Source organism: Brachyistius frenatus, unplaced genomic scaffold, assembly GCF_029030835.1.
Source record: "Brachyistius frenatus isolate BFR_SWC_R1_liver_20210118 unplaced genomic scaffold, ASM2903083v1 Contig_11, whole genome shotgun sequence".
NCBI lineage: Eukaryota > Metazoa > Chordata > Actinopteri > Embiotocidae > Brachyistius > Brachyistius frenatus.
Window position 1 is genome coordinate 7,238,580 of NW_027210610.1, and position 141,842 is coordinate 7,380,421.

Below are 141,842 nucleotides of genomic sequence, written 5' to 3' on the forward strand. Positions count from 1 at the left end.
GTAGGATGTACGGGTGATTTGTTTCAATTTTTGGGAATTTGAAAGGTAGAAAGCTGTCGAAAAAAAATAGTGGTACAGTGTCACCTCTGAGCAAGGTGTGGAGTTGGATCCCTGACTGGATCTTTGGTAGAATATCATCTGGGTTGTCTGCCTTTGATTCTAAATCGCCCACAGACAATAGATGGATGGATTTTGGTGAAGTTTGGGGAAACTTCAAAACTGTTGGTTTAAACACACCAGTCAAGACAGCAGGTTAGAATACACCAAAACATAGCAGGATAAATTAGACCAATAGGAAAGCAGGATAGAATAGACCAATCAGAGGGCAGGATAGAATAGAATAATCAGAAGTGGTCTGTTCTATCCTGCCCTCTGATTGGTCTATTCTATCCTGCCTTCCTATTGGTATATTCTCTCCTGCTCTCTGATTGGTCAATTCTAACCATCAATCGGCTGGACGTTATCTTTTCATTTATATCTTTCCCATCCTACAAATTTTAATTCCCTTAAATATTCAGAAAAGATTAAAGTCAACATACAGCTTGGCTCCAGTGCCTTTATTAGTAAAGTGCTCAGCCTAGAAGTACATTCTTATATCACTAACATGCAATACTAAAAACAAACAAATGTCTGGCCTATCAATAGCATGAATGAAGACATGACAACAATATTCTCATAGAAAAAAAATACAGTGTGAATTCAAGTATACACACAGAACTTCAAGTAATGCACACGTTTTTTTTTTTTTATATAAACACAAAATACAGTATTTTAAGTTGCAAACTCAGAAGAAAAAAAAACTATTTGTGGCACATTCTTTGACATGATTTCGGAGTTAGCAGAGGACAGCGACTAGTGGTTTCGACTGCGGGTGCATTTTGGGTCATTAAAGTACATTCTACAGGTTTTTGATAAAAGTAATCCAGCTGGAGATGTAGGTCCTGTATGCTGTAGCTGTGTTTATCCGCTTATTTTGTCAAACATTTTCAATTTAAAAACTCCTAAGAGCTGCGGTGCTCCTTTTATCATGAACGTAGCTGGAAACCATCGTAACCTGAAATCCTCTAAGCTTCCCTCACAGTTCATTTACACAGGATTTATGTACAGGATCGGTTTGGAAATACAGAACCCCATTGTGCTGAACTGCTTTTAAGGAATAGTTCGACATTTTGGCAAAGATGCATTTATTTTATAGCCAAGTTAAAAATTGATATCACTATTGATATATATATATTTTTTTTAAATTGACCAGTTGTAGACAGTCAAAATAAGTTGAGAGCACAACATTAATAGTAAATAGTGAATTTGTTAGCAAACAGTTGCTTATTTATACATCCAGCAGCTTTGTAGCAATGGAGCTAAATAATTCTCTGTGATTGTGTTTCTGGTAAATGTAAATGTAATATTTACTCTCTTTTAGTTCTGTTTTTGGTCTCCACCAACTCCTGAGGGAAATATCTGACTCTTTAGCCACTAAAAGCTCTGCTATGTTCACCAACTAGTTGCCACCTGTGTCTGCTGAACTTAGATGTCTACAGGTGTTACGTGCCAGATATATAGTGCAGGGACTTCCTGAATGGTCTGGCACATAACATTTTCTAAAAACGCAATGTGTCAATTCTACACTGTTCTTCGTACAGATTAAACAAACAAGATAAGAGATGGGAATTAGTGAGCTTTAGATATATATTTTTGCAGGCATTTCTTCCTCGACACAGAGCAAAGCAACTGTTTCCCAGTTTCCAGTCTTTATGCTAAACGAAGCTAACCATCTCATGACTATTACTTTATATTTAGCAGGTCAGTGGTATCGTTCTTCTCATGTGACCCCCTGCAAGAAAACAAATAAGCTTCTTTCCCAAGATGTCGAACTGTTTGTTTAAAGTCTGATCTCTAGTCATTCCAGTGACACGGCAGCTGTAATACTCAAGCAACTGTTCACACAATACAAAATTACTGGTAATCTCTATATGCATAGATGACGGTCGGACAAGATAGGAATTCTGATGGACTTTAGCTACCTATGGCGCAGTAGTCAGTGGGTCCCGCTTTTCAGGACAGCAAAACAAAAAGCTCTGTCGCTCAAAAAACAGAGTAGAATGAAGCAATTACACATATCTAAGACGAAAAACTGGTCATCATCTCATCACTGGACCCGCCCAGCACGACATTTCACACCAGGACAACTCCATGCCTCCCCAGTCCGATCCCAAAATCTTTTGTTTTTTAGGAGAGAGCCATCCCTGTAGATTTTCAGGCCAGCATTTGTGCTCTCCGTGTGGGGGGGTCAGACAGTTCTACCAGATGTATCCTCCATCGTCTGCCTCACCCTCCTCCTCTTCCTCCTCTTCTGCCTCCTCCCCATTATCCTCTGCCTCCTTCTCCTCTTCATCTTCCCATCCCACTCCGCTCCCAAAATCTCCAGAATATCCCATCACTTCATCTGGAAAAAGACAAATATATGAGGAACTGTTTTCTATTCCTGTTAAGAGAATTTGTCTCCAAACAGAAAATGATTTTTTTTTTTTTTTTTAACAGTTTGGTTTGATCAATTAGTAAAATGTCAGTCATTCATTGGTTCCAGCTTTTTCAGATGTGCAGTCTTGTCAGCTGTCAATTTTGTTTGGTTTTTGGACTTTTTTTTGATCAGAAAAAGCAAGAACAATAAAGTTGGGATTGAGGGTTTCTGGGGAATTTTCTTTTACAACTTTCTGACATCTTACAGACAAAACAAATAATAATGAGAAATAATAACAAAAAATAATTTGGAGCAGCTATTTCTGATTTTGGAGTTCACACGGGGGTTTAAATGTGTGCAGCAAAAAAATGGTTTACTATTGACTCTTAAAAGCCTTTCAAATGTTTGTCCATTAAAAACCAGTTGAAATAACACTAACTTACTTACTTACTAACAGGTCATTTTATATTTTAAACTGGACTTCAAGGATTTAATTACAAAATGAAAATGACTGTATGGGAGGGAGATTTGTGTGAGAAATATTTGTTTGCTAATTGCCAGCCTCTTACCGCAGTCGGGGTTGCCATGGATTCTGGTGCCCATCATCTCTCCCCCGTGCTGGTCGACGCACCAGCACTCACCTCGGCTCTGGTCGCACTGCACCTTCCTGTAGTAGCCGTCCTCGTCGCAGCTGGGGATGTACATGCCTGCATACACACACGCACGCACGCACGCACACACACACACACACACACACACACACACACACGCAACCTTGAATATTTATAACCACAGCACAACGTTGCTGCTTCATGCTGATGCCTGAGATGAGAGCAGCAAATGAGGATGCCAAGATGCCTTAGTGAACCTGTGATAGCACCATCAGTCAGGACGGAGAGGCAGCTATTTGGCAGAGAATACCACGGAGACGGAGAAAGCATCCCCTGTTTGTCTTCCAAAGCATGCATATGCCGGCTGGATGGGATTTTTATACGGCATGTAGGCACGTGGTGTGTTTCCTTATGCAGCGAGAGTGCCATGTAAAAATGTAGTGACAGCCTCTGTGACAGAGCTCCACTGTCTCGGCCTCCCTCAGGACACTCTTGTCAAGCCCGAGGCGGAGTTCTCTAACAAGCACCATCCTCCCCACCCACCCCACCCCTGTAAAAAAAAAAACAACAACAAAAAAAAACAAGAGAAAAACACAAGAAGTCAGACGAGTGGGCTTCAGGGATGGAAGAACAGATCTCCGGGTTTGGAGCTGCAGACAGAGAAGCAGCTGTGTGTTATGTGCAGCATGCTGGGTAGCGTTGGGGTGTCTCGCGGAGCCAAACGGCTGTGTTAGCCTTGCTCTTTCCCAAAGCCAGGGCTGGCCCTTAATTCCCTCCCCCCCTCCCCCGCTCCCCACCAGCCTGATTAGGGCCTAATCCTAGCCGTGTGCTTGTGATCTATTTAATGAGCCTCCTCCAGCTTCTCGCCTGCTGCTTCAGGTGTTTTGTTGCGTAAGTTCACCAAGAGACCCAGAGCGAGCGTGAAGGCACACACATGGCAGCTCGATGGTGCAGTTCATGACTAAATGTAAAGCTTTGAAAGCACCTGAGGTGAATGAGTGGTTAGTTCCTGTCCAAAAGGTGCCTCTATTCAAGTTTAGTATTTTTTTTTTTTTTTTAAATCTCCAAAAATATCTTGAACTTCAGTGTTGTTATGAAAAAGGTATTTACCAGGCTTCTTCTTGGCAACCTCCTGCACTTGGATCCTCTCCAGCTCAGCGAGGCACGGCGGCTCTGTGAGGATCAAACAAAAGAAGTGATGACCGACAATCCTCAAAACTTATCTCAATCAATGCTCTTCATGATTATATTTTTGTAATCATGCCATCGATTTGTTTAAGAAGTCTTATATTTCATTCCCCGGGGCATGATCGATTGGGGAGAGCTCAGGTGAAAGAGCATATGGATATGCAGTCGGGAGGTGACAGCGAAACGAGGTGCAGACAGAAATAGAAACAAAGCAGAGAAAGACACTTTGTATTGACCTGTAAGGTAATAAAACTTCCACAGTATTTGTGGATCCTCACAGAAATATTCCTCTGTCTTTCCTATCGTGTGTTGTGTTTGCACAAAACTGGATGAATTCACAAGGCATTATGAGTTTACAAGTGAAAAAAGCCTCTTAAAATGACAATTTGTATCTATTTCGATAAATGTGGTGTGATGTACAAAACATTACTTGATGGCTCCCTGTGCAGTAGCTTCTAAATATCAACATCGAGGGTACAAAAATTGATTAGGGAGTGAGTGTAATCTATTGCATGCAGATTAAGTGCTGATCAATGGGACAATCAGCGTGCAAATGAGATTACTTCCAGAAATATCCTGTGTTTATCTAGCAAGGGTCAAATGGTTAAGACGTGCACAGCTGAAATGTGAGATAGCATCCATGGAGGCAGTCGATCATTTCATATGTTACGACATAAAATTTTGTAAAACACATAAAATATCAAGGAACACGGCTTCACACTTAAGCTCCAAATGAATTTCCGAGCACACCAGGTATTTTTAGATATATTTTTCTCTCTGAACCCTTCTGACAGGGTCACCGTGCAACACTGGTAATCAACCTCTGCGCAGCAAAATGAAACTTTTGTTCCTCAGAAAGAGGACTAGTTTCTAAGCCTAAGTTCATTGCAAAAATGATCGTCAAGACAGGCCTTAAATGACATTTCAGTATTCAACACTTGCAGCACTAACATGTGAGTGCTTAGTGAAAAGCCTATGAAGTACTAGTATAGAAAGTACACACCGGGTATCACCATTTAGGATATAAACTACGACAGCTATAAAGACATCAAACAAAACAGTTGTGACAGCTGCACAAATCAATTCATGGCTTCCTCCCCAGAGATAAGTAACATAGATACGCAGACTTGTCCTGCATCCCAGGAAAGGACATAGAATAAGTGTTGTCAAATGCTCTAAAGGAAGGGAAAGTTGTTCAGCCTGAAAGTTGTGGGTTCCTGTCACAACAGTGAAAGACGTTGTCGAGCTGCAGAAGGAAGCCTTCTAGGGCTCGGTAAGCCCGGAGGAGCTGTAAATCAGGTGAAGACTGAATTTTCTGTGCTCGTTTTCTGTACTCAGTTGCGGGCAGATTTCAGGGAGGCCATAAAGAAGGACTTTCGATTGCCCAGAGAGTGATTCTCAAATAAAAGAGGCCCGGTCCAGATTGAAAGGATGAGAGCAGCTGATCCAGCTGGGAATATTGTTAGAGCTGTATCTAATGATGAATAAATGGAATTCATGTGAATTCAATTCAATATGAGTTTGTACAAAGTGCAAAAGTCTTTAGAGGAGCCAGCGCTTTAAAGATGTAGATTAGGCTAATTAACACAACGTCTCTCATTTGTACGTCATTTCTCTGTTACTTGTTTAACCCGCAAATAGAAATGTATAAATGATAGTTTGTGGCTTTAGGAGGAGTTAAATCTAACTATTTCTCAGTTTTAAATACTGCTTGGCGTATTTTTAAACTTTGAACAGAGCCGAGGTGTTTTTTTCCCCCCTTTATGCCGAGCTAACTGCCTCCTGACTTATAGCCGTATACTGTGTACACAAGTAGTTCCCCAAATGTTCCATTGTGTAGCCATATTTCAGTGTTTAGAGGCCACCGACTGGAGCGCTTCTGGTAGTAATTTGATTTTCTGTAGTTTTTACAGATGCTCTTTTGTTTACCCCACTTCAAAGCAATCATAGCCACTGTGCTTTCCCTCTGAGTGCTGAGAAGCAGGTGGAATATATTGATGTCAATGCAAATCGTGCGTTTCCCTCTGACATAACCTTGCTTTTATTTCACCCATTTACAGATCTGACTCAAAAATAGACTCGGCCTGTCTTCTCTGGAAATCCCTTCACTCACTTTCCCTCCAGAAGCAGAGGCACCACTCCGCCGTGGAGACCTTCCCATCCTTGTAGCTGTCGCAGGAGTTGAAGAAGGGTCGGATGCAGACCTCGTACTTGTCCAGGTTGATGGCAGCCAGCTCAGCTTGGTCCAGATACAGATCACTGTTGGTGTCCAGCTTTGAGAACATCCAGCCGATGGAGTCCTTGCAGCTGGCCACCAGGCTCTTGTCCAGCACTGTCAGTAACAACAACAGCATAGCACTTTAGTTTCTCTCTGTTTACACTACAGGTCATTGCATAGATAATTGAGCTGTGAGTTTGGAAGCTGTAGAGAATCAAACTGCTTTGTGAGTTTCCAACCTGAAGCGGTGCCAGCTCCAGGCTTGCCAGAGTTATTCTGCTTTGCGTTTCCATGAAGGAGTTGGAACCAGTCTCTGAGGCGGTCACCCAGGTCTGCCAGGTCTTGGCCGGTGCAGCTCTCTGAGGTAGCAAAAAAAAAAGAAAAAAAGGGAATCCCTCCATTCAAAACGCTGGCAGATGCTAGACAGCAACCTGACTCACATTCCCAAGGCAGGCGCGGATTCAGTACTGCTTTACGCTGCGTTCCATTCAGTTCACTGTACGTCAGTAAGAGCACAGGTTTCCCTCACGGCGAAGCTGTTGATACGTACTGCTGTTATTTAATGTGCACGACGTGCTAATCCCAAACAACTCTGCTATATTTTGCAATTAACTCTGCGGCATAAAATTGCTGATCTCCAATAGAAATTCACTTTCAGTTTGCAGATGAAAAACAGGAGTAACATTTCATCTGTTTGATCTATTGGCATTTCCACGTGCCCGAGAGCCTGGGACAATCAATACTGTTTGGCTGCAATGGTAGATAGTGTACACTCTAAATAATTAATTACTACATGATTGAAGGAGCAGTTTAACCACATGGGGGATATTTGGCTAACAGTAATTTCTGAAATTGGTGAGTATTGATCCCAAATGTTGAGCAAGCATTGGGTTGATCGGTTCTGGGAGAAAATTAAGAGTCCTACCCTGCAGACAGAACGCCGCATGTGGCCACCAGAGCTTCGTAACTTTCTTTTATTTTTATTTTTTTTAAGCTTGATTCATGCATTTTAATTTTTCACATCTCTCTACCTGCACCGTATGCATGGAGGAGGTGAGAAGAGCGACTTGCCACGTTTTGTGTCGATGTTTGTGATGGTGACGGAGGCCGTGGCACAGGGGCAAAATCCAGCACACATGATGTTCAGTTCTTTGCCTGCGAGGCAAGCCTGCTGCTCCAACTTACACTGTAAGAAGAGAAAGAGAAAGAGAAAGAGAGAGAGAGAGGCACAGATGCAGTTAAAATATTTATGGGGCTGACCGCAGGAAAAAGAGATTGCTCATTCAGATGAGACACTGCACTTAGAGAAAGGCAGCAAGAATGAGCTGTCATTTTCCACTGTCATCTCATGCAAGGTCAAAATTTAAAAAAATGAATCAATAAAGAAACCTGGCGGTGGTCGGTCTACAGTGATGCCGCTCAGAAACAGTGTCAGTCATTAATCATACGGCCACATTGAGCCTTTGCACTCGTCCTCCCGCGAGCAGTGATGAACTGTGCTGCCCTGATGCACCCACGTATATGTCAGTGCAGCAGGAAACAGCACTTGACTGGACTCCTCTCATTATTTAAAGCGATGACACGGCCACTTTCCATTTCGTTTCAGGGTTATTATGGTGCCAGAATTCAGGAATAAAGCACAAGTTAAAAAAAATAAATAAATAAGTAAAAAGAGAGAGAGAGAGAAATATCAAGGTAAAAAGTGCAGTGAGTGCTTTCAAAGAGAGATGCTGGTGCAGAATATTTTTCTCTCACCTCAGAAGCGTAGTTGTGTCCATCAGAGCCACATACAGGTGAGGAGGCAACCACAGGACATGGCTTGCAGGTGCCTTCATGAGCCTCCAGCTGCCCTGACTGTTTGACTCTGAACATAAGAGGGAAAATAATACAAAGTTGAAATGCCTGCAGGGTTCATCGGGGTAAATTTGTTTTATTATCCCAGATTTATCTGATATGTATTTCTGAGATACTGCTCCAATACAACAAGTGAATGACATTTTTTGTTAATGATGTCCACAGCTTTAAAAAAATAAAAAAAAAATAAATTAGTCAGCCATACTTGCAAGTGTCCGCATGCTAACGTTTGAAAATTAGCAGTAAACACAAAGTACACATGTAGCTAATGTGAATGCCATTAGTTTGGCCGCTATTAAGGCCTAAATCAGCTGTAAGCCACCGCCAAAGTGATTTCAGTGGAGCCTGAATATCTTTACAGAATTTAATCCATCAACCAGGCGTTGTTGAGATGTTTTACAACAAGTTAACTCAAAATACAGCTGACCCGGTGGTAATATCATTAGTTCTGGAGGTATGTATGATAAATCAAAGTATTTGACCTGATGTTAGGTCGAAGAAAAAAAGAGAACGTGTGTACTGTACTGACTTTTAGGGCAATCTAGTTGTTATATTTCAAAACCACGTGATTTTACCCTATCGTTGCTCTTGAGGAAAATAGATCCGCTTGGAATATGAATTTAATTCTGATCCATTGAGTAAACGTTGAGCTTTTTCAACAAAAACAAAGGAAATCACTTCGTCTGCGGGGTCTGAAATGAGTTTTTAGTTGGTTATCTGAAAGGATGCACGGCCAACTTTTGTCACATTAGCTCTTGTTCAAGTTTGAATGCATTTATTTTACATTATTTTGGACAAAGGATCTTCAAAAAAAATGTAATGTGTAATGTAACATTGTGTGCGAGTGGCAGTGGAAGCCTCAGGTGCAGATATATTAGATCCCGCATAAATGAAACCAAACTTATCTGCCCGGCCAGAGATAAGGGAGAAAAAAATATGTTTTGTAATTTGGTTGAACTCCCCCTTTTATACTTTACCAGCTTGCTGAGGTCAAAACACAAGAGTTACAAATCTTATCCAACAAGCTGTTTTTATTACAGCTCGGTCTCATTAAATATATCCCGCAAACTATCAAACAAACCAGGCCATTTTTGATTATTAACCGCCACAAAGTCATAACGTGCCTGTTAATATTTGGATGCACTGCTCGTAAAATTCCCCTTGCTTGCTTTCCTCTCACACGTTGATTAACTTCATGTTCAGTGAGCACAAGCATCCGGCTCTGCCGTTCGGCTACTTAATGATGCTAGGATGGTTTAGTGTGGTTGCGTTCGTGCTTATTACCCATTATTCGACACAGTCTCTCTCATCTCTGGAGTGACTCTGTAAATGAAGCACTTTATTGAAAAAGATAAATGCCTGTCGCTGCAGATAGACTTTGCAGGTAGTAATAATTCACTCCATTAATTCTTTTCTGCCTGCAACCCTGCTCATTTGTTTTTCAGTCAAAGTGGAATGAACGGTTGAGCGAACCGATAAATGCTTTTCACCGAGCTTTACAACAGAAAACTAAAAGATCTTCGGGAGGAGAGGGGCATCTTAAATCTGCACACGAACCCCAGTGGTACATGATTAAATGCACAAAATGTGAAATGTTTTAATTTTTATTGCACTTTAGCTGTGATGGTTTTAACATCAGCTCCTTCCTCCTCTGCTTCTACTTCCACTGATTAATGTTCTATGTTTTCGAAAATTGCCCTTTTATCAACAGGGAAAGTTCTTGAAGTAATGCTGCACAGTCAAGCACACAGTATACTCAGCGTTCAAGTGGTTCAAGACGCAAGAACACTGTTGCTCAGTGACTCACAACAAAACAAGATTTTTGTTTCCTTCTACTTTGTGTTTTCTGCATGTCGGTGTTGTGGCAGTCAAAAAGGATTGAAAATAAAAACTTTGAAAAGTAACTGCGGTGGAATCGAGAACTTTCCTCTTCTTATTCATCCCCTCACCCACTCACCTGCTGCCCACGATTTAGTCATTTAAAGCAAGACTGTGTTGAACTTACAAGCATTAAAACAGACTTAATTTTCCATACTGAGGGGACATGCTGCTTTACTTGATCTGGTAGCCTTTTAGCAAAATTTTCAGAATTCTGTTTGCTAACTACACGACTTTTCTCTACTTTTGCTGCGTAATGTTCCCATTTCCCATCATCCCGCTGTCATAAACTGTCTCACTTTGAGTTAATTTCAGAATCAGCCTGGCAGATTGTGCATGCAGGCTTAGGGTAAGACTTCCTCATGTCCAGTGCATCTGAAATCCTGATTTTAGACGCATCCTGCAGACACGTAGCAACATTAGCTATTATTTGGAGTTGTGCTTCTGGCCACCCGATTAAATATCAAACCAACATTCACTATTGTTTTATCTCTGTTTTTGGTCTTTAAGGGAAAAGCTTTTTAGGTGCTAAATGCTCCACTGTGTTCACCAGCTGGGCAGATATCACATTTAACAGAGCTGGGTTTTTTTGCAGTAAACAGCTGCTCACATCTGTGAGCGACACTCTGGCATGACAACAGAGTGACAAAGAACCAAAAACAGTGAAACAATTAGCTGAAAGACCCCAAATCACTCAGTAGAGCTCAGAAGAGTTTATCACACGTGTTACACACCCGACATTTGATCTACTGTATACGGTATATAAGAATATTGATGCAGCAGTTTTTCATGTATGTTATATTTTTGTGACAGTTTGTGGACATGTTCATGTTTAAGCTGCATCAGTTATATTTGTGTTAGTAGTCGATTTAACTAACAATGATGATGATTTGGAGCCATCTTGGCATCGGTTTGTTATCACTTGCAGCTCTTGTTGCCAAGTGGGAAATACAGCTGGTGGAAATTTTCCACATGTCAACCAGAAGCCTGACTTGAATGTTTTTTTTTTCCCCTTTTTCAGCTGCTTATATTTCACGTCTTTACAATATAACGTGGATACAGTGGAAGCCTTGATGTGCCAAAACACTGTTTAGGTTTGGTCAGATTTTAAAAACAATATATACGTGAATGCATAAACACAGAATGCACAGAGCTTTCATTACTACGTCATATATGTGCACAAGCTGATCCAAGAATAAGAATGTCTGTATAGCCTACATATATGTATGAGTTCATAAAACGATGATCCATGCAGTTTTAAGTAATTAAACTAAGTAATAGGGGCTTCATCATCAATTAAAGTTGAGCCAGGTTAGCTCTTGATACATCATGTATTAGTTAGGCATTAATTATTTATAAGGTATGTACCGTTAACATTAAGTGTTATCCACGAAGTTAGCATCTCTTACTTCTATGTACGATAGAAGAATGGCTGTTTTAAGTGTAGCCATGTATATATGGACGATTGTGTATCTTATGAGCAACTACAGACCTGATTTTGAAATCACAACAGAATAATCAATATTGAATTTTAGATACAATGGAATTTAAAGCATATAAATCTGTTTACTTTGAAAGTCAGAATTTATGTGGTCTTTATTCCGATCTTTTATTATTTTAAGAGTCAGTTTTGAGCTGAGCAGTTTGGAAAACCTCAATTCACTTGAACACATTCAGAAAAAAAAGAAATGATCTTCAAGACCTGATGTTCAAGATCTATATTCATAATACTGTAATTCACTAAGCTCATTTCAGATATAGAAATTGTAGTGAGGTAAACTGCCAGGTGATATTTAAATTTTCACCATGAAGGTTTTGGTTGTTCATCAGATTGAGATCTTTAGGGTCCTTATTTGCCTCGAAATGCATTTTCTAAGTAGTCACTGCACAGTGCAGAGTTCCAGCTGCACTCTCTGACCATGTTACTGACTTTAATCAATAGCTCTCTAACCAGACATTTTACAGCTTTTAATTGGCACATGGCTGTTGAATGCCACAAAAATCTTCTAAACATCTGTAATACCTTTTCCCAACACCAAACAACTCTCCGTCTGATTTCAGAGCTGCAATTCCTCTACCTTTGCTCCAGTTTCTTGCGATTGACACACATGGCCCTCTGGTAGCCCTGAGCGACGCACACCTTATGGCGGCTGCACTTCACATTCTGGCATGGGTCCTTGGTGGTGTCCACGGCTGCGAACACAAAACAACAACACTGAAAATCAAGCGGTGTCAATCACACCCGAGGTGTTTCAGTTTAATAGTTTCTACATTTTTTTTTTTGTTACCTCCAGCAGATAAATACAAAATTACAGCTGTTTTTTTTATTTCTTTTTTTGACAAGGAGCATGTGTTTAACAGCCAGTGTGCTCCAAAACAAAGGAAAGCTGCTATTTACTGTGATGTACCTTTTAAATTTACCTTCCATTCTCATAAAATTTTTTACACAGACGTATGCAATAAAAATCATGAAATGCACAATGAAAAATATTCCAGCAGTGTGCACAAATGAGTCCATTGATTTTATAGTCAGCACCGCTGAAAACATGGACGCCTTGCTGTCATTAGTGAGGCAGCCCATCGTCAATAGTACTGCCTGCAGTCTCCAACGGCTGTCTCTGATTGCAAGAAAACCTGACAGCACTGATTGAGCATCTCTTTCTCTCGGCTTGTCACATCTCACTTCCCCCATGTCAACTTATCACTGCCTCTCCCCAGCTCGCCTTTTCTCCCTCTCTCCCAGAAACACACACTCCATCTTTGTCTCCCACGTTGCTGTCGCCCTCCCTCCCTCCCTCCCTCCCTCCCTGGCTCCCCTGCAACTCTCGCTATCTTCAGAGAGTTGAATGGTTCAATGCCAGTCTCTTTTTGCACTGATAGACTGAGATGAAAATAGCACTGTGTCCTCCACCTTCCCCGGCCAATGGTCAATGCCATCCGAAAGTAGATGTCACACCGTCCCAGTCCATTTTCCGCCTTGCCGGAGAGGCCTCGCAAAAACTCGGAGGCTCGGATAAATTTAAGAGTGAGTGACAAGCGGCAGTCGCGGGGAGAAATTTAAGCTGTGAAGTCCTGAGTCAGCTTTGAGCAGCTGCTTTGTAGTCAACACGGTAAACAGACGAGGTGGGTTCCAGCCAGATCCCTGCAAATCTGGAGACTAGGTGATACATTGATGCTACAGGAGGCAGGTATGAGGGAGCAGTGGACTTTTAGGGAATCAGTGAACAACATGACAACTGTGAGGGAAGCCAGAGATACTGTGTGCCTGTGGAAAGACCATGTATGAATCCCAGTTGGTGACTGGATTTCATAAAGAGCCAAACTTTGGCAGCACTTTTGAGCTTGTGCTCTACTGCATGGCATTCAACAGTGTTTTATTTACTATGGAGGATATATGGTTAATCCATTTGGCTTGACTATCTGTTAGGACAGCAGGGCATCTTTTAGACCCACTCAGACAACAATTTGAGATGCTCCCTCCCGCCCAGATTAGTGGTCACCACTAGTTGTTGTCACATACTGTATAAATATGATCTGGTATATTTCTAAACACTTACTAATATTAAGATTATTTGGCACAATTACGTCATTAGAGTTAGGATATCAGAAAATCACACAATGCATCTTCACAGAACTACAGATTAAATAAATCCTCTGCTGTAAAATCACTTTCAAGAACAGAGGTTCATAAAACAGATGCGAACCTCAAAGCAGAGCTGGACCTCAGCTGTATTATCATATCAAAGTAACTAGTAAATAGTCACAAAGAAAAGAAATTAGCATCAGTGAGGTGGGAATGGTATTATTTTTGCTGTCTATCTTGATTCAATTACAAACCCATTTATCTTAATTGTGTTTCTTACTGGGGAGAACAGTCATAAAAACACAAGATTTGGCATCTAGCCTCAAAGACAGATAGCTAGACTCTGGCAGTGCTGATAGCTCATAAACCTTCTGTCAAGATTTTGTGACCACTTGACTTTTATTCACTTTGTCCAACAGGTATTCTGCTTCTTCATGATTTAACCCCGGAGGCTGAGTAATAGATTTTACAGCTGATGGTACATTTGTCTCCTAGTTTCATTTTGATTTAAGACATAAAACCTCAAAGAAAATCACTTCAAACTGTCACCATACACATTATTTGGACAATATCATCTCAATAAAGAAAGTAAAGTTGTCTAATATTTGCCTTGATGTATCACATTAGCTCATCACTCAGATTTTCCTCGGGCTTTCTTCTGTTTTATCTTACACAGACTGTCACTATATATTCCGTTGGTATCAGAATATGAGGTTTAACATTTCGTTTTGTTCGCACAGGTTCCAGTCATGGACCATAAACTTTCATGAAAGCAGACAACCGAACTCTGTGGGTTGTTGTAGTGATATACCTTTAACAATTCCCACGATCAAGTGTGGGGTTTTATGGGGGTTTTTTTTGGGGGGGGGGCTCTGAGTAGTCACTGTACCTGCCATCCACTCGCACTGCTATGGCCTGTGCAGTGAGCTGTGCACTGCAGCGGCTGAATGCACAGTATGAAGAGGACCCAAATGAAACTAGAAAGCTCTCAGTGAACAAACCCCCACCAAGGCTCTCGAATCCTCTTCATATTTATTTATTTTTTATACAAAAACATTTTTAATCTGTTTCTGAACCTTGATTTGTGATAGACAATCATGCATCATAGCTGGATTGTTTTTCGCAGAATACCTAATTCCTGTCTGGGACTTTTAAGGCTTTGTACAGACTCATGACCACCTGAGTTATGGCATTTTACATTCTTAATATTGCTATACACCACCTGCAGATTAAATGTAATCAAATTTTCTGGATCACTCAGACTTGACAGGCTAACTTGTCATATACATCAAATTTACTCGTAGTTAAAACAATTTGTGCCAAATCGGCCATGCATGGGCCACAAAAAAGACAAACAAACAACTGTTTTCAGGCTCATCCAAACAAGATGTTTGCCACAATTTAGTAAAGAGTGGAAGAAAAATTACAGAGAGGATGGTGTGTGGGGGTAAAATGATGGAAAGCCTTCTTAAATCGAAAAAATACTTTGATCAACAGAAACGAGCTGTAAACATGTACATATTATGAGCACATTATTAAAGCATGTCAGCACATAGTTGCTCAATTAAACATCCAGCAGACACAGAGCAACATTAGCACGTTTACAGTTGTTTTGATGTACTTGTTTTCTAGCTCCGTTTTGGTCACTGCTAATGAGAGCCGATAGACGCAAGCAAAAACTGTGAAGTTACAGGCAAGAAAACCAAAACAATGACCTGAAAAATGTTAAAATGCTTCACATACTGACAGAGGAGTGGAGGTGAAAATCCATCACTATGACGAATGACCCTTTTCACATTACACATAGTCATTTGATCCATTGATACTATAAAAATGTTGATTCCAGCAGCTTTAGGGTGGCAGGTGGATTCGTCTTAAACAAAGGAATCCAGGAAACAAAAGAATTTTGCTCTCAGTACTCTTTCACATATTTGTGTAGGTGGTGGCACATGCAAAACATTTCCGGTGAAAACACAATAATGAAATTTCTCCCAGAGGGTTTGCCTTGAGCACTGTGTGACCGAATAACTGTGAAACATATTGAGGTCACAAAAGATATTTATAAATGTGTTAGCGTTATCGAATGTGCATCGAGAACAAAGAAAATACTCGCTTCGCATAATTACGTTAACTGATCTGCAGCAGGACCTTACTCTAAATCTGATGATTTTTTAATAGTGCCACACATCATTGCATTTGTGTATGTTCCCATGGAAACACAGCTGGGTGTTTTCAGTACAGTTTCTCATGGTGATGTGCAGCGCTCTCCTCCGCGCTCCAATGTTCAGTGTTTTCTGTGCACTTTCAAATCTGCCTCCAAGGAGCAGGTTAAAATCCCTCACACATCCCTCATACAGTATTCCTTTACAACTCCTACATACCAAAAATGAAATTCAGACACAGGATTTAATTTGCATTAAAGATCAAGTATGTTTTGCACCTCTCCCACTCTCCTCGGTCTTGTTTACATTGTGGGCCATTGAGAATTCAGTGCAGCGCCAGGATGTGTCAGGGCCATTATGGGTTTTAAATCCTTCTGTAATCATGTCAACAAAAATGACGTAAATGCACTGAGCCTGCGTCCAATCTCTCCGAGGTTATCATTATTACCTTGTGATCAAAAACACAGCAGAGCACAGCTGCTTTCTCATCCTGGATCAGCTCTCCTGCTGTTGTCTGTGCTCACATATCAGTTCCCGGACAAACCTGCCTTGAAGTTCGACCATCAATCAAAACCTTTCATCATCGATTTGTTTAACATTTAATGTATCTTAGTGGATGTGGACAAAAACAAAAACTCTGCAGAAGGCTACTGACCTGTGATAACAAAAAAAAAAAAAGAAGAGCTGCAGCAACTGGACACCTGAAAGCAGGAGCGAGATGGGCCCACTTGACTGGATTTTCATTTACTGTCATCTTAGAAGACTCTTTTAAGCTTTTCGATTTAATTGGTGGTTGCTGAGTTAAAGCAGTCTGCAGCTGTTATTCAAGTCCAATGGCTCTGTCAAGTAATTTACTTATAATTAACAGAAGATGCAACTCACAAGTTCCCCTCTGATTTTTTTTTATTTTTATTTTTTTTAATAACACATTATATCTGAATAATTCCCTGAGGTTGTGCATATACTTTGTTATTTTTAATCCAATTAGTAAATTATTTCTCTCTCGGCACAAAAGAAGTATAATTGTACAGCACAAATAAAAGGATGTCAAGGTCAAACGTGGCAGCTCGGACTCGGAGCATTGGGCACCTTATTGTTTTGAAATGGCCCTCGAAACACAGAGCAGAGTGTGTAGAGCTGATGTCTCAATCAGCTCACCTAAAAAGGCACCGGAGGTGTCTGAAGTCTCCCGTTAGGTCTTTTGTTCTTTCCGGGGCTTGTGGGTACAACTTGGTGGAGTTTCTCGCTGTCTTGTTGAATTTGTGATGAAGAGGGCTCTGATCAATTAAGTCTGCAGAATTAGTCCCAGAGGGAGTCGCGATGGGGGTGAAATCAATGGTATTCAAATGAACGTCGCCCACACTAAAGCAAGGGAGGCATTTTCTTGAGATTACATTAGTTGCTCCCCTTGTTGTTTTAACAGATGACTGGAAGAACGTCTCAAGGCTGCTTCTTCTCACATCTCCCTCCTTTGAGGTAGTGTGGGTGTGGCATTACACGCGACCTCCCACACTCTCCATGCAGCGGGAACACGCTGCTAAGGGCCTGCTAATTGGATACGGTATGTACGGATAACACACGTATAGCCTGACTTGTGCAATGATTCATACTGCACTTTATTACCACGACCTTTCAAGGCCTTTTTTTTTGCCCACAGCTGCGTACGGAGATGAGAGTGATTACTCTGTTGAAATAACTGCAGGAGAAACTTAACTGCAGCTAAACCAGATGCACTGCGGGATAACCTTGAAATCTGCCAACACAGCTCAGGTGCGACATGACATACCAGTGGTCAACTCTGATGCTGAACAATTTCCCTCAGTCAATCAGAAAACGGAAAAATGGTTGTAGTCTTTCACTTTCTGTTGAACCTATTTAGTTGATTTCTTGGGAAACAATTGATAAAATATCTTTTTATGGAGCATTGCTTGCATTTTTGATTATCAAAGTCACCTATCATTATTCTGCAAGTCGTGGTGTGAAGTAATTCATCCCTACAGTAAAAATTGATTTAAAAACTGCAGTTTTAAATTGAGGTAATAGAATAATTGTGTACTTGTGTGGTTGTATTTCATCCCATGTCCTTAAAATTAAATTTTTCTTTGACCAAACCCAAGTAATCTAGACATTGTCCCCAGACAGACACACTACTGTAGAAATTTTCAAATGTTTGGATGGATCAAAACCATTTAAATTTTTTCATGATTTGGGCAAGAGGACAAATTCAGATGTCAAATTTGGAGGACAATGAAATGTTAGCAGAGGTATTCACTCAAATATTTTGTATCATTTTTTATTTATGTTGGATATTTAACTAAAATATTGTAGTACTGATCTCCATGTTCACATTCCTCCTCCATGGCGAATTTTCCATAAGTGAGGTTTTTTTTTTCCCAGCTACACACCCCAAGAGGTGAAAAAAAAAAAAAAAAAGGAATGGAGCCTGGCGGGACTTCTGAGTTGAGCCCTCAGCAACAAAAGCAATTACAGCAGGCTTTTCAAACTAATGGATCTGACTGAAGGCTCGGCCTCTCCTTCCCTGCATCACAACTGCGTTCTCACCCTCCACATGCTCCGACACCTCAGACCGACGCTCACCGTGAGCTGGATGACTTCAAAGAACTGCCGCAATTAACAGAAGTTTGATAATGAGTGGCGCGCCATTTCATTTCTTAGCGCTGATGGCGAACGGCTCTTTTAATTCCCTAGGTTTAAATCTTTCAGTATAAAATACTGAACTGTGGAAGTCTTTGCAGACCATCATTACATGTTGACAGAAAATCTTTGCTGATCAAATGAAATCAGATTCTCTTACTTACTTTCATCAGAACCAATGTTCTCCTCCGTGTTTTTGATGTAGTCATCCTGGAAAGAAAATATATTTGCATTAATGGATTTAATAACTCATTCAATGCAACACAAAGGGGGGAGTTTGCTCTACCACTCGAGCTTGATTATAATTCAGATGATATATAAATAGACAGGGACGATAAGAGAAATGTAATGTGATTCATGCCGTGAATGACGCTTTCATTCAAATATATTCAGCTCTTACACTGAATAGATGGGCATCAACGAGCAAGCTTAAATCTAATATTCATAAACACACAAAACCGTAAGGTTTTCAGTTAATTAAATTGACGTTCACTTCTGTGACCTTTTTGATTCATCACATATTCTGTAGGTTTGATTGAGTGAGTTCTCTTTATTTGGATCTTTATGTTGAAATGAATTCTAAAAAATAAAAGAGAAATGTAACCAAGTCCTTACACAGTCACAAAATAATTCAGAAATGTCAAAAAGAGATTATCAGGCACATCATTCATGGCCATCGCTATTACTTTTCACTCTTTTGCCGATGATCATACATTTGAAGTGATTTGGTGGATGGTTAAAGGTGTACCATATCTTATTGTTCAATATCTTTATTTTTTAATATGAATACGAGAAATCATATAACGATAATGGCAATATTCCGACGTCAAACCGTTACAGCGACATGACATCAGTGGACTATTATGCATGTAACTTGTGCACAGCAATAACAAGCATGGCTGGAAGTGGCAAAAATGGTGTTGCCGAAATAAACTTTTCTGGAGCTTTCAACCATTTAACACACTCTTCATCAATGGACTGAATCCTAAACTTCTGCAGTTATGTGACAACTGAGCAAACTCTGTCTGCTGATGATGACACTGTGATACGACTGAGAGATCCAGAACAAGTGAGTAAAGGGACCTAGAGTTGAGTTTGTTTTTTCCTCTGCTGTTTCCAAGGTCAATAATGAAGTATCAAACTCATCTCGACTGTCATAAAAAGTTGCTTTGAACATAAAGTAAAGGCACAAGGAAGGACTAAGAGAGCTTAAAAAGTATCTCATAAAAGAACTCTCAGCTCCTGCACTGTTGCAGAGGGAATATTTGCAAACTAACTCTGTTTTTTAAGAGTGTGTCCCTGGCGGCGTTGTGCTGTAACGACAATTAAAATTTAGCATCCCCCTCCCCTTTCTCTGTATCCATTCTGACCCATTTCTTTCTATGTCAGGACAGAGAGGATCAACTATAAAGCGGTTACTACTCGGCACGAGGCCCGGAGAGGACCCCGAGGATCAGGTCGGTTCAGTTTAGCTGGGTCTTATTCTGCTCTGGAGACACAAAGACTGAGCTCTCAAGTCAAGCTGAACAAGTATAGCCGAAGGCAGCTTAAATACTGTGCGCAGGCTGAGGAGTTAGGGGGATAGTTTTTGTCTTCCTATTTGTTTTTCTACATTAACTTTATAGTTGTGAGCCGAAAAAGAAACACATTTCTCTTTAAACACTATACTGCATATTCTTTTATTTATAGTGATACTTCGGATTTATTTCTTGGAAGCAGCAGCTTGACTTGTATGTCAGTGTGTTTCATCCTCATCGTCTTCATGTTAAAGTGGCGTAAACTGCTGAGGTTCGAGTGAAAGATAAATTACCACTACAGCAGACAATGATGTTGTATTATGTTGTATTTTTTTGTGTGTGCTTTAACCACAATGAGCTCTTACTCATCAGGCAGGTGACACCAGCAGCCTGAAAGAAGTGTCAGAGCAAAAGACAGACGGTGCATTGTACACATTTACAAATGAGACACTAACCTCGACTTCCTGTGGGAATGACAAGCAGCCGTGATGGAGAAACAAAGAGAGAGCCATTGTTAGAGATAAAACCAAAAACCCAAAAAAACACACTTTACAGTTTTCATTTTGCTTCCATTCAGCATGCAACGAGTGTGTTGGTTTATTACAGTTATGGCAGCAGTTAAACTGTCAGCCCTTAATGCACACTGATTGCAAATACATGACTTAGTCTCGCTCCTCTCGGGGGACAACATAAGACATTCACAGAGGATTATGAGTGCCTATTAACCGAGGATGATCAGCTGCCACTTCTATGAGCTGGCAGGGGTCCCGATCACTAAAGGGCCCATTCTCTGTCTGTGTTTACAAGCGAGTGCCAAACGCCAGCCTCCCTGCCGGCTCAGAAGTTGTGGATAAACCATGGCATACCGCTTCAGCCCTGGAAAAATACAGGCAAATTGTTAGCAATCTTCAAAGTCAACAGGCAGATGTGATTTAGATGTTTTTTTTTATTTTTTTATAGCTGCGGCACACACAGAGCACATTTACTAAACGTAGCATTGACAACACAGACAGATATAGCTTCTGTAAAGTACAACCTTGAGTTAACAGGGGAGTGACTGCTTTCCTTTCATTCCATTTCACCGTCTTGGCTTCGGTCCAAGGGCATTACACATCAATACCCACCACAGCCTCTCCCTGTGTGTTTCATCATTCAATGCTCCGGTGTGTTTGAGAGAAATATAGCACTGCATGGTTTATTTCAGCAACTCAACCCAGTAAATATACCTAATTCTTTCACTCACACACATGCACACTGCCATTCCTGTCTACTTAACAGTGCTGTGACAGCTTCTTAATATATCACTATGGACAATTTACAAGCCTCACAAGGACAAGCCAAAAAGCCAGTGAAAGGCTTTAGAAGACTGAGGTGAGAATTCATCACCGAGCCCGCAGCAGGACTTTAGATATCACCTCAGAGACTGTTTCAGACAGGTAAATGTTTTCGGTGAAAATGTCCAACAAAAATATCACTATAGGTTCTTCAAATCAGCTGGCGTCATATGAAACTTTAAACATTTCGTGTGAACTGCAAACTCCTCCACTGCTATATAGAATTACTTCTTTTCAGATCTGCATCTTATAAGGTTACAGCTGCATCGCTGAACTTTCATGTTAACGCTGCAGCAGAAAGACAGCAAAAATAATTGCTACGCTGCGAAATCAGCCGGAGAATCTGCTTTTGCAAACATTAGCGGGAAAGAAATGATAAGGAGTATCATAAAAGACCACAAAACCACTGCCCTCGTCATCAAAGACTGTCAGAGCATGACATGACGTGTTTCAGATGGAACGATTACTTAATTAATTATTTTCAGGCCTTCTGCAATTACCCAGCACAAAGTGCTGCCAGGACCGATGGGAGTCCAACAGCATGTCCTAAAGGCTGGAGTGCTTATCTTCTCCCAGCAGCAGTGTGACAGCAAGGACACCAGGCTGAGGCTGCATTTAGTCCTTCACCAAGGTTGAGAGCTAATGCTGTCCCACTGAATCCCAGCCAGGCTGCTGCTACAGTGCACGGCGAGCCCAGACAAGAGGGGCGGGGGGGGGGGAGATCGGGGAGCAAGGGGGTATGGTATTCATGGTGGAGGTCCCCTGAGTTATGCGATTCGTATCACACACACCACCTCTTCTGCCATTTGTCAACAAGGCTGTAATGCAGCCGGTGTAAAACAGAGCCAGGAGGCTAATGGAGCTTGACTATCCAGATGCTGCGACTGCTCCTCCCGGACTGCTCGCCCGTATTAGGCTGACAGCATTTGGCCACAAGCCTGACGGCGCTCTTCCGAGTTAACGTCTACCTCACCTAACCCGAGCCCCGTCTGCCGGGGACGCAATGCCACCGAATACCCGGAACCCTTCCAACCCTTATCACACATGCACAACGCACGTCACGAGCACTGACACCTAAATGTCCACGGTAACCTTAACTCCACAATGAGGACCACAGGGGTAAGATCAATGTTTGACTCTTAAACGATTAACCGAATGTCTTTCTTCACCAAGGAATGCTCTTTATATTTATCATCAGCGGTAACCAGCAATGCTCCATTACAGTAGTGTGACGCTAGTGAAAACACTGGAAGGGATACCAACATGTTTTTTTCCAAATAGTAAAATCAAACATCAGGGGCATCAAAGGGTCGAAGAAGTAGTCAGGACATTTCTGCAAAACGGAAGTTATGCAGAGTGAAAATGTTGTCAAATCTGAGCCTCATACAACATTAGCACGACATCTACAGCGTGGCTAAAGTTAGGGGTAGATTGTGGCTAAATGGTCAACAAACCATTGTTACATGGTCATGGTTTGGCAACTGACACACTGGTTATTGCAAATATAGAAGTGAACATTAATCAGGTCATAAATTCTTGTCTCCTGAGTAAAAGTTAGACATATTAGATATCAATCCACCAACCTAACTCCACGAATGTATTTCATGCCTTCCACAGGAAGGACACACTACTTCCTGTACTGGAACTTAACACTGGCTGTGGCCATATGCCACTAAATGTCATGTACATACTCATATAACACCAAAAAAAAAAAAGGAGCAGCAGCTCAAAGGATAAGTATAACCGCCAAAAGCGGGGTACCTGGGTGCTACACATCTGCTGCAGGGAGATTTTTGTTGTTTGAGGAAAACCAAAGAGCCTAAAAAAACACAGAAAGATGAAAACTGAAATTGCAGGGCCATCATGAAAATGGTGCAGGCAACAAGTTCTGAGAAAAAAGGTTTGCAGGGACAACAAATATTATCCAAAGGTGTGAAATGACAGAAAAGCAAAGCTAACAGGCTGACAAAATGACAGGACTCATTTTGATGGAAGACAAACCTCTTTCCACATTTAGAAGAATATTGTCAGAAAACCTTGCTGCACTTTGCCAGATCAACATTTCTTCTTTAAATTTTTGTCCTAACAACTCAGAAAATTCCTTTTTCCATTGCAGATAGAGGCACTCAAAGCTAATAAGTTCTGAGTCATTTGACTTATGTTATGAGTCTTCACTTATGGGATTTAAGTGTCCTAAAATTCATTCTTCATGATTTTAGGTGTCTATCTCAAGCAAAGAGGAGTTCATAGTTTACTGCTTGAGAAGAAAGAAAACAGACTGGATTGGCGTCAGTAGTAGCAGATTCTCAGCGTTTTGTAATTGGTATCTGAAAAAGAGGTTTCGAGCCATCTGTAATGTTTACATGTGTTTATCTACTGCTGAGGTGGTAGAGGTCGAGTTCAATTCACAGGTGGCGCTCTGCCTCCTCCTTAAACGCAAAATACAAACTGAGCAGTCATAAAAAAAAAAAAAATTTAAAAAAAAATTAAATGAAGGGAGTATCCATCTCCAGAAAAAGATCAAAAACAGACACGTCGAAGAGAAGCTTGCAGTTTCTGAGAGATGTCGGAGCACAACCCGCCTTCAGCTAGGCGGAGGAACGCTCACAGGGTAAAAGAGATATCACAGAGAGAATCTGCATCTCCTCGCCCTGCTGCAATGATCCATCACGTGCATGCAGCCGTCACCGCAGCTCATCTGTCCCTGGAATGTGACATGGCCGGTGAAGTCTGGGTTCCTACGAGACACACCAACCTGATCTTGACATCACACACACACACACGCATGCGCTCGCACACATACACACACACACACACACACACACACACACTGCTACTATGACTACAGTCATATTCAATGCACAGAGAGGAGAGTGGTATTGATTTTGTCTAATTGCAAAAACAGTGGATATATCAATTTCCCAAAAGGGTGCAATATTCCTTTAAATAGTCTCTTTGAAAATTCCACCTCCCTTCTCCTCTTAAATTGATCAATTAAAACATTTCATTTATTTAATTTGTACAAAAACCGAAGTACAAAATGTCAATGGCAAAGACAGTTAATCTCCCTAAATGTCGTCATTTTCCTTTTCAAAATGCATCGACCGTTTTTACTGATATCTGGACGGACAACGCTTGAAGTGAGGATCCAGATTTGTTTTTCTGCACCGTGTTGCCATTTACTACAAATCTGTTTGTTGAATCTCTTAAATTCGAAGGTGCAAGAGCAACTTTCTTTTCCTTTAGTCTCAAAACTAATCCATCCAGATTAATTTCTACTTTCTACAGATTTCAGCTATAGTCCTTAAAAACACATTTGGATGAGCCAACTGAAAAATCAAGTATTCGTATCTGAGTTTTAAAAAACTGTCTTCCAGTCTTTTATCTCCTTTTTGAAAAAAACAAGTGCGCACTTGCAAACAGATTTTATAGACACGTGTGCTCACCTAAATTAAGCGATCTTGCAAAACGTAATGGCAATTTAGTGAGCACTACAGCAACATCGTTAAATTTAAATATTGATTACCTAGTGATCAAAGCCACAATATTCTTAGACAGGATGTGTTTGATGCTTATTTTGTATCCAGATGATATAACATATCTTCTAAGCAGTCCCAATAGTAAACAAGTCTTGGTACCGCCTTTTAAAAACTAAACTCTAGCTCATACACACACTGAATTTAAGTTAAGAAACTCCTCACTTTCAGGGCACTAACTGCATGCTTCATCCTCCGCAAAATTCACTGTTGATATTCTAAAGATCATATTTGCAGCGAGGACATCACTTAAGCAGCGGGATACGAGTTAGAGGTTAAATGATGATCTGGACATTTTGAATTTCCTCCAGTTGTCATTTATCCAGCTCCATGAAGTCATTTACTCTGCCGGTGACTGGATAAACAGCGGCTGATGGATGGACTGGTGATCTGGGTCATGTCTGTAATGAACGCAGACCTACGAGAGGCTTTCCTCAGCTGATTGCTCCACTAAGGGGCCAGTGCTGTGTCATCCTATCAGATCACTGAGGTGTGTCTGCCTAGCTGACTGGCAGGACATTGTCAGCTCATCATTCCCCCAGCCATCGTTTCCACGGTAATGTGCCTGGGCTGATTAATGTAGCTGAATTAGCCACGTCTCCCTGCCTACTTTAAATTGCTGCAAAAAGGGCACACAGGCGGCGGCTGTCGTGAATCTACATTCCACTCTCCATCTCTCTGTAGTTACCGTGGAGCAGCGGGAGTGCATCTTGCCTTCGCCGTGTCATTATGGCGCCTCGATTCAGCATGCTGGGGCCTAAGTGGTGGAGGTAACGTCTCGTTCTGTTTGTACCCTGTCGTCTTTGAAAACGACTAGAGACACTAATGGCGCAGACCCACCACAGATTGAAACACTTAGAAATGCATTAGATTGTTCCAAAATGACGCTGTGTGTCTTCTGGCCTGAACCCGTTTCGCTTCAGACTGGCAGAGGATTGCATTTTCACTCCAACATCAGACAGAAATCACACAGTAACAGCTGAGGATTATTTTTCCACATCTCCTCTGATCCCACGTACCGACTCGTGTGGTTTCTACCCTGGCATAAAAAAAAACAATTCCACAGTTTACTCTTAACAGAAACGTGACAGATTTCTATTCTCTGTTTCAGCCGCCGACATGATCTACGGTTGTATTACAGCCTCTTTAAATGGAGATTACACATCATGTACATGAAAGCAGCATGAGATTTTTCATCATGCTGCAAAGACAAAATAAGAATTCCACAGAGAAAAATGAGGGAGTCTCAATCGCAACGAAATACCAGGGCATTATGGGATTAAGTCGCAGGCCAGCAACAGAAAGCTGGATCAAATTGACCATCTGAGCCGGAGTGCTCGGGGGCCTGCAGGCAAAGGACGCATGTTGTTTCACAAGGTAAGACGCCTGCCTGCAATGCAGTGCAGTATGGAGCACAATCTGCAGCCACCTCTGCACACTGAAGGGCACGTCTCTTTTCCCGAAGTAGCCAACTGCCAGGCGAGCATCCATCTGAAACATTCTGCACTGTGCTGAAATGCAGAAAGTAAGCGGGTTGACTGAGGAGATCAGCTGTCGTCGACAAAATGCAGATAATTTAACCAACTGGCAATGACAATTTCAATGTCTCATAATGGTTTTATGTGTAGTTGAAATAAAAAGAGGCTTATTTCAACTGGAAACCAGAGTCTGAAAACATTAAGGATGATTTTTTTTTTTTTTTTTTTCTCTGTGGAGCTGCAGCCATTGGCTAATAAGACCAAATTTCAAGAGGTTGCATCACAGAAATAAACCTTTTCTTCTCAGGAGCCCATTAGCTGTGGTCTCAAACCACTGATGAAGTGACACATCAAACAGCGGCCAGGCTCACTTTCCCACAGCAGACTCCATGCTTGAATCAAGACATTGCATGCTCCGAGAGATGCAGTAATTGGAGAGGAGGAGGACGGCGCAGATGCAGAAAAATGAATTCTGTTGGACCCAACTGCTGAGCCAAGCAGAACCCTGTAACGGCAGAGACTCTGCAGCATCTTAACGCTCCCTCCCTCTCCCCCCTATTTGCAAAACAAAGAAGCAGAAAGAAGAGGCGAGCCTTCAGGTTGAGCTCCACACAGATGCCCCAGGGAGCTTGCAGGCAGCTTATGCAGTGCCGTCTTTACTGTGCTGAGCTATGCTGCTTCTGCATACAATATTAGCAGAAAACCTCACAATGAGACCGGTTGAAGCGTGTGTCTCCACAGAAACAAAAAATATCTGAAGCCAGCGTGCCATTTTCACTTTGAAGCGCTGGACTAGTCAATATTGATTTGCAAACACAAAAAGTTATCAGCATACATAAATAGATGAATGAGCTTAAGATCTTGTTTGCCAAACTAACCTCTCCTAGGGAGCTGAAATCAATATCAAATGTGAGGGAGGCTAAGAAAATAAATTCCACTCCAATAAACTCTAACAAACTGACTTTTGCTAAGAGACAAAAGGAAGGGGGAAAAAAGAACATGGCTTGCGGATTTACTACTTAAAATACAAGCTACCTCCATGAATTTATTATTACAGAGTTATCATTGATTTGAAATGCTTCAGGGAGTATGCAGACATTTTTCAGAGCTGGATTCAAACCAGATTTTTTTTTTTTCAATAAATCTTTTCTCATTTATTCTGTGGAAACTGTACGACATGCGTCACACATTACCTAGTTAAAGTAATTATTGTGTCTCTGATCAAATTTTAGGGATATTATCAATGGAAGTGTGCAGGTGTCCCTTAAAGTTTGGGTGGTTTTGGTCACAGACTTGAGAATTTTGCCCGAGTTTATGATTTGCAACAAAAACCTACATACCTTCATACTGGGTGGCTAACTTGCTCAGCTGGAAGATCCACTTGATTCGTCACACTTATAAGCTCTGGTTGAATTGAATTTGAACAAGCTAGTGATGCTAATTCAGAGGTCTGGAACAGTTCAACAAGCGCCATCCTGCGGCTGTAAATTCTCACCAGCTTGGTAAATGTGTATTAATATGCAGCTGAAAATAGCACCCAACAAATGCACCACTAACTCCTCGTCATGTTTGTTCTAAACGACAGTGCCCAGCTGCTTTGGGACATTACTGAGAGTTTTAAATATTGAAACTCTAAATTTGTGATTTGTTTTAAAAGATTTATGTGTCAGGGAAAATTTAGGCAGCAACAAAAAAACAGAATAATAGATCGTTGTTGACAATTTAAAAAAAAATACAAAATTACAACCAGACTTTTCTTTTATCTGACACCAAAAACCTGTTTAAACTGCTTGTTGCACTGAGCAGTCGCAATCGTTTGAGTGGCCGTGGTGCTTTGTCACGTGTGTTAACGAAACCTCAAAAAAAAATTACGATTACAATAACATTTTACTATAATCTATCTTTGCCCGTGATTATTATTTAACTTGCCTTTTCCAAATTGTTAACAACTTTGCCTGTTGTTTCAATTAATGAGGCTCCGATCGCGAATCCACTGAAGCTACAGATCTCTGTCACAACTGTCAGATAGGAGTTCAGAAAGCAGCAGCATGGTTAAGAGAAGATAATGATGATAACCGTCCCAGTTCAAATGCCGCGGGGATCTGCAAGAGCCAGCTCACAGGGGTGGCTAAGTTAAATATGCTCGCTGGCTGATTGCAGTTAATTCCCCCCGTCTGCCGTGGCAATGAGAACAATTTGGGTTGTTGTGGCTGCTGATAATGCTAATCTCCAGCAGTGGCAGCGGGATATTACAGTAAAACAGGGAGGCACATTGAGATGTCACGTTATTGCTTTAGGAAGGACTACATCACGCCTAAATGAGATTCTGTTAGGGTTCTTTCAACTGAGAAAAAAAAAAAAAAAAGCTATTAACGCTTTAGCTTAGTGTCCTATCCCTGCTATACAATTTGCTTGATTAAGGTCATTTCAATATGACTTTGTGGTGTGTATCCATTACCCTGCCAACTCGACAAATTAACAGACTCTTTCTCTCTACCGCACACACAAATATATCCACCACATGCCACACATACTAAATACAGCTTGTACATAGACAGGAACACAGTCCCTTCCAAGCATGTCCTTGACACCTCGCTCTCGCTCTGACAGTTAATACAGAGAGGAGCCTCGTGTCTCCCTGATCTCCCATACGTAGCCCTGGGACAGTGGAGCCCGTCTTGTCCGGCGTGAATTTCAAACGCACAGAAGATGGTACAAGAGACCGATTCTCCCCGGGCAAGAGCGTGTCCTCTAAGTTTTTGTAGCCGCCTGGCCTAATTGTACAGTACATGCCCTGCTGTTTCAACAGTGAGTGATTTGTGGCCTGGAGCAAAGAATCTATCAATGCCAGGTTGAACCTGTGCACCTTGCATTATTACACCTATTGTAACTGAAAATAAGCGAGGCGGCTGTGTTTGCTCAGACCATGTGTTTAGCGGAGCTCGGTCCTACACGATTCATATTAACAATGGCGGCCCCAAACACATATCTATCAAACAAAAAGCACCAGAGGCAGGCTTGAATATAGTCAGGGCAGCCTGCAGCCTCAATATATTTCCACCTGCGTAATATATGTACAGTTGTGTTTGTAAGCTTTTCAACAGGTTAAATCAATTTGAAATGGAAATAACAGGTCCCACAACCACATCTTTACTGGAGAGCATTGTTTTTTTTTAGGATGTAGAGCATCTTTTACAGCGTTTATCCTATGAAGTTATACTGGAAACGATAGCAGTGAAGGTCATTGCAGATAAACAGACAGTGATCTCATGGTAGCTGCGTGACAGATGAGTTTCCAGCAGACAATAAATACCTTTTGCGTTCTTGTCATCATTTTCCTTCTGTCTGCAATGCCATATATTATATATTATTTATTGTACAAACCTGTAAAGTACATTTCTGAGGGAACAGTGTGTTTTCACTACCGGTTATGAGGCTAATCCTGGTTTTGATCATAGTCCAGGCATGACATTTACTTGCAACACAGAGACATCTGGTTATCCATACATGTTTATTACTGCATGCTGCTCGCAGAGACGTATGTAGTGTTCGCAAACGCAACCCGTCAATTTTGAAATTGTTACTCGGACATTCTTGCTGTGACATAATTCGGAAATTTGGATAGGTGTACTGGTTTCTAAAAACAGAATATGATGTTAACATTTACGAGCGCCCAAGCCAATCATAACCGAAAATAAAGTGAATTTTAATATTTAAAAGACGGAAATTCTACAGAGCCCTTTAAGGCCTGCTTTCTACTTTAATGTAATTCTTCCTTTTGTTAATGCTGCATTTGATGTCCTTCTATTTGATTTTAGCCGGGTCTGACAATCCCTTCCACTCTTCTTGTGGCTCCTGATGTGTGTTTTCCAGTTCCTGTGTAGGAGGTCATCAAGAGTGACAGGTGTGTCTGGATGATGAGCCGCACCTGAATCAAATCCTCCTGATTGCTATAAAAGAGGGCTCTACGTGCCAGTCCTTTGTTTGCACTGCGCTTGTCCAAATGCATCCCCTCACTACGCCGCTGAGAATACCGACTTACAGTCAGGGTCGCATTGTTTGTGTATAGTTAAATATTAATTGAATTAAAAGAGTGTTTCCTTTGTTTTGTCTGGAACTGGTTCATGACACCAATGTTTGTTGCTTCAATATGTATCGTAACCACCATTTCTGCGAAAAATTTTGTACGGACATTTATGGATTTCTAAAGATAACGCTTCACAACTTGATGATCCCCAAAACCTTACACACTACATCATGAGGTTGAAATGTGTGGTGTTTCAACAATTATTTAAAAGATTGCCATGTAATTTAGTACAACCATTAAGGATGAGCTGCACTTTTAATTGTTAGTATGATGTCAAATTTTTTTTTAGTTTCTTCTCTAATGTTACATTTATGTATTTAATAGACCCTAGGAAGCCTCACAAACACACTGCAAGGCAAGAACTAACTGAAAGGGATCCTGAGTTCTATCGGTTTCCATTATTGACTCTAAAGCAATGATAGAGTTCAGTATGTTTGTTGAAAATCTAGATCATCGATTGAATCTTGGGTGTGCCACCATGCCAGCTTTGAGTGAAGACAGACACACAGACAAGCAGAGTGGCAGGATTTATCACTCTGCCTGCAGCAAGGAGCTTCACCGGTACAGAGACGAGTCTCAGGCAGATGCCACTATAAATAATGCATGAACAATAGAGCCAGAAGAAGAACCTTGGAACGGCTAATTATTCAGCCCGACATTTCAGCGACTCACACAAGTTAACAACTAAAAAAGATGGAATTCAGGCCGTCATTGCTGTGTGTTAACGCGCTGTAGCAGGCGCAGACAGGCTCCATTATGAAACACATTAAACTACATGAACTGTTCTATCATAACGAGTAGCTTCCTCGTAGTCAGCCATGATGGAAGAAGGGAATAGATCTTGTGTATTTGGACAATCTGTGGGCTGAGGAACATGCCTATGAAAAAAAAAAAAAAAAAAAAAAAGGCTATTCAAAGTATCTATTGATCTTCTCAGTGATTCCTTTGCATTCTTGCGGAGCTTCTCCACAGGACAAACAACACAAAGCACTCTTTCCACTCAATTAAGAGTCACCCACGCTTGTGTTGAGAGGCCAACAGGATCTCCTTTCTTCTCTCACTGTGAATCGTATCTGAGCGGCCCCAAAACACTCGCAGCAAATCTCCCTGACATTCACCTCCAGTGAAAAGAGATGCACGGTAATGACAAGCGGACAAGAAAGCATCTCTTTCCACCACTTCTGCCATTTTGATCTCATTAGTGCGCAGCCAGAAAAATCCCACAGATAGTTGATTTGAATGCCCAATCTTCAGATTCCCAGCAGAGGAAATTCAGATAACTACTAGCTCATTTAACTGTTATGCTTTCTCCCGTCTTAATTTTCACTTCCAGCCACAAATAGACCTCATTATCATATTTTTGACAATTGCATACAGTCATCTTACTCTCTTACTCTATTTTTCATATCCGTAATTACACTGTCTGTTAGCGCTGGAGCATAAATCCTGTGGGAGGCTAATAAATGGCCTAGGTTGACGACAGGAGCAGAAAAACTCACAGCTGGCAATGTGTCTTTGAGCTGAGTAAAGGAGCTCAGTGTCAGGATGCAACAACATCGTGTTTTCTGTTCATCTGCAGGAAAAACAGTGAACCCTGGTCTTACATTTATCAAAAGGTCCTCACTCAGGAGCTGCGGTGATGTAGGGTCAGTGACCGGGCCACTGTCATCGTCTCCATGAGAGCAGCGTGTGAGAAATAATGACTGCGATCCAGCTGTGGATGAAGCATAAGGTTGATTATTAAAGCTCAATTTGAGTTACAAATTGAGCTCTAACAATCACTCAGTGGGTTTTACGAGACATTTGTGGGCTAATGCTCGGCAGCTCCACCTGGTTGCAGCCCATCACTGGAACTAAAAGGATAAATCTGCAAACTTAGATCCTCTAGATATTTAACCGTGAACAGAGAGAAATGAGAAACCACGTATTGTTTAATGCAAAGAGTTTTTGGTAATTTAGTTTCGTTCTTTGGCCTAAACCTTGTGTGACAATGTAGCTCCCTAGCATCGCAATAAATGTACAGCTAAGTATAACGTTCAGTAGTAGTAAACTAAAATCTACTACATTTTGCAGCATGGACATGTTAAAGTCTTAAACCTTCTGATGTTTTTGAGTCACTGTTGTGGGTGTTTCAATAAAAGGAGTTACAGTGAAAATTGTTTTTTTTTTTTTAAGTGTTAAATCGCTTGGGATCAGTTCCTCAGTTTTGACCTACTGTGTAGCAGTGAGTGCTTCTAAAAGTATTAAATTATGTCCACTTTTAATATCGTAAACGACTTGACAATACAATTTAGTAATGTGTCATAAGCGATCAAATAAATATGTTAGACTAAAATTTAACTGGGGGAAACAAAAGGAAAAGCCGTTACAACTCCATCACAACGACATTTAAAGACATTAGCTTGGAAATTCTATCACCACTTTTTTACAAATACTTCATCGATTAATCATCATGAAAATAATCATTTGCTGCAGACCTGAAGCTTGTGCATGTGCAGTGTGTTTGTGTGTGTAAAGCATTTTCTTGAGCTCCCTCCCTGCAGCCATGAATATTCATGAATATTAAGGGTGTAGATTTAAGCATGCTGAGAGGCTTGGGTAAAATTTAAGGAAGCACTCAATGTAATTATTTCATATATCACTGTCCTAAATGAAATTAATTCATAGGCACCAATAACGCTAATGATCGCTTCGTATTTTGCCTGACCGTGCAGATCTTAACAGCCAAGAAGAAGCGAGGAGCCATTTACCTGAGGAAGATGTATCAATTTTCCCTCATTAAAACCTTCGCTGGCTCTAGAGCAGGTGCAAATCTTAAACAGCGCTCCGTGGTTGGCTGAGAGGCTGAGAGGCTCCTTAATGAGGTCCCTCTCTGCACTGCTCAGAGACATGGGAGAATCCGGCTGGGAATGAACAGCACAGTATTGTTCTCATGAGCGGTGGCCTGAGCCCCCACTGAGCATATTCACCCCAATGCAGCAGAATGCAAAGTGGATCTTGTGTTGAGATGAATAAAAACATGAAGTGGTCAAAGAGATTTGTTGTTTTTTTTAAGTGGTGCAATCAGCTAATTACAGCCAGCCTTAATCAGTGGACTACATTTGTAACGTGTTGTCCTGCTTTGTGTGGATGAATTCTGTGCAAATGTGAGTGCAGGAGAATCTTTCGTTGGGATATTGGATGGCTTGACATTTGCAGTGTGTCATGATTACAGCTTCAACATTGATGTCTGTCATAATGGAGCTTGTATAACACCCTGTGGCCCACTGTGGAGGATCCTGACACATCCTGCCTCTCCAGCTGTTGGTCTCACTATTCCTCTTTTCACCATTTTCCTTATTATGTCTCCAATCCCGATGATCATATGTACACTGATCCAACTTAAACACAAGTCAGATCAATCAAACTACCACCAATGTGTTTTTTTTAAAAAAAATTATTATTCACATGCAGTATGAATATTCCCGTTTGCTGTTTTCACACCTCCTGTTTGCCAAGGCAGCTAGTAAACAAATACAACCCCTTTAACATTTCAGATGGTGTATCTCCCTGCCGATTACAGCGGAGAAGAAGTCCTGTCTGAGCAGAACCACGCCAGTTCGTCTGTTTACAGTATCACATCCCCTCACGTGCTATGAGAAGCCTTTATAGACTCGTACGTATGCAGAGAGCAGGAATAAGCACGGCCGTAAACCTTTCTTATGCTAGGATACTCCCACTCAAAGCAGTCTGATTGAGGGTGAAACAAATCTACACTAACATCTAACAGCTCTCCATCATGTCTTGTGTCACCTCTTTCAAAGCAGAACAAAATTCTGTGATGAAGTAGTTTAAAAAAGAAAATGACCAGAACTACAAAACAAAAGCATATTTCCCATCCTGAAGGTTCAACATTTCTGGAAAAATGTGAATTCTCTTTCTTTTCGGGAGTTACATGACAAGATCAATACTGCGCTCACATATGTATGCCAATATGTACCTGGAAGAGAAAATCTTATACATATGACAACACACACACACACTGCGATTATACAAACTATCCACCCCCACAACTGTGACTTGTTCAGCTGTTATGGTTTTGAAAATTTGAATCGTAGCACATAAATTAAGCTTTAATGAAACTGATCAACAGATTTATTTTCACTTTGACATTTAGGAGAATTTCTCAGATTTCAGTCGCACAAAAAAATTATTAATCTATTTGGATTTAAAAGTTGTAAATGGGTAAAACAACAAAAACTCTCTGAGGGCTGAATACCTTCATCAAGATTAGCTGACTCATTGATTGAGTCGATCAAATCAAGGAGTTAAATTTTCTTTAACTGAAGTACCATACAGCACAATATATCAACAAGGATTAGTTGAGAATTTCAATTAATCATGTAAATCAACTATTAAGTATAAAGGTTTAGCATTTTCTTGTTCTCGCTTCTCACAGGAGAAGAACTTGACATAAATTCAATATATTTTGGGTGGGCATGCTGCAAAAGGTCCACAAAGAGACCTCATATCAGTCCATTCAACCCCTCTGTCAGTCAAACACTGATCCAATCAGACAGGTCAGGTAAACCTCCTCCAAACGCCAGCGAAGAAAATACTCAATCACAGCACACATTTGCAACTCAGTTACAAATTCTCCCAGAGATTCATGTCTGTCAGACACATTTCTGAATGCCACCAAAGTGGTCAAAGGCACTGAAGCTTCGTTCTGGCCGACACTGATAAGGCTATCTGTCTGACGTTCTCAGCAGTGAGATCAAACAACTGTCCGGTTGTCAAGGTAGAGGCTTGGATCTGAGCGTTGCTAACCAACTCCTCCTCAGATCTCCAGCTTCCTGATTCATGCCATGTGTTCTGGTTTTTTTTGGTAGCAGGGAGCCTTCACATCTGTAACACATTATATCCTTCTGCACCGAGCTAACTGTTCCCCCCAGTGCCCACATATCCTCTGTTGGTTGCTGATGTTTTAACATCTATCATTCCAACAGCGGATTTATTAATAGAAACATCTCTGAGAATAACACAACGCAGTTTCAACAGCACCATAAACTGCAGCCTCCAAAATGACCAAAGAGTTCAATTAATACAGTGTAAACATTACAACCGTAATTAAGGTTAGGTAACATCTAACTGCATTATGACAAACTGGCAACTGCGTGTTAGTGCACGTATTTCCTGTCTTGTGTAGGCTCGCAAATGCTTGATATGTTTGCCCTGATTATTTATGCATTGACCACTTATTACCAGTTTCAATTCAATGAGTAGGTCATAGGATAATTTCCTCGCCTAAAAGTTATTCTAATAAGCTGCAAGGAGAGAGCGATGCAGGTTTTAAATTGTGGGGAAGAGAGAACTATTGTCAGATGGGTTCTCAGTATTGGCAGATACCCTGAGCTGAGTTAATGGATGGCATGAAGTTGCACAGAACTCAACTTTCCACTTGACAACTTCATTGTCCGAGAGGGGACATTTGTCTTGTTGCCAATTGAAATACAGAACCCCAAAGTTTATAAAGCACACCTCAAAGCTCACATAAAACAATATATATTAGTGACAGTCATAGACTGTGTATAAAAAAAGGACGTAGGCTCTGGGTCTGAAAAGTGAAGCCAATGCAGAAATGCCTTAAAGTGCAGTACCACTAAGCACCACTAGGGACTGGCTCCAATAGACTCTCATTGAAAAAGCATTAACTTCTCTCATGAAATACAAAGTCAACAATTTTTTTCCACGAGTCACTATGGTGTCATTCACTCTAAATTTCCTCCTCTGTTCTGGTGGGTCTTTTTGAGAATAAATCCATAATTATTTAGATATTAGACCTCAACAAGAGGTACATTTGGGGACGTGTCTGGTTTGATTGACATGCCGGGGGTGCAGCCAGGATGCCGTTATAGGTGGGCGGGGCATAGTGTCCTCAGTTCTCAGACAGATCCACCCCTCGCTCCTCCCCATCTCGACCAAATATGGTGACTTCGAGCTCCACCAACCACCGACGGACATCACGGTGGGTTGCCACTTGATGACAGCACAACATAAAACCTGGTGGAGATCAAGCCATCATCATCCCACCAAGTCCTCCACAGTTAAAACGAGATCTCCATCATTACCCAACAACAATCCCTACACGGAAGACTGACTCATCCTGAACTCTCAAATGTTCAACGGCACGAGAGACAAAATCATTTTTCAGCTTGTAGGGGCTGGAATGGTCCATATCCTTGTTTGCTATATTTACACTGAGGTAGCTTTTCCAGTAATATCTGTTTGTATCAGGTCATAGGAGGAAATGGTGCATATAAATGGGCACCACTGTTTGCTGTAATTGGATTTACAGGAATATGCAGGACTGTGATGAATAGCCTTGATTTATCAGGTGCATGATTTGATGGATGATTTAGAGCACGCCCTTCTATTTTAGTTTCTCTTCTATCTTTATATGACTTTGTAATACAATTCCTTGAGTTTCGATATAAAGATGTGGCACGAGAGTACGTTTTTTTCTCTAGCTGTAACAAGGACTGTGGATTTATAGGCCGGTTGAACTCCAGAAAACGTATTTGATGTTTTTAGCATTTCTAAATTATCAAATTATCAAAACTTAGGATATGTTTCATTGTCAATAAATCTGCTCATGATTTCCTCATTTAACTGGTTAATCAATGGATCTACAAAACATCAAAAACGACTCTTTAAAATTCATCCGACCCCAAAGTGGCATTTTTAGATTCAGTTCACTTCCTATTTGACAAAGAAAAGGAGCAAGTTTGTTTGGCAGCAGTTTGCAAATGTTTGGCATTTTTGCTCAAAAAATTGCCAATTAATTTCTGTCACTAGACTGATTGAATCGTTTCAGCTCTAATAACGATGTAACTAAATTAAGGTCAGTGGAAGATTCATATGAATTTGATGATTTATTGTCCATCTCTAGTGAATGATGGCTAATCTCAAGACAATAATTGAAGCTACAGCCTAGAGATCAGTCTGGACAATAAGTCAGTATGAGAGTAAGAACTGCTTGTTCTTGATATTTTATATTTTTAGCATGTCTGTTCAGTCTGAAAGCCCAGGAAGCCTCCCCACTGTGTTCAGATGGCAGATTAAAGGTGTATTGATGAACACAGACACGGTTTGGTATTTCAGTTACCCTCAAGCAGCATTGAAATATCTTTTCAGACTCTGACTGATGTCATAAATTTCCTTTTGAGTTGCAATATCTATACTTTCGTATAAGATCCATAAATAAGTGTCAATTTTCACAGAAAAAATAAAATCATAAAATAGTACCTGTTCCACGTGACAGCTAATCCAAGGGTAATCAATAAATTACATATAATAAGAAAACAAGGCACCTGGTAAAAAAAAAAAAAAGAAAGAAATATGAATTCATCAATGGAGCCATGGTGCACGAGCACACGCACACTCGGGCGCTGATTTATTCGGACCATCTTTAAAAAAAAAAAAAAAAAAGTAATACCCTTTTATAATATCTTTTTTTTAAGTATTTTGTTTCGCACAAATTGATTAAACTGCGCGTACGTGCACTTCAGGGTGACAGTTAACTGGGCGCAAAATCACCTCCGGAAACAACCTGCGTCTCCTCCGACAAGGAGCATCTGAAACAACACCAGCACGGAACAGATAAGAGACGACAACACCACGCTCGTGTAATTATACACTGATTCCACCACTCACGTCTCTGAAGCGATTCCAGTGTTTGATCTTACGGCTGTACTGGGAGATGGTTGACAGCCATTGCTCATCTTCCATGAAATTCCCGGCTTTTCCTGCCTCTTTCCCACTTTTCACGTCCACCTGGAGCGAGACGCCCACCAGCAGACACAGGCAAGCCACGATTCTCACAACGACCATGGTGCTCAGGCAGTTTGGTCTGGGATGTATCCTCCTCCTGCTGTTGCTGCTGCTGTCCTCTAGCCAGTGATCCACATGCAAGACTACTGCCGGTGCTGCTGCTGCTGCCTCGACACACCGAATGGAAATGAGAGAGAGAGAGAGAAAGAGAAAGAGAGAGAGAGAGAGAGAGAGAGAGAGGAGAGAGGGGAGAGGGAGAGCAGAGACAGAGGGAGGGAGAAAGAGAGTAAAGGAGAGATTAGATCCTGCACTAATCATTTATTTCTGCTTACTTGGAGTCATTATTTCAGTGTCTTTTTCTGTTTTTAAGCAGCCCACACACACACACACACACACACACACACACACACACACACACACACACACACACACACACACACACACACACACACACACACAGATACAAACTCTGACAGTCACACTGCAAATGAATCATACAAGTGGAACAGATGTTTATTGTTGTGCTGATGATCAATCAGGTTTTATTCATTGGATCAAAATGTTTTGGGGAAAATGCCATTTGTTACTCTAATGTCTACGCCAATAAACCTGAATTGAGCTCAACCGCTGAACTAGATGGTGAGATGAGCAGCTCAATTCGAGCAGGTATTGTGAGGAGAATTGCTGGAATTGAGTTAAGGAAGTGGTGCCCAAACTGGGCTCCCTGGACTGCTAGCGCTCACTGCAGGACTCCCAAGAGGCCTTAGGGCAATTGAGGTTTAATTTGGCTTCAAATTGGCACCATTTCATTCCTAATTTGTTCATTAGCAGCGAAAGGAGAGAATACGAGAGTGACTCATTAGAGATGTCAGAAGATCTTTGTAAAATCTGACTCTTACTCAGATATACAAGGACCTGGAAATAACCTTTTTATCATGAGCTTCATGCTGACCATATCAATATCTTTCATATTAAATCAGCCTCAAGATCATCAGTCTTTATACAGCTGCTTAGCATTAAAGCATGAACATTGCCTTTAAAACTCATCTACGGGAGCTTAAACTTTATCGAAATAACATATTCTCCGCATCACAGAATCTAGAGTTAAAAAAAAAATCCATCACAACATTTTAATTTAATTGGTATATTTGTGGTCCAATTGCATTTAAAGGACTTTAAAAAAAAAATGAAAACAGCGACATGGCCGAAGCCATCTCCCTCAAACAACCAGAAAGGGTGTGACTAACTATTATTTTCTCGATCCATTGATTAGTCATCCCTATCTCCTATCTGCTGACCAGCTGCAGGTTGCATAATGAATAGACAGAAATAAAGAATTGTGTCTTTTCCTGTCTCTAACAGAAAGTAAATATTTCCATTTTCTCAAGGACAAATATTGTGCTTGAGCAGTGCACATTTCAAAGCTTCAAAATCACAACCCAGATGACAGAATAATCCTGAACCTTTTAAGAGCTATTCCTTCCTTTGCCTGGTTGGTCAAACTCTCAAGTCTTTATAAATATTTCAGTGTCTGTGGGAGTCACAGGTGAACACGTATGGATTCATCACACACAGTGCACAGATACTGAATACAGTATCGAGGCTACACAAATGGTGGTTGCCATATCTTGATGAATCCTTGAATATTTTCATGGAAGGGAAAGTCAGTGTCTTTAAAAGCGTCACCGTCTTTCATTTCTAACACATTCGACGTTCCTCGCAACTGTGTAAATAAAAAATATTCAAATAAACTCAACATTGTTACTATTTTGGTTGCTAAAGCGTACTAATTGATTTTTGTAACTTTGTTAAGTTCAGCACGACCTCAAATGGAAAACTCCAACTGGACGTTTCATTCCTGTCTTGTGCATTCACACATTCCCCTCTAAATCAGCATATCAAATAGGTATTTGATACTGAAACTTTGAGACGTCGACTATAATTTAAAACAATCTTTTGCTTTGTTTGAACAATGATCGTCTACACAAAATGATATTCTGAAGATGGATTGCGGGACTGAGCAAGTCTATCTTTTTCTCCACAACTTCTAACCCCGGAGTTTTGCTACACCTGCACATCATTTTAAGTCTGCCCACGTTGCTCCCTAAACTCTCCGTGCCCTCTCTCCTTCGCTCCCTCCACTCTCCATTTCATCCCCATGAAGATAAACCTAATCCAGCCCTCTGCTCAGATTCATTTAAGTTTAAGGTTACCAATATTGGCTGAGGCTGAGTAGCCACGGGCGGGATCACATTTCTGTGATGCTGCTTAGCTGGCCAAAATTCACCCTGACATTGGCATCAAAACAGTTGATGTGGCAGTTGCAGGCTTTCCTGAGTGTGCAGAGCCTCCAGAAGTGAGAAGCACGGGCAAAAGGGGAAACATCCCACCACGCCGGCCAGCTGTGCACGTCGGGAATACACCGTGACGGACATGATGTGTTAATCGAGAGGTCGTCATTAGTCATGTCACGCTCGCGATGAAGGGGCTGCAGATTAATGGCCACCCAGCTGAACTGGGTCACTTGGAGGCATTTAAAGACTGTGCTCTGCTTTGCACCATTAGCTTTTAAAGATTTTTTTTTTTCCGGAGAGTTGATATGTTACTGGGGAGGCTCTCTCTGGACCGTGGCAGAGGAAGTCTCCTGGGCGGAACCCTACATGCGCTAGAACAGCAAAAGCAAATAGAAAACATGTTGTTTAGAGACTCCGGGCTGTTCATCACTTCAGAGAGCAGGTTTTAGGGACGAGAGGACTCAAAGGACCTTTTTTTTTTTTTATTGCAGAGGGCTCTTATGAGTTTACCTCGTCTGCTCCACTAGTATCTCAAGTGGCAGCACGGTGACCAGGAGTGTTTTTGTTTCACTGATATGACTGAATTTGCAGAGATTTCTCTACCAAATTAAAAGTTTCTGCCATGATCCGGCCCCTCCACCTCTTCAGCACTCAATTAGGATTATATCTGCTTACTGACAGAGATCGCATGATAAATTTCAAGCGACCATTTCGCCTTACAATCCTGGTGATGGTGAATGACCTCAGATAGCATGGAATTAAGCCACATGTCAACATGCCAGATTATCTTGTTAGCATTCAACTACAGGTGTAAACTCTCATTCGATTTCGCTCTCTGACGGTCCCCTGTGTGGCTGGCGGGCATGAGATGTTGTTGGATGGCCGTTTTGTATGTTGAAATGATTTAGTCCTGAATTTCTTTTCTTACGACGGCTGGTAAAGACACATTTATCCAACAATATAGACAGTGCCTATGAATGCGATTGTTTTTTTTCCCCAAAAAAAGGTTTGCATGGACAACAGGTGCATCAAAGGGAAGAACAGCTTGGATAAAAATAAGAAGTTTTGCACATATTATCTTGCTTACTGCCGGTAAATTTACAGTATTTTGGTCTGTGACGCAACGGCAGTCAACTTTTTAATGTTTAAGTTTATTTGGCCGAACTGGTGTACTTACATCAAAACATGATGCGCAGCCTCTTATGTTCTAGTCATTAAAAGCAGCTACGCACAACTTGTCTCACATCTTCTTCTACACGTCAGAGTCATGCTGTGGAAGAGCGCCTTTAATTGTAAAGGGATTAACTGATGTCATCACTTCCTCCTCTTGCTCTCTCCGCAGATGCTGATAAAAACGTATCTATCCTTCACCGAGCATAATCAGTTTACACAAAAGGAGAAGAGGTGCGGGAGAGCTTCATTTGAATAACATCAGACAAGGCTGTACGCAGCAAAACGTGAAGGCTTTCTTATCTGTAAATATTCGCTGTCTACAAATGTAAACAACACATCCCTTTTCTGTTTTACAAACAGCTCGTGAGGTCCGACAGGAGCTTCGCTGCTTATCGTGGCGGTACATACTGTCACGTGATGTAACAACTGCGCGAGGATCGCTTCAGGAATTCTTGGTACACAACAATTAATTGCCAACAGGCCACGGGTGGATGTATTACACATTTATTTATTCCTGACAAATTAAAAGTGTAACACATTCAGTCAGAGGGAGGGAAAACACAACCTGAATCCCAATTTTTCCAAGAGATTTCCACCAAAGATTTAGAAAAGATGTTGGAGCGTTCTGCTGTTCAAATCTGACGTCTTCCGGCCGGGAGTTTCTTCATTGGCCAGCACTAGTGAGCAATGTCCATCCTGCGGTTGTGTTCAAAGACCTGCAACATATAATCAGTGATCAATATTTTTTACTTTAAAGCACTCTACCCCTGCGACTACTCACCGTTTTCACCTACAAGTCATCTGTTGATCATTAAATGTCTGTAAAATGTCCGAAAATACTGAAAAATGCAGGAGTGTTAGCGGTCATGTACCTACAAGAGTGGGGAAACTTACTCTACCGTGATTGTATTTTCGACTCCTCTCCTACTTTTAATGCTTAGGTAATGAGTTTTAATCAATAAAAGAAAGTGGAACTTAAAGGGGAAAGGACATTAGAGCATCAAATATTGATGCCCCAACAGAACCTGCAGTGCAGATGCTTGTTTGTGGAGCGGTTACGTCCTGTTATAGGTCCCCTCACACTGTAAAGTAAGCATGAATAAAGTACAGTATACCCTGAAAGCAAGTTCCTGGATGGGAAATCCCATCAAAGAAAGTTATTTTGAAAGTGGAGTGGAGAATAAACCACACCAGGAGGCATTTAATAAGTAATCTCAAGTGACTTACAGCTGTAAGTGGAGCTGCTATAAATGTGTATAGATTTAATTCAATAGGATTCAAACTGGGTCACACAGCTATTAAAAGTGCAAAGTTAGTTGAGAGCAGTTTGACAGCGGTTCGCCTCTGCTTGGCGCGTACTGAAGCTGCCGCTTTGCACTGCAGGCAGCAGCATCAGGCGTGGAAGCGAGTGCGGCACCTTTTTTCAATTAAACGTACACAATAGACAGACGCCGGCTAATAATGTGAACTCTTGACACGCTCATTCTCAGTAGATGACTTATTTTTAGGCCGTATTATAAGCCAAGACAAATCCCCATCAGTTTCAGTACAGATACGACCGGTGAGAAGCAGCTTCAAGTGCTATATGAGGGGATTTCACGCGGCAACATAAATAAATGAAGAAACATCTCAATATATAAGCGAGGATGAGGCTGTGTTTAACATTTTATAGTTTCTGATCAGAGTTTACAGCAGGGAATTTATACATCTGCATATTAAAGCTGAATCAATAGTGAGCGCCCTTCGCCTTCGCTGCTGAAATAAGTAAATCAACAGAAAACTGAATGACTAAAGTGTTGCTCATTTTCAGCCTGTGTAAATATGTTACTTTATATTATACCTTCAGTCCACGAGACACGGCCATGCCAATGTCCTGTTTTGCCTCACCTGAGTGTGTAAAGTACACACGTCATGTATGACCAAGGTCAAAGAAGGGAGCCATGTGATGGAGGTCACGTGACAAAGTAAAAAAAAAAAAAAAAAAGAGTGACGAAGTCTGCATAAACAGGATGATGTGGGTGGTCTGACGGAACAAACCTGAAACCTGAGGCACTTTCCTTCACACATCTGGGCGAGTTGAAATGACACACTCTATACACTGATGGGTGTATTACATGCTTTGGTGTGATACCGAGCTGCGACTCAGCTATATGGAACATTTTAGTGCTCTTCGGCGCATTGGTTTTGGTTTTGAAGCCCGCAACTTCAGTTTCACTGCATACAGCTAATACAGCACCAAGCGGCTGACAGACGACGTTATCGACTACCTGGTAAACAAAGTCGCTGCTAAAACTAATGATAGTTCCCTTAGAAGTCAGTAAAGACCGAAACGGAGCCAAGAAGAACAATGAATATTGGAATTACATTCATCAGGTGGCCACAAAAAGGACGCACATCGAATGCTAATAATTCTTTGGGTCTGCTGGCCATTTATATAAGAAACTTTGCTGACATATACACACCAGAATGAGGTGATAATATGTCAATGTCGCCTTTACAGCTTGTTCTTCTGCTGAAAAAGAATCAATGACTTTCCTGACCGACTGAATTCATTTGATATTTACATAAAGACTCATCCCCCGGTCATTGTGCTGCGATCGTTATATCACCTACTGTGGAATTGATTTAGTCAAATAACACATATTTTAATTTTAAACTGTTAATCACTGAAGCAATTTATCAAGCAAAAAGGCCAAATATTCACTTCTTTTTTTTTGTAATCATTGTAAATGTAACACATTTAAGTCTTCGTGCGGTTGGTTGGCCAAAACACGCAATTTTAAGACCACAGTTTGGGTTTTACAAAAAAAAAATATATTTTCATTTTCTGTAATCCAATAGATCAAACCATGTTCAAAAAAAGTAACAGAAACTACCTTGACGGCGATGATTTCTGAGTGTCCTATTCATAACTCTTATTGAGCGAAGTGTGCATAAAGTCAACAGCAGCTCTGAGTGCTGTTCAAACACTCTCGGGCTTCGTGGCTCTCCCGTCTCCCGCGTGGATGCCTCCAGCGGTAAACAGTCGTGGACAGCTGCAGGCGGTCTCCAGACTCATCGCTCTGAATGTTAAAGAGCTGCCGCAGGGATCACCTGCCTTCTCGCCGGAGACACAGATTAGACATTCCAAATACTCTCGCCTCGGCTGTCCATCAAGGTCGGTTATGCCCATTAGAGACAGAGTGATTAGTATGAAATTCAAACGGTGGTGACACACGCCTGCGGAGTCACATCCAACGTAAGAGAGCAATCAAACAAAAAAAACAAAAAAAGAAGGTGCGCTGTCATATTTCAACATTAATGAAATGTAGTTGAAAAGATACAGCTTTTAATCTGACAGAATCATTTACATAGCACCTTTCACCACCTCGTGGACGGATGTGTTTGATCGAATAACTGAAAACAATTTGGGGATCGAAGCCTGTTTCAGGGACATGAGGAGTATGACGCTACCTGCCGAAATGCCATCCTCGTGCTTCTTTTGTTGTCAAGATAAATTTGGTTTCAGATAATCGATGCATCACTCTGTTAAATGGACCTGATCCACATCCATGCTTTAAAGCACACCTGAGTAAAACGTACTGTGACCTTAAAAAGTAATTAGGCGCTAAATTGATTTCATGCATGTCATTAGGTACACCGCGCATGCAAATCAAACATATCTACTGTATCAAAAAGGTCACATCTGTCAAATGTCATGTTTGTCGCAGCAAATGTTAATGCCTTCCATCTCGAAAGAAAGCTTAATTTCTAATTACACTATGAAAAATTGTATAGCGTGGTTCTGAATATCAAAACCCAAAACGCGCTCCAAAAAAAAAGAAAAAAAAAAAAAGACTTGACATTGATCAAGTAAGACCTATTTCAAACAGCCGTCGCATAAAAAAGGCTATTTTGAAAAGTGGCATAAAATTAAATATGCAAATTGAATGGAGGTCTAAACAATACTTGGTCGAGATAACACCAAGACTTCAGTTACCAAACATGATATGAATTCTCATTACTGTAGGGTTCAGTGCAAGTTTTTTTTAAGAGTGTTATGGGTTCATCCAAGTGATTGCTTTTTCTTTCACTGGGTGTAACATCACAGCTATTTCCTTCTGCACTTTTAACAAAGGAGAAAGAAGCAAATGGACTGGAAAACAAGTTTTTATCAGTTGGTTTCACACTGAAAAGGCACATTTTCAGTGGGCGTAGCAGTCTATCGCCCGTCTATGTTTGACTCATCAAAACAAGCACATGCGCACGCACACATGCCTGCACTGACAACTAAACTGTTGGATCATTTTAATTAAAATCCAGCTCCGCTGTCTTGTTAGATCCTCAGAAACCCAGTGGCCGCAACACACAGACATGGAGGTCTCATTTATCAGTCTTACTGCAAGTGGCGCGAGCTCGTTTTGGGTCTGGTCCGGGGTTAACGCTGCGGGAGGCACCGAGATGACTAATTAGGGCGAGATGTGGCACGGACAGAAACATTGTGTATGTCGGGCAGTGCGTCAGCAAGCTCACCCACACGGACATGCATAGCAACATGATTTTTGTCTTGGAGTCAATCCAAGTCATTCTACCGTGTTCACGGAGGAGCTAAGACATCACGATCACTCACCGATGAAACCAAAGACGTTGTTGTGGCAATAGCACGTCCTTGTCTGGGATAAATATAAAGAAATAGGAAGGTGTAAAGACATGAGCAACTGTGACAAGGGCCGTATGAGTGGATCGGATTAATCTCAGGTTTGTAGAACAACAAGTTTGATCTGAGGCAGTTCAAAACTTGCAACTTGCGGGCCTTGAAGGAAGGACTGCTAATGTCTTGGTGCCTGACACCACAGGACACCTTCAGAGGGTCTTATAGAGCTCAAGCCTCGGCATGTTGGTCTGGTGTTCCCAGACCTAAATCACTGCGTGAATATATGGGTCTGGCCGCGTTCCACTGGAGTTCGTTGGCAGCCGGTGCATCTTACTGACCGTAAACTTCGGGTTCATTTTAAAACGGTTGGAGCAGCCTTTAACCGATCAGCACCGACGACCGTATACTGTATGTTGTGCAGGGAACTCTACCGCCATCGCCATTATTGCAACTACTCTGACATCACCCCACGTAGCCACCCCCCACTGGCCGCTGATTGGTCCGAGCCAGGTCATAATTTCAGTTATCGTCAGTGCGTAGATCCTTTGAAGTCAAAATAGTATGAAACAGTGTTGTTGTATTTTTTTTTTTAACTTATTTTTGAATGAACTATAATGTAAAAACAAAAATCCGTAATTGTGTCCAGTGTCGAACTGAAACAATCATCATTTGACTCATTTATCAACCATCCGTTAGTGATTCAAAGACGTCATTTTGGGCTCTGTGAAACTGTGATGATCATTTTTTGGCAGACGTTTGTCGCATTGTATACATATAAGCATATAGTTTATAACATTGGAACATAGGTATATTTAAATCTACTTGTATTTGTGTAAATACCTTTACATTAAAAAAAAGAAGCTGTAATAGTATAAATGTCTTCATTAGATGTTATCCTATGACTGACCAATGCTGAAAAACAGTCCTTCACTGCATCCCTAATCCGATCTGTTTGTGATCTATGCAGCAAATCAGACATATGCCCATTTAAATAAACATCGTCTGAACATGTTACACTGAAATCTCCTGACAAACTGAATCTGTCTTCAGTGCCTGTGTCTGTGGATGACGTATGTTTCAAGTGTTTGCAGTGCAATCATTACTGAGGACATCTGCGCAACACATCCTTAATCATGTCCCTGCCAAATGAAACAAGGATGCACAGTCTCGAGGAATTTAATTAAACCGCAAATCGTCTGTCTCTCTTACTTTCTTCCGTGTGTGCTTATGAGAAATAGTCTTGGCATTTCCCAGACATCCTCACTGTATCTATTACCTGAGAGTGGTGTTAGGTTGGATGTGCACTCCTGACCCACTAACAAGCATGCTGTCAGGACACCGGTCGTGGGGTAATTAAATAAAAATATATTGTGCCCAGACAAAGCGTGGACAGCCCAGCTGGCTAGCTGTTTTTCCAGTGACGAAATTTTCATCTCCCTGTCTAATGGTGTCTGTGGACATAGCTCCAGGAGAACACGAGAAAGAGGCGGGAGGGAAAAAAGAAAAGAAAAACAAATCAGGCCACTGTCGAGATGGGAGGGTGGACAGCGCAGGACGGCAGAGCTGGCAAACAAAAAGCGCCCTCAGTTTTCACCAGCGTAACTTTTGGCCGCTTGGCGCTCTCCCTCCTGCATGACAAGCAGAGAAGCATCGCCAGCTGAGGGGAGGGCTTGGGGGGAGATGGGGGGGGGGGAATACAGCTCTGACGGCAAGAGCAAGTGACCAAGCTCTGTGTCCGATGTCTGTATTCAGTGACACACTCGACAGATGGGAGTGGGAACAAGGCTGTGGTTCGTGTGGGAAGGGCACCGATAAAAAAAAAAAAGGATGCGGGAAAAAAACAAACAGACGGACGTAATAAATCATGTCAGTGATGCATTAACGCATTCATGAGGCAGTGAGATGAAAGGAAATGGGTGATACTTGGCTACGACTTCCAGTAGTGCGAGGACAAGACTAGACCCGTGTGAAACTCAACGAGAGTCTTTCAACAACTGCGAAAGCTCTGTTCTTTGGCACAAGATTAGCGGCAATTGCACCCGTGTTTCTGGACTTCACCTCCTCACCGATCCAAACAGCGCCGCCTGTGTGACATCAGTAAGCGGCCGTCGGTAGAGTGAGCCTGCTGCGTCAGCTCCCGAGTGATGGAAGACGTCCCTAAATTTTGTTTCTGTGATTTCGTTTTTTTTCCCCCCCCGTGTTTTGTTGTATTAAATCATTTGTTTTAGTTATTATTGATTTTACATTCATGTGTAAAGAGTATTTTACTGTTGCAGTCGGTGGACGTGGAACTATTTTTGACTGTTTGGTGTTTTTCCATCGATAGCAGTATATCATATCATAAACTGATCCGATGTTTTGCATGTTAAACGTTAACCGTAAAACTAGCAGCTAAATATAGCGCAGTAAAAAGTACAATATTTACCTTTGAAATATAGTAGAATAGAGGTAAAAAAAAATGTTTTTAAATCCAATGCAAATACTCAGGCACAAGCATTTCAAAGTTGTACGTGAGTACATGTGCTTTGTTGCATTTCAGCACTGTGATCCAAAAAGGTTTGCCTACTATGTATTTTTACACTTTTTTTTTACATTTCATTTAGCTGACGCTTTTATCCAAAGCGACTTACAATAAGTGCATTTCAACCATGAGGGTACAAAACCCAGAACAACAGGAATCAAGAAAATACAATTTCTTCAAGAAAGCCAAACTACAAAGTGCCATCAGTAAGTGCCATTTTAAGTGCTACTAAAGTTCTACTGTTCAAGGTAAAGTCGGAAGAGGTGCGTTTTTAGTTTTTATTTGATGTATCTCTACAAAACCTATGTAGCCCTGACAATGACATGACTCAGTTGATCATCTCATCCTCTAAGAGAGCATCTCCGACAAAAAGTAACATTATTCGACCATGATCCAAAATAAAATCTCCCCATTGTTAGTTGGTTTGTAACAAATGCCAGAGCTTGCAGCAGCAGTAAAGTTTTCAGTGGAAGTTTAATCTTTTTTTATGTTTTCGTTTGATTGCCTGGTCCATTAAAATGAATTGCGTGTCATTTACTTTGATGTTGTTTGACTCAGACTCCCTGAAGAGAACCAATTGTCTGAAGACTAAAGTACAGAAACATAAAGCTGAATGCCTGGAGTGTCTCAGAATGGATTTGCATGCATGTTTCATCTTTTGAATGAGCTTTAGTCTGAAATTTCAAACATGCTGCACCCTGATCATTTTATTTTTCATAGAAAATAGTTCCCCGGGGTTTTTTAGAAAGCAAAAAATGTGGTGGTTCAGAGACAAGCCTCTGAAGGTATTTTCCAGGTATTTTCCAACCTAGGCTGCCACCTACTGGACAACATCAAGACTGCTGCAAAGTTCTGCTCGGCTCAAAACGATCTCTTTCATTTCCCACCTCAGAAGATCTCCAGCCCCGCTGAGACTCAAGAGAGGTTGATGCTCCCTGCAGACGTGTAGTATCCAGTACAGTCTGTCGAATATCTCTGAGACAGCAGGACGCTCTTCAGCTCAAACTCTCCGAAACAATAAGCACCAAATTTCTGTAATGAAAACAGTAAATTTGTAAGCTTCAATCATGCAAAAATATCATCTCCATTTCAGATAATTTAATGCAATTTAGGTAATTGATACAGCTTCCCAATCACAAAATATTCAAACCACAGATGGAGTTCATTAAGTCAGCACTGTGTTCAAAATTACTTCTAAAACTCTATCGAGAAAGCACGATAAGCTGTCACTTTTAAACACTGTGTTACCATAGTTACAGGCGACTGAGCATTTTGGTTGACACCTTTTGTGTCATTTTCAGATAAAAGACAATTACCAACAACATTGTCATTCAAACAAAGGCGTTCTCCGCAGCAGAGAATAGAGGATGGTGAATTTCAGAGCTTTTTATCTCTGGTGTCGCTCAAAAAAAAAAAAAAAATCGTTAAAAACAAATCAACAATCTTTTAGCTAGCCACGTGTGTTCTTCTTCTCCATAAATAACCCGTTTAATCAATAGATTTCACCGACAAATATTTTCATTATCAATTAATCTTTCATTTATTTCCACAATCAATAATCTTTGATCTTTGAGGTGTCGAAAAATGGTAAAAAAAAAAAATGTCGACTGGTGTGTCCCATAACTCAAGGTACAGCTTAAAATCCTCAACCAAAACATTTTCAGTTCATTATCATAGAAGATTTACGTAACCAGAAAATATTTACATTTGAGGCTAGAATCGGAGAATTGTAGCATTAAAAAATGACTCAAAATGATTATTCATTTATCAATGTAGTTGGCAAAGTAATTTTATATCGATAAGCTCAACGTTAACTGTTTTAACTCTAGTTGAACTTTGGTTTATTTTGTGTTTTTAACAAAGCATTAAGGTGTTCCGTATTAATGCACTATTTTCTTTCGGATCGCTCGAAAATGCACAAACAAATTAATGACCAAATAAAAATGTGGGTCCTGAGGCTGGACCAGTTGAGAAACTGATTATATCAGAGCAGCACACACTTCCAGAATAGGTTCATAATCAACCAGAATGAATCAGTGTCCCCCCCCCCCTCCCCCTTAATAACACAAAAATTCTGGAGATAAAGTCATAAATAAACACGCTTGTGATTTGAAATCCGTCGGCCGTGACTTTTAAGGAGATCAAGTGGTTTAAACCTTTAATTACATATTTCACACTGCGGCTAATCTGGGAACATAATCATGTATTCCCAGCCTGAAATCAAAACATCTTTTGCAATAGAAGCGAATCAGCCCCAAAACTAACCTGATTATACTCTGAGTGGAACAGCACACAAAGAACTAAACTTCTCTTCTAAAAGAACTATGTACTGGCAGGCCCTTGCGGAAGTGTGGTGGAAATGTCAACCACAGCTGGAAAACGTATAAGCCTGTTGAATATTTTTTTTTTTTAAATACATCAGTTGTATGGTGTAATGTTGCTGCAGGTGCCTAAATAGCCCAATCAAAGTCTAGTTCATTTTGTTGTATATTTTAGATAAAGAATCTAATATCTCTTTTTTTTGTGTGTGCCTTTTTTTCACAATTTTATGTTGCGCCTCTAAGATTTAGGACTCTCGTTACAATATATTATATTGTATGAACAGCGCCAAGTAGTGAGTATAAGTCTGGATGTGATTCAGCGAGGGTAAATTTCCTCTAACCTTTAATATGTTTCTGGCATCGAAAGCCTGTCTTTCACTCATGGTCTGTCTTCCTGCTGCACCCGTGTCTTCAACTGGAAAAACACCAGAATGTAAAAGATAAGTTAAACAATGTAACACAGAACAAAACCACACCAAAAAAAAAACACAGAAGTTATCTCGGCGATCAAATAAACGTGTTTACTCGCAGCTGCGGTTGTAATTCAACGGTACGGTGAGAATCAAGGTCGTTTACAAATCAGTTTGTGGAACGGGGACGAAGAATAAAAAAAAAAAATATTAAAAAAACACTGAATTTTAATAGGGCTTGTCCACACGGTGGTAAACATGGTCAGCGGTGGCACGGCCCCTCGTTTGCGCCGTGTTGTTGGTCAGCTCAGAACAAATTTGAGAACTGCTGCTGGATTTGATCCATGTCCAAAATGAATGAAGCCATTGTCAGAGTACTTGGAAAACACACTGCTTGGTGCACGTAAACAGAGCTGTGGCCAAACAGAGAAGTACCTCCCTGACTCCTCTCTGCACAAATCTCTTGTTGTTATTGTTCAGCTCGGTCGTCACTGCCGCTTCAGTCCAAGCCAAGAGATAATAAGGGGACATTGGCAAATATGCTCAGGGCAGCGGCTGCCGGTGTGTACCGTTGCCTTCTTTGCGGTAGTGCTAGTTAGCCTGTCATGTGTGTGCTCAGTCGGTACCTGCGGAGTCCTTTCTGAACACGGTGTTCATCACAGTGCCGTGCAGCTTCACTCGGTCCCACTCTCTGACCATCAGCCCCACAGACACAAAGTGCTCCACCAGCCGGTCCGCGATCGCCTGCAATCTAAAGAGTGGGACTATTCAAATACATCCGTCAAACCCAGATTCGAGCAGGACTCAAACTCTGAAACAGTGAGGTGTCCGCTTTTTAATTGTACTTAATGCCTCTCTGACGTACTTGTCGGATCCGTCTTTCGCATTGACTTTGCCATACAACACGTCCACCATGGCCGGGTCATCATTCATGTACTCTATACCCGTCACCTCCAGCGGCAGAGGTTTTCCTTCTGTGATGTCCCTGATCAAAGACAACACGGCAGATTGTTGACGTAAAACACGTAAGAAAAAAAAAAAAACGTTTGTGTGCAGCGCCACAAAGACATCGAAGGTTAAGGAATATGTTTCTGTTTGTAATATAGTTCATGTGAAACACGGTTGACTTGTGTAATCTTCTTCAAATCGACATGATCTAATAAAGTTGAATCTAACCTCTAAAATGTACACGAGTTCCCTTATTAAAAGATAAAGCTGGCGATAATCAATACTGTCAGCAAATCTGATGAATAAACCAAACCGTTGTTGCAGTAATCTGTAGTCCAGACGTCTCTTAGTAATGAAGATATAAATTCACACAGGTCACATATACACACCGATGAGCCAAAGCACTACGACCATCCCTGGCTAATATGTAAAGTAAAAGTGAAAGTTTTGATGTTCTCTGCAGTCAGGTGGCAATAAAAAGACAATGTGACATCGGCCAAACGAGTTCAACCATATCTGCATATCGTTCGCTGGCAAAAATCCAATCTTGCGCATCTTGTGTATGAGATATTAATAATTATTCGAACCCCTACCTGATGAAGGTTTGGCACTCGTGGAGGTGTTCGCATGCTTTTCTCACTTCCATTTCATTTAACAGAGCCAGTGTGCCGACGGTCAGGTGAAGCTTTGCAGGGACCTGAAAGATGCTTCCCTCGACTCCGCGATCCTAACACATCAGGCGGCGACAATGTTGTGAATACAGAATTTAACAACGACATCATGTGCGAGCCTTGAACAATCGTCGCCATTTGGGTATTTGCTTGTCTCTCTGCGGTATACCTGCGAACACTGCTGCAGCACCTGGTCTTTAAATTTCAGGAATCCCTCTTGGATTTTGGAATCATTCAGAGGGAACGACAGGAAGTGCGTGAAGGGCTGCTTTTTCCGGAAACTCTCCACAAGGACCTCGACCCGAGTGACTGCAGATGACACTGCGGCTTTGTGGGAACCTGCGATGACTGTCAGCCACAGGAAGAGACGAGTGAGGAGAACATCTTTTGCTCTCTGATCAGTTTTTTTTTTTTTTTTAAATTTACAGTCGCCAGATTTTCTCCGAATCCTCACCAATCTGTCCTTCCACTCCCTGTTTTGGGATGCTGATCGACGTCTTTGTGTCACACTCCAGACGTCTACGAGTTTCTCCTTTTTTCCCAATGATGTATCTGTAGAACAAAAACAAGAAAGAAAAAAACAAATAAAACTTGTAATCTTTTCAAACTGAGGAAGACTCAGAACAACCAAAACATTTCCATTTTGCAGACAAACTCACTTGTAAAGAACACTTGGTACATCAATGGCACAGCGGTAACCTTTCTCTGTCTGTTCAATGAAGTGGGCATCACAGGTTTCCTCTGCTGCAAGCTCTTCACTCTCTACAAACAAGACACAGGTGACCGATGGATGATAATCGTGTGGAGCTTCATATAAAATACGTGTTTTAGTTGTGTCATACTTGACAGGTCTCCATTTACCTGACGGTCCCACGCAAGAGAATTCTTCCTCTTCTTCATAATGTTCTTCTTTCGTCATATTCTTACGGTATATTCTGCCATTTATATTAATAAGAGGCGGACGTAAAACATCCATACCGTAAACCAGCTAGTGTAAAAAAAAATTATTATTTTTTTTTTTAAAACCTCTGCCAAACTAACAACTTAAATAGATATGCGGACAGCTAACGTACTGGTCGGTTGACGTTCATCGCTTTACGACACGCGGGTGAAAGGTTGGAAAAGTTTTTTTGTTTTTTTTTAGTAGATCTACAAAACATATGGCACTCAAATAGCCCCGCCCCCTCCCCTCTAAAACCGGATTCCGATGAGCCATCCCGATGACTTTTAAATCTATCGCTTCAAACGTAAACCGCCGTCACTGTCGCAAACTAGCGGTAAGCGAACAACAGAATCAACTGCGTGGATTTTTTTATTTTTTTTATTTTATTATTATTTTATTTTTTTATTATTATTTTATTTTTTTACTGGGACATCGACGGTAAGTTGCGCGGTCAGAAAATAGGGAATTATTGCCATCTTGTACGTAGTGACACGGATGACGAACGGTTATTCTCTACGTTGGGAGTCAGCGGCAGAGTTAGCTTTCTTGTTAGCCTCCCCTCCCCCACCCCGCTATAGCAGCAGTTGATAGCTATTTGCTATCACAACAACAACAACAACAAGAAGGAAAGCAGACCGACTAATGTGGCGTTTGTTAGTCGTTTGGCTAAAGTCAACACGAGACCTCCTTCCACAACTGTGTCCCCGCGGCGGCGCTAACGACAGATTTTTTTTGTTGTTGTTGTTGTTTTTTGGTGTGTTTTATAAAAGTTTTCCTCGGGCGATGGCGGCGTCTTCTTCGTCCTCCTCCGCGGGAGGCGTGAGCGGCAGCTCGGTGACCGGTTCTGGATTCAGCGCTTCGGAGCTCATTCCTCCAAGGAAGGTCCTGTACACGTATCCCAAAGGCGCAGGTGAAATGATGGAAGGTGAGACTCAGCCAAAAACAAAAAGGGGGTGTCGGTGTTCAGCTCGTTTTGAGTTCAGGGGGGGGGGGGGGACAAAAGGTGGGGACATCATACGAGGGGACACGCTGCGTGTTAAGTTTTCTTTCAGGTCATTTAAACGGAGAAAGCACCCCCATCCCCCCCCCCCTCCCCAAGTTGTTTAGTCCCCAACAAAAAAATGGCAGCCAGATGTGATTTCTTTCAATTATTTTATTTTTTTCCCCCTTCATTCAAAAACAATGCTATTCAAAATCTGATTTTAGGCTGCCATCTTCATTTGAATAAAGACACAAACACGACTAAAAGCTTGTGTTGCTTTGTGGAGGACGTCCCGGTATGTAGCTCGGTCTGGTATTGGTGACAATGGGGGGGGGGGTCGATCTAGTCAACTTAATCGTGTGTTTACGTCTTATGTCGGTGCATCAGCAGCAGTGGACCTTTTTTTTTCCCCAGCAGACATTTTGACATGTTATTGTAGAGAAAGCTCAGGTGTATTATTGATGGCTCTCAACTGAATGAAATCCTCCCACCCTCCCTCTGCATTTAACTTCTTTTACTTTGCCTTTCTTTTCAGACGGCTCAGATCGATTTTTATGCGAGTCTGTATTCAGCTACCAAGTTGCCTCGACTCTGAAACAAGTTAAACACGGTAAGTCGGACGCTGCGCCGCACATGCAAAAAAAATGAGTTTGTTTTTGGTTGAACCGATCGAAAACTGAAACGACGTCACTGCGTTCTTTCAGATCAACAAGTGTCTCGGATGGAGAAGCTTGCGAGCTTGGTGGAGGAGCTGGAAGCGGACGAGTGGCGGTACAAACCAATTGAACAGCTGTTGGGATTTACGCCATCTTAAAGAGATTCATACGCCTTCGGTTAATAAATCAGCCAAATAGAATGAGAAGAGAAAGGAGATGTTTTATTTCAGGTTCATAAACCATGTTCCTTCTTTGAGTTTATTCTATATCTTTAAAGGGATAGTCGGGATTTCTTTGAAGTGGGGTTATATGAGGTACTTGTTCATATTTAGTTTATTATCTGCAGTAGATGGAGGGGAGGAGGAGAGGGGGGGGTCGCCACGTCCCCAGTTGGAGAAGCAGGCCGCTTTTAAAAGCATGGACGTTAAGCAATGTACTGCTGTAGATGTGGTCGGCAACAACTCCCGAAAAACAAAATCTGTATTATTTCAAGTGTACTCTGTATTTAGGATATTTTCACCTCTTTACCTTGCAGTCAGACCGCCCTCTCCAACTTCAAAGCCATCAGACTCCTGTGACAAAAACAGTAATTTTACCTGGCAGGACACAGGAGTCGCTGGTCTACCGCTGCTTCGATTGGCGACTTTGTTTGGGTCATGGTGCGACTCCGGCGTCAGTTTGGATCTGAGCTCATGTCTTAAAACACCCCTAAAATCACACGACGACACAAACTTGCTTACCGATCGAGGCAGCGGTAGACCAGCAACTCCTGTGTCCTGCGAGGTAAAATTACTGTTGTTTGTTTTTTAAGGGAGTCCGGTGGTTTTGAAGAGAGCATAGATGGATGGATATAACCGGTTCAGTTCCCCATTGGAAAAATCTGCCTGACATCAAGGTAATGCAGTGAAAATATTTTAAATATAGTTTAAACTTACTCTGTCATCAGTTTTGTTTGTTTATTTTTCAGAGGGTTAATTTGTTTTGTTTGTGTGTGTGTGCGTGTGTGTGTGTGTGGCTAAAATGAAAAAAAAAACAACAACAACTGCTGACCCTGTACACAGCAGTACATTGCTTAGCCGGCATGCCAGTACAGCTGCCTGCTTTTACACTCGCTTTTAATAATAAGCACCTCATACAAACCCACAAAACTATCCCTTTAAAAGTAAGACGTTTTCTGGAGAAACAGAATGTGAGATGTATTGTTTTATCACGTCACCTATTGAATGTTTGCTTTTAAAAAAAAAAACTAAAAAAAACAATTTGTTATATTTGAAACCATCATACTGTAAATAAACCCTTGCCAACAAAATCTTCTTGTCTATCGATAACTGCAAAATTGAACATTTTGAAGTAGATTATTAACAGATTTTTCTACTGCCGCAGGCTATTAAAGGTAATTCTGCCAGTCCAATCTGCTTACTAGCCTCTGTGTTAAGGAAAATAATATCTTTGGGAATAAATCCCTTGAAGTGAAAGCACTGCGTTCCCCTCGTGGATCCCCTGTAACTCATAAATCTGAACCCTTTGCTGTCTGCTGCGTCTCTCCTTTCACTGCTGCTCGCTGGAGCAAAACAACTTGTATAATAAAGTCAGACTCGGACCTTCTTTGCGTCGGTGGCTGTTTGTTTTGCTTGTTTGAAGTACATTGGTGCGTCTTTTCTCTGTTGGGTCTAAAACGCATGGCTGAGATTTGTTTCCGTGTTCGCTTATCTTTCGTGTTGACGGCGAGGAAACGTGCAGAGCTGGATGTTTTTGCTCGGTGAAAGCTTGTTTTCAAACAAGACGAAGGGTGGGAGCGTACAGGACGTACAGTTTCGGCATGTAAATGTCTCGGGACATTTGCAGGACACACCTCCAGCTGGGGCTTTAAACTTCCTGTTCGAGCGGGTCACCGGTTTTGTCTCCAGAAACACACTTTCTAGGAAATCAAATTTTTTTTTTTTTACCAGTAGGGTTTTCTGTTTTCTACAGGAGCCACTGAAGCTTTTAATCATGTGTTTTCTGTTTTGTTTTTTGTGTGTGAACAGAAGAAGAAACATTTTGGTGTGGACTCTGGCTTTATAACTTCCCTCAGACAAAAAAAACAAAAACTGCGCCTACACGTGTTTATGCCTTTCAGTTCCTCCCAAAGTACAGTCTATTCCACGCCTACTCACGTGGAGCGACGCGGCGTATATTTGGCCGCTTTCCAGAGCTTTTTTTTTTGCGGGCCAACTTTGCGTTACGTGCAGTGCGGCCCTGAGAGAAACGCTATTCCCCGCAACTCAAAACAAATCAGCTCTCTGTCGTTTCATTCTCGCGCGGTGTTTAGTTTTAGGACTTAAAGCCCTTTTGCAAAGCACCTCGAGTTTATCTTGTGACATCGGTTAATTTCTCTGCATACTTTCACGATTGTAAATATTGAAAGTGTGTCACTCGTCTCTACGGACGTCAAACATTTTTATTAACAATTTTTTTATTTTATTTTATTTTTTTTTACGGCGCGCTCGGTGTCGTATTGTGTCGCTCGCTTTGCGTGTTGTTTGGATCTCTTGTGTGTCAGATAAAAAATTCTGATGTAATGCTTGAGCAAAACAGGTGACGTAATGTGCACTGCAACGCTGAACCGGCTGAGCCGGGGCCTGCGTGGACTTTCTCCTGCGCTGTTTCAAACTGTGGTTGCAAATGCACCAGATAAATGTGTTAATACTTGTGTGTCACACAAACAAAGAAATACAGTATGAATGTTGCAGGCCCAGGCATGTCCTTGTACATTTCCAAAACACTGGGGTCTGCTATTCATCACCCAACCCCCCTCTCCTCCTCCTCCACCTCCTCCTCCTGTTTGTCTTTCTTCTCTGCTGGCAGGTTACCAGGCAAGATACAGCTCCGATGGCGTGCCTCCCTTTTTGATTGGCTGGCTGGAGGGAGATGGGCGTGGCCGAGCAGCCTCATATATAAGCATTGTTGCAGGACAGACTGCAGAGCTTTGGCAGTTAGCGAGAAAGAGAGCCAGGCGAGAAGGCAGAAGTTTCCAGGCAGTTGTTTTTCTAGACAATAACCATTCAAAAACTCGTCTTCAACAAGGACAACAACCTTTAACGGCGCCGTTTGCAAATATACTGTAAGTACTATGTGATAATTTCGTTGTTTTCGCTAGCTTAAAAGCAATTTTTTTTTTTTTTTTTTTACACCAGAAAAACAGCTGCGAGCTGCTGTAAAATACAACATTTTCTTGCTGCAAGCTTGTTCCGTTCACACATTTCTTAGCTCTGCTTTAAATGCACGTCACTTGTGTTTAATGTGATTGCCAAACGGGGAGTAAACGTCGGTGCTCATTTGTTGCCTTTGTTTCCCCATAAACAGCTGCCCACAAGAAGCAACTGACACTGTTGAATACTGCAGAGGACAACCATGCCCGATCTCTCTTCACCCACCGACATCGCCAGCTCACCTTCTTCTCTAGTGGACGGCAGTCCCAGGAGGCTGTCCTGGGGCAAGCTGGTCCAAAGGCTGACCGACTTCAGCGCCTCTGCCAGCAGCAGCAGTATTGAGTCTGGCTCTCACAATGGCAGCAGGAGTGATCTCTCAGACTCGGGTAAGCTGTGCTGCAAACATGTCCCTGGAAGTTTTCATCTGGATGCATTGTTCAGGCTCTTAACCCGCTTTTTGTCTCGTCTGCAGGGTCAGACGTCTTCAGTGATCTGTGTCCCTCGCATGACGACCTGTTCTACGATCCAATGGAGGAGACGATCCTGAAAGAAGTCGTGGACCTTATAGCGCGAAGCCTAAGAGACGCCAAAGACTCCGACTGCGCCTTAAGATGCACCAAACTGCTCATTCCCGATAAACTCCTGGAGCACATTGGACAGGAGCTCCTTCACCTGGCAGCCAGTGAGCCCTGCGGTTTAAGAGGGGCTCTTATTGACCTCTGTGTGGAGCAAGGGTCGCTCTGTGAGAGCATGGCACAGCTTTCTGTGGACCCCTACCTTGTCCCCACCTTTCAGCTCACTCTGGTGTTGAGGCTAGAGTCAGGCGGCCTGTGGCCTAAAATCCAAGGACTATTTAGCACAAAGTCTCCGTCCACTCAAGCAGTGAGACAAGCCATAAAACTTAGCACTGGCTTCCGTGTGATCAAGAAAAAACTGTACTGCTCTGAAGCACTGCTCATTGAGGAGTGCTGAGAGATGCAAGGGACTGTGGTGTTTTAATGTCCGAGGTGACAATAAAAGCTCACAGAAGGGCCTTACTAGTAAAACTACTACACGTATAAAGCCGATGCCTTCTGAAGTGTAAAGATGGACCTTGTCATGATGTAGCCTATTGTTCCTAACGGGAGTGGATCTGAAGTTTATGGTACTTGGAGCAGGTGTTGCGGTAAAACTTGCTTCAGATTTTTCAAATTACAAAGTGTAACCATCATGCTATACCTGGTAAATAGGCATTTTGCAAGTATTAAAGAGCATACCGTACCTCAGTTTCTATCGAAACCATACAACGGCAGCTAGCTATACTGTTCTAGTCATTGTGTTTTCTGTTTATGCATTACCTTTCATTGGACACAAACTGATGAACTTGTCGGGGACCTTTGTGACTGCTTCAGTTCAAAGGTAAAAGGCCTACCAGTGGCTTGCCTTGTGCAGTATTTGTGCAAGCTTGCAGCTAAGATTTCACATGTAACTCGATCCTGTATTTGTGTAGACCTGTCCTGCTTTCAACTTTATTTGATATTCAAATACTCATTACATTGCACTTTTTTTTGTACTTTCATGATCGCAAATAAATTATTCTTTTGTAACAATCTCTTTTCTGTTGTCTTGTTTTTATGAAATGTGTCATATTCAAGTGATCCGTCATGAATTTTTTTTTTTTTTACAGCCGGACTCAGGTTTCCAACGGAAACCTGGAAAAGTTGAAAAAAAAACTAAATCGTGATCCTTATTTGTGTATCTGTGTGCGAAAACATTTGGAAACTATACTAAATTACCTGTTGTAGTGAGGGAAAATGTCTAACTTTATAAGTTATAGTCATATAACTCATAGTCCAGCTGACCGGAAAAAAAGAGACAGCAATTATCAGCCACATGACGCACAACAGAGATGAAAAGTTCAAAAACTGAATAAGTGTGAAGTTGGCAAAAAAAAAAAGAGAAGCAGAGGTGCAACTTCTGACACAGACCAGCTGAGTTTATTTGTGGTAACGCTTCCCTTCCTGCCAGGCACGTTTTGCACGTCACCCGAAATGTGAACGTGCACACGGCCATGTTTCCAGTTGTTCGTCTCGGCCAAATGTGCTGACAAAGCTTTCTTGTCCTGCTCAGAGTAACGAGTCACATTCAACACGTTTAAGCATCCATATTTTATTTTTTTCATCAGGGAGTAAAAACATGGTGGAAAAAAGTGAGCAGGATCTGCACTGATAAATCTATCTATCTATCTATCTATCTATCTATCTATCTATCTATCTATCTATCTATCTATCTATCTATCTAATTAAATAAATAAATAATATAAAGAATAAATAGCATACTATAAACTAAAAAAGTGTGACAGAGATGGCTTTTTCCCACCAGATGAGATTCATCAGAGACATTACACTCCAAAACTAGAACCTGTTAAAGTCCCACTTTGTGGGTAGGCACATGTCTCATTCTCTTGGCATTTATATTGAAGTTATACCACAGCTAACGGAGGTAAAGGTGACAGGGACATTTCCTAATTTTATATCACACACACAGCAGAAAAAGACAAATCTCAGGTGTTCAAGTGTTCTAACAAACCCTAAACAGAGGTTTCACAATATTTCTGCATAGTTTGAAAATGTGCATTTCAAGTCGAATCAGCAAATCCCCTTCAAACTTTTCTCCACTGATCTGACCGCATAAAATCAAGGAGGAATCATTCGATGTGGTTTCGGTTCAACTGCTACATAAATATCATTCGTATGATTAAAGAGAGCTTATCTATGTTCTGGTTTTGTAACTGCAGAAACCAGGGTGAAATGACCTTTGCCAGCTTTATGGTCAAAACTGGTGCTTGGAAGTTGTCCAAACCCACATCTTGTCAGGAGGACAAGCAATGATAAGTGGCTTTTTTTTTTTTTTTTTTTTTTTTAGTTCAAAACAATATATTAACATTATATTTTAATTTCACGCACTAAAATTTCACAGAAATGGTTTTAACCAGTTTGTAGGGTCAGTTTGGTGGAGATTGTTAAAGCTTAACTATTTACAGCAAGAAATCTTCCACAGTGATTCTGGAAACCTAGAGACAAAAAAAAAAAGTATTTTTATCTTGTGAAATGCAACAAAACATTTAGACAATCACTAAAAAAAAATATGTTCAGAAATGATTAAGTGTGGAGTACTTGTTTTTAATCATGAACGCATCCTCAACCATGTAACGACGCTGTGATCTCGGACAGCTTGGCGCAGCTCGGTGTGCGAGCCCTCTGCGCTCTTTGGTAGAGATCAGTGTCTCCAAAATAGCGAGCTCTGTACAGCATGCCTTCCTCTGCAAGAAAAACACACGAAGAATTGATTTAAAGATATGAGGGGCAATAAAAATATGAATATTCTTTAAATTGTTTTCCCAGCATTCATTCCCATGTTTTCTTGGAAAACATACTTTGCTGCTTCTCCTTCCAGCAATTGTTGCGGAGGTTGGAAATAAAATCGTCCTCCACTGTGCGCTCCAAATTCTTCAGATTGACACCAGTGAACTCTTTGGAGAAGTGCTCCCCCACATAATATGGCACCTTCAGGTTCTCCGTCAGCCTCTTCTGCGAGTAACCTGCTGACCTGAAGATAGGACAAAGTGTGGGACAGATATCGTGTGACAGAAACGCAGCACGCGGATGACAGATCTGGAACCGTCCGTCTCTGTCAACATGACTCACGGCTGATAATGACTCACAGGCGAGTGTATCTGAAACACAAAGGCAGGCAGCATGGAGAGTGGCCAGACACGTAGAGCCAGCAAACACAGCAAAGGCCTGTGATTATTTGAAACTAACTGCAGCATCAAGATGTTCTTTCTAAAATCGCACAATAAACTGCAAAACAATACGATGGACCTGTTGCAGGACGCTATATAACTGCAAACTCTGTGAAAGCAAATCCATTTTCCGAAATTTGATGAAAATATAACAATTAAGAATCATGAAATAGACCTGGGTTTGGATTCTTCTGAATTTTATGTAGCGTGAATATAATCTTGAATCTAAGCCCCTTGCAATTTTACAGAAGAACAGCTAGTTGTGGGATTTCATTCTCAGAATAGGGATCCCACTCACGGCCTGAAGCTGAGACTGTAGGACGGACTGTTGACCATGATCTGACTGAGAGCTGACACAATAACCAGGATGAGGATGGGCATGACCTGCACGAAGAGAGCCAGACCTCCCTGCAAAAAAAAAACACATTACAAACACACATTAATACGCACAAAAAAAAAATCTCTTCAGTATCACGAAGGACACCTTAACTGTTGACTAAATGTCTCCCCCTGCTGGCCAACATGGCAAACTACCATATTTATGTATTTTTACACTGTATTTACAGCAGTTTGAGTGCCAAACTTACATCCCGCTGTCGCTCTCTTCTCTCCCGCCTTTGGTAACGCATCCGCCCGTTAGTGTACACATGAGTATTACCTGGATTAATGTAGCACATTTACAACTCAACAGACACTTCAGAACAGGTAATATGAATAATTCAAATATTGGCACTCACAAGAACGTTATGACAACACAAAGCAGTGACACTTACTTGATGGGTAACCTCCTCCGAAGAACATATTGAAGAGGTCCTCGGGTGAAATATCCGGCTCGAAGTTTCCTCCATCGGGGCCGTGTTCTGTTGGATGTCTTCTTTCCTCGTCGCACTGATCATACTGTCTTCTTTTGTTAACGTTACTCAGCACAGCATACGCATTACCAATAGCTGTTGGAAATGAACAATTATGAAGTCAAATTATATCTAGAAATCACAATGAAAAAAATACAGCACGATTTTTTTAAAAAAATTTTTTTTTGCATCAGTAAAAAAAGTTACCTTTAAACGCCTCTGTTGCACCCGGAGCATGATTCTTATCCGGATGGAATTTCAAAGCAAGTTTTCTATAAGATCTTTTGAGTTCGTCCTCGGAGGCGTCTTTCTGGACCCCAAGAATTTCATAGAAGTCTTTACATTGTTTTATCCTGCGAAAGAGAACACAGGATTATGAACAGGTGCCACGTGAAGACTGGAAACACGTCAACATCGCTTCCAGCAAAACCGTAAACAGTTTCTTCAAAGCCAATATGAACTTTACATGATTCCCAGTCTTACGTACCTTCTCACGGCGTCTATCTGATCTGACGTGTAGGGTTTGGAGGTGTCTGAAGGCTTTTCTTCAGGTCTGGTATCCTGATTGGTGCTCTGCCGCTGTCGGGGTCCCGAGCCCCCACTGGAGTCTGAGTGGCCACCTTGTCTGGGTGTAAATCCATTCTTTGCTATCAGGTCAAGCAATGCTAGAAGAAGACATAAGGTGACAAATGTTGTGAACATTCAAACATATTCAGACTAATATTCAACATGCAGCTGAAAAAGCACAGTACTGTTAGTGAGGGTCCTACACTGTAAACAACTGTAAATGTATTAAGCACTCTGATACCAGCAGAAGCTGTAAAGAAGCCCTTCAATCGGTTCAAGTGTCCTTTAATCAGCCTGCCACTGAGGATATTTCATTTGAGTCTTTATCAACCCCTATCGATGACTTGCCGATGTTATTGTGCATCCCAAGTTCCAGACTGACTCCTGTAGCTCATGGATATCTATAAAAACTCAGATGTCCCTCTATTTTAGACCAAATGCATAAACATTGATATTTCTCATGTGATAGTATTTTAAGAATGACCAGTGTCTGGAGTCGTGCAGCACTTAGGTCAATGTGTGTTGGGTGGGATTTAAATAAACTGACTTGACTACTTGTGCATTCAGTGCATACTTAAGAGACAGACTGAATAACGATAGCGAAGCCTTTAACAATTACCTAAAATGTTTGACTTACATCATAATACGTATCCCAATCAACGAACCCAATTTTATACAGGACATTACTTGTTCTTCTGTGTGCGTGAATGATGCTCACCTTTCTGTATTTTTTTCTTTTGCAGTGTTTTGTATTTGCGGGTGTAGGTATATTGTGCAACGCAATAAAAAAAAAAGATTAGAGGGGAAACTAAGACATCTTAGTCATCTAGGAATCTCTGCGTCCGACATCCCGGGCTCAGCTTCCTAATAGAAAATCAAAAATAATAAATACCGACAGCAATGGGTGCAACGTCAGTTCAATGCTGAGCATTTAACAAACAACAGCTCCAGAAGGTGCAGTTTAACAGAGCAACTGAGCCAGCGAGCTGGTATGCTACGACAGGCCCGGGCGCCATCGGCTGCTCATCCGGGATGCAGGTGATGCTGCAGGTGATGCTGCCCAGCTGAAGCGGGCTCCCCACCCCCTCTCCTCCTCCCCCTTTTTCTTCTTCTCCGCGACACGGCCATTTTAACTTACTCTTCGCCTTCTCCGTCGGGAAGAGTCTCTGCGCCTTCTCCAGGAACCTCAGCGCTTTCTCCGGCTGGTGGTTGGTCAACGCCGCAGTCGCAATGTCAATGCAGCGCTCCGCTTCGTCCCTGTTTACTTCCATTGCAGCAGCAGCAGCAGCGGCGGCGGCGGCCAACTGGACCACAAGTAAATAAGGGCGCCTGCTGATGACGTCACGCGGATGCTGCGAACATATTTGTCAGCCGGTTAGTTGGTGATTTAAATTGCTCAGTGCGGGACCGTTTTTTGCTGCTGGAGCCTGGAGACGTTGACTTTTCAGGAATAGGTAAGCCTCCCCCCTCCCGCTGCGTTTGCACGAATTGATTGCGTCGTCTCTGTGCTGCCTCGTTTCGCCACTAGATGGCAACAAATCGTCGATTTTCTTCTGTTTTTTTGTTGTTTTTTGAATGTAGGTCATGAAGGTGAAAACCCATGGATGTGCTCAGCCTCTTTAAACATGGACCCTGTCTCTTGAGTTCAACACCAGCCATGTCTTTTTGACCTTACGGTTAACCGATTTTTTTTTTTTTGTACATCATGTAATACAATTAAACAGTCTAAATCTTTTAGATGTGGAACGTATATGCAGTAAGTTGATCATAAATCACTGTAATGCTCCTATTCGCGTTCATTCTTGTGCCAACAGTAGTAAATAAAAGCATACCCTTTCTCTTCTAAAGAAAAGTATGTAATCGTCTTTGTTCGTACAGAATACCATCTGTACGTGTGAGAGAAAGCAGGCGATGTTATTTTGGCTTATATTTAGCGAGCCGTGACAGCGAACTACGTTGCACGAAAGCAGGACGCAGCCATCGTCAATTCACGTGTGCTTTCCCAACTGTGACAAGTCAAGGTGTCTGCCATGAAAAAGAAAAAAAAAAAGGTATATCGGTGATTCTCAGGTGCATCATTGTTTACTGAAAATCTCCAGGAGCCACATTGACAACGAGGATGCAGGAGACAGAGCTGCAAAGCCGTTTGAAAAACACAAACTGTGAAGGACAGCGAATACTAGACACCCACACACAGTGTAACATGTACTGCATCATTGTTGTGATTTCAACTCCCTCATTCAGTCAGTTTGCCTGCAGGGCCTGAATATTCAGCCACACAATAATCAGCGCATAACTGGAATACCGTTTTTTTTTTATTGACTTTATTGACAATGGGTAAACACTAAAATATTGCATGTTGCAATTGCTGACTTCATGAAGGCGCAAGTAGCAAAACAATGTCATTTTCTGAAACTAATGAAATAAACCTACTGGCATATACTTGGTTTATAAAGGATGAGCAAACATCTAACGAGCATTACTTGTTCTGTCTTTTGTTACACCATTTGAAAAAAAGTGTAATTTGTTGATTAAAAAAAAAAAGCTGTTTAATGCTCAGTTCACCACAAGGAATCACAGAAAGAGACAAAAAAAAAAAAATATGAACATGTAATTGTCTGACTAGTGATGATATAAAACAGGACTTTGATAAAGTACATCATCTTACGTGTGAAACCTTTTCTTACTTTAAACCGAGGTTCTCTGCCACTTTACGGAGTCTGTCGACAACTTGTTAAATGTACATTTTGCTTGACTCTTACCGAACATCTTTACAGCACATTCACAGTGTTTCTAGAGAATCTAAAGCACCGACACTGTGAAGACTCAGCTGTGAAACTTGGCTTGCCATTCATCAAGACTTGTATAGGAAACGTTTATTTGCTTATAACTACGTTTAAGTAAGCTACTAAATAAACTTCAGCAGACACTCCTCCGGTAATTATTTAGATTTGGTTTTCAGGGATAATATAAAGTAGGTTAACTCTATTTTGAAAACAGCGGTCATATAGCCTAGTCAGAGGTGCATGGGACCATAAAGGGAGTAGCCTAACTATTAAGGAATTAAGCAAAAGAAATAATAATAATTGTACAAATTTTGAGAGGACTTTCCGCAACTTTAGAATAAAGATTTTTTATTTTATTTTATTAATACCATTTTCTTTAGGGACGAGGATGACGCGCTAGAGAAAACATCCCGTGTTTTTTTTTTTTTTTTTTTTTAATGTGAAGGGGGCGGGGCTTCTCCGCCGCTGGTTCTGGTGTACGGCGACTAAAAACTTCCATTTGCCCCCCAGCTTCAATCGTTAAACACTTCACGACTCGAGTCGTTTCGTGAATAATCCACGCGTGAATGGAAAACACGAAGTGCGGCTGACACGTCTAGACAAACAGCAGCGGCAGCCGCCGTCGCTCTCCAGGGGACGTAAATATACATCTGGCTGGCCAAAGAATGAATAAAAGGTGAACAGCAGATAAACCGACAGCCAATCAGAGCGCGACCTTGAGGCGGCATCCGGGCGCTGATTGGTCAGTCGCACCTCGCGCTCCGACTCATTGATGCGTTCGCTGCAGAACCGATCACGCTCCCTTTCTGGGTTACTGTACTTTTAAACCAGCTCCTGTTCCCGTTTCACTCACCGAATCTCGTTTCCACTCGTCTGCCTGTCTTTGGTGAGTCCTTTACGTTATTTCGTTCCCCCTCCCGCAGGTGTAATATCAGTTTTATGCAATGTCGCAGCTGCTATAAAGTCGAGCATCATGGTTACATGACCGCCCCTCTTCCGTAACCACCAAGGCGCCAGCTAGCGCGAGCTAGCATTTAAAAAAAAATGTAAAAAAAAAAAAAAAAATGTAAAAATAAATCAATTAACATATTGTTTATTTCATACTGCCTCATCTCGTTTGCAAAAAAAAAAAAAAAAAAAAACCAACAACACCCGGAGGTTGACGCGTTTTTTTTTTGTTTGTTTGTTTGTTTGTTTTTTTTTTCCCTTTTCCATCTTCGCCGTTTAGAGAAATCACCAGAACCCGCAAAGCCACAATGACGGAGGCGGAGGCGTTGGAGAAGAAGCAGCACAAGTCCAGCAGCGGGGATGTTCTTCCAGAGGCCATCAGAGAAGACGTGTTCGATAACACATACAAAGAGAAAGAGGGCCCCAAACCTCGCAAGATCATCGTATGGAAAAACGTCATATTGATGACCGTCTTGCATATAGGAGCCTTGTACGGCGTCTTCCTCATCCCATCAGCAGCTCCTTTGACCTTGCTCTGGTGTAAGTAACACACAAAAATAATCTACCTGTTACAGCATTTCTTGCACAGTTTGGTTTAAATGTGGCTTTTTCTTTTGGAGGACATCACATTTTTTTTTTTTTTTTTAAAGCAGTTGTTATGTCAGCAGCCCGGCCCACTTTCTCACCACTGGTGAATGCAAAAAAAAAAAAAAAAAAACCGAAAAGAAAAGAAAAAAAAGACGTGGCTGCATAGATCCTCCCAGTTCCCCTGCATGTGTGGCGGATTATCCACCGGGCATATATCACCAGACATTTAATGCATTCATCTTAAAAGCTGGAGGGAAGCATGTGACAATAAGCTCTTATCTCTTAAACGGGACAGCCCACCTGTCCTGTTGTTTTTTTTTTTTTTAGGCAAAGTCACTGTAAAAGGAGTGCAGGCCGTTGAAGGAGCAGCATGTTCATTTACATAAACCTCACGTCATTTTTTTTTTTTTTTTTTTTTTTTTTTAAACCCACTTTGTTTTAATTCAAAACAAAGGTTGCACTGCTGAATAGATTTTTTTTTTTTTTTTTTTTTTTTAAAGCTTCCCGTCTTTTCATTAACAGATCCATCGCGTAGTTTCATCCCCGCAGCCGGTGTCAGATATCGGCGATCACTCATCGCGGTCCGTTGCCACAGTTCTGCGTGGCACAACGTATTTGACCATTTAAGAGGGATCATTCCCGTCTAGTTGCAGACATGTCCCCCGTGGTGCATCACCTGTTGCTCAATCTCCTCCCGAGCTCTGACAGCGTTACCGAAAACGCCTCGGCGCGCAGCGTCTAGTGAGCGCTCGGCAAAGCGCCGATGACGCGAGCAGACGAGCAGGACGCGGTCGAATTAATTTTGCGGATGTGTTTTCTCCCCACAGCTGCGCTTTGTTTTTTCGTAAGCGCTCTAGGAATTACCGCGGGAGCTCACCGCCTGTGGAGCCACAGATCCTACAAGGCCACGTTACCTCTGCGGATCTTCCTCAGCGTCGCCAACTCCATGGCATTTCAGGTACGGAAACGAGACGTAAGGTCCCGAAGAGCCGGCCGTCGGGGACGCGCGTCCCCGCCGCGAAACTGACAGAAAACGCGCGACGGCGGTTCTCGTTTATTCTGGCGGCGCTCGCGCCGGCGCTCTTGTGTAACGTCCCGTCTTCACTCCAAACCGCAGAACGACATCTTCGAGTGGGCTCGGGACCACAGGGTTCACCACAAATATTCGGAGACGGACGCCGACCCGCACAACGCCGTCCGGGGCTTCTTCTTCGCTCACATCGGCTGGCTGCTGGTGCGCAAGCACCCCGACGTCGTCGAGAAGGGACGCAAGCTGGAGCTCAGCGACCTGCTGGCGGACAAAGTTGTGATGTTCCAAAGGAAGTAAGTTGCACGGGTCGACGGTTTGTTTCACGCTCCATCTGGTGGCTTAAAACATCAGCCTGGGTTTATTCAATCTTTTAAAAAAGAAAAAAAGGTGCAGAAAGTAAACAAAGTAGAAGTAACAAATAACTGTCAAAGAAAAAAAAAAAACGAACCCTCTTCCACCTGCTACAGTAAGTCCACCAACCGCTGCAGAGCTGCGTCTGCAGCGCAGGGTTGCATTAGTCATCCCGGTTTAACCGGATGCGGGTCACCGACATGTCAATCGGGCGCATGTCGAGGACTCGGCGAAAACCGTGTCACGAGGGCAGAAGTAAGGAGGTGAACGATCCCTCGCCTCGACATGCCGCTCATTCCTGCGTCATTTGCATTTCGCACTTAAGTAAACAGGCTCCGTTTTACCTCCCGCCCCCCCCCCCTCTCTCTCGTCGCCTCCCAACAGGTACTACAAGATGTCCGTGCTGCTCATGTGCTTCTTCGTCCCGATGTCCGTGCCCTGGTACCTGTGGGGGGAGTCCCTGTGGGTGGCGTACTTCATCCCGGCCCTGCTGAGGTACACCCTGGTGCTGAACGCCACCTGGCTGGTGAACAGCGCGGCTCACATGTGGGGGAACAGGCCCTACGACAAGAACATCAACCCCAGGGAGAACAAGTTCGTCACTTTCAGCGCCATCGGTAGGAAAAACACGCGCACGCACACACACAAACAAACAAACAAACAAACAAACAAACAAAAAGGCGGAGGAGGGAATGCTTATTATCGGCGATGATCTAAATCCTGGGTGGGAATTTTCGGACAACGGCGCGAGGATTAATCCCGCAGCATTTCAGACGAGACGGACCGCCGAGATTCGGTTCGCCCCTTCGGCGTAGCGCCACCTGCGGGCGAAACGTCACGTCGGAGTTGACGCGTGAACACGTTCCCGACACATTTGACGACGCAGCGGCTTCGAAGGTCAAATGAAGGAATGTGTCAACCAACGATGGGAAAACCATTTATTTTACGATTGTTACGAAACAAACAAAACGACTTTTTCTGGCTCGTCCGTACATATTATGCACTTCAATACAGTAAAGGGTGAATAAAATGTCTAAAAAGCGACTCACAGGTTTGCAATTGCATAAATTCACGTCGGAAAAATAAATCATTTTAAATTTAAATTAAATTTTTATTTTAAATTAATAAAAATAAAATATTCTAAGATGACGAGCCGCCATTCATCACACCGAAAGCCTCCGTTTTACTGCGCTCGCGCATCTCGGTGAAATGTTTTGTCGCTTGTTAGTTTGTCTGTTTTTTGCGATGTTACGTAATTATCTCGCGCACGTCTAAATCTCGCCAGACGGCCACGTTTCCATCGCGGTTCACCACCGTCGCGTTTCAAAAAAAAAAAAAAAAAAAAAAAACCTTCCCGGCGACGCGTCGCCGCGCTTCACCGGGGAAACGGCGACCCGCGACAATTCCGTCACGACCGTTTGCCCCGATTTGCAACCAACGGGATCCGTCCGTCCCGCGCCGGTTGAAATTGACCCTCGTCTGAATCTTTTTTTTGGGGGGACGGGGATTGACCTTTCAAACACAGCCGGGCGCGAACCCTGGTCGGACCTCGGTTTTTAAAGGGCTATAACACCAACCCGAAAAAAAAGAGAAATGGCCACCTAAACATACTAAAAACGCATCTTTTCTGCATTTCCTGGTTATAAAACTGTCGACGCAAATTGCAAAGTTTGAAGGTCGGGGTCGTCCCGATTAAAAAAAAAAAAATCCAAAGGTTTTTGATCCGCAACCTCAATTCTTCCCCGCCCGTTTCCTTGTGCCTTACAGGTGAAGGGTACCACAACTACCACCACTCGTTCCCCTTCGACTACGCGACCAGCGAGTTCGGCTGCAAGTTGAACCTCACCACTTGCTTCATCGACACCATGTGCTTCCTGGGCCTGGCCAAGGACCGCAAGCGGGTGTCCCGCGAAATGGTCCTGGCTCGGGCGCAGCGCACCGGGGACGGGAGCCACCGCAGTGGCTAAAGTGCCGCCGGTTTTGCGGGTCGGCTTCGAGGCAAAAAAAAAAAAAAAAAAAAAGCGACCGGAAGAAGCTCAACAAGTCCTTTGACAGCTATACATTTCTCATCCTCGGAGGATCAAGTCAGCTTCGTGAGGGCCTTGACCACATTTTGCTTGTTTTTTTTTGTTTTTTTTTTGGTGGTTTTTGTAGCTGTAACCTAACAAATTGTTCAAGATGAAAAAAAAAAAAAAAATACGACAAAAAAAAAAAAAAAAACCAACATGTTTTTGCCGAGCTCTTCGCTTTGATTTCTAGTGTTCAGTCAGGCCGAGGTCTTAAAACCACGTTTCAGATTTTGAAGTAGATTTAAAAAGAAAAAAAGAAAAGTCAACTTCATTCGACGCTGTTTTGCCACTTCGGTGTGCAATTTTTTTTCATGCAAGGTCAGTCATGTAGCCGATCATTTTTATGTAAGTATTACTCGATTATTAATCCAATAACGACAGGAAGCGGAGCGCGGACGTCCGGAGGAACAATATTTTAAACCGTAGGGTTCAATGCTGATTGGAGACTGTTGCCTTTTTTTTTTTTTTTTTTGTTGTTGTTTTTTTTGCAGTTTACATATGTTTTTAACAGTTCTTGTATTTAAATGAACTTTCTGAGCGTTTTAAGATTTATTTTTTTTGGGGGGGGGGGGGGGGGGGGGGATAGGAGTTTGAAACTTTTTTTTTTTTTTTTTTTTTTTTACTGGTTGTCTTTAACGAATTACAGCACGCGACGGAACCCGGACCGTCTCCTTTAAACCCGGCCGCTCCGACGCCCGAAACTTCCCGGGAAAAACAAAAGCCGCGCGGCGCGTTTTGGCGTCCAACCGCGGTTCTCCGACCGAACGCGCGGACGAGCCGCCCCCCCCCCCCCCCACCTCCCGAGCACTCAGAAAAAGACCATAAACATGAACTGCTCGTTCAGCCGACGTCGTCGTTCGACGGCGTTTTCTCACGACGGCGAAAGAGACGCGTTTTAACTTCAGACTAAAACCTGCCATTTAACAGAAAATGGATCAAAGTCAAACTTGAATTGAGCTTTGGTTTTTTTTTTGTTTTTTTTTGTTTTTTTTTTAACGGATGCATTTTAGTGCCGAGGGCGCGCGAGGCGTCGACGACCGTCTCTGAATCCGCCGGAGCAGGCAAAGTCGATATTGCTTCGTCGCGCTACATGATTGTAGAATATTTCCTTTTTTTTTTTTTTTTTTTTTTTAACATCGGGGGGGGGCGGGGCTCCGCAGCAGAGATCTCATTGGTCGGCGTAGCGGCCAGGGTCAACGCGACGAGTTCCGGCGCTCCAGAAACAACGCGCCACCCAATGCATGGCCACGTACCGTAGTAGGTGTCGTAGTGAGGTGTCGTACCGGTGACCGCGACGGCAGAACCGCGTCGCGTTTATTTTATTTTTTTTTTTTTATTTTATTTTTTTTTGTAACGTACCGTGCAGCCGCAATCGCTTTTTGGATCGCCGGAACTGTCGCCGCGGCGATTTCCGAGACCGGGGGGGTCCGGTTTCCCTTTCGATGTCCCGCAGAGGCGATTTTTGTCATCGCAAGACTTCAACGTACATGTTTATCTTCGATTCTGGTGTGCGGAATGCTTATATTGTCAATGTATTGCTTTCTTTTTTTTTTTTTTTTACATTTTTCCCTGCGGACTAAAAAAAAAAATCCCATCGCTGAACCAGATGTTTCTGCGTTGCAGTCTCGTAAAAAAAAAAAAAAAAAAAAAAAAAGGAAACATCAAAATGGAGCACCTATTTATTTCTTCCCGAGAGTCAGGATACAACCTAATGCCTTATGACTTGCGTTCATTCCTTCACGCCCTGCCAAGTGAAGACAAAAGGTTCGAGCACCGCAAAAACAAAATCCCCGAGTTCCATGTTTACAGGCTGAAGCAGCAGTCGGGACGCATCGGTTTTGTTTTTTGGTTTTGTTTTTTTTTATATTCTGACTAATTTAGGCCGACGGGTGGCGTGAAAACACCGAGGTGCTCCAAACACAAATATCGGTTCATTTTGAGAGAATCCGACGCAAACTTAACAGCTGCTGCGAATGTTCCGCGCGTGAGATCCGGGGCCCCGGCGGACGGACGGACGGGCGGGCGGGCGCCGGCCAGTCGTCGGCAACGCCCGTCGCGGCATCGCGAAAAACTTCCAAACAAATGTGCGCTGTCGGGGAGGAAACCACCGAGAGCATCGTCGGAGCGCACCTATCAAAACTCGACGGCGTCACAAAGCCATGCAAACCAAACTCCTGCTGTCCAGCGCGCCAAAATCAGCATTTTGTTTTTTGTTTTTTTTTGTTTTTTTCCTAACGACGAGGAGGATCGAGAGGCTTTCAGTCTGATCATGTCAAATCTCAACTGTGTTTTATTCTGTAATAAAATTCATAATATTTTCAATACACTCGTAATTCCAATAACAGTTGTTGCTCTTCTTTTTTCTGTTTTTTTTTCTGTTTTCAGTCACTGCGTCCCAGCATTATCTGATACGCATTTGTCCTGCGCATTAGTCTCCACTGACTGAAGCTTCGGGTTACACACAGCCATGTTCCTGTAGAGATCCTTGTCAAGAGTTGTTGTTGTTGTTTTTTTCCAATTGACCTTAAATGCAAATTTAAGCACATACATGACAGCTGGACCTTGTTTTTAATTTAAGATATAAAAAAAAAAACATTTTTTAGTTTGCTTTCAACGGGAGCAAGCCACCTGCAAACGAGAAGCATTCTGTCTTAATCCTGTCGGGGCTTTTGGTAATTAAAACGTCTACCCGGGATTGAATATATCGCACAGCGCTGACGAACACGCCGGCGGTTTGAATTAAGACTTCTGTTATAACTGCAAGTCTTCCAATTCGGAGGCTGGAGGGAAAACTCCCCAAGTTTTATGTCATTGTAAATCTCGTGTTTTGGAGGTTCACCCGAGGGCTCTCGAAGTTTTACATATGCTTAGTAAAACAAACAATTACTTGATCAGACTTTTTTTGGTTTTGTTTTTTAGGTGCCATTTTTTGGCGATTCGCACGTGTTGTACTTTAACGAACTCCTCCCAGAGATTTTGTCGGACCGACTTGAAATTGAGTCTGCGCCCTCTTGACATGTTTGGAATTAAGAGTTATCGTAAGAATTTGTTTTCGCCGATCGGTGCGCCCGTGGCGTGTCGTCCAAAATAAGGATATAAAAGTCACACTGTAGCGCGTCCAAAAAGTGACCCAAAAATGACTTTTAGGTCTTTTTAGGCTGTAGTATGACTTTTTTTTTTTTTTTTTTCTTCACAATTTGGATGACACGCTATATATAGTATGATTAAAAAAAAAAAAAAAAAAAAAAAGTCATTACAGAAGGGGGGGAGTCGAACCCCCAAACAAGCCATACTATGGCATATTGTTCAAAAAATGACCTGCATTTTCAAAGTCAAAAATGCCTTATGACTTTTTTTTTTAAAGTCATGACAGAGCGGGGGGGGAGGGGTGTCAAATCCCAAACGTCCGGGCTGAGAGGCTACAGTGCTAACCACTGCGCCACCAATCTTCCCAGGAGTTAGGCAGCATTGTGACAGATCTTTGGCTCACCGCAACCTATAACTCCACCTCCCACAAATATTCATTCAAGTGCGACCAAAATTGCCGCAGACATTCTTTGGATAGTAGATGTACGTGTTTTCAAGGGCGTCTGCGGTGATATTAAATCGCTTCCTGTCATGTTCAGTGTGCGCAGAACTTTTTCAATTTCTCCAAACGTTTCAACTTCACTAAAAGCTAAATCACCATCAACGGGTGGGATCTGAACCCTTAATGGCAACCTTGGTGGAGTCGAATCTTTTCCCTGTTGAGTTAACCGGGCTGTCGGTTGAGTCACTGGAAAGCTCCGAGTGAACTCCGGTGCCGCAATTAGTTCTCCGGCGGCGAAGATATCGGCGACATCAGAGTGACGTAACACTCTAGATTTACTCAGCAGAGATATTTGTGTTTGCAGCTGCAAGAAAGAGGAAGTAAGTTAAATGTGCAACATTTTCTACAGTTTGCAATGGAATTTGTATTGATGTTAAAAGATGGAAAGCACTTTCAGATGCCCGCGACGCCGACTCCGAGCTGGAAACGACCTCACGAAGACACGGGTTCGAGTCCCGCCGAGGTCACACGCAAGGTTCACGGTTTACTGAGGGCGAGTCCCCTTAATAAGCCACACGGTTCAGAGAGAGAGAGAGAGAATCCCTCTAAGGGTAAGCCACACAGGTTTGGGTTTGTACGTGCAGTCCTATTAATACCAACCCAAAGGTCAACTACAAAATAAAAGTCCAAAAGTGGCTTTCTTTTTTTCACATTTCGGACATGATATAGTACGACACAGTGGTGTTCGAGCAGTTGCCTCACAGTGGGAAGTAACTTGAGGTGTGTGATGTCAGTTCAGAAAAAGGTCATACTCCAAAAAGTCATGAAAAGTCGTCCAAAATATCCGAAGCATGTCGTCCAAAATATCCGAAGCATGTCGTCCAAAATATCCAAAGCATGTCGTCCAAAATATCCAAAGCATGTCGTCCAAAATATTCAAATAAAAGTCATCCAAAAAGTGACCCAAACTTCATTTTTTTGTACAGAGTATATAGTATATTGTGTAGAGTATATATATCATAGTGTGGTATATCCATAGTATAGAGCACAGCCGGGGCGATGCGGCTTAAGTGTGATGTTCGGCCGTGACACAGGAGGTTGATGTTTTAAGGTCAAACGATGCTCCAAACCTCGTGAAACTTTGCACATGCGTCAGGCACCAACTTTCATGAGTTTTTGAAGATGTTTAAGCTGCCAAAAAAAGCCTTTAAAAAAATAAATAAATAAGAATAAGGAACAAGATCGAGAAAAATAAATAAAACTGCAAGCGGGAATATGCCGACCCTCGAGTGCTGCACGTCGGGGAGCCGGCGGCCCCGACCCGCTGGATCCCCGACGTGAAGCTGCGAGGGCCCGCATATCACCGCTTGCAGTTTTTTTTTTTTTTTTTATCATTTTTCTATTTACTTAACCGAATTAAGTAAATGACCCTGAACACTTTGCCCAGTACTGTTTTTTTTTTTGTGAGGAATGAAAATCTGCAGTTTTTATGGTAAAACTCCAACAGGACTTGTTTTGGGGATTTTCTGTTCCCTGGCTTGCTTTTTTTACCTTCTGTGGTAAAGACCTCTGCTGACTCAAGTGTGCGAGTCAAATATATCCCCTATTTAAGACTGCAGTAATATGAGCTGCTGCCGGGTTTACACAGGGCCAAGAGGAATGTGGGGCCAGTGTGTTGACCAGATGCCGTGTTGTATGACATCACACCTTCTCAGTGCTGGGCAGTATGTGAGTATTGTGAGTCAAAGAAGTTTATGATTCATTCTGAAATTTGATGGGATTTTTTTTTTTTTTTTTACAGACAATTGGTCCATTGGTGGAGCGTTTAAGACATTTTCGAGCATAAATGCCAAACATCCACTGGTTTCAGATGTGAGGATTAACTCTGTGTCACATAACGGTAAATCGTATATATTGATTTACACTATTTTGGTCAGACAGTAGCCTATGTGCAATTTAAAACATCACTTTGGGCTTTGTGGATTAAATATATGCATTTTTTTCCACTTTTTGCTGATATATATATATATATATTTTTAAAACAACAGTTCACTGATTCACTGTATCATCTTAACTTAAATTAGATACAGCCCTCAAGTGGTGGAAAACATCCGACAAAGATCCTTTAGTAAAAGCAGAAATGCCACAAGGTACAAATCCTCTTTTACAAGTAAAAGTTTTGCAACTTTGTGGGACAAGTCAGATCCTCAAAATGCACTTAAAAGATCAAACTTAAGTACACCATAGAAATACAAGTCACTGAAAACTACTTCAGTATCAGAATAAAAGTACTCACAATGCAGAATGGCCCATTTCAGAATAAAGTATATAATTATTGATGTAGTTATTTATATGTAGCAGCTGTAAAAAAATAAAAAAGTGTGTTACATTGAACCCCTTTATGCTGGTTGCTTATTTGCAGACTAGTGATACAATAATAATGTTCATATGTTGTATCAGGGTGGGAATCTGTCAATAAATAAATACATTTAAAAAAAAAAAAAGCACATGTATCTCATACACGAGGTGAAGAGGAAGTACTTCAGTAAACTTGAAAACTTTGCACCATTAATGACAGATTTCTGGCAGGACTCCGGTATCTCCTGATCTTTTCTCACGTCTACTTTAATACATCCGGGTTTCAGTCGAGAAGTCTGCTGTTCTTCCATAAACGGAGAGAACAGCATGACTCAGGGGCTGCTGCTGCTGCTGCGGTGGTGGTGTGATCGGTGGTGAAGTTGCGTGATATTATCGTTACCCCTGGCAGACGTGACCAAGGTTACTCTAGTTCAAACCCCCCCCACCCATTGCTCCCTCCTTCCCCCTCCCAAAAAAACATTCATCAGGCAGTTCCCAGCGTCTGACCTGAAAGCGGCCAATCAGCGGCGAGGGCTTGACGTCTGATCCCCCCTGGACCAATGGGGGGAGGGCGGGAGATGCACCTGTGTCAGCTTGCAAACTTTCCCCTACAGCCTCAGGCTCTCAATAAAATGAATAAGTTACACAACGCTTTAAATTCCTGACAGGAATAATAAAAAAAAAACAAAAAAAAAACAAAATCGTAAATGTAAGACATTGATGCATTCACGCGCGTTTCTTGAAAATAGGAAAACGGAGATGCAGCTTTAGTTTCCCTGTGGGCGTTGATGCAGACAGCACTGTGTGCATGAGTGCCCATAGCGGCCTGTTGAAGGTGCACAGGGCCTCTGAGAAGAAACACACGTACATGGTTAAACACAGAGCCATCTACTGTTCATCATGAAAACTACCGGGGATAGAACATTTAAAAAAACAACAACCAAACAAACATGAACAGCATCAAAATGAAGAAAGCCACAAGTTATTACAGGAACACGTGGAAGAAAAATCGACCTAAAATAAAAGTTCTTATTGTCCCGTGTTCATTTTAGTGTTGCACGTTGAGATTTTTTAACATACTGTTGTACATGGTTGTACAGTTTAACCCATTATGATACTGTTATTGCTTGTCATATTTAGTGTATGTAAATATTAGGGGAAAAAAAAAACAGTCAAATAAATGTGTTTATGAGCTTGACCTAACCTAAAAAAAAATAAAAAAAATTCCCCTCGGGGATTAATAAAGTAACTACCTAACCTAACCTAACCTAACCTAACCTAACCTAACCTAACCTTGCTTTAAGGGCTCTCGGTATGATCCACTAAGAACATATTGATAGGAAGAGAATGGCCAGCTGCATCTGTTCCACTCTAAATTAACATATAGTGTATATCAATATGTTTATACATGGGGCAATCTAGGGGAGCATAAGTACACGTACCTTAGCATTTTTAATTGCATCTAGTGTTGTTGTTTTTTTAATGACCAAATAATGGATTAAAGACATTGCAGTATTTATGCTTACTGAATTAGCTGTAAATGGTCTAATTTCTCCGAAAAGTATTTCTGTCAACACCTGTGGAAAATAGGCCCATATAAACTTGACTTGAGATAAATAAATAAATAAATAATAAAAAAAAAAAACCAGACGCACTTCACCAAAATAGGTAAAACCGTGTGAATGACTAAAAGCGTTGTGTGAACACGCCGTGGGAAATGTACCAAACCCACAAGTAACTTCATGCGAAACCTGTGTACCAGTTTCCAATGAGGCATAGACACATCCAGGCTATTTATAGATGAATCACCGTGTAAGACTTTTTACAGTTTAAGTCATTGATTAGTTCAAAAATTGGGTTCAATTAGACTAGAGTTGTTCTCCAGCCTGACCCTTCATGGTTGCAGCTATCTTTAATACATCGGGACTAACCGATGCTACTTGTGGTCTGCTCAAAGTCGGAGAAGTACATTTCTAAACATTCAAGTTAACTCATAAACCGGTCGCAGGCTGCTCACTTTGCAAAAGATTAAACGGCTTAAGCAATAACCAAGAAGGCGGAACTGATGTCACGCCGAGCTTCGAGGTACTAAAATCAACAGGACGTGGAATCAACTGAGGAGTCAGTCAATGTGTTTGAAGACTTGAAATCTTTACATGGAAATTTTATTTGAAAAAGATACCGAAATGGGTAAATCAAGCAACATGGATTGTATAAATATGTGCAACCAAAATGGGCACACTGAGGCACTTTACTGCCTTCTGCTGCCACGACACACCAAACTATCCAGCTTTATGTCCAGCTACAAAACTCTGAAGATCAGATTATGTTTTTAATATTATATTTCAGTTCATTTAAGTTCTATCATTGCAATGATCTCATCTAAAACAAGTATAATTTAAAAAAAGAAAAAAAAAAGAAAACAGTAATTTGAAGTTACAATTGATTTAAGACGCAGCGTGGGTGGAAAGAGAGAGAGAGGGGGGGGGGGAGAGGAGGTGGAGGAGGCGGAGGAGGCGGCCAACATGGAGGGTGCAGCAAGGATGTTAATTCATTTGTAGTTCAGCATAAATTGATGTATTTTTGTTTTGTTTTGTTTTACGAGCTGCCGTGTTAAATCAGCAGTTGGATGAAGGAGTTGACGTGGGAAACATGCACCCTGAAAACAACAACAAAAAGTCATTCTCCCGAGCTAAGAGGAAATACCGTAGCAGTGCTAATGGCGCTTAGTTAACACAAAATGAGGAAAGCAAAACAAACAAAACAAAACAGCAACTTGACAATCAATGTATGACATTCTTCTTCAGTGCTTCGGCCCAAAGTCCCTCATGGCACAATTAACTGGACACGATGTATGACAGTGGAACAATCCAAACTTATGTTACAGTGTCGTTGTTTTTTTTTAAAAAAAAAAGCTCTCGCTGCTCGTTGTGAAACCGTACGTCAGTCTGTCCACCCCCCCCCCCCCCTCGTACAAAGTACACCGACAGGTTGGACAGTAAATGCAACCCAAAGTTTTATTCTGACTTTTTTTTTTTTTTTTTCTCGAGCTCTACCTTGAAGGTAGGAGTTGCCCGTCCCAGATGTTTTTGTTTCTGCAGCTGGAGCGCCGCGTGTTCTTTTTAGACTGCTGCTGAAATGACAGGGGGGGGGGCGCAGCGGTGAAGACGCACCTACTCGCGCGACCGTTCAAACTTTGCACCACCCGCTTCGTATATTACATCGACTGTTGAATTTACACGGAATCACAACTTTCAGAATACATTCATCTTCTTTTTTTTTGTTTTTTGTTGTTGTTGTTGTTGTAAAATCACCACAGCAACATTGACAAATCTCCACCGAAAAAAAAAAGAAAAAAAAAAAAAAAAAAAATCCACCTCGATGCCCCAAATCAGCCAAGTCCTCTGCGAGCGAGGGAGCATGTATGGAGTGACGGAGACCGCAATCTGTAATATTATCAGCCATTAACTCTCATCGTCGACGCACGTCACCAGGTCGAAAAGAAATAAATAAATACATGTATAACAATGTGATAACACTGAAGTCTGGTTGGTGGTGTGTTCCCTCGGTGGGGCGGGGGCGGGGCGGGTGGGAGGGGTGTTAGACGCCCAGCTTGTTGGCGATGGTCATGAGCACTTTGAGGATGGGCATGAAGGCGGAGATCTCGCTGAAGTTGCTGCTGCTGACCACCTGGGTGTGGACCTCCAGGCCCCGCTGGTAGTTCTGGCTCGCCACACAGCGGCTGATCTCGTGGAGCCCGTTCAGGATGTTGTGAGAGAGCTAAGAGAGCAGCGGGGAAATCACACCATGTGTAACAAAAGCGGCGACTCATGTTCAGTTGTCGTTATCGATTTGGTTATACCGAGTTCAGGGTTCACTACATTCTGTCAGTTGATAAATAAAAGAACTTAATGTTTCCGCACTATTTCTATTTTTTATTTCTATTTTTTTTACCTGGAGATTCAGATGCAAAGTGAGCTGTTGTCTGTGTTGCAGCTACTGTCGCTTTAGCAACAAGACAAGGCTTTTGTTTGGGGTCACGCCCACTCAAAGAATAATTTGGGACTTGTTCCACAAAGCACCAGCTAAGCTCCGTCAACCCTTCATCGGGGCATGAACTCTCCACCTTTCCTCCGCGAGCGATTCAAAGTTCACGCACAACATCTGCCGCTTTCTTTTGTTCGCAGCACTAAATGCAGACACAGCAGCTGCGGTTGCCGTGGAAACGGCCCAACGGGCTTTAACGAGTTACCACCCGAAAAGTTTTGCGAATGCGCCTTTAGTTGCACTGCATATTTCTTCCTTCTTCCATCCATCCATCATTTTTTTTTTTTTTTTTTTTTTTTTTTTGTGGCATCGTGACAACTTGGGACAATCCTTACCGACTGCTCTCTCAGCTTATCGTACAGGTGTCCCAAACGTTTGGCTGCGTCATCGAGTTTTCTTTTTGTTTGCTGAAAAGGAAATATTTTATAAATCAATAAAAAAAAAAAATGTTTTTTTTTAAATGTTTTTTTTTTCTTTCTACCAATACGAGCTCAGTTACAAAAGCTGCGGAGGCTTACCGGGTCTCCCGCGGCGAGCTGGCAGCGCTGCACCAGGCTGTCGAAGGTGGATTTGAGGACCACGTGTTCGGCGGGGATTTCTTTCTGCTCCACCCTCTCTGCTGGCAGCTGCTGGAGGAGCTGAGCAACACGGGGTACACAAATACAAAAGCGGTGACGCGGTCGGTGTTGGGAATTCGGCTTACGCAGCCCCTCGTTGGGACGCCTACCTGCACGCTGGGCTCCTGGGGGGCTCCGGGAGGCACCTGGGCGTTGTTGTTGTTGTGGGGCTGCGGGGCCTCCGCCGGGAATCCCATCACTGGGGCTGTGATGGGGGCTGGTGGAGTGTAGTTATCAGGAACCTGGGGACCCGCGGCAGCAAGGCATACGTATTTAGCAAGAGGAAGGTTATAAAGAGCCGTTAACACTTGGTGCGCTGTTACGCCACGAGTCATTAGAGGAACATGTTGCACGGGCGGCGTAAGCTGGATGTATCGGAGTGAGTTGGCTGGAAACATCCGATGGCTGCAGCTTGAAGTAAATGTAATGAGAGCAGGATTACAGTTCTTAGCAATTTAATACATGGTTGTTCATACAATATTTATCGGTGGCGCTTTTAAAAAATAAATGATTAATGATGAAATGACTGAGCTCTTAAATGGTTTCAATGTTTTACTTTGCTTAGTACTACAACGCAGTCAGAAAGAAACGGCTACATCATGATACGATGAGGACTTAGGCCCCCTGTGGGGCCTATTCAGCCATGACATTTGTGAGGAAACGGCTTTGGTAAAGTTTGCCTGTACATTTACAAACATATTCAGATTTAGCATATTCCAAATTAGACGCTGCGGGAATTAAATTGCAAAATCCAAAAGAGTATTTCGCGAACGATAAATGCAGGTGTACCTTCTTCTTCCGTGGTCCACCTCGTACTGCCGGAGGGTCATTCCAGCCCTCCTGAGGTCCTAAATCAACAGAAGAGCGAGAATTAGAAAGAAACCGACAGCAATTTTTTTTTTTTTTTTTTCCCCTTTCAGGCACACTCAAAGCAGTCAGACTGCCAATACAAGACAATCTCTAGCCAAGGTTAGTCTACGTTGCAAAAACACTGCAAGTAAAAACACGTCATTAAAGCCATACCGATTCTATGCCAAAACAAAACAGGAAATGTGGCAACATATTCAAGCAACACCCTTGTAACAACTCACCCAATGGTGACTAGATTATAAGCATCTCATGTGTAACGTGTCAAGCAAAGGGTTATGTATTACCTGCAAGTTTTGAAAAATGTCTTACTGGAGCCTTAGTTTGCTTTGTTAATACATACATGTGTATTTTTTTTTTTTTTTTTCTTCGAGGGCCCGATACAGAATGATCCGAAACCAAACCTGCAGTCACTTTAGTCAAGCCTAGAAACTGTGTTCAAGGCCAACATCAGCACATAAGTACGGGCTCTTCATTTCCCTCAAGCACCAGGCTACACAAGCAACAACCAAGAAACCAGAAAAAACAGAAATACCCTGAATGCAATCTAACACAAAAGAACTTCATTAATTCAGGGATATTGTATTGCATTTGTATTGTGGTGCACAGGTATTTCAATTTGTCTGGCTACTTGGTGTTTGGTCGGATGCTCTCCTACTATACAACCAGCCCTAACCCTGTCACCTTGTTGGTCACTCTGGGAATTCAGCCACGGAAAGTATCCTGCAAGTCAAAAGAGGAGCGACAGCTGAATTCAACAGATTCCTGCTGACATCTGTAATGCTTTATAGATCTGTCTCTAATCTTGAAATACTTCAGTCAACATGTGTGGAGAAAAAAACAAAAAACAACACAAATAAAATGAATTGAATTAACCACGAGGAGCATGGCATGTACCTGTAGGAGGAGGAGCGACGACGGGGGCCTGGAAGGGCTTCACGGCAGGAGCTCCGGGGCCTCCCTGCGGATACCCAGATCCGAGAGGAGCAAAGGGACCAGCAGCCATGGGGGGCCCCTGGTTGTGGAAGCCCCCTGGGAACATGGCAACCGGGGATCCGGTTTGGGAGCCGGGTGGCATGAAGCCCGAGGGCAAAGAGGGAATCGGCATGACGCCCGTCGGAGGAACCCCGGGGCTCGGCATGGGGGGCAGGCCTCCGGGGGTCGATGACGAAGGCGGTAGCTGAGGTCCTGATAGGTTGGCGGCCGGCATAGAAGGACCTGGAGGAGGGAAGGCTATGGGCCCGCTGGTGGACATGGGCCGAGGCTGGAATGGCTGATGAGGAAGGAAACCTGGGAAAAGATGCATTAAAAGTACTTTTACGTCAAATCAAATCAGCACTAATATGAAAGAGCTTTGAAGTTTATGCTAACGGCCCAAACCTGCAGCCACCGCAGGATGTTGGGGGTAGGGAGGCCTCATGGCAGGGCGGGTCGCACTGGGCGGCAGTACATGTGAAGAGGGTGGCAGACCGGGCCCGTGGTGGTTTGGAGGAGCTTGAGGGGTAAAAATCGATGGCACAGGAGGCTGCTGTTGGGCAGCCACTTGAACAGGAACAGAAGGCTGGTACTGACTCTGCGGTAGAACAAACAAGACACGTCACGGTCCCGACGTTTAGAAGACAAATTTCAAGTTTACCATTTCATACACAAGATGGAGCAAATTGGACTGATGATCAATGAATTCATACCATAATTTGTGCTTTTGGTGCAGGAGTCTGAGCAGCAGAAGCGGGCTTCGCTGTAGCTGCACCGACTCTGTTGAAGGAGTTCGGAGGCTGCTGTCCACCCGCAGCTTCTCCCTGAGCATGAAACAGTCTGTTTCTCAGCATCATGATCCCAGGCTGATAAGGGGAGGAAAAAAAAAAAAAAAACAGTACAAACATCCAAATGTGGTCATCGCAAGCCATACAAAGCAAAAACATAAATCTGGGGTTTCAACATTAGGCTTTACTTGGTCTGAGTTCTCAGGCAGGTAGGTCATGGCAGTGGTCAGACTGCCCTCTGCAGCCAGTATGCCGGCGTAGCAGGTTAACTTCTCGGCCAGGATGGGGCTCTGCACTGCCACCTCGCTGTTGCGGAGGCGTTCGATTGACTTTCGCAGCATCATTACTTTCTCAACCAGGTCCTGAAACGCACAGGAGACACATGCTTTCTTCTCTCGTAGTTTCTTGTGACACTGCTACATATCAGTACATCTATTTCTTTCTACAGGAGCGGGATCCTTCTGGAAATAAATGACGAGATAACATAAACATCCGGGGTTTTTTTCAGAGCAAAAGTGAAGTCTGCACGCGTGCTTGGTGCAACAGTGTATTTAAAAGAGTATTTTGTTCATTGAGGTTTTACCTCTAGACCAAGCGGGGAGCAGCAGTCTCTGTGCAAGGCCCAGCACTCCACCAGCCTCTCGATGTTTCCAGAGCAGATGTAGCACAAGCAGGCCTGCAGGCAGCGCTTCTCCGTGCCCTCGCGCTCCAACCGGCCTCCCAGGGTATCTACCAAGACGGATCAGAGGACAAGACGACGTTAAAGGCAAAAGGGGAGGGCTGAAATCAGAGCAGGGAGGACGAAAACAAGTAGATATGCGAATTCGAAAGCGATTGTGCACTTTCAGCAGCGGCTTCAGAAAGTGCCGCTGAAGACGCCGCACTTGCGAGCGACTCACCGCACAGACGAGCGAAATCCTCCGGGTGAGCGTAGGTCAGCAGAGCGGCGAGAGCCTCCTTCCAGTTGTCCAACTCGCAGCTTTGCACTATGTCTCTCCAGTTCTGGGTCACCACTGATGATATAAGCTACATATGGGGACAAATATATTAGTCATGCTGCAAAAACACCTCCCCCCCCTTGTGGCTTTACGAGCTGATCCGCAGTCAGTCCCACGCTTACCATTGAAATGCTGTTTTTTTGCTTGCTCAGGTATTTTTGCTGAGTCTTCTTCAGCAGCTCTTCTCCTCCGCTGATGGACAGCAGGATGGCTTCAGCGTAGCGGCCGTCATTCAGACACAGGTCCACGGCTCCCTCGAAGTTACCAACCAGCAGCGCCTGGCTTATCAAACCATCAGTGTCTTCAAAAACAAAGACGGGATCAGCGGTCATCAACCCAACAAGGCAAACTGCATGGCAACGTGGAAATACCTTGAGGTAAAATGTGTCATTATCACGTCTTATTGAGGGATTTTACCACATGATACGGGGATCTGGAAGTTGGAGTTTTCCTTTGGAGTCTGACTGAAGAAGTCTGCCGGTGAAACGGAACCTGAGGTTCGAGCATCAGCTCCTGCTTCATCAGACCTCTGACAGTAACAAAGTGAAATTTAAAGTGAACTGGAACTACAAAGTTTTAAAGGGAGACACTGTGTGTGCAGACTTGCTCACCTCAGTGGAGAGCCGCTGCATCTTTTCTGCCAGATCTTTGGCATCGACTCCATGTCCATTAGGCTGAAAGTTCTTCCCCAAGCATTTTGAAATCTGAGGAAACGCAACGTTTTACAGCTCAGACACATACGACTCAAGAGGTACAGATTCAAGAAGCAGTTTTAGACACCAGTTATAAATAAGAGACACAATACCTTTCTCTCCAATTCATCTTTGCTGAAACCCAAAAGTCTGAGGAATTTAATTCGGGCTTCTTCCTCAAAATTAACCTGTAAACAGGAGAAAAGGAATCAGCTTAAAATCAAATATCAGCAGACTTGACTGACAAGACTTCATGTTATGTGTCAGTGTCAGCAGGGCCCACCAGAAGGAACTTCCATATGTCCTGCTCGGCGTCGGACTTGGCGCTCTGAATCTTGGCCTGGCAGTAGTTGTTGAAGGAGCCCGACTGCAGCGCGGCCTGCAGCTCCCTGGAGCGCTGGAGGAACTCGGTCTCCGTGGAAACCTGGCTTACAAACACTTGTCTGTGGACGGGCTGGGGGCTCTGCACTGGAGGCTGCTTGGGATTCTCAAAGGTTATCAGCTTTCCACCAAACTGAGACGCAAACCAACGAAACAGCAAATCAGTCATACAGAAAAAGAACCCCTTGTCTATTACCACGCGTGAAAAATATATTAGCACTCCTCTTACAGCGAAGGAAGCTCCCACTGGCCTGCGCACCCACTTAGGTGGCTTCTTCAGAGGGGGAACTATGGTCTCCTGCACTGTGGGCTGAGGAACTTGCAGGGGAGGCAGCACCTGCCCTGTACCAAAGGGATCCATTGTATCAAATGAGGAGGATATCTGTTAAATAAAACATAACATGTTGAAAAAAAACAAGAAAAAAAAAAAACCTCTTTGGGGTAGAGATGAATAAATGAGTTGACAAAGGGAAAATTATGATAATCATTTCATAGATTATGCAAAAATGTCATAAAATATACATTTACAAAAAAGAATATCTGTTCAGTATCTTAAACTTCTATGACAGCCAACAGAGTTGTTTGATTGTTGGTGTGATCAAAAGACACGAAAATACATCAAATTTGTGCGGTGTAAAACTATGATGGACTTTTTTTTAAAGCTATTTTTCGGACAAGTTTTAGACAAAATTACGATTTGATCAATTGAGAAAATAATCGGCAGATCAATAGATGACACAAATAATTGTGAATTGCTTCAGACAATTTCCTCAATAATTTCAGGCAGTGATTTAACCACCTTTGAAATTCAATGCCATAATCTGTATGCGTGTTCATTAGTCAATGTCGGTTTGTTCCCACTGGCACCCTCTTGTGACCAACAACGCAGTTCAGCACACGGTTTTGGGGGTTTAATACATCTGGTAAGACAGCCGAGCTGCTACCTTGTCAGCTGTGCTTTGCTGCTGAGCTGTCAAGCTCCCTCCCATCACGGAGTAAACAGTGATTCTCCCATCAAACGATGCTGTTGAAAGCAGAGCTGGATTTCTGGGGCACCACTGGACATCAAAACACCATTGGTTTGTTGTTGGAAGCTCATAAATGACCTAAAATGAAGGAAGGATTCTGTGAGGATCCGTGGAATCATCATAAGTAACAACAATAAGGAGAGGGGAATCGGGGATGACACAGGATGATTAACGTCATATAACCTCTCCAGTGTTTGGATTCCAGCAGAGGATCCTGTTGTCTTTAGCGCTACTCAGCAGGAGCTCAGAGTCAGCCTGGCTCCAGGATATGGACAGAATTCCCCTGTAAGAAAACAACAACAGAGAGCACATTCAGCAGGACGACAAAAAAAAAAAAAAAAAAAAAGGAGCAAATGAGGATAACGCCTTCACCTTGTGTGGTTCTCAAAGACTTTAAGAGGTGATGTGGCAAAACGCAGGTCCCACATCTGGATGACGGGCAGTCGGTCATCTTCAGAGGCCAACACCAACTGAGTGGCCACATCAGGGTGCCAGAGCATTCCCGAACAGTGCATCTGAAATCGCATGTTAGGTGAGACCTGGAAGAATGATGGGATTTTTCGACAGTTTTACGTTTTCATAGCCTGAAAGGGGCTCAGAGGTTTGAAAAGACTCTCGAAATGATTGCTGCTCCCTAAACTCTGATGATTTAAAATCAAGATTTATTATCAAGATTTAATAAGCCCTTGAGGTGAATTTTCATTTTGTTAAACAAATCTCGGCCCAGTTTTTTTTTTTTTTTTTTTTTGGCCCAATGAAGCTCAGGATAGCGGCACGGCAGGATTTTTAACTTCTACAAATAGAGTCTTGTCTCAAAATCGAACCCAATTCATAAACTTACGGTTAAACATAAAGAGACCAGTGTTGGAAACTAAGGAAAGGAGTCTGCGCTGGTGTTGAATGCTAGTGAAGTTGGACCACCCGGTTTGATGTATATTCTGGCTGACAGGGTTGTCAGGATCCAGCCAGGAGAGACGATGAATGGTGCATTATAATTATTGCACTGCAGAAGAAGCTTTTATTTCAATCACTGTGTGGATCTGTGATGTTTCAATACCGTAGATGATCAAAGGCAATAAACTGTGAGGCTGACAGATCTAACATCTAAGACTGTTACAGGAGTTTAGTGTGAAGCAGCTGCACAGCAGGTATGCTGGACTCTACAGAAACTGGGCAGCTGGTATGAATAATATAGTCGTCGTAATCCCAGATAAAGGTGCATATAACAAACAGCATCAGTAGTAATTTTGGGTATTAATCCAAACCAATAAATAGTATAAACAGGGGAGGCAGATTGGATTCAAAATTCTGACATGGATAGAGGCCAAGTTCCTTTTTTTGGGCAAGATTCAGAATTATTGTTTTGATAGAAAACCACAATTTGTTTATTTTCAAGTGTAAATTACTCATAGCTAAAATACTGTATTCAATATTTATTCATGTTTATCAGTTTGTTTTTATAGTATAACTGCAATCCAGGAAACAGACGTCAGATGGACGGCTTCAAGAAATTTACAATAACTCGAGGGGTGACTTGATGGCAGAAGAACAGTCAAAGCCGCAGAATAACGGCGTAACACACTTAATGTTCTGGCATAAGACTCTTTTTGACTGAACACAAACGTCCAATGCTTTAGCAGAAGGTAACTTTGAACTTGCTGTATTTTGTGTTAAAGCCACCAACCCTGTTGCTATGGTCGCTGATCTTGATGATGGGCTCGTTCTTTCTCAGGTCCCACACAACTGCTTTCCCGCTGGGGTTGGCAGAGGCCAGGATGTGCTGGACCTGCCTGTTCCAGGACACGACGCTGACGTCCTCAGCGGGCTGAAAGAAGAGACGGACGCTGTTAGTGTCAACAACCACAAGCCTGGCTGGTGATCAGGGTATTCAGTGAATGTTTTCATGAATTATTTTTTTGAAATTGATGAAAGGCTTGCTTGGAAAATGATCTCTTTAGCCCACGTCATCAATAATTCCTTCAGTTCCGGGCGGCGGCACACAAATGGAAACGATAAACAAAAACTTTGTTGGGGTTTCATTCTTAACTCATAGACATGAAACTAAAAAGGAGAAAGCTTCCTGTTGAGGGGTGGGGGTGGGGCGGGGGGAGGTGTGTGGTTTCAATTTCGTGTTTTGACTCAACAGCAATGGTTCCCAATCGAAATAAGATGCCAACACGACAACGGACACGTGTTCTCTCACCATGTACCCACCTGTGTCTTTGCTCCAGGTGTCATTGGACTGCTGAAGTTGTTCAGATCCCAGATGTATATCTCCGAATCATTTGCACCTGAAGCCAGGAGATTACTCTGAGAAAGAAATCAATCAAGAAAGCAAGTGAGGAACTGGCTGAGCTACGCCACTGGATAAACTGTCTCTGTTCACACAGAAGATTACCAGCAGACGTGTACCTGAAAGTGGTTGAAATCGAGTGCTCGGACAGGTCCTGTGTGTTTGTCAGACTGTCCCACTACTGCCTCTGCCCCTGAGCTCATTATGGCCTCTGGGTCATAGACGGTCAATGTGCCATTTTCGCTGCCACCGACCAGTCGTCCTCCAGTACCATCTTCTCCCATTCCAAAATTTACCCATACAATACTGTGCAACCTACAGAACACGAGCAGCATGGTGAGTTATTTGCACCCAGTGGCAGACTTGCTGTGTCATTCCTAGTTTCTGGTAGTTTCTAGGCCGCACACTGCTGCAACATCTCTATGCACTTTGCCTTTTAGGCAAATAGGTCTCATAAAACAATAGGTAAATATTAGCTGGGAGATAAAAGTCAAAAGCAAGCAATGCAAAATAATTCAGTTTGAAAGTCAGCCATAATTCCTTTTAATCTCTGACCAAATAACAACATAGTTATATCAGAATAATACGAGAATTAAATCAAACCACCGGCCGAAATCTACCGTGCCAGGGGAACCGCGGCTTTCCTCCTTGCTGTAAAAAAAAACAAAACAAAACAAAACAACGTGTCGGATCATTGCACGGCTTCTCTAAAATGTACCTGTTGGTGGTGGGCAGTGACCCTTTGAGATTCATCTCCAGAGACGGGTCAGAAAAATCCATCTCGAATATCTCTATGGCAGCCGTGGTGTTGAAGGAGGCATCGAGCTGTTGGGCCGATGTCCCTAAGGCCAGGTGGGCAGGGTAGTGTTCTGCAGGACTCCACGCCTGGTGGGCAGTCCTCTGGATCTCCTTCAGCCTCATCTCATCTGCAGGTGTCCAAGTCTCAAATCCTGAACAGAGGAACGAACAAAAATCAATGAGCATATTTTCTTTTCTTTTTTTTTTTTTTTATAATACATGGTGGGGTTTAACAATTACGTACTTAATCTACTTCAAGGACGTCAAATTGAGGGAGACATTGTTAAAACATCAATACTTCCTACCTATCTTCCAACAGGGTGCCACCCTTAATGACAGATCGCCTCCGACTATTACCTGCAGTACCCGGTCAAACTGTTCGCCCGGCAGATCGAGCTCCCGCACGGCTCGTCACACCCGCATTACAGGCGAATTACACCAACGGTGGGCGTTAAACGACATTAAACTTGAATTTAAATGAACGAATTTCCCTTTTGAGCCGAGCCGACGCGATAATTTCGCGAATTAGCATTTCGCGAACACGTCTCGTCAGCTTTTCGTCAGTTACTAATATCGTACGAAAGAAAAAAAAAAAATCGAAACTGCCGCCGCGACCGTCACTTCGGCGGATTTGTTGTAGGTTTCAACGCATGCAAAGTCACTACACAATATAAAATAAAAAAAAAACCACATCAATAAATCACCAGCGTTTTTTTTTTTTTTTTGTTTTGTTGCGAGGCTATTCAATTCCAGTGCATACCCGGAGCCGGTGTTCGAGGCTAGTACGCGAGCTAACTAACAGCCACCACCCCTCGTGTTTCAAAAAGCAAACGAGGAGCTGGCCGTGTAACAACCGCGACATCAAAACGAGACACACGTGGTTTCGAGAGCGACTCACGTCAATTGTCTCGATCACGCTTTTGAGTGTCCGCATCGACGACGAAACTCGAGAGCAGTTCGTTAGCCAGGCTAAGAGGGCTCAGCCGCAGACGAAGTCCGACCAAAGTGCCTTGCCGTGTTGTCACTACGCTACGGAAGCCCGACGCGGACATCTCTCATTCTCGTAGTGGCCTGAGTTAACCCCCTTTTTTTTTTTTTTTTTTAACCCACTCAAAGACTACCCCTCCTCCCCCCCCCCCCCCAAAAAAAAAAATTATATATATATAAATCCTAAATATATTATATTTTCATACCAAAGGATGGAATTTTGAGGATAAAAAAAAATAAATAAATCACAGACTGCAATTTTAACTGTTAACATGTTTTTTTTTTTATTCTTGACAGAAATATATACAGAAGCAGAATAGACTTTTAGTCATTAGATTTCATAATGTTTGACTTCCTCGGGTTGTTTTTCAGGATCTCCCCCTTTCTCCAGGTGCAGGTTGTTGTAGGGATATTGCTTCGGTGCCTGAAACAGAGACGGATGTTTTTAATGAAAATGTGCATGTTATCAAATATAAAAACAATCAAAAGTATTTTTTTTCTGTGGGTAATACGGCACAAAAAAAAGAGTCATACTAAAATACACTTTTTTTTTTTTTTTACTAACTGCTGAATATATATATATATATATATATAATTTTACAGAACTGCTTTTATTGTATAGTTTTGCTGTTTTTAGCGCATTGGTAAAAATATCAACACAGAAGGACTGAAAAACAAAACGGGGTGAACACAATAATCAGGGTCTTTGGTTTAGTTTCGTATAAATATCACCAGCTGAAAATAACAACTTATTGTACATCATACTATTTGGCATCCTCTTGGTAAAGACAAGAAAAACAAAAAAATGTATGAACTGACACAATCGATATCATTAAAACTAGATTACAAAAAAAAAAAATCCCAACAATTTATTAGTTATGTTTTCTTTCACAAATAGCTGACCTAAGTCAGTAATCAGTAATAAGTAAGTAATCTAAAACTTTAGTTTTCTTTAGTGATCAAAATTTGTTTTTTTTAGATAACAAAATATGTAGAAGATATGGTGAGGCAAAGATGTAATTCTTATTTTTGACATATTTAATAAATTGGTAATTTTATTTCCAGCCTGCTTAAAATGTTTTTCTATATTTTCTTCAAAAAGCATTTTAATCATCATAGCCCTCTCATGATTGATCTTACCATGAATGTCTACATAGATCTCTGATAGACCTTTAAAAATGAACACTATGCACCAGTAGAATTCACGCAGCATTTCCACACAAACCTATCAAAGCTCACATTCCTCAGCTGAGCCACATCGGAGAGAAAATAGAGCTACTAAACCTAATCACATGTTTCTGAGTTAAAACTTGTTGTTGGGTAGTTACTCAATACATGGACATGTATTTTAATCAAACCTCTGTGCATCTGGCAAAATGAATAATGTCAATGTAAACATTACACAGCCAAAAAAAACCAAAAACATTTAGACTTTTATAAGCAATAGCTGAAAAGAAAGACGTTTAAACTCTCCACTTTGGGTTTTTTGACCATATCTGACACGGTGGTAATGGAAGAGATAATTAGATTTAAAAAAACCAAACAAACAAGACAACCAAATAAATACAAAATCCTAAATAAAAATAATTACACAAATAAAACAATTCATCAAGCCAGCGGGGTGAGCTTGAGCCAGAAAAATCTCAAAATTGACCAAAGCCAAACCGTTTCAAACCTGTTGACTATAGTAAGAAAACCAAACCCATCCTTGTGTGTACTTACAACAGGTTGGTAAGATGGGAATTTCTCCCCAACGTAGAACATAAACAACATGAACCCGATGAAACCAAACAGCTGTTTGCACATTGTGGACCAAGAAACGGGACTGGGAGATGTGTCCACACGGTTCCTGATGAACATGTCGAAATGCCAGTGCATCTAAAAATAAGACAGAAAAATCATTGATTAACTGTAATTAGTAATTCCAAAATGGCAGAAGCATTTATGTTGTCGTGTAAGTCAGTAGGTGACAACATGGAAACGCTGCCTTCTGTGGGGAAAACAGTGCCTCTGTGCAACCAAACTGAACTGAACACTGTCTAAATATCCAAAGGCAATATTGTGGAAAGAGAGGAATGCTATGGTTCACTTCAGAGATTAGGTTTTAATGCTATTATCTGCACCGATAAGATCAACGTCGAAACTACAGTGGCGCACCCAGGCAGTCCAGATATAATTACGCATGTATGCAAGCTTCAGAGTAGAGATTTTACATTGTTATGCACATGGTGTGCCTCTTGTTGTTGCGGTATAAACGTTCAATTGCATTCGAATAAATCGCCAAATAATGTAGGGTGGAAGATTTAATGTATTTGTGAGGCTGATGCCAACGCTTGAGTTAAAACATCCAATACCAACATCATCTCTCAAATATGCACTTATACTGCTTTATTATATTCAAAACATCTAGTATTTTTAAGGAGTAAAACAAGAACACACGAAGCAATTCTTTTTGTTTTACCTTATTGGGTCATAATCTAAAATATGGTATACGCAATGTCAAAAATATCGGAGTATTCTTTAAAAACACAACAATAATGGCAGCGAATGTCATCAAGTCATCCCACCGGCTCTCCCCAGTTCCTCCTCAGGTCGGGGTGGTCCCATTTGTACCAGGGGTCTCTCTCATGCTGAGATCTATCCGGTAGCTGTGGATAGTCACCGTAGCTGCAAAGACACAATGACAACATATCACCATCTATGCAATCATTTTTTTTGGTTTTGTTTGTAGCTTAACAGTAGTTTATTATTATTATTTTTTTTTTCTACTACATTCACTTGGTAAAATACGCGTGACTGAGGTGCAACACACCTTTTCAGCATCTACATTAGCACTGCAGAGAAAACAAGCAGTCTTACCAACAGCGAGCGGAAGACCCTTTCAAAATAAAGCTCACCCCTCGCCCTTGTCGGGATACGGTTCGTAGTCCTCAACCCTCATGTTGTACTTCTTTGCGGCGGCAGCTTTCTCCTCGGGGGTGTTTGGGTAAGGACCGGGCAGACTGTCCTTTGACACGCCGGAGGCTGAAACGGAAACGCACGCGTGTGTGACTGAACAAAGTATATATATATATATATATATATAAAAAAAAAGGTCGCAGGTTGATGAAGTAACGAAGTAACAGCAATGTTGTTTTGTCCGCTTTTCACCGTCACCCACCCGCTCAGCTAGCCTGAGCTAACGTTAGCACGTCAAGGTTACGTCCATTTTGAGACTTCAGACTTTAAACTGTCGCGGGTATCTTCGGAGAACTCCCTTAAACAGCTTGACCAGAGACGAAAACACAACTGACCTGCTCTACTTCCCGACAAAAGGGCTGAAATGCCAGACCCCTTTCCCTGAGAGAGGGCTCGGGCCCAGCGTCGGAAGCCAACACCGGCCATGTTTACTGGCTGCTGCCGTCTGACAGACTAAAAAGTGCGCATGCGCGAAGGCTGGAAGTATGGGTCGGCATAAGGACCAATTCCATAGTGAACATCTGTAAATATATACTAACATACCATTCAAAACAACGACGTGTATTTATATAATCAACGATAATATTAACTTATAAGTAGCACCGATGTAAAAGTACATGTAAGCACATATAAGCATACTCAATAAGATACAAAATTAGGCCAACTGTACTCATAGTTTAATGGTAGGCCTATTTTCCATTTCCTTACTTGGTACTTCAACTCCAGTACCTTGTACCTTTTACTCTAGTACATTTATCTGACCACTGGAGTTACTGGTAACTATACATATTAAGTCACATACATAAAGATATGAACAAATATCTAAAAAAAACAAACAAACAGGTACTTCCAACTTGTTGGTCTTGTGACTTTTTACAAAATCAGTGCAGTTGTGGCACCTTGTCACATCTCAGATGTCTGAGTTGTCAGCAGTGCCACCAAAGATGCATTTCCCCTCCAAACTTCTAACACCACCATTTAAGATAGAAGGAAAGTCCATCAAACATTAGTGTTCTTCTTTCTCCTCCCATCAATCAGCTAATGACCCCTTAGATTTATTTTGGGACCCTTTCTAGCAGCCCAATCCCTAATTTGGGAACCACTGGACAAAACCAGTATATAAAGTAAATAAAACAGCAACATCCCAACAACAAAAGTAACTGTAACCACTTGACTATTGTTTTATACTTTTTTTTATTCATATTCTTTTGAGTAACAGACACCATCATATTCAAGAGAAATGTGACAGTGACGTGAAACCTCCTCCAGTGGCTGAAGGGAACTCGTTCTCAGAGTGAATGCACTGACGCTCCAAGGCCTGTTCCTCTTCCCATCAGATCCAGCTCAGGTGCACGTGTGCATTTACTGGGGGATCGTCACTCTGCCACCGCTGACGTGAAGAAAGTCCATCAGAGAAGTTCTGCTATGTCCTTCTCCACGTTCTCAATGGGGCAGTGGAGTTCAAACCTGCAGCAAAGGCAAAAATATGGAACCTACAGTTATAATTAAGCCAAATCAAGACCAACTTTCTCGAGATCTATGGGTTATGACTATACCGTTTGAATGGCATGCCATTTGCAGCAATGAGAAACTTCTCAAAATTCCACCGAATGTCATTGACTTTGATCGGGGTCCAGTAGAATTTCTTCATGTCTCCAATTACAGGGTTCACGAATGGCAAAGATTCCTACGGCAAACAAGAAAGGACAGTGTATTTGGGTTTTCAGAAATGTAATTCCATCCAATAACATTATACATGAAGACCCTCCATTACATACTGTAATATACTGTATACCTTTAAATAGGTGAAAAGAGGCTCTTCATTTAATCCATTCACCTCAACTTTGCCAAAGATAGGAAACTTTGGCACATACCCCCTGCCAGGTCTCACATACTTCAGAACATTGAGTGTTTCGTGGTTCACCTCTGCAAAGATAAAACGAGTTTTTACTGATGTGTTTTAAAAATATGTTTCATGAAAACCACAATATCCACAACTCTGACAATAACTTGTCAAAAGCATGTACAGCTCATCAAACAATTTACGTATACAGAAGTGTTCACATCCCTTAATGAAGTGGAAGTACATGTGACTGATTTTTATGTATTTTTATTATATTGATCAGTGTAAAAGTTTAATGTGGAGCTAATTTTAACTTTACTAGTAGTTCAGTTCACTGGTTGCCCTCCAAAGCGCAAACAAGTTAATCGGGAGTCAAAAGATGAATAATGGAGCAAAAGAAAAAAAAAAAGCCCAATTCATATGTTGTGGACTGAATCTTTGCTGTTTTGTGAAATACAGGCCCTATATAGAGCATAAATGGATCCATCTAATAGTTTTTACAGGAAGAATCACACCAACAGCTAACAAGTTAGAGGCATCTGAAACATGACAAGGAACTTCAAGTAGACATAAAGTTTTAAATAATGGGGGTTTTCTAAGAATGTTTTTTTTGTTTGTTTGTTTTTTAAGGTAGGTAACATCCGAATCTGAAAAGTAACCCGTAAAATATAGCAGTCACATAAATGTGGTGGTGTAAAAAGTACAACATTTCCATTTGGTCTAAAAAAAATAAGTATGAAGTAGCGTTACATTTGAAATGTAAAAGTAAATGTAAAGCTACCGGGAGATTGAAGACCAAACTGGTTGCAGGAGAATCCCAAAACAGTGAAGTTGAGGTCGCCAAACATTTCCATCAGTGCATTCAGTCGATGGTACTGAGAGAACAGGACACAAAAACCCACAGACCTTCAATACAAATGACTGGACATGGCTGGGAGCTGTGAGAGAATGCGGTCTGTCTGCAATCAGTCAGTACGCTCGCAGAATATTACCTCCTCTATTGTTGACCCTCAGAAGGTGGCGACGTTGACGACGAGAAGCACTTTGCCCCTGAAGTTACTGAGCGGAACCGGCTGTCCATCCAGGGTCTCAGCAGAGAAATCATAGACTGATTTATTCGCCATGATTGTTCTGTAGCTTGCATACGGGACTGCAGTCAGTAAGGAGTGAGCGTTCACTCAGCTGTCCTGTTGGCTCGTCTCATTCACTGATACATAACTCGTGGGTCAGCAGTTGTTCAGCGTGACTGACTTCATTGTTCCTCTGGGCAGAGGTGAGCAGGCAGGATGGACAAAGTTGTTCATCTCGTATCGGGACGAGTAGCTGTTAGGACGGTGGCAACAAACCGGAATTAGGAAATCAAATATTGAAAATAAACACATTTGTGCCTGCAGCAGATTATATCATTGTGGCTGCATCCTTTCTTCTGCACAATTTACAGTTACAAAAACAAGTCTTAACAACAGCAGTAAAATGCGACCTTACTGTACCCCACCTGCTACTGGTGACAATATTTTGTCAAAACGTATTTGAACAAATCAGCATGAAAACAACGAAGGCTCGCAAATCAGTGATTGTAAGAATATTGGAGGCCTTTCTAAATCATTACAAGGAATTATTTTATAATCGTTATTGCGAATCAATGTATAAATTGCCTTGAACATTATTATTGACGGAGACACGGAAAATTAAAACGGCTGCGTTCAATTATTCCTTGTAAACTTTAATGTCCTTGATACTATTTGACCCAAATAACCGTGAATATCTCCCAAAAAAATCATAATAATAATCTGAATTGTCTCCATTTTGAGTGGCAAATTGTCATAAGTTTACGGGCTGAAAGGTTGATGTTTGTTGTTGTTTTAGAGAAAAGACCAGCAGCGCAGAATTGGACAATTTGTACTTCACAAACGCAATGAATCAAAGACAAGAAGAGACACAAGAGATAATATTTCACTTTTCATAACGGTTTGACTGTGTGAGCTGTCAACTGTTGCCTGCTTCTTTTTCAAAATGCTGCATTATACGAAATGTGTAACGTTTTGGGACATTTCATGCGCCTTTTTTTACACTTAATGTATATCCTTCCCACAGTCCCTGAAGGCACCATCTGGGTTTGGGTTGCACCTCAAACGCTTTGCAAGATGCTAAAGGAAAACACGCTATTTTGGCATCTATGTGAAGAACAACTCATCCTTATAAACGCTGTATAACATAGCCGGCTCGTCATGGATGAAGAAGCTATGATCCGAACGTAAGTCTCTTTTAAAGGGAGTTTTATTTGTAAAAAAAAAAAAAAAAAAAGCAGCTGGATTGGTGGCCCCGGCAGGTTAGCATCTCGGCTAACAGCGATAGCTTGCGAGTAACAACAACCAGACATGCAGCTGGTCCCATTTATTAACGGCAGCTATGGCGATGACAAAACGACCGAAACATGCTCTTTTGCTGATGTGAAATACCGTCAATATTTCCGACTTTTAAAAAAAATTTTTTTTTTAAATTATTATTTTAAAGCGTTTGTTTTGTTTACGGTTGTTCCCGTTTAAGCCCTGAATCAGACATGGTATGTAAGTGTCAAAGTTCAGCTGTAACAAGTTCGCACTTCAGCAGATGTCATCTCTTGGACTTGCCCTGGGAGGATGTCGTTGTTCCACATATCCTGTGCTACTTGCCACTGCAACACCTTGTCAGCCTGCAGAGGGTGAGCAAGCAGTTCCACAGCCTGATCCAGGTGTACCTCTCCAACTGCAGGACTTTTGATCTGTCCCCGGTAAGTACAGATGAGAGGTTTATTTATTTATTTTATTTTTTTATAACCTACGCATACATGTTGAGAGGTATTTCTAGCTGCATTACATGCTCCAGAGGAAGCCTGCTACCTGCCCTGTCGTGATGTTTACAGGTAGGACCATGCATTCCCAAGGAGGCATTTTGCTCCATGTTAAAGGACAACAAAGTTCTCCAGAACCTGGCACTGCAGAACTGCTCGGGCTGGGTGACGGACAAGGAGCTGCTGCCGGTTATCGGCCAGAACCAGCATCTGCAGCGAGTGGACATGAGCGGGTGTGCTTGGCTCACCCGTCACTCCCTGGTGGCTGTGTCCTTGAGCTGCACGAACCTCCAGCACCTCGGCCTGGCGCACTGCGAGTGGGTGGACAGCTTGTCCCTGCGCAGCCTGGCGGACCACTGCGGGGGGCTGCATTCGATCGACCTCACCGCCTGTCGCCAGCTGAAGGACGACGCCATCTGCTACCTGGCCAAGAAGTGTTTGCAGTTGAGGTCTCTATCTTTGGCAGTCAATGCCAACATTACCGACGAGTCAGTCGAAGACGTGGCCAAGAACTGCAGGGGCCTGGAGCAGCTGGACCTGACAGGTTGCCTGCGGGTCAGGAACCAGTCCATCAGGTATATATGATATCTTATTTTCAAGTCTACTCCCAACTTTACCATCCCTAATCTCACTTTGACATGCACCACGTCACTTCTTCACCCATCCATAATGTCTCGTGCACGCTGTGCTCACAGGACTCTTGCAGAGTATTGCCCGAAGCTGCAGTCCCTGAAGGTGAATCACTGTCACAACGTAACGGAGTCAAGCCTCGATCCTTTACGGAAGCGCAATGTAGTGATTGATGTTGAACCGCCTTTACAGAGGGCACTGGTACTTCTTCAGGATGTCTTGGGGTTCGCTCCTTTTATCAATCTTCAGATCTAGCCAGAGGGCAGTCTGTCTGTCCAACAAGAGCACACAGGAAGGTAAGAGCAGCCGTATCTGTACTATATCATATTAGTTTCTGACAATATTTGTCTATACACTTGTCGAGACTCAACTCAAGCACAGTGAACTCATTACTAGTTTGTTTTGATAAGAATGACAGTGACAGTTGATTATTGTTTTTTTTACTGTGAGTATTACTTGGTTACAGGTGTCTTCGTAACAACCGTGAGACATTCTCCTGCGTCACACGGACGTGAGAGTGGTTCTTGTAAAAAATATCAAGACATTTCAAGAAGACCTGGATGTGTTGCACTCAAGTTTGTGTGGCAAAATAATTTGCATCCAAAAAAAAACAAAACACAATCAACGATGCAAATTAAAGCTGAAAATAAGTGTTTTGCAAATGACTGAATGAAGCCATGTACTTTTAAGAATTGCGGCCTCATATCCAAAAGATGTCACTGCACTTTTCCTTAATCATTCGGTGTTGTCATAATGTGGCTTTATAGAAAAGCGGTTCTAACCAAAGTACAGTGTATTTTGTTGTTATTTTTTTTTTTTTTTAACTAAGTACTGCAGTTATCTTATGTTTCATTTAGAAACATTAAAAAAATGTTTGAGTTTAATTAAACATTTTGTTTTGCATGATTGTGCCAGCTTAAAGGGTCACTATCCAAATCACGCAACAGCATTCTCTCACTGAGCACTGCTTTTTGTGTCACCACTTGGTTTTATTTGTCAAAGCTTCATTATCTCCACTGCTGAGACGTCTGCTGCCGCTAACACACAATGAAAGTGAATGCCATGTTGTTCGTGGTGCCGACCACGTGTCTTCCAGAGACAATGTCCCGAGCAGTCTGTCAGTGAAAACTACGAGACGATCGTCATGGCTAGATATACCCTGAGTGGAAAAAAATATTTCTCTTTTTTTAATGTGGTGTGGGTGAACTAACCTTTTAATTCATATTGTTAATAAATGCATAGCCTTAGCACTTGTTTGAAATAAGTATAGGATTTTTATTATGACGGTTTCCCACTGAGTTTCTCACATGAATTTTGTAAAAAGTACCTGTTAAGATACGGTTGCCCTGTGATACAGTATATGAGTTATATAAGGAACATTAAATTGTACAGTACCACAGAAAGGACTTTTGTCAATTTTATACTGTATATCAAGGTATAAAACAGCTGTAGAGTCAACTCTTATGCACAATTCATCTCCTACTGATTCCCTGATCTTTAACAGTACTAATTTGATACAAATACTCTCTTTTTCATAATTTAAAAGGTGCATACCTCACTACGTAGAAGTAATTGTAATCGGTTTTATACCAAAAGACAATAAAAAAATACTCTTGGTAGTGTTTTCGGTTTTATGCAAATGAAGGGGAATGTTGATTTTTTTTTTTTCCAACTACAACCCAAGACCAACATTTCCTCTAATTTTCAGTCAAAGTGAGCACAATTTGGATCATATATTCACTTTAAGTGAATTTCATCTATATAATGCCAAATCACAACACAATAGGTTATTTCAGGCCACTCAACACAATAAAGTCCTTACAACAGAACTTTACAACATTATACAGAGGAACCCAACAATTTGACAATTCTCATACATGTAACCTGCAATAAATAGCACAACTCCTCTAATTTCAATAATTGTCAAGTACAAGAGAATACTGTCTAAGCATTGCGGAGGTTTAGTTAACGATAAACTTTGCCTCTTCAATTGACTTTAATTGACACACGTGACCGTGAGAAGTGGCGATGTGCAGAGTACAGCACCCCCTGGCGGATAGTCAAGAACCAGCATGCCTCAATTAAACTACGTAAATGAAAAAAGTTTTTAATTTTTTTTTTTAAATTTGTGTTGGTTATGTTTATATTGTAACGATATAAATATATATATGTTAATATATAGGTTAATAGTGTAGCTTCAAACATTTAGTCTGGGCGGAAATGACGTAGGAAGTTCGACTTTCGGGAACTCTTAACAGACGGCAACGCTCAAAGAAATGGCGAAGTGGCTCACACGAATTTCAGATTTCTTTATGAAGCCATCGGTAATGGAAAAACCAAGCGGGCCAGAATTAACAACTAACAGCAACATCAAACACGACGATGGACCGGTACCTCGTTGAACTCTTTGGCCGATTAGAGAGCAGGGAAGTGAATGTTTATCTCTCTGAAGCTAGCGGCGGCTAAGGACACCCAAATGCTCCAAAGATCTCACTGACAAGGTAAGGCAATTTTATTTATGCAAAACATTTCAGACACAAACTGCAATTTAAGCTTGCTTTACCGAAAGTATAAAAGGAAGTTGAACCCTTTTGGGACTCGAGTTGGACATTACTGTCTTTCATATTCATGTTTGTGTATATTTCGTGTATGATCGTTATGCCTGTCATAGACAAATATTGCATGTTTATTAAATAATACAACCTATCTTTAAGGGCAATAAGCAAATTTGCTCCATCAGTGTTTCAATTTCTGCCATATATGATTCATAAATCACATATCTTCCTGACAGGCACTTGAAATGTTGTTCGCACGGCTGACACAAGGTGGCAGCAATGAGTCAGGATAATTATTATTATTATTATTTTTTTTATTCTGTTGTTTGAGACTTTTAAACTATAGAAGATGAAAGTGACACTCTACAGTTTAAAAAAAAAAAAAAAGTCCCCATACAACATAAGGAGTATATAAGCATAAACTATCCTCTCTTTTTCTAAGATTTAAAGCACAAGTCTAATGTTTGACTGGTTGGGCAGATGTGGGGGGAAAACACACAAGCTTTATGATCTTGTTAACACCTGATGCAGTGAATGCACAATGAGAATTAATGTTTCCCCCCGTTGCTGCTGCTTCTTGTTAAAAAAAAAAAAAAAAAAAATGCTTCTTACCGTTTCCTCTGGTGGTCCAATTGGCAGACTATAATGTAACTTGTCTGTGACAACACAACAGGTCTATTTTCCACTTGATGGCATGGTTTACCCCATCTGCTGTGTGCTGTCCACGAGCTGAATTTGCAGCGCGAGAGTTGTGTTTTGGAGGGCTTCAGGGATCGACCGGCATCCTTCTGTTGGCTGTGCTGATCGTCATAGTGTACCGCCGTCCCTCCAGAGGAGGCTTCACAGTGTCATTAGTTATAAGGCAAAGCCTGAAATTTCAATTCGTGCTGCATATGGTGCTGTAGATAGATTCACACATTCAACCAAACGGAGCAAGATTTTTTTTTTTGCAAGTTTAGTCGAGTAAGCATCGTCACTTTTCCTCAAAACAAATGAATAGTGCAGCACGGAGCAGTGGCTTTTTTTGTTTTTGTTTGTGGTAATGTATGACAAGGAATTACACAGTTACTGGCAACACAATACAAAGTTATAATAAGTATAAAAAAAGATTCTGTAAACCGGTCGTAGTTGCTGCCCAGCAGTCAGTGGGTTAAAAAAAACCCCGTTTCAGACAACATTCATCATGTAGGACCTCAATTAGCATTGATCTGCACGGGGGGAAAGAAACACTGCTACGATATTATATACCACGGAGCAATTTCTGTTCCAGTGATTGAGTGTATGAGGGGATTTCTCAAACATCGGCGGCCTAACATATTTTGTCTTCCTGTCAATAATCTGGCACTTGTCTAAATTATTGATCAATAGCAACTGATCATTTTATACCCAGGCACAACAAAGAAGCTGGCTTATTCTGTTCACTATGCAGTTGTAGCTGCTGGCACAGTGTAATATATTGCACTTTTTCAAACAAAGAATAAATCTAAGGCTAATCTCTGTCTGCTATTAAAGTCCTCGTTTAGAGGAAGGTACGCATGTTGTTCAGAGGTTTGTGACTTTCATCTATGTGTTCTCTGGCAGCTGGTTCACATATTAAGGGACTAAAAGCGGGCTTTTCTCACAGCAGACTTGTCGTAGGAGAAAACACACGGGCTCCGTTGTTTTCAAGTATCCCAGAAAGGAACATAGATTATTATTTCATGAACCCTCCCCTGCGGACCCCAATTTGTTTTATTCTCGCAAACACAACAGTAAATAATTCCAGCCATTCTCTATTTTGATTAATTGACTAATTTCTATTAACACTGTGCTCTAATGATCCTGATTGTAATCGGGGAAAATAAAGTCCTCGTTCAACGTGGTGTCCTCTGCACATTGCCAAATGCGCTTTTATGAGCTGTGCATTTTTTGATCGTGACTTTTACGCACAGTTATTTTTAAAAAGTCAGCACAGTCCCGAAGTCACGACTTTGTGACAGTGACCCAGCGTGCACGAAGACCTGGACCCTGAAACTGACCTGTGCTGCCCCTTCCTGTGACATATCACAATGGTTTTCAGTGGAAAAAGGCCAGTTAATTGCCGTCATGTTCTCCTCTTAAGTGCAGGCTGGGAACCGATCTGACTCTTAGTTATGGTTTTGAATCAGGACTTGGTTTTGTTCTCGTAAATCTGTTTTGCACCCTTTTCTTTCAAATCTGATTTTTAATCCCAGAGAGACACGATTCTTTTCTGACAGACAGGAATAAAAAAAAAAAAAAAAAAAAAAAACAGACAGTTTTTGTACTAGTGTTTGCTACTCCAAACATACACAATAGCAATTAAATATCTATTTACAATTCGAATTGGTTGTATTGTTTTTAAAGTGCATGATAAGGACAAACACTCAATCTTTCCTTATTCTGCCGAGTGTTCTCAGGTCCATCAGATAACATCGTTGTATGGAAGTATCACTCGACGAAACAAAACAAAAACACAATACTGCCACAAACAAACACAACCATCGTTCCCCACATATACGTAGCCGCATGAACTTCTAATACAAATGGTAAATACACACAACTATATTAATAACACTGATCATTTCTAATTTGTAACTAGTTGACTGTGTGAAGAAACTGACAAATAATTTTAAGATAAATGTCAGCATAACTGTTACTCTGCTTTGAATGTCATTAACTGTATATGGATATGCTTTGATTTAACATCATGGAAATGTTATGAAATTACATTTATTGTTCCTTTTAAGAAATGATTTTAGGGGCTATATGTGTTTCTAAAGAGTTTTGTTCTTTTGATTATCTATTCATCTCATGTATTCAGGTTAGCTGCCACTTGTTCTCTGTCACAAAGCATCCAGTTAACCAAGAGACTTAAATTTACATTTTTCTGCAAGCTAACTGTAAATAAAAGCATATTTACTTCTGAGAAAAAAAAAAAAAAAACATACTTGGGAGAAGTTTTTATGCAACATTAATCAACTGAGTAATAAAGTAAGAATTATCAGAATATTTTTGGTTATTTATATAAATGCAAAGTATTATTTTCATCCTCAGCAGGTGTGCAAACCAGATCCTGCTAAAAAAAATAAATAATCAGAAATTGGTTAAGGATACTTCTCAGCCTTCTTTTAATTAAACGAAGTCCACATAAGGTGTAGGGAGAATTACTGTAGCTGTTCAGATGGGCCCAAAACTGCGAGAGATTTTGTTCATTTTCATATTTTTAATTACACCCCGCCCCCCCCTCCCGTCTTCCATCAGTGAATGAGTCTTTCTGTCATTTATTTGATGTAGTTTATCTCCTCCAACCATTCATATACAACCTTATTGGATCCCGGGACTTAAGGATCCATCTTTTGGCCACCAGAGAAGCATAACTAATGACGACACCACAGTACCTTTGTGAGCGTGGCCATCAAAGTCTCAATCAACCAAGCAGGAAATAATGTCGGATTTTAAAAATCAGCATGAATAAACATGTATGTTTAGAGTCTGAGTGGCTACGTTTTGAAAGACTTCAGAGGTGTTGATGTATTTGGAGGTAGATGCTGATGAATTAACTACCGCCTCAGGATTCATATGTGTGTCATGGATCTGAGGCTTTATTAAAAGAAAAAATGGATTATTATGTGGAGAACCAGGATAGACATTTTTTTTTTTTTTAAACTTAAATGAACGATGATGGCACACAAGATGTCTTAAGGCCGCTGTCTAATTGAAGCGACATTTGAAGCTTTCCTCGGACTCACAACTGTCAGACCCATTAGCATCTTCCTAATTACTGTGCTTCTAACCGCAGACTGGACAGGAAGCACATGGTCAGCTAGTTAGAACTCACAGCTTATCTCTTCATTAAGACATTTTTGTCATTTTGTTTGAATGAATAGAGTATCACAGCCAGTGTGACTCAACTATTCACTGCTTGGCTGGAGAATGCGGCCACTTATTGTCTGGGAAGAGCCCATATATGTCAGAGAATCAGAAAAAGTGTCAATGGGTGGTGGAAAATTATGGACTGCGGCAGACGTAGTAACGTTGTAAAATTTGTTTTCATAAAACAAATTTTTTTTGAACTAATGCTGTCTTTATGTAGCTGTGTTTTCTGGCTGCCATTTGTGCCGAAATGATTTGTCTGTTAATTAATAAATTGGTTGGTTAATCAGCAGAAAATTAAACAAAAACAAGAGTGCTGACAGTCGATTAATCATTTATGTTATTTGTTGAACAAAAATATCAAACATTCATTGTTTGCAGCTTCTTAAATGTGCAAATTTACTCATTTGTTATTAGGAATGGGTCCCGATTTTTATATAGTCATTAATAAGTAGAAAATTATAGTTGTTTAAAGCGACTATCGTCTTATTTCTCCTGTTTTTAAAGGCGCCTAATAGTAATGGGTTACTACCACCAGGAGGTGGTGGTGATTTACTCGAAAGCTGTTTGCCGTTAAGAAGAAACGGGGGAGGAGAAGAAGAACGTGTTGCTGCCAGGCTCCGGAAAACAAATGCGTGGCGCTGTGAGATGAATAGTCAATTAGGTCCCGGCAAATATCGTATTTTATTTTTTGCTACTAGAGAATACTTTTGAATAGTTTGTGCATTGGACAAATTAAGCAATTTGAAGATGTCCTATTGACCTCTGGGAACTGTTATGGGACATCTTATTGTTTAAATAGTAAATTATTTCAGCAAAAATAGCTCATTAGTGGCCTTAAAGCTATTGTAGCCGTATTGTAGTTGACGCACACTTTGTTTGTCGCACACTTTGTCCTGAGAGTTTAACCAATATCTGTGCTTACAGCTCACACATACATTGCTGTACGATGGGTTGACAGCAGTGCAGCAGTTGTTCCCACTCTTTTCATCTTTGACGTTACTCCTCATGTCCCATATGTAATCATTTAAAAAGATTTTCCCAGGAAACGGTGATCTTGGCATTGAAGTACCGGCTGTTTGGGGATCGCTGCAGTATACATGGTATTGTCTACAGCTGGAACAGCCGTATATTATTGAAGCTCTTTCAAGCTCTTAAGTTTGCGTTTTGGAGCTTCCTGTTCAGTTCATTTCCCCAGACATCTGTAATGTAATGGTTCTTTTAGTCCTTTTAAAAGCAGGTGCATTCCCCCACTCTCGGCTTTTAGTCCTGCTGTTGGACGGGTGACCTTCATCTGGACAGTGTCCCTGTCTGACCTCAAGCTTTCTGTCACCCAGGCAACCCGAGGCCGCGCACCCTGAGGCCAAGTTGCGTAGCTACGCTCAATTTGGTTACAATCTAAGCACACTGATTTACCTAATAGATAATACGTACACAATAAGGGTGATGAGGATTCGTCCTGGCAGGAGCATTTTGCCCTCTGACTAATCTGGGCTGCTAAATTGTAAGTAACTGTGTTGAACTCGTGTCCTCCAGGCAGCAGAGATCAGAGTTCAGCGTTGTGGCGTAATCACAGATCACATCTTGTTATGCTTAGCGGACACTGAAAGATGCTCGAGGCTGCCTCATCTTTCACCGCGCAGTGAGACAGAGATCGGATTTAAGATGAAGAAAGACGAGTGAAAATCGGAGGCACTGTACTCCTTACTTGTACAGGCGGATGATAATTTATAGTCTTCACGCTGGAAGCCTCAATTGCATTAATATCACCTGAACTGTTCAAAAAAAAAAAAAAAAAAAAAAAAAAGCCCAACCAAAATATCACCACAACGTCTCAATAGTTCTCTCTTCTCCGTCTCATTTCTTCTGTCTCGCCTGATGTACAAACTCTGACATAAAGGAAGCTCTTAGTATCATTTGACAAATGGAGCACAAACAGCAAAATATGTGTTTAGTACTTGTCCCGGCCCGTAGATTAATGACATTAACGAAGTTTCCATTAGCGCAGCGATCGGGGGAGACAGAGGCGTCCATGCGTAAATCCACATGACTGAATCACTGATAAGAGAAAATGAAACACATCTCTACGGGCCAAGAGGGGCCAAGAAACGCCACTCCAAATTAGTCTGCGGCCCAATTTGTTGTTACTTCATTAACCGACCAGCATCTGCAGAGCAGGGGAGGGAAGTGGTGACCCATCTTTTGCCCGAAAATTGCCCACTCTGCCCTGTTGGTGTGCCTCGGAGGGAGGGGGGAAAAAAAAAGAAAGAAAAGAAAAAGTTCCCTGTGTAGAACGGCAGCTGCGGAGAGGACCAGCACAGTGACAGTCTGGTCGGGAGTCCTCACTGTTAAATAATATGGAGCATCATGTCAGTGTGTGCCAGCCAGGACTGGAAGGCTTCACGATCGGTCCTTTTCATGCTTTTTAGAGTCAGACTTCTTGAAGTAGAAAGTTTCACAGGGAGAGTTTCGCCGCTTCGGAATTTAATTTAATTTTTTTAAAAGACAATGCACTTGTTTTACAGTGCTGTTAGTTTTAGTTTGAACAACGGAGCAGTTGTAGTTGACGCGGTAGTTGATGTACGATATACAGTTGCAATGGAAATGTCACGTCAAGCGTGACTATGAGAATTTTGAAGTCTCCATGCAAAAGTATTGCATGTTGAAGGGCTACTCGCGCGAAGTTTTGACTCATTTCTGCTCTAACATGAGCTGCGGTTCTTATTTAATTCCGTTTTTGCTGACACGGAGTTTTGTACACAAACTAACACTGACGCAGTCGACGGAAGAGTCCTTTTTTAGCGGGATTTGTGAGCTTTCAGTAAAGGGAAAGCACAAACTGATGCAGACTGCTGACACCAAAAACAATGCTTCATAGACCAGGCGATGAATCACCAGCAACACAACACGATCTCCCCAACGCCCTTCACGGTGTCAAATTATATCACCGTTACAGGTTCTAATGATATATTTTTTTTTTATACTTGTAAAGTGTCGTGGTGTAACTGCAGTCACTATTTCAACTTTTTGAAATCAAGCCTGAATACACGGCTCGTCTCGTTTTAGATGCACGTGGCGACAGTTCGTAACAAAATGTGAAAACAAATAACAAGATGCTTTGGCTTTCAATTAAACATGTAAACAAACCTGGAACCTACAACTTTATATGGACACCTCCAGAGTAAAGAGGTGAATTGTTTGTTTTAAGAACAATTGGAAGAGGCCGATACCAACGTTCAGGAGTAGACAAAATCGGAGATTGGCTGATGTCCTTTATGTACTCCGTATGCTTGCATACATAAACACACGTGGAACTGATGTGGTTATTAAATGCTTGTGAGACTTGTGACAAAGACGTGTAATGAAAGCAGGATGTTTCACCGTTTATTGTCCACACTGACAGCAGTGTACGGAAACAACAAACTTCACTGGTAATTTATTATTTAGAAACACAAATCGGGAATTTACCCCGAGCCTCTCTTTCTTCGTTATGTTCTGTAAAAAAAAAAAGGGTTTCATATTGACCAAAAAGGAAGTTTACCAATATATATCTGTAAAATTAGTAAATATAATCAGCCAGCTGATATATCAGGCGGTCTCTAAGAAGAAATAACTGCTCATTTTTTATTTTTTTATTTCTCCACATATGAAAACTTGGTATTCAAGACATTCAGACTTAATTATTGCTTGTGTTAATGTCAGTGAGAGTTTGGTGAGGTATGGTACAACCAAACAAGCAACTATGTTGTCATTTTAATAATAATTTCAATATCATTAAACAGCTTTATACTAAAAAAAAAAAAATATATATATATATATATATATATATATATATATTATTTTTTATTTTTTTTCCCCTTAAATGACGATTTAAGTAATGTACTCTTTAGTAAAATGTCCCACATCTCTGATCATGTGTTATGGCTGCAGGATTATTGTGAAAGTGTGTGTAGTGAGAATGTTTTCTTCACATCTGCATTTGTACATTTGCAAGTTCATGTGAGCTGTTCATGATATGAGGTGTAAATAGACAAATAGGTCGATCAGAATGCTCTGAATACCAACCTGCCCATGAAATTAATAATACTAATATAAACAAAATTGAAGCTATATTTGACATATATGTCCCTCGCTGATTAGCAAGCAGTAATTACGATGAGCTGATGGAAAAACAAGAATAGTATATTGGATGTTGTGAGCTTAAAGTCACAGTACACCGGGTCTGCAGTGGATCAGTGGAGGTTCAGGTGGAACTGGGGGCCTTTTCTGCTCTTATCTGCTGATGGAAGTGGCTGTCTGGGATGGGTAGTTTCTTATCTTCCGTGGCCCACTAATATCCACTGGGGACCAACACCGTTTGGCACCCTGAAATCCTTTTTTCCTCCACCGGATGGGAAATCAGTCTGGGTGGATCACGGGGGGGTGGGCGGGGGGTGGGCTTCAGACATGGTTGCCATATGGGCCCTTTTTATTCTCTGTGGAGTTCAGGCCTCTGGGATGCCCGGCTTCTAAATGCACACAAGAGAATTTGACAATATGTGCCGTGACCAAAGCATCTTGGCAGTTTATTTTGTTGTTTGTCATTACTGGGGCATCCCTGTGATTAATTGGTCAGTGCCGAGGAAGGTACTGTACTTAATCTGTTGATGGAAATGCATAAAGCTGAGCTTCTAGTGGATATTTTTTTTTTTTTTTAAAGACTTCTCAGTGTATGTTTTGAGCGAGTCTTGTAACTTTTTAAATGTGGAAGTCATGTTAAGATCAACATTTCTTTTTAAAGTGAGGCCTGAGAACATAACGTCAGACCACACAGCCTGCCTACAACAAATGGTGATTACAGGTAAACAAATATCAAGTCAGTCAACCAACAAGTACATAGAAAGAATTACAAAATCTCCACAGTGAATGAGAATTCTGGTTTTAGAGTGGTGCGATCTTTATTACGCAGCTGAAACGTAGCTCCCGAACGTAGTCCTGCTGAGATTATTATAGGTCATACCTGTGTCTTTAAGAAATGTCTGTATTCTGGATGTTACTTGTGAGACTTGAGAAAAGATGCGAGTTGTTGTTATCATTTATTCATCCTTTATTTAACCAGGAAACGTCTTCACCAAATTGGCGGCATTAACAGTGAGTTGCAGACAAAACAACACAAGACGGGCACCAAATAATTCACGAGTCAAAATTGGACACAAGTATGATTTTAAAACCATGAATAAAATGTTTAATTCAAAGAAAGCACACCGTTTCTGCAAAATTTACAAGAACGTACACAGATTTCCTTACAGAATACTGCAGAGGTAGTTTTATTGTTATTTTAATATAGCATTGTCAAAAGAGGATCACTTTCCCCTCTGAATTTATTCTCAAAAATGAGCTAAAAATAAAGGCCTACATTTTTTTATTAAAGGGTAAATGTTAAATAGCTTAACACAGATAAAGTCTGGTTTTATCTTTCAGGCTTGATTGACAGGTCTGTTAAAAAAAAAAAAAAAAAAAAAATAGAAGCAGAGGGTGCACTTCTGTATCTGGCCAGCTGAGGACATGCTTTCCTCAGACTGGAGAAAGGGAACATACAGCTTTATGTAGCCTCACCCAACCACTGTAATCCAGCATTAACATTAGACCGGCCGCTGCTTTGCTAAGTAATGATTAAACATAATGCAGTTTGACATCCGCAAAGATGGTACAAACAATAACAGCAAAAACAAATCTACATAATGGACAATAAAGTTAAGGGTCAGTTTAAGTAGGATGGAATGCTTCAAAATATACAAGGCAAAATGCACAATGGACAATGTGATTGAATGTAGCAACAATGAGTCGGTAAAGTAGCTATGATATGTACAAATGTGGATGAAAACCATATTCACAGTAGAATTAGTATGGTTATATGATAAAAAAAAAAGACATGTAATGTAAAGGAAAATATACACAACTGTAAAAAAGAGGTGTAAAATACAGTCATTGAGATTTATAATAAGGACCTGCTTCGACATGTGGGCACCTGATTTCCCAATTAGAACACTTACTACTAAAATATTTGTTCTGTAGACTAATAGATGTTTCTTTTTGATACGTAACTGTCCTCGTGAAGTTTTGCCACCGAAGCCCGTTAGTCGAGTTCAGGCGGACGTTGGGAAGTTGACCCCAGTCTCTGAAATAACCAACTTTTCCCACGCAGGTGTAATCCACAGCGCGGCGAACCTACCACAGCACAATATGTGTATATGACGCAGACCGAGAGACCTCCATCAGACTTCTTTATGAAGTAGATTGAGGACAATTTTCTTGCTGAAAGGTGGTCTACCTGGAAGGCCGGGGCTGCCTGCCAGCTGCATGTCATTTCTATCAAATGTGGCTGGGGTCTGTCAATTAAGAAAACACAGGGCAATCTGTGGCCGCTGAAAGAGATCCCCTTGGCCTGCTCCCAGGCTCAGAGACGGCCTTTTGTTCCCAGGCATGTCTCACATACTTTCAGAGCCCAGATAAGCTCAGGCTTCATGAAGCCCTGCTTTATATTTGCCCACTGTAATGTCTCTGTGGGGTCAGGGAATATGGGGAAGCACTGTCTGCGAAAAGGTAATATCCCCCCTCCCACACGCACATTATGGGGTCAGGAGTAGAAGCCACAGGTTAGGTGGTCCTGAGGCCTGGCCAAGGGGACTTTTCTTTTTTTTTTGCTGAATGACCCCCTCCGCCCATGTGCCCACCCTTGATCCTTTTCTGCCTCACTCATACCCAGGACACAAACAAGCAGGCAGCTTTAGCTGTTTCCTGAAATCGGATAAACACGTACTCTATGCCTGGATCTGCCAGTGTAGGTGGGTGGGTGGGGGTGGAGGAGGGAATTTGTTTTAGTACCAGCCGGACCACCCACAGACAAGTAAACAGGTACATCAAGGTGGGTTGAAATATAAGTAGGGGGCAAGGGGAGGTTTGAGGCCAGCAGGTAGGGGGGGGGGGGGTCAGAGGGGACGGGGACCTCTCCATGACTTGGCGTCATTGTGGTTTGTCATGAAGTCCGTTCTGTAACAGAACAAGGCCAAAGGAAAATACCAGGAATTTTTTTTTTTTTTTTTTTAACCATATGCTCATACCTGAATCAGATTTACTTCTAACTCAGCCTGCCTGGAACAAATGTATACAACGTGTATGCATTTTGTTGACCGGTTGATATCTGTGTCATGTGCAGTGGGACATTTTATTTTTCACCTGTTTGTATTCTGCATTTCCACAGGGGGGAGGTTTCACTGTTGGTGTCCTGTCTGAGCGTGGACACCGTTTTGTTTTCTGGGGCTCTTTGTTTTTGGTTTTGGGCCAAGCTCCTTACTTTCAGTTAAGAACAATTTTAATGCTATAGCAGGGGGTTTCCAACAGGAGGGAGGGCAACAGTGTGAGGACAAGTATTCAGATCCTTTAAAGCCACAGTAGCCGTGAAAGTTAGTGAGAAAACCCTACTTTCACAAATTCAAAGTACAAAATATTTCCAGAGTTTCCAAAGCAAAAGTACTCATAGTTTATTCGCATTATATCCTCCAGAATAGATTTCTTTTATAAAGAGGACTGGATTATTGTTGATGATAAATAAAGCAGCATTTAAATGTAGCTGGTTGAGCTGAAACTAATTTATACTGTTAGATATACAACTTTATAACAATTATATCAAAACAGCGTTGCATATTTTGTCTGTAAAACCATAATCTATCACTTTTAGATACATGTAATGAAGTGAAATGTACAATATTTGATGGAGAAGTGTAAAGCTACACAAGGAATGCAGAAGTACTTCAAAATGTACTTAAGTACACAACTGGAGTAAATGTACTGTAGTGTCATTATACTGCTGCTTTACAGAAATAGTTATAACAAGCAGGTTATCACAGGTTTGAGAAAGGACAGTTCCCCCATGTCCATAAAGAAACGGGTTTTATGAGTTGTTGTGGAGTAGATCTGCAAAAAATAAATAAATAAAATAGTTGATTAACCAATTCCACTTATATTTCCAGCTTCTTGTGCAAGATGAGTTGATGTCTCCATTTTCTTTGTTTAGAAATTGTGTGTCAAGATAGATGCATCTACCTACAGGTTCAAATAATGTAACCTAAACCTATATCATAATAAATACAATACACTTTGGTTTGGAAGTTTAAAGAAGCCACTTTAGGTGCCGGTGATTTGCTCTGATCCAACATCTGAACTGGGACGTTAAACAAGAGCCAGGCGTTATTTCCAGGCATCAGTAGCAGACCTCACTGAGGCTGTTGTGGCTGAATGGGAGAAAAATGGACATATAGTGTATGTTGGGTGTGTCGATAAGGCCATAAAGTGTTGTATCTTGAATCTTACACGATGGGAGCCGTTAAAATATACACCATTATTCCTTTTTTTTTTTTTCTTTCTTTCTTTCTTTTTCTCTCTCTTAAATGTTATTAGCCTACGTGGTCATTTCCTTCATCATTGTCAGCAAATTGCCCATGCAGGAGTGAGGCATTAAACGTCCAGTATGGGTGTGGTTCCATTAGATAGCTTTAAGACCATGCTGAGTGCTCTTGAAAATTAGTTTTTTGGCAACTTCCTAGGATGCACAGTCTCCCAGCAAGCCACCAAGGCTTTGTCAAGACTGTGCTGGTTTAAGCTCGCAGCTTTTCAAGCCTCCCATTATGCCTGACTCAGTCGGGCAGAAAGCAAAAGAGCCTTTTCTGCAGTCATGTGGGCATACTGGCATTATACACAGTTCAGTATTAGATATTTGTGAGTCATATAAACAGAAGGGAGGGCACTGAGGCTTCTTGAAGGGAAAAAAAAAAACTTTATAATTGGGGAGTTATATAAGTGTCTAAATCCTCCTCCGGGGATTTAATTTTTCCCCCATTGTGTGTTTTCAAAAGCAGGAAGACCTCACAGCAGCGGTGACAAATCCTCTGACACAGAAATCACTGTGTTACAGTTTAAGGACTGTAAATGAAGTCTTTGAGTCTTCAGGTGAGGGGGGGGGGGGAGAGGTGGGGGGGGGGGGTCAACTGCCTCTCATACCGTGAATCTTTATTTAACAGCTTGCGTTATTTAGATGTAAATCAACCAGTTGCGTTTGCTTGTTAGCCTCTCCCTTAAATATGTGACGATAAAGACACGTTTGAGTTGAATGCAGCCTGTACTTCCTTCCTAAAGCACAGTTACAACTAGCTCAGAAGTAATGCAAAGGTAATAGGTTGGCCATTTGAATATATTTAGATCTGGAGCCGTTTGCGCGGACAGCATGCGTGCTTAGCGTCCCTCTTCCACTTTTCGAGTCTCCTGTTCGACATTCAGGTCTATTTAGCCTCGTGCACCCTCGTGTAGATTTGTTATGGTTCTCTTCTTCCTTCTGTAGCCTCCCCCAATTATAAACTGTATAGATTTCCCAACGGTGAGTCCCAGTCCTCCCTTCACATCTACAGCGCGCACGTGTGCGTCTATCTGTGAGCTCGTTCTGGGTGTGCGTGTGCGTGTGCGTGTGTGTGTGTGTGTGTGCGCGTGCGGCTCCCTGTTGGCCCAGATGCTGGGGTGTGTACAGTGTGTAAATCTGGGGCTAGTCGGGTCGCTCAGGCATGACCTGGACTATGTCGAGCCTTGTCTTCTGAGTGCCTCCAGCAGTGTTCCCCCTCCTCAGTTCTGACCAGCCAGCCTCACAAACAAGGATTTAGGTCATCTTTACCCCCTACCACACCACCCCCCACCCCCCCCTCTGCATCACCCATGAGTTTGTTAACGTGGCTGGGAGTCACAGCCTCTGATGATCTGTAGATGCAGAGTTTAAGCTACGAAAGGTGTTTGCACAAAACGCTTTTTTGTTGTTGTTGTTTTGTTTTGCCTTCTGCCTTCAGAAATTGTAAACAATGGCGGTTGTAGTACTACAGGTACAGATTTTGTTGCGCCCCCAAATCCAAAAATGTGAACACAATTTTGTTGTTTTGATCCCAAATATTTCCATGGCGCCCCCGATTGTCATTGTGTCTCAGAGAATCCGGCTTGTTGTTAAAGCCGCCATGTAAAAAGGCCGTGCTCGTCTCTCTGTGAACACATTTATTCTTTTGCACACTGAATAATCGGATACGAATATACACACTGCAAGTGGTGAACAGGGAAATCCAAAACAAACCCTGACCTAAAACAGACACAGGGGAAACCCTCGGAGCCAGAAAATATCACCATCATCAGTGATGGGCAAGAGTTGTAGTCGGCTAATTTGAACTGTGTGCAATCTTTCTTTGAGGCTGGAAATACAAACAAGCAAAAATATTGTCATTGCCAGGTTTTGCAGAAATATGTAGGTCTGAGTATTTATTAGCACTGGTAACGGTATTAACTTTGTTACTGGTTCCTGAACGATACGACAGACTGCATTTTGATCGATTTACATTAACGTCATGGATTTATTTGCAAAGCCAATCAGTTGGGCACATGTGTGTTTTAAACCACATGAAAAAGAAGAGCCCAATAACAGAGGAGGTGATTTGTCAGACTTGCGGCCTTAAAGATGTCGGTTAAAGGTGTTATTTATAACTTCCAACGTTCAATGCCAATACGATTACTATGATCAGGCCTTTTAAAAGTGGCATAAAATGAACAGAAGTTTTTAAAAATAATTTTTTTATCACAATTATTTGTATCATCGACTAAATAAAATAATAATAAAAAGAAAATACATATAGCTGATATCTTCATAAATGACGAAGGCGAGAGACAACAACACCCTGTTTTGTATGCTGTTCCCGAGCCATCTGTAGTGCTGTTAGCAGTGCAGTCACAGAATCCACCCTCCATCCTCAGTGACAGGTCACAGAATAAATAAAAGTTCTTGCTTTCCATCAGCACTGGGCTGCTAGTGGCGGAGGCATCTCAGGATGCGTCAAGTTCTGTTTGTTTTTCTCGTCCTCGTTAAGAAACATAGTTGTTTGGGTTATAAAGTTAGCTATCATCGTGGGCTAAAACCACATACTACACTTTGTGTTAATTATTTACGCGTATACGTTGTAGGCGTTCCTCCCCCCCCCCCCCACCCGCATCCCACACTTCTGCAAATACCAACACACCACTGCACTTATGGGAGCGCAAAGGCCTCTCCTAGAACGTACCACGACAACATTTACATGGTGCCTCTGAAATCAGATTATGTATGGGTTCAATTGACTTAATGGATTTGAAGAGACTAGATCCTATTAATGAATAGGCTGCCCTACGGCACTGCCCCAACCAATAGCAAGCTAATCTGGCATGCAAATTAAATCCTGCCTCAATATGCCTGCCTGTTTAATGCGATCCATTACACAGTTTCACTTATTTATATATACTATTATAAAAAGAATAGGCTTATAAACAAGCCGAGGGAGGGGTGCGTTCTATAAATGGTGCTGTGCTGTTTCCCTGCGCAGAGCCCCTGGGGCTGCTGGAGGGAGCTGTGATATTCACTGTCCTCCATTGACAGTAGCTGACACTGCGGCTGCTAGTGTTGTAGCAAATATGGACTTTCACTTAGATCTGATCAGTCCACCTTTAGCCATCGCTTTATTTCCCATTACAGTAAGTTTTTCCTAACATTGAGTCCCCCACCCCCTGGAATTTTCTGATTTACATAGCAGGACGTGAACTTTTTTTTTTTTTTTTTTTTTTTTTTTTAGTCGGGGTGTATAATGCGTCATGTGAAAAGGTTGACGCTGAGATTTGATCCACTTCCGATTTGATTGTATTTTAAACATTTACCCTCCTGCGCATCCCCCCCCCCCCCAGTCTGATTCCCCACTTTCAGCCCGCCGTGCTGCAGGGAGATAAATGATTTGTAGGCTGCGGTGTGTATTCGAAGTCATAATCTGGCACATGATCACACTGAAGGCTGTGCGGGATGTCTGCTGAGGAACTCCAGCGCTTCCAGCCTCTTTGGTTCGGCCGTTCTTTTCATGCCTGGTTACCTTAGAGCCTGCTTTGTTAGTGTCGGAGGGAATGGGGGTCACGGGGAGGCCAGGTTTCACCTGACCCCGACTGAAATATTACAGGCAGGTTTACTTGTGTGTCCAGCCGGGAAAAGAGCCTCTAAAAGCTGCAAGGAAAGACGAGGGAGGGAGTTAGAATGTCGTCAGAATCTGACGAGGGTTTTTCCACTGATGAGATTAAATCGTTGCTCCATTGCTATAATTTCAGTCAATCCCCTGCATTGTATTGCCTAAACATGTTCCCGTGCAGCCTGTAATCTCATGTAGCACTGGCCTTGTTGAGGATCAAAGTCTGATTCAATCTGGTTCACCCACTTTCAGAGCATACGTCAGCACAACTGGCTTTTTGAGCAAAATTGAATAAGACGCGAATTGAATATTTGCTGTTTATCTGACACGTGTTTCCTCGCAAATATAAATAAATAAAGCACTCCCAATGCAGGTATGCTTGAGTGTGTGCACCTCATTTCAAGCACAATTAACTTGAAATGGAGTGCTGCAGGATCAATAGTCCCCATTTGATCCAGGGGGGTCTGTCACTCTGTGGAAATGGCACACATATGGTAATACAGCCAGCTTAACAACAACTTGGAGGATTTACTGTTGCCGTTTTCAGGCCAACATGAATAACAAACAGTGGGCCACTCTTGGGAGCCATCTTCTTTTATCCCAGCTTCAATTAATCTTAAAGAGAGATACCATTTAAAGCTAATGAACAGGGGGTAAAACTAATGCATATTGATACCAAGAGGTGAAGGTGTCAGCTTGTCTGTAATATTCAGAAACCAAAGGAGGGGAGACGTGCTGCAGAATTCACTGCTATAGGCGGCCTGGCTATAGTGGCTTGGCTCAGAACACAACATGAAAAGATAAATGAACACTGAATGACCCTGATGTAGCCCTGTGCCTTCATCATATAAATAACAAAAAGCAGAGCGAATAAAGCAGACTGCGCCGGGGCCAATTCCCCAACGGGTGCTTATATGAAATGCAACTTTCAGGCGTTCTCCCTGCTCAGAATGTGGCATTTATTTGCAGGACTCTGTTTCAATTTAAAGGGAATGGCAGCTGAAGGAGGCACAGGGGACAGTGTCTCATCACCGCCACTTACCACTCTTATAGGCCTGCTGCCGGGGAGGAAAACCTCAGCAGGCAGCTCCACTTAAACAGTGAAGACCTCCACCAGTCAATGTAATGTGCAAAGCTCTCATAGCCTCATAGCTTCATATTCTCAATCCTGTTGGAGTGGGTGTGGGTGTTTGTTGGAGTGCATGTGTAATGTCGCTCAGCTCATTGAAAGTTTCATAGCTTACTGAGGAACAAATGTTTTTGTAACACCTGATGTTTTAAGGCTTTTCGTTATTTGGTCTTTAACCACATCGACAATGTGCTAGTTAACTAGTCTCCTATGAAAGATAAGATATTGATGTCAAATGTACATTTTAAATGAAAAACAAGCACCAAATATTTCAACCAAATCAAATTGTGGTCAGATCCTTTTTCCGAAAATGACAAAGTCTGAAGATTTATTCTACAACTTTACCTCCTTCCAGCGAGCATGGATAAGGGAAAGGTCTAAAAAAAGCTCAACGCTCCAGCAACATTTCAAGTGCCAAGAACAGCGACATTGTGTTACACTTGCTTTTCAGATAGTGGCTCCCATCAGGCTCAATGTACAACACATTAAGGAAACGATATCCCATTATTTTACACCTGTGATGGCAAGGTATGATGACCTCAAAATGCTGTTTAATGGGAAGGTGATCTTCCTACAGAGCTACGAGATAAGTGCCATCCGATAGGTCACATGTTCTAATACCGAAAACAAAATTAATTATCTTGTAATTTCACCCCGGGAGTCGGCGAGAAACCAGACTAACTAAAACAGTGGGACTTCCTGCCCAAGGACGTTCCTGGGACCGCTCTTGAATAGACGGCATACGGACGTTACTCGCCCAAAGGGTTAATGTTGATGAAAAACAAACAAACATGTCCATAAATAGGTGCTTTCCCTGGAAGAAGGACTTAATATGCTACAAGCTCATTTGGAATTCAGCTGAATGTCTCACACAATGGTCGAACATACAGGGCTGACGACGGGGGGTAAATTAGAGCTCGGAGATGAATTATCAAACAATTAAAAAAAAAAAAAGAAAAAAAAAGGAAGCGAGGCTGAGCCAAAGGGAAACAGAGCACAGATGATACTGGCAATGGTTCTGGAGATGCTCTTTCTGGGTTAAGTCTTCCGATTTGTTTTGATTCCCTTATTTTTGGCTGCTTTAACGCCCCATTTCTCGAGACGTTAGCAGCGGCAAAATAAAAGCTTCATTTCGGAATCTAGTTCTCCGCCATCGACAAATCAAATATGAAGTCACGTGAGCTGACAGTGAGACCAGTGAAATGGCAAAGGATGTGTCCAGTCCCCGTGCTCCCCACCTCCCACCCCACCCCCCACCCCGCTCCACCCGCTCCACCCGGCCCTCTGTGTTCCAGCGTTATTCATTTTGATTTCAATTAAAGATCCTGAGTGTGACTCTCGGAGAGAAATTGCCTGCCTTTAATTAGGTAGTCTAAGTTCATGGAAGCAATTGTTGTTTCCCCAGCACTTTCAATTTGATGAGCCAAGGACTCCCATTTTATAGCTATGAATGAATATAGTTTCATACCCCTCAGGTTGCTTGTCCTGCTAACTGTTTTGCAACCAAACAGAGAATATTACTCGTGTGTTTGTCATTAGTGTGTGTGTGTGTGTGCGTGTGCGCATCCTCTTGTCTTGTCTCTGGATTGCAGGTGGGCTGCTCCATCCGTGATGAAGAGGTCAGTAGCTGGCTAGGACCACATGGTGCGGCGCAGGCCGCTGCCCGCTGGTCAATAATCTATTACAGGACATCCGTCGTCCTCCTCTATGTGACTAATGCACTTCAGAGATGGCCTTCTAAAGGTTAATGCCGCTCGGCTGACCCCGGTCCCCTCTGACAAACACTGTCAATGCTCGATTCAGAAAAGCTCTTCCTCAGCCGAATATCAGCTCGGCCTGTTCTGAAGGCGGCTAGAGGGATGTTTAAAGATTTCATATTTAAGTTCAAACGTCTGGTAGCGTGCCTGTTTATTGTCAATGTCAAGTGCAGTTGCTTTTGTAATTTAGAAGTAATCCAGTAATTTCCTTGACATTGAGGAGGGGGTGGGGGGGGGACGATGTCTGAGTGATCAGGTTGACCAACAGATTTGTTACAGAGGAAATCCGTTCAGTTTAAGGGAATTAAGTCTTCACCTCTTGTTGTGTTGTCTCTTCACACCAACACATTTGATTCTAAATGAAACAACGATTACTGTATGATCAACATGAACGCATACTTCCAGTTTATTTCAGTACGGTTCTTATTTTTGTAGTTTTGGCTGTTACTGATATCGAATCAAAAATACTAGTATGCTGGGATCTGGGAAGATGACAACACTGCAATTTTGTTACAAAGTCGGATGGCTAAGAAAACACTTTCAGTTAAATGATCAAATGAGTTTCAAACAGCCAGCTTGAGCCAAACAAACAAAAAAAAAAACGTCATGTGGTTCAGATGAACTGATTACACTGTTTGCTGCCTGACTTCTGTTTAGTGAAGTAGTTGTGTTAAGTAAGATGTTTACACAACTGATAGAATAGTAGTTTCTAAGTAGTAAATAAGAAGCAATAATAAATAACTGGAATTATCTTAACTCAAGAGTGTCTACATGCACATTAAATGAAGAGCGTCTCAGTTCTTTTTTAGTTGCCTGATTTGAAAGGACAGTAATGAGAAAACTTAACAAACCTAATTCAACTTATCATATTTCACATTTGTTGTCATATTTGTGCGACATTTCCAACTTGCAGACGCTTAATTCAGGGACTCTTTGCCATCCGTCAATGGTCTGGTGAAGTGAAACACATGATCAGTTTGATTGAAGTCAGGCGAGTTTACCCCCTTTGCTCTCTGACCGTTAAAAGCCCCTCGGACAAGGCTTCAGCTCCGACAGTGTTCACATGACGCAGTATCTATGTAAACAACCACAAGCTGTAGCTAAAAGTCAAAGCTGTAAGCTCAGAGTCCGTGTTTCATTTCAAATCCGGCATGCCGGAGTACCGCGACTACACAAGAAAACTGGTATCAGTCCTGACCGAACTGTAACTGTCAGGTGTTGCGTTATTGCACTCGGCTTCGGCTGTGTTTGAGGTTGAAGGTGCCTCACCGGGAGATGCGATAAACGGATCTCTTTACAGGACCCTGATTGGTAGAACATCATGTTATTCTGACAACCCTCGGTTCCAATCAATTTATGCCACAAATTCGAACTCGCATTCACTCAAGCATTGCCGGTGGCCTTGTTCATTTCCTACATTTCCTTTTTCCCTCTTCTGCCCCTTCAGCCTCTTTCTCCGGCAATTCCATAAGCAGCAGTAAACGAGATCAAATATTTGTTTATGTGGCTGCATCCCGACCGAATTCCATCGATTTCTGGCATTTTTCTTTAAACATGCGAGCAAAAGCGTGTTTTCGGTTTGTTTTTCCATCTAATTTCCATAGAGGGATATTTGCACTGTAGTTATGGGCCTCGTAAATGAATTAGATCAAGGATCGTGAACACCGCAGAGTCACATTGTGCTCATTGTGAATATAATCCACAACATTAAGGCAACGTCTCTTTGTGTCACAGTTCTGTTTTAATAAATCACCTTCTGCCTCGGCGAGAAGCTGTCATTTGAAATTCTAGCAGCGGGTCTCGTCTGAGTGCGACGAGGACCACGGGCAGACCTCATGTCTGCGTGTGGAGCAGAAGGAAATTAGCCGCACCTGAATGACAAGGCAAAGGCTCCCACCCCCAGAGGGACTGTGATCTACACACAAACTCCCTTTTAATAGACTTACACCTCATTTGGCCTCTAAAGCTTGTTGAAGGGTCCCAGAGGACGGGCGGGGGGGAGGGGGGGAGAGGCGGGCCTCTCAGAGGTCAGCCCGCTGCTCGCTGTAAACCAGCTGCAGTGAAAGGGAAAGCTTGATTAGATGGCCATTCACACCCAGAAGGGGACCGCCGTGGAGGGACAATGCCACATTTTCCCCTTGCAAAACAACAGGGACATTTTGTCTGGCCTGTCGCGAGCAATATCTGTTATGTTGTGGAAGGCCGTTTGAAAAGCTCGGAGGAGGCCGAGTGGTCCTGCGTGTAGAGACAACTGGCTGGTCAGACGGCACTCGCTCCTGGTTTAAACCAAATCTGTTTTCCTAGTGGGCTTGGAGGAGGCTAATTTGACCCCGTCTTCATGTTAATGTAATCGCTTTAAAGCTTAATTATTGAGGGATACGAGCAGGTCGATGGCGCTTCCGTATGGATGAGTGAGGAACGACGTCGAACGTGGCAGCCCGGTGGTAAAAGATTGCGGGCTCCGTCGAATCAAGTGTATCTGCTGCATAAAGGTTAAAGTCAAGGGAACACTTATGAGTTACTTGTTCATTCGAAAAAAAATAAACCGTTTGCTTTGTGGCTTTATTGAATGGAGAGAAATCAAAAGACGGATGTCCCCAATTATGACCGCGAGCAGCCGGCTAGCCTAGCTTAGCACAGAAAGTGGAAACAGTTTCTCCCCGTTTCCAGCCATTATGCTAAACCAAGTTAGCTGGCTGGTAGCTTTGTATTTACTGTACACGCATCAATCTCGCAAGAAATCAAATGCTTGAAACCTTCAAAGTGTTCCATCGATCACGAATCTGTTCCTTATGCTAACCTTAAATGCTTTGACCGTCTAACCTCCAGGACGTTACGATTAAAACCTCTTGCAGTACTCTACAGATTTACATGAACTTATAAGTACTTTTAGATTCAAAATGAACATCCTTCCATAAAAACAATCCGTATGCAACAGATGGCAGAGTATCCAACAGGACCCCCCAACTCCCCCCAATTTTATTATAAAAGGTGCAATAAAAAGGTGTAAATATGTATTCGTGAGAATTAAGTGGAATTCATCAACTTTGATAAAGAATTTGTCTTGGGAGATGAAAAATATACCTTTCTGGATGTCTTACAACTGTGAAATATTCTCCTCATTTTTTTTATTTTTTTTTTTTACTTTTGAAATGATATCTACTCGTGATATTAAACAACAGACCCCAGTTCCTTTTTTTTGTTTGTTTGTTTATTATCGATGCAGCGAATATGCTTTAAGTGACACATGACGATAAACCGGGGATTCGTCGTGTTTGCGTGCCCGGATGGATGCTCCCACTGTCTTTTTTTTTTTTTTTTTTCCTTCCTTCTCTTTACACTTCATTCAATGACATCCAAAACATTGATGGTTAATTATTTCTGAGGAGGCTTTCTGCATAGCTCCTGTATCCCCGGGTTAATTCAGAAGCATTCCCTCATCTTCCCAGGGGTATAGAGTTTGCATTTTAAGTGAGGCACGGCACAGACACTCAGCAGCATTTTAACTTCCTAAGTTGAAGTGTGGCTGGGGTTAAGTGGTCCCTGTGCTCACAGCACCTATCTCGGCCCAAACATGACAGCTGGGGACTTGACTGTTGCTATGGAAATCCCCCCCCCCGCCCTACCCCCTCCCCCTCCCTCTCCTCCCTGCCCGTACACCCCTCCGTGTGCATGAAAATGCCCCAGACTGCTCATTTGAGACCATACAAGTCCTCCTCCTTCTCCCCGTGTTAACAAGTCAACTTTTCTGTTGTTCTGCCCTGTTTCAAACGGGGTTTATTGCAAATGGAAAATGGCTCCGGGTGCACTCGGGTGCTTAACGGTGCTCAGCTCGGCTTTGCAGCTGGAAAATTTCCTAGAATGGGCTCCTATAAGCTGGCTAGAGATGGAGACTGAGAAATTGTTTGCTTCACAGTCCGTCTCATTTTTTAAATAAGTAGGAAGATTGTAAAGCAAGAACATAGCGTTTCTGAGCTGAAAATGTATCGCTTCAAATTTCAAATAATATTTCTTAAGATTTTTAGTGATATTGAAAGGAAATAGATTCAGAGGAAACAAAGCCTTTGCATATGGGTTGTAATGTGTCAGTCTTACATTCTGTATGTATCTTCTGGATCTTTAGTTGTCTTTATTAGAACAACCACTGGTGTCAAATCAATCAGTTCGGAAATCTTGCAGATTATAACCTTAAACCAGGGTCGTTTTACTGTCAAGCAATTTTTTGCTGTTGATGTCTTGACGTCATTTACCTGCCTTTCTATTCTATTAAGGCACGTGTGTGCACGTGTTCTCCTCATGTGCTCCAGGAGGTGATTATTCAACAAAATGTGTCTTTTTGTCAAAAACAAAAAGCATCGTAATGTAGTTTCCTTTTACCGGCAATGGGCGTAACTTGAGGCGTTATGTTTTCGGTTTGCCCGTCCATCCGTCGATACCATTCCTGGATGAACTGATTAGAATTAGAGTCGGAGGTCAAAGGTCACCAACCTCACAAAACACGTTTTTGGCCATAACTAAACACTCCCTTCGCTAGTTTTGATAATATTTCGCTCTATCTAATGGGATAAAATGGTCGTGATGACTTTACATTTCCAAAAAGCGAAAAAAGGTCAACTTCCTTGTGACATCATTGTTTTGTGACATCACTTTTCTGGCTATTAATACACAATTTTAGTTAATTCTAGTAATTATTGATACTACTGTGCACATTTTCCAAAATAACATTTGAACGCCTTTTTTAATGCTAGATTTCTAACGCAACATTTTTAATGCAACATTTAACACAACATTTAAGAAAACATCTAACACATTTTGAACATGACATATGTTCAAAAAGAGGACTGAATTGTTTTCAGTGGGCGGCTCTCGTCTTCCCACTTCTTCTGGATCGAAGAGACAATCTACTTCTGATGAGGCTTCTCGTCCTGGCAGATAATCTTGTTTTTTATTGTTCTATTTTCTTTTGAAGATCCTCCACAATCTCCACAGCCTCCGTTTCATAGTCCTCTGCCTGGATCCTCAACTCTTTTTTTTTTTTCTTTCCTTTAATGGAGTTTCTTGGTAAGCTCCTCAATGTCCCCAACCAGACCCTCATGCTTCTTTTTCTCCACCTGAAGTTCGTAAGCGAGCATCCGACTTTCAGCTGACAGCTTCTCTGTGATTGTTCGGGTCTCCTCCAATCTTTGGAAAAGTGCCCCGCTGGTGTTATCGGCCTCCAGTTTCTTCCTCTCTGCATCTGCTCTCAGTTCTTTCTCTTGCTGGATCTGTTGGTCAAAGTCCTCGCCGAAGTCCTCTATTACGTTGAAGTGCGTGATGTTTTCCGCCTCTGCCTGGTCCCTCCGTTCTCGTTCTTCCTGCAGCATTTGCTGTAGCTCTCTCGAAACAAAGTTCGTCCTCTTTCGCCTTTTTAGCTGATGGCTCGTCTGAGACCTTCGGCAGGTCGTCCAGTTTCTTGAGAAGAGACCCTGCTATCTCCACAGCTTCCTGTTTCTCAGCCTCAGTCTGGACCTTCGATGTTCTCTCTCTCTCTAGTGTTTTATTGAGATCCTCCAGGTGCCATTGTGCGACACTGAGCTGGGTGGTAAGCACCTCCTTTTCAGCCAGCTGCTTCCTTTTCACCTCCTCAAGTTCTCGAAGAAGTTCAACCACCGTCGCTGGGCAGGCCACCTTCTTCTCACTCCTGTGGTGCTTCTTCAAGGCTTCCGTTCTTTGCAGCTCCTTCTTCAGCTCCTCGATTTCCAGGAGCAAGGCCTCTTCTTCCTCCTTCTCAGCTGAGATCTGACCTTCATAGTTCAGTTTCAGCTTCTGGTTCTCCAGCTGAATGACTGTGATGTCTCTGGAAAGGACACTAACCTGTCTAGTGCTGCTGTCTATTACAACGCACTGGGGCCAAGAAAATTAAAAGTGGTAAAACATTGCATGTGCCAGTGATGGTCTTACTTGATATGAACGGGTTGGCGCTCTGTTGCCGTCTACACATCGTGTCACATGTTCGATAAATATGAACTGCTGACTGGGGGAAAAAAAAATATTCATTGGACTCCCGTTGGTTACTGCAGGAGGTAGGTGGATAATTTTGATATCTTCCACCTGCATGGTGTCAGGAACATTTTACCTCAGAAGTTGTATTTTGCATTTTGCTAATGCAGAATACAATGAATGAAATTAAAAAATAAATAAATTAAAAAAAACTCCCTTTCATTCAGCCGTTTGAGAGATATTATGTGAAATTTAGTTTCCAAGAATCAAGAGTAAGCCCTTCAACCGCAAGTCACGAGAATTCATGTCAAAGCTGTCATTTTCAAGTTTTAAAACTCACAGTGTAAACAATGTTTATTTCCTGACAAGCTGACTGTAAAAAAAAAAAAAAAAAAAAAAGGAGCTTCACAGCTTTGCCACCATAAATAATTATCTGCTATACATTTCATCACTCCCACTCCTTTCCTGTCTCAATCAATCCTGAGCCGAGGAGCCTTGCATGCTGCTGTAAAATGACTGGAAGCTGATGGATACAGTCTCCAGCAGAGCACGTGAACCGTCTCCATCGCAGCCTATGGCACCACATTTAATCTAAATTTAGTCCTTGACAACACGAGGATCCTCATTTGGCTGTGTGGGATCTTTGCTGTCGGAAATATATTTATATACGTTTTCTTCCCAGTATTTTTAAAATCTGAAAACGGACAGGTCACACCATCTGTTTTTATGTCATCTTGGTGAAATTTCGCCAAAACAAAGCAATCAGTTCTCCTTTTAAGTGTGGGACTTGATTTAAACAGCTTTAATTACTCTCAGACTAATGGTGGTAGTAAAAGTTGTGAAAGTTGCATCAGTGTTTGCTGTGAGGATGCAGGTGGGAGCCGGCCAATCTCATGCCAGCCCTTCTCCACTCAGATCCTTTCTCCAGGGCAAAGTGCCGGCCTGCTGAGAGCACACATGAGCGGTCCACGGAAGGGCCGAGATCCCGACAGCTCGAACCCTCCCCCCCCGCCCCCTCCCGCCACCACTACCCCCCGTCGACATCTCATCCGTCTTGCAGTGTGTTGGCACAGTGAAGGGTAAACCGGGCTGATCTGTGGGACAGGCGGGGAGGGCACAGGAGAGCAGCTTTCCCACCGGAGCCCCCGGACCAGCACGTTCAGATTAGAGGAAATTTGTTCCACAATATTGTGGCCTCCTGCTTTCCAAGGCTGGGCCCGCACAGAAGGCAGAGGCAGAGATTTGGGCTCTGGCCAAGCCTTTTCGTCGGGCTTCCACGTTCGCGCCACATGTGCCGAGCGCGACTCCCCACTGATCCTTCGAGCTTTATAGCCTCCCTGCCTGATGGAACAAATGCTACATCGCAGAAAATAAACTTATCTCATTTGGATGACAACACATTCCCCCAGGTTATAATGTTGCACCATTTTGAAAAGGCAGACGGGGTCAATTGTACATTTCCAGCTCAACCAGGGAGTCTTTTACTGTGACAATGCCTGTCTCGCCACATGCCTGACAGTGAATTTGGAACAATTTGCCTTATTGTCTCCCTTGGTGTTTGGTTTAAACTATTCCCTTATGTTGCTAAACATATATATTTCTTTACAGATATCTCGCATGGATCTTCTCTTTGCGAAACGAAAGAGGAAGATGTTCTTTAATAGGTATGTTTCAATCCATTACATCAGCCTGTGTCGTTTTTTCAGGGGAGGGGGCATGGCATGATTGATGACCTTTGTAGATTATCCCCAATACAAAAGCCATCATTGAACAGCAGGGCTGCCATTGTGTGTGGGATGTCTCCCATTGATTTAAGTAGTATATTTTCATGATCTATAAAGAGGCCAGCTGGAGAGAAAATTGTTTGCTCTCAAACATTTAGAGTCTATAAGCCATCACACTTGTGATTAGAAAATTATTATCATTCTGAACTCCTTTACATTTTTTTTTCTTTCTCCCCCTGGAACAATCCTCCGGTTACAGCCTTGTGCATAGTAAATGGGTTATAACCAACTGAATTAAGTTAAAAGATCAGTTAGCCCAAATTACAAACATCCATCCATGCAGATATTTTTCTTGTTTTGAGATAGGTCTCTTAGATTGCCTCCATGCCCAAACAATGGAGATAAATGGGACTCATTTGTGGCACTTTAAGCATTTAACTAACCCCGTCTACTTCAAAATATGTTCATAGAACACTAATTAGCCTCGCAAAATAAGTTTTGAGGAAATGTCATTTCTTCTCTGGATTTCATTCACTAAAACCTTCTTTTTTTTTTTCTTTCTGTCCAGGAACTCTGACATGCTCGTGCTTGATGAAGTTTCATGAAGAACGGCAGGCTGAACGGTGGGTACAAATCACGGCCTTTTCAGGTGTGGGGTTTGTGGCGCTGCACATTTTGTTAGGTTGTGACTCCTTAAAACGTCACTTCTGGTTAGAAACGGAGGAAACAACGACATAATGTTGACAGTGAACATGGGTACTTTTGTAAGAATATTTTGCACCTGCTGTGCAGATGCATTCAACATAAATGTTTTTCTGTTACGCTGCTTAAAAAAAAAAAAAAATAGAATAGAATCCGGATGGCGTTTCCTACAAAGTCTGTACATTCGCTCCGACAAATTAGTTGTATTTGAATATGATTTAGATATTTAAAAAAAACTGCTACTTTCTTCAAAAGAAGTATTTCCTGTGAAAAAAAAGTATAAAATGCTGATCATGCCTAATACATTGAAATAGCAGTAGCCCACTGACTTGTTTTCAACAGCTACATGCTCCAAGTACTGGAGGTCCAGACTCAGAACTAAAGCTTAACCCCTGCAGCCTGGGGCTATTTTTTGAAACTTCCACCTGAAAAAACATCCCCAAATTTAGTCAGTAACGGCTCCACAACTCTAAGGCCAAAATGAACAACCTTGGGCTCTGTAGAGAAAAGACACGGGAGAATTTTGAGGTGCAATAACTTTCTGCATCTTTACCACCAGGGCAGAGGGAGACTAGTAAAACTCCAGCACAAACGGACCAATTTACTTCTGCCTAATCGAAAGTCAAATTAGAGAGTAAATAAAGGTCTTATAACGACGAGTCAGTAAACACTGATGTTATTGAACCTGTTCTAAAGATGCTCAACTGCAACTCTTCCAAATTTGTTGTCCGACACCACCAAAAACTTTATTTTGACCATCCAGTAAGTAAAATCAGATGATATGACCTGCTGTTTTTCAATTTTAAGCTGCAACAGTGATGAGTCATTCACACTCGTGTGCCGAAATATTCTCTCGCATTCATACACCATAAAATGTCACTTGCATATATCACTTCTGGTGTGGGTTCACTGCACAACCAAAACCGCAGTTCACTTTGTTGAGCAATGTTTCGATTAAGAAGTGTTGTTTCGATTTTTTTTTAATTTTTTTAATTTTTTTATTCTTTCTGAACAAAAATATAGTGAACGGATCCCTCGGAAGTAACGAGCGTTGACAGCACACATTTGTAAATTAACAACAATTCGCAAAACGCCAACATCATTGTTACAACAGAAAAGAACAAAAGAATCTTAAGTAGGAATCCAACTGACTTGAATCAAATTGCTCCTCCACCAGAAGTCAAAGATCGACAGTTCCTCCGCTCCATTATCAGTGTCTAAATCTTTTCTCCTGCTCTCTTCAGCCAGTCCTCCCATTCATTCCTCTAACAGACCTCCTCTATCCACAGCGGACCCATTAACCGCAGATTTGTTTTCATCTCCCTGACACGCCGACAGAGGAGTGTATTCTCCACACAAAAGAGCCATGAAGCAAAATGTGAATAAAAAGACCAGAGGATATCATTATACACGAATTAATTCTCTCCTGAGTCGTTGTTGCCCATCTTTTGGCTAAGAATTGGAGTGTCTTAATTGCTTTCACTTTAGCCTCGTGCGTCCCAGCAATCAAGTGGCTGCCATTTAATTCAAGTGCCACAAGATGTGGAGACAGTGGCCTCTCCCCGGCCCTGGAGCATAATAGACAGTGGAGAGTGAGGATACACCCTCCAAATTGGAAAACACTGGGCTATAGATTAACAGAAATGAAAACCATTAGCCTGGCAATGAGGAAATCATTTTCCCCCCCCTCAGGTGTTTTGAAAGGCAGAGTCAGTCTGTGAATGCGGTGACGACTCTGCTCGATCAAAATCTGTTTTTAGCTGACCCTGGTGAATATTCAAGAGCCGAGGGATTTGAGACCATGTTTAGTATCAATTTACAGTTTTAATAAAAGGCAGACGAGGAGATTTGTCAAAGCAAAGTCCCGATTGAATAGGAATATTAATTACAGGTGGTAATGACGTATCTCAATAAATGATGTTTTTAAAAAAAAAATTTTTTATGCCAGTCTACTGGGAAATACACAAGGTCACAAGGTTTTTTATCATATGGAGAAGAAAACTCACATTTTAATTATCTTCCTCATCAGCCCGGTTTATACAGAGAGTATAAGAGGCAATTGAAGTAAAACTAAATTTAAAATGAACTTTATTACGAAATCATTCAGTATAAAAGCTTGCTGGGTTGTTTTGGCTTCCAAACTCTTTTAGTCAAAACTGCAGTTTAACAAAAGAACTTTTTGGGGAGATTTCTTACGGAGCTCCCATCACAATCAAGCGAGCGGTCAGCAGTATTACTGAACAGCCGTCATTTGCTGTGGTACTCGTGCCCTTTTCACATTAAATATACGGTAATGATGGCAATCCAGGTAATAATGGCAAATGGAAATGTCCTAACTTTGGTGTCAGAGGCAGCAGTGCTAACATTAGCAAGCGAACCTTATACGCCAGTATGCTCAGCGTGCCAGCTTTAACTTTTTGAATGGAATACCAACTTAACAGCACGATAGCTCCAAACATATGTTGGAAATTATAGAGGGATGGCTACATTTATTTTTGGCTCATAGCTAGTGTTATGACAGATATTTAAAAATAATAAATAAAAAAAAAAAAAGGTAAATTGTAGTCTATAAATGCGCGTATGAAACCGTGGATCGAAACTTGACAGTGCATCTCGTTGCAATAGCAGCCCTCACGTGCTGGTTTGTGGCTGTAATGTGCAAAACCTGTCGCAGTATGCAAAATAGCTGCCTCGCCGTTATAGTTTGTTTCAGATTTCCATTTGTCTGAATCAAACCTGTCTATGATGCACGTCTCAAGGCGGCATTGTGATGTGTGGACATTTTCTAAAAGTAACACAACAGACATCTGCAGACATGAGACTGTTCACTGATCTTGATCAGCAAGGGCTGTTCTCCCTCTTCTTCAGCTCACGAGATGAAAGTGAATGACAGGTGCATGAAATAAAACCCGTCATCAGCGAGAGCTTGCAGTTTATTTTTAGACGTGGCAACTGATGTACGCTTTTGTCTTGGTGCCCAGGCTCGCCTCGCGACTTCGGGAAAGTTGGCAGGATTTGTGACCGGCCGACTGCGTGTTTCTTTTTCAACCTGTCCAAGTTCACCAAACTCTTCTTCCTCCTCACTTCAGGTTAATCAGGAGTAATTTAAAATCCAAAATTCCTGACAGGACATTTTCTGATGGTATTGCCTGTATGTTCTGCATGGCTGTTTGGATCAAAGACTGGTTATCTCTTCTATTGAGCTGTTCTAACCTCTGTCCACTCTCATTACTGGAAGGCACCACTGAATTTCCTAAGCAATCAGGACTAACGCTCCCTGGCAGGTATAGACTACGACACTTTAACGAGTTAAAATGCAAAGCCAAGTGGAATATTAAATCCGAGCGAAATGAGACGAGCGATACCCAGAGTCATCGTCATGCTTCTAGAAAAGCGACGAGACTCCCGGTGACATGCGTGTTCATAAACGCAACCGGGAAGCAGATGCGGCATATGAACGTCGAACACAATATACCGTAGGCTTTACAGTGTCAGTTTCCAGACAACGTTTTAAATATATTTTACTTTTTATGTGACGGTGAGATTTTCTCTGCTTTGTCCACGTTCATGTACTTTCTTCCAACTATGTACTGTAGTGGCCTTCATGCCCGTGTATTTAAATTGATGACAGGGAACGCTCTTCTTTATTACAAACTCAGACATTCCTTATCAGAAAACTGATAGCGTCAGTCATTTGGTTTAAAAACTTCAAATGAAGTATTTTTCTCGACTTCATTTGGTCATGTGAAGAATGTTCGTCCGCTCTTAGGAGTTGAGGTGAAAGTAGCGTGATGTTGCTGCTGTCGAGCTACAGGAAGAATGGAGTTGGTTGACTTGATGTAAATCCAGAGTTTATTTAACATTAAACTAATCAAGTTTCAATATGTCAGTGTCGGGGTCCTCCATTGCTGTGCTGTGTTCTTAAAAGTTGCAAAAGCACAAGGAATCCACCGGGAATGATACATGCGTGTACTGGACAAAATTCATAAAACAATTGCCAGTGCATTAGTGCCTGGTCATAATTTGTGAGCATACGTTTGTCCCGTAAAGCTTTAACTCAGAAATGCAGAACATCAGGCCCCAGTTGCTTTAAAGAGGAAACATATTTCCATTGTTACAAGTACAGCTACAACTTTAAAAATAAACACCACAGAGAAACCAAATAGCAGTCCCTTGTGTGTGTTTTTTTTTTTTTTTTTTTGCATATCTGTATTAAGAGACGCAGTGCCACCACGCAGTCTTTCTGTTAATTTGTCCCACCGGTGACTCACTTTATTGCAATGTAAAATCCCCTGCAGCCCAAAGAGCATTTCCCCATAGACCTCCTTTAAAAAAAAAAAAAAAAAAGTGTACGTTAACTGTTCAACAAGATGCCAAGACCTGCGAACAAGATGGATTATTAGTGTAATGATCATGACGGGGTTTTATATTTGTAAAACCTATCCAGAAATTAGAAAAGTGAGTTTTTGATTTGATTTCACGACATCATCGCAGTATAAAGTGTATGTCTATGCGGGGAACAGGAATGTTATGGTGCATTGGGCAGCACAATGCAGAGAAGAACCTGGAAGCTCAACACATCAAGTTCATTAAACAAAACGACAGACACCGATCAGCCACAACATTAAAACCACTGACAGGCGAAGCATAAAGTATCACACCAGTTATAAACACTCTTTTCACGAGGATTATAATCAGTCATTCAATCTGATTGAGAGGTATTTCTTTATTTTAGCGTTCATTTTGGAGACCGTAATTAATGGCGCTGTTAAACTCCGCTGGTTTATAGTGAGAGGTGTTCCTAATATTTTGTCCGTCCCATTTAAATGAAGTGGGTTGACAAAATATTAGGAACACCTCCGCAATAAATGTATTTTCTCTTTATTTTAGCAACACATTGAACACGTTCCTCTAATTTTGAATAAATATATCTTTTATTTTTTTAACTTGAAATAGTCTTAAGTTTCCTCTGAAATGGCTCACCTTACTTTGAAAGAAGTTTTTCCCCAGAGAACAATCTTTTTGTTTTTTGTTTTTTTAACCCTGAAATGTCTCTTCAAAATCCTGACGGAAACCCTGAGCACTTGTAATTAGTTGACATCAGCCCTCGTCTTGCCTGATAAAAGCGTGGTGAATCTTGTGTTATGGGGTGGTGTTCTGGGGTAAACTGTGGGCTTTTTGGCGGGGTGAAGCGCGAGGTGAGGGCAGATCTGAGGGTTTCGACGCTGAGACGCACCAGCTGTGTTTATAGATTCCCACTGCACCTGCTGGGGTTACAGAGCAAGTGCACTGAGGGATTAAGCACTGGGGCACCGGGGGAAAGTAGAACAAGGAACAACAGATTCATGTTAAGGAAGCATGTCAACACCTCCCCGGTGGGTGTCTGTACTCTAACTATTCATTGTTGTTGGTTGCTACGTAGGTTTCGAACTAATCTGTGCTTTGTGGTTTTTTTGTGTTTTTTTTTTTTTTCATAGCCGTTAATCAAATATGCTCAGCTGAAGTGGAAATGTTGCTAGCAAACAAATCCGTGCAGGAAAAATAGGGAAACGTTAAGATGGATCTAAGAAGATGAAAGCTATTGGACGTTTAAATTTAGCATCTATAGACATTTACGTTTTGCTGGAGTGTGCTAGTTCCTGATTACAATGTTGACATTTTACTTGGAATTAACCTGATTAATGTCACTGAGCATAAAATCCCATAGCTCAGCATTTCTCATGATCACAGGAGATGGATTAAGAAAGAAGGCTTTCAAATTGAATATACCTCTCCTTGCTCAGCCTGCTAATTGTGCCATTTACCACTACTTGAGTCACTGACCGACGCTATTTAGTCAACCTAATGATGATGCACAGTCCGAGCCATCCCTTGATAATTAAACGAAAGCTCCATCTCTTTTTCTGTATTAGCTCTTTTTTTTTTTTTTTTTTTTTTTTTTTGGTGAATTAGCAGGTCCACGCAAAAACATATTGAGCTGCGGTCACTTTGTTCCTTTAAATCACTTGTGGCGTTCTTGGCTGGGAAATGACTTTTTTTTTTCTTTTTTTTTTTACGATTACACTCTGTCACTTGTTATTGATTACGCAAAGCAAGTAACTGTTAACATTCTTGTTTTGAACATTCAGTCAGGTGAGCCTGTTTATTGATCTCAAGGCATCTGCACAAAAATCTGTGACTTACAAGACTTTTATTTTACTTTTTGAAATATTGGATTTAATATTCAAGTGTTTTAACATGGCGTAGATCTACGTGAGCAAATATCTAGTCTAGTTTTTATGGTCTTCCTGCACTTTATATAAATATATAATACAAATATTATGTAGATATAACTATCAGAATCTCATGAATTTATTCAACTTATTGGTCTTATTTGCTTTTTAATGGTTTCATACTGCTCTTAAGGTTCAACTACTTTGTTATATGATCACATTTTTGTGCGCTTCTGATTTTGGGCTAGAATTTGTGTTTTAGGTGTTTAGCCCGTGTCTTATTGGCCAGGAACTCCTGATGTTTTTTCTGGTTGTATATTTCACCACAAACAGTCAAGTTTGTTTGACATGCTTTAAAATAACCGTGCATCTTCCTGATGCATATTTGGACACGTAGGAGACCAGCATTTTCATCTTGTCTCTTTCTAACAACCAACATTAGTCTTTCATCATGACCGTGACCTTTATCTAACTTTAACCGGGTGTCAAGATTCAATACTTTATTGCCATTTCAACATAATTGATTGTAAATTGTCCTCGTGAGCTCACAGAATATACAACCAAAAACGAAAATAGTAGAACTACTCACTTAAACAGCACACAATACATTAAACATTTTTTGTTTCGTTTCAACTTAAACAACCTGCGCATGACACACGTTTCCACATATCTAGACACTTTTCAACAATTCTGTCATCTAGAAATTACGACTTGTAAATAAATAGATGCAAAGTCTTTTTCTTCCACGTCAAGACGGAATCCCCCCCCCCCCCTCCCCATGTTGGACACGCTGTCAACGCTCGTGGGTCGTATTTACACTTTATGGATGTTTTAAATTGCACTCTCCATCCAGATTGTGGGTGGAAAATTCAGCTGTACTGTAATGTGTTCCCCTTTTTCCAGCCTGATTGACTCTGATATCACCATTGCTTCCAAAATGAAATGCCCATGTGTCCCTGTAAACACACAGCATTTGTTCCTGAGCAGAGTGGCACTGCAGAGCAGAGCAGAGCTCCTCTCCAGCAGCACTGAGCCTGACCGAGCCAGGGAATAAGTAAATGAATAAATAGGCTGATGTTGAATTTTCCCCTCACTTGCCTCCACTGACACAAATAGGATCTACAGTAATTTATAATGCTGTTAGAGAGGCGGCTCTCTCTATAACCGAGGTGTCTGTCACCTCGTGTGCAGGAGGCCTCAGTGCCAGAGTGGAGGACCTGCAGCACCCTGACATCCTGCTTTGCTATTCCACACACACACGGCCCGAAGGCTAAGTGACATCAAGCCTCATTATTGTCATCACATGCCACATTTGTAACTGGTTAGCGAGCAAATTGTGATAAAATAGGCTGATGCCCCTTCTGAGCGTCTCTGGCTGAACAAGCTGGACTTTCCATAATGTTGGGAGCCACATTGGTGGAGCAGAGAAAGAGGATGTGTGGTGCTTTTTTGTGGCAGAAAATTGCGTGTTTCTTCTATCTTGTGTGCTATTCATACGACAGAATTCTTTATATTAATACCTGTGATGGTATGTATGCTGATATCACATGGGAACAGGAAGTAGTGAGCTGGAATTACTGTTATTGTGTATAAGTTAACAATAATTGCATTCAGTTATGTGTTGCTGCACTTCTATATTACCAGAGGGCTGTGATATAAACCCCGTTTTACCATTTATATGCATAGTTTTCCGAGTATGTGACATCTCTAGGTTGTCTCCGGTGAGCTGTGCTGCTCATCTTCGTGTACTTGCGTCTATGTCCTACTGTTTAAAAAAATAAATGTAATCCACACGCAGGGATAATGAGGAGGAAAATCTCTTGCTTGCATCAACCTCAAATTGGTGAAATGAAAATCTGTTTTAAACAAAGGGAGAGACCCCCATGGTGTCTGGGTCTACAATTTCTGTCACATATATTCCTTGGAGGTTTCATGTGACAAAACACAGAAAGTTGCTTTGTCCCTCCTCTTGTCACGTTACACCCCTTACCCATAGGTTTTTTTTTTTTCCCTTCCTGTTGTCTGGCTGTCTATGCTGTCAGCCCATAGCCTGGCACCTGCTCTCATGTTCCTAATTAGTCTCATTTAATTAATTATATACTGCAGCACATCTCCTTATTTCTGGCTTCCTCTGGATTTCATCGCCTTTGTTTCAAACTTACAGAGATCAGCTCTCATTTAGGCGTTACTGCTCAGTTACTGTTGTGACTTTCATGTAAGTTTGTGGATGTAACTCTCCTTCTTTTGGATGCATAACTTACGACAACGGGTTTGTTTTGAGGATTGTGACTCCCACGACACTTCTTTCCTTTATGAAGTGTCTATTTCATAAAAGAAGTTTCATAAAAGTGCTTCGTAATGCTGTCTGCGAGGTTGACGTGGTTTTGCTTTCTGTTGTTTTTTGATCTCGGTAAGGAATACCTGATAGCATAAGCAGCTTCCCAGCTGCTACTTCATCCTCCTGTTACACTGGGATGTATAATGTGCTAAAGAAAAGGTTCCATCAAATATTTACCACCTGATCAACACGACACAATAGAGAAAGATCAAACCTTTGACTGAATAGGTCAACTGCGGACTCATTGAGTTTCCAGCAGAGAAAACAACCACATCAGCTGCAGGAAAACAGTAGTTCTCATTCTGTCTAAATCCTCCTGTTATTGATTTTTATTCTTTTAGAAAAGTTTTGTTATGCATCAGGAGATGGTCAAAAGATGTGTATAGCTTACTTCTGAAAGTCCCTGCGTACCTGCATCAATGTCTTCCCTAAAATCTGTTAAAGTTAAAGATTGACCTCTCACATTTATAAAAAGGAAAGTCGGTTCTTTACTACTCATCTCACAGATTATCTTTGTTTTAATAAGGCAGTTATATTAAGGTCTCTTTTCCAAGAGAGACCTGAGAACAATAAGTATTCACCAGAACACTGACACAACACTACAATCAAGGAATTAAAAATTTAAAAAAAACAATTACAAGAATCGTAAAGGAAACATCTGATAATCTGACAAAAGCTTTAAAGATTTCCAAGAAGTTTGCAGTTGCTTCTCTTTTGAAGGTGCATAGTGTCTGAAACCAGTTCTGCAACCTTAGTTTGTAAATTTAAGATACATAAGAATAAGTACATCCTGGATTGTGTACTGTAGTTACTGGGTTTAAATGAGAGATGCATGCAGATCACTTAAAAAAGTGAAATATCAGAAAAGTACATTTCTGAAATGAATAAACTGCAAAGGCACTAGTAATAATAATTACCTCAGATGAGGTTAAAAATGATACATTTTGATAATGGGAATAAAAGCAGGATACATGCGAGACAGTGGTATGATGTCCAATGTTCTTTTATACTTTTATTAAAAAAAAAACTGCAATTGCAAACTATTTGACCTCATGGTCACAAATAAAATCCAATTAGTATCTTGCTGAAAATGTCAATATCAATTGTCCAGTAGTAATTTCTGACCCAAGCTCGCATCATATTGTGTAATCGCTACATTGGTCCAAAACTTATTCGTTTATAGGGAGATGTCTACGTTTGATCCTTTTCTATTGACCGGTGTCCACCGTCCAACAAAATCTGCTGGCATCTCACAAGGTGCCAGCAGATTTAGGTACCAAAACCACGTGGTTAAAGTTACGTTAATAAGCAGGTTACTTCTGTAAGTGACATCACGTTTGATAAGTTAGTTACAAAGTTAAGTGAGTTTGCTTACTTACGTTTTTTTGAAATAAATGCACGCTGAAACCTTCTCCCTACGCAGACTCTTTCTACTCCGTCACATGAACCCAGTCGCAAAACCTTTCAGAGCTATCAGATGTACTTTTGCACCCTTACAGGGGTGTTTATGTTTGTGTTGTTTTCGTGTCGGGTCGTGAGAGTGACCTGGAGCCGTCGCACTGCCGATCAGCTGATCAGATGCAGACCAAATATATTGTTACCTTGATGACGGTCAACTGTTTATCTTATTTCTGACCACCTATAAGCATAACTATTGATTTTTAATTTTTTTTAAAAAATTTAACAGCTGTTGCAGCAAAAATATTTATCTGCTCTGTGAATAATCATATTTTCTCCTGCTTTGATTTCGCGTTGGTTTCTGAAGGGCCTGTTTATGGAAAGGAAATGACAAGAAGTCGAGTTGACAGGCCTGGAGTGAGACAGTTAAATGCCCCTTGCTGCTCTGGATAATTAATAAATAAAGTACCAGGGGAGTCCTGTCATGGCTTCCTCTATGACAGGGGCTGTCTCCAGTGCGCTAAAGCATTAAATGACCAATTCCTGTCAGGCTAACTTCCACTGCACTCCCTTGGCACCCTCTCCCTCATTCTCCCTCTCTCGCTCCCCTCACGCACACACACTGTCTCTCTTTCTTCCAAAGAGAGCTACTTTGCTCTCTTTGCTCTGAGTTTTTCAGCGACTGATGGCTCTAGTTCATTTCTGCTGAATTAATTGGTCCCTGAATGAATTCTGTTGACAGGGCAATTCATCATGTGTTTGGCCTGACAGTGACTGGGGTGTTGGGAGTGTGGTGGTGGTGGTGGTGGTGGTGTTGGGGTGGCGGGGAGGCGAGGGTGAGGGGAGCTGCAGGAGAAGCAGGGGTTATAAGTGGGGGGAAAAGGATGGGGGCTGATGATTCTGCCCTCTCCTCCACCCGCTTCCATTATTCCCTCTTCTGCTAACTGGAATAGCCTGCATCAAATTCTGCTGCTCTCCCTTCTCTCTGAATATTTCCCAGCGCCCCCCCCCCCCCCCCCCCGGTTGCAAACAAACACGCCTGGCTGACAGATCCAGCTGATTAGGGAGCTCTTCTGTCTGCTTTGGAGGATATCCCCCATTACTGGCCAGTCAGGTAGCTAGCCCCGTTAGCCCAGGACCACCAGCGCCCGCTATGTGGGACCTGACACGTTCACTAAGTGAGGTGCATTGCATTAGGCTTTAATTGCATCATGTATCACACAATAGCCATTAGGGTAATTATTTACTGGTGAAGGGTAAATGAGGTTTGGCGCCGGGCTGAGCCAGCCTGGTTTTGGCAAGAGGTGTGGCGCTCACCTATACGCTAACAGACCTAATCGCTGGTCATTTGCTTCATTTGGAAATATGCTGTCATCCAAACTCTGCAGTCCCCCCCACCCCCCCAGCCCTGTCTTTTTTTTTTTTATCGC

At 41.8% G+C, this 141,842-nt stretch overlaps 10 protein-coding genes across 15 annotated transcripts; 4 read left to right on the top strand and 6 right to left on the bottom strand.

Annotated features, from left to right (window-relative positions):
- Positions 1-542: 542 nt before the first annotated feature.
- On the bottom strand, positions 543-38,622 carry LOC138617132 (testican-2-like). 2 transcript variants are annotated; one of them, XM_069691886.1, is made up of 11 exons: positions 38,255-38,622; positions 20,580-20,588; positions 18,772-18,817; positions 12,286-12,400; positions 8,231-8,339; positions 7,547-7,661; positions 6,715-6,834; positions 6,371-6,589; positions 4,180-4,242; positions 3,028-3,165; positions 543-2,443 (listed from the first exon to the last, which is right to left on the bottom strand). In XM_069691886.1, the coding sequence occupies exons 1-11, from the start codon at positions 38,429-38,431 to the stop codon at positions 2,298-2,300; spliced, it is 1,257 nt and encodes a 418-aa protein (XP_069547987.1). In that variant the 5' UTR covers positions 38,432-38,622; the 3' UTR covers positions 543-2,297. The 2 variants fall into 2 exon arrangements, with proteins under 2 accessions (XP_069547987.1, XP_069547988.1); XM_069691887.1 differs by lacking the exon at positions 20,580-20,588 and having other exon boundaries at positions 38,255-38,621.
- A 137-nt stretch (positions 38,623-38,759) lies between these two features.
- ascc1 (activating signal cointegrator 1 complex subunit 1) lies at positions 38,760-54,340 on the bottom strand. The gene is made up of 10 exons (XM_069691888.1): positions 54,204-54,340; positions 54,002-54,104; positions 53,797-53,894; positions 53,512-53,690; positions 53,265-53,398; positions 52,589-52,708; positions 52,350-52,474; positions 51,655-51,728; positions 49,880-50,024; positions 38,760-42,554 (listed from the first exon to the last, which is right to left on the bottom strand). Exons 1-9 carry the CDS (start codon positions 54,316-54,318, stop codon positions 49,908-49,910), a joined length of 1,065 nt encoding a protein of 354 aa, XP_069547989.1. The 5' UTR covers positions 54,319-54,340; the 3' UTR covers positions 38,760-42,554; positions 49,880-49,907.
- A 189-nt stretch (positions 54,341-54,529) lies between these two features.
- On the top strand, positions 54,530-57,527 carry anapc16 (anaphase promoting complex subunit 16). Of its 2 annotated transcripts, XM_069691889.1 has the most exons (4): positions 54,530-54,723; positions 55,056-55,210; positions 55,803-55,877; positions 55,972-57,527. In XM_069691889.1, exons 1-4 carry the CDS (start codon positions 54,563-54,565, stop codon positions 56,079-56,081), a joined length of 501 nt encoding a protein of 166 aa, XP_069547990.1. In that variant the 5' UTR covers positions 54,530-54,562; the 3' UTR covers positions 56,082-57,527. The 2 variants fall into 2 exon arrangements, with proteins under 2 accessions (XP_069547990.1, XP_069547991.1); XM_069691890.1 differs by lacking the exon at positions 54,530-54,723 and having other exon boundaries at positions 54,746-55,210.
- A 1,255-nt stretch (positions 57,528-58,782) lies between these two features.
- ddit4 (DNA-damage-inducible transcript 4) lies at positions 58,783-60,703 on the top strand. The gene is made up of 3 exons (XM_069691891.1): positions 58,783-59,026; positions 59,269-59,500; positions 59,587-60,703. Exons 2-3 carry the CDS (start codon positions 59,317-59,319, stop codon positions 60,084-60,086), a joined length of 684 nt encoding a protein of 227 aa, XP_069547992.1. The 5' UTR covers positions 58,783-59,026; positions 59,269-59,316; the 3' UTR covers positions 60,087-60,703.
- A 543-nt stretch (positions 60,704-61,246) lies between these two features.
- dnajb12b (DnaJ heat shock protein family (Hsp40) member B12b) lies at positions 61,247-65,587 on the bottom strand. Of its 2 annotated transcripts, XM_069691893.1 has the most exons (9): positions 65,455-65,587; positions 64,237-64,414; positions 63,957-64,102; positions 63,672-63,845; positions 63,486-63,556; positions 63,197-63,306; positions 62,530-62,702; positions 62,270-62,415; positions 61,247-62,166 (listed from the first exon to the last, which is right to left on the bottom strand). In XM_069691893.1, the coding sequence occupies exons 1-8, from the start codon at positions 65,585-65,587 to the stop codon at positions 62,294-62,296; spliced, it is 1,107 nt and encodes a 368-aa protein (XP_069547994.1). In that variant the 3' UTR covers positions 61,247-62,166; positions 62,270-62,293. The 2 variants fall into 2 exon arrangements, with proteins under 2 accessions (XP_069547994.1, XP_069547993.1); XM_069691892.1 differs by having other exon boundaries at positions 61,247-62,415.
- Positions 65,588-67,761: 2,174 nt separating this feature from the next.
- On the top strand, positions 67,762-72,349 carry scd (stearoyl-CoA desaturase (delta-9-desaturase)). Its single transcript, XM_069691895.1, has 6 exons — positions 67,762-67,988; positions 68,331-68,590; positions 69,466-69,596; positions 69,756-69,961; positions 70,404-70,636; positions 71,787-72,349. The coding sequence occupies exons 2-6, from the start codon at positions 68,359-68,361 to the stop codon at positions 71,984-71,986; spliced, it is 1,002 nt and encodes a 333-aa protein (XP_069547996.1). The 5' UTR covers positions 67,762-67,988; positions 68,331-68,358; the 3' UTR covers positions 71,987-72,349.
- Positions 72,350-80,884: 8,535 nt separating this feature from the next.
- sec31b (SEC31 homolog B, COPII coat complex component) lies at positions 80,885-92,469 on the bottom strand. Of its 2 annotated transcripts, XM_069691896.1 has the most exons (26): positions 92,358-92,469; positions 91,380-91,611; positions 90,781-90,976; positions 90,583-90,678; positions 90,053-90,193; positions 88,741-88,883; positions 88,552-88,651; positions 88,285-88,446; positions 87,570-87,722; positions 87,243-87,473; positions 87,073-87,147; positions 86,879-86,971; positions 86,685-86,796; positions 86,390-86,568; positions 86,169-86,295; positions 85,853-85,998; positions 85,458-85,631; positions 85,195-85,347; positions 84,887-85,079; positions 84,404-84,796; positions 84,191-84,229; positions 83,429-83,487; positions 82,750-82,881; positions 82,541-82,660; positions 82,358-82,429; positions 80,885-81,755 (listed from the first exon to the last, which is right to left on the bottom strand). In XM_069691896.1, the coding sequence occupies exons 2-26, from the start codon at positions 91,580-91,582 to the stop codon at positions 81,576-81,578; spliced, it is 3,672 nt and encodes a 1,223-aa protein (XP_069547997.1). In that variant the 5' UTR covers positions 91,583-91,611; positions 92,358-92,469; the 3' UTR covers positions 80,885-81,575. The 2 variants fall into 2 exon arrangements, with proteins under 2 accessions (XP_069547997.1, XP_069547998.1); XM_069691897.1 differs by lacking the exon at positions 84,191-84,229.
- A 241-nt stretch (positions 92,470-92,710) lies between these two features.
- ndufb8 (NADH:ubiquinone oxidoreductase subunit B8) lies at positions 92,711-95,872 on the bottom strand. Its single transcript, XM_069691898.1, is given in 5 exon segments — positions 92,711-92,870; positions 94,169-94,324; positions 95,014-95,113; positions 95,344-95,470; positions 95,740-95,872. Coding segments are annotated over 5 exon segments (609 nt in total). The 3' UTR covers positions 92,711-92,777.
- A 791-nt stretch (positions 95,873-96,663) lies between these two features.
- gpx9 (glutathione peroxidase 9) lies at positions 96,664-98,395 on the bottom strand. Its single transcript, XM_069691261.1, has 5 exons — positions 98,240-98,395; positions 98,029-98,122; positions 97,200-97,330; positions 96,961-97,091; positions 96,664-96,871 (listed from the first exon to the last, which is right to left on the bottom strand). The coding sequence occupies exons 1-5, from the start codon at positions 98,369-98,371 to the stop codon at positions 96,814-96,816; spliced, it is 546 nt and encodes a 181-aa protein (XP_069547362.1). The 5' UTR covers positions 98,372-98,395; the 3' UTR covers positions 96,664-96,813.
- Positions 98,396-99,355: 960 nt separating this feature from the next.
- fbxl15 (F-box and leucine-rich repeat protein 15) lies at positions 99,356-102,100 on the top strand. Of its 2 annotated transcripts, none has more exons than XM_069691899.1 (5): positions 99,356-99,501; positions 99,855-100,017; positions 100,150-100,652; positions 100,773-101,003; positions 101,174-102,100. In XM_069691899.1, exons 1-4 carry the CDS (start codon positions 99,476-99,478, stop codon positions 100,960-100,962), a joined length of 882 nt encoding a protein of 293 aa, XP_069548000.1. In that variant the 5' UTR covers positions 99,356-99,475; the 3' UTR covers positions 100,963-101,003; positions 101,174-102,100. The 2 variants fall into 2 exon arrangements, with proteins under 2 accessions (XP_069548000.1, XP_069548001.1); XM_069691900.1 differs by having other exon boundaries at positions 99,858-100,017.
- The last annotated feature ends 39,742 nt before the right edge of the window (positions 102,101-141,842 follow it).

Bases quoted from the DNA above. Each gene is read 5' to 3' on its own strand.
- LOC138617132 (XM_069691886.1), bottom strand. From the start codon at position 38,431: ATGGTCGTTGTGAGAATCGTGGCTTGCCTGTGTCTGCTGGTGGGCGTC. The intron at 8,340-12,285 runs GTAGAGGAATTG...TCTTATGTTCAG, and splicing joins CGCAAGAAACTGGAGCAAAG to AGTCAAACAGTCAGGGCAGC. The intron at 4,243-6,370 runs GTGAGTGAAGGG...TGATCCTCACAG, and splicing joins CCTCTGCTTCTGGAGGGAAA to AGCCGCCGTGCCTCGCTGAG.
- ascc1 (XM_069691888.1), bottom strand. From the start codon at position 54,318: ATGGATGTTTTACGTCCGCCTCTTATTAATATAAATGGCAGAATATAC. The intron at 52,475-52,588 runs GTACGTCAGAGA...CCCACTCTTTAG, and splicing joins GCGAAAGACGGATCCGACAA to ATTGCAGGCGATCGCGGACC. The intron at 50,025-51,654 runs GTTAGAGGAAAT...TTTTCATTACAG, and splicing joins ATGCCAGAAACATATTAAAG to AAATTTGGTGCTTATTGTTT.
- anapc16 (XM_069691889.1), top strand. From the start codon at position 54,563: ATGACTTTTAAATCTATCGCTTCAAACGTAAACCGCCGTCACTGTCGC. The intron at 54,724-55,055 runs GTAAGTTGCGCG...GTTTTATAAAAG, and splicing joins TTTTTACTGGGACATCGACG to TTTTCCTCGGGCGATGGCGG. The intron at 55,211-55,802 runs GTGAGACTCAGC...CTTTCTTTTCAG, and splicing joins CGCAGGTGAAATGATGGAAG to ACGGCTCAGATCGATTTTTA.
- ddit4 (XM_069691891.1), top strand. From the start codon at position 59,317: ATGCCCGATCTCTCTTCACCCACCGACATCGCCAGCTCACCTTCTTCT. The intron at 59,501-59,586 runs GTAAGCTGTGCT...TCTCGTCTGCAG, and splicing joins GAGTGATCTCTCAGACTCGG to GGTCAGACGTCTTCAGTGAT.
- dnajb12b (XM_069691893.1), bottom strand. From the start codon at position 65,587: ATGGAAGTAAACAGGGACGAAGCGGAGCGCTGCATTGACATTGCGACT. The intron at 63,557-63,671 runs GTAAGTGTCACT...ACATTAATCCAG, and splicing joins CGGAGGAGGTTACCCATCAA to GTAATACTCATGTGTACACT. The intron at 62,416-62,529 runs GTATGTTTTCCA...TTTTTCTTGCAG, and splicing joins CTGGAAGGAGAAGCAGCAAA to AGGAAGGCATGCTGTACAGA.
- scd (XM_069691895.1), top strand. From the start codon at position 68,359: ATGACGGAGGCGGAGGCGTTGGAGAAGAAGCAGCACAAGTCCAGCAGC. The intron at 68,591-69,465 runs GTAAGTAACACA...TTCTCCCCACAG, and splicing joins TCCTTTGACCTTGCTCTGGT to CTGCGCTTTGTTTTTTCGTA. The intron at 70,637-71,786 runs GTAGGAAAAACA...TGTGCCTTACAG, and splicing joins CGTCACTTTCAGCGCCATCG to GTGAAGGGTACCACAACTAC.
- sec31b (XM_069691896.1), bottom strand. From the start codon at position 91,582: ATGAGGCTGAAGGAGATCCAGAGGACTGCCCACCAGGCGTGGAGTCCT. The intron at 87,723-88,284 runs GTAGCAGCTCGG...TTTATTTAACAG, and splicing joins AGCAAAGCACAGCTGACAAG to ATATCCTCCTCATTTGATAC. The intron at 86,797-86,878 runs GTGAGCAAGTCT...TGTTACTGTCAG, and splicing joins TGCAGCGGCTCTCCACTGAG to AGGTCTGATGAAGCAGGAGC.
- fbxl15 (XM_069691899.1), top strand. From the start codon at position 99,476: ATGGATGAAGAAGCTATGATCCGAAC. The intron at 99,502-99,854 runs GTAAGTCTCTTT...TTCGCACTTCAG, and splicing joins GAAGAAGCTATGATCCGAAC to CAGATGTCATCTCTTGGACT. The intron at 100,653-100,772 runs GTATATATGATA...CTGTGCTCACAG, and splicing joins GTCAGGAACCAGTCCATCAG to GACTCTTGCAGAGTATTGCC.